The sequence below is a fragment of the Solenopsis invicta genome, chromosome 8 (assembly GCF_016802725.1).
Source record: "Solenopsis invicta isolate M01_SB chromosome 8, UNIL_Sinv_3.0, whole genome shotgun sequence".
Taxonomy (NCBI): domain Eukaryota; kingdom Metazoa; phylum Arthropoda; class Insecta; order Hymenoptera; family Formicidae; genus Solenopsis; species Solenopsis invicta.
Genome location: NC_052671.1, coordinates 17,939,677 through 18,083,855, shown reverse-complemented (window position 1 = coordinate 18,083,855; position 144,179 = coordinate 17,939,677). Strand labels below are relative to the sequence as shown.

Sequence of the window (144,179 nt, the reverse complement as noted above, 5' to 3'; positions counted from 1 at the left end):
GAACTAGGGAACTTACCGCTTTGAGAACATAGAGGAGATGAAAAGAGACAAAAAAATCTTATACCACTTTGCAATTTTCGCAATAGTTAACGAGTTACAAGTTAATAAAAATAGCAAATTTAGTTCCGCTCGCCATTAAATCCAAGCGCGCGAAGAGTTGTTGTTTTCTAACAGCGATGGCTGCGCAAGAACGGCGCGTAACGCTGGTTTCCCTTTCTGAGTGAATATCCTAAGTCATTCTTATCAAAATGAAATTTTTCAACAGCATAGAAAAACTTATTTGCGCATATGTAGGCGCGCAATATTATTTAATGTTAAATAATATTCTAAATAATATACTACAATATAAAATTATTTTAATTAAGATTATGTTAAATGGTATTTTCGAAATATTAATGTAAATATATACTTTTTTAAAATTAAATTTACGTATAAAACAGAGCACGTTAAACTTTATACCACACAAAAAATGAGTTTAAAATTATTATTTATTATTATTATTATTGTATAAAGAAACATTTATTACTTTAAATCTCAAAACTATAAGAATATTTTTATAATATTACATGAATATTAAAGTAACACGTCAAGAATATATAAATGAACATGTAACATTAACAGAATATTTTTGTGATACTAAAAAGTATTAAATAATATTTGTGGAATATTTATAGTAATATTATTTTAATTTTTAATAATATTTATGTAATATTCTAGAAATAATAATTCTATGAACGCTCGTTTTTCTGCAACGCAAAATGTAAAGAAAATAACAGCCAAATTTAGAAGCAAATTAATTGATCTTATAATTTACACAAATATTAATTGATAAAATAGTGTTGTATTATCCTCGGAACACAGTTACAATGTACAAAGACATTTCTGACAATACTATTATATCAGTTCTTTCCAACATTATATTAATTACTTTAAAATGCCTAGAAGATCAGTTACCATTTCTATTGAAATTTATTGGTTTTACTTTTTAACGTATTATCTTGACTTAACGGAATTCTCGCCTCCGATCGACGAATGATGTTACGGGAAATTTTTATCGCATTCACAACTTCTGAAGACCCGGGATAAATATAAGTGTTATCATATGTGTTCTAGCACGCATGATGTACGCAGCTCAAAATTGTTATTCAATTGCGGGTTGAAATAATTTCTGCAATGCCAGAATATTTGTAAATTATATAAAACTGACGAAGACTTGTATAATCGAAACGTTTGTGTAATATTTCGCAGAAGAATAAATTCTTAACGCTTATGTAATTTATAAGATTAATTAATTTGCTTCTAAATTTGGCTGTTATTTTCTAAATGAACATGTAACATTAACGGGAAGGTTCCGATAGCGCACAGTACTATTGCACACAAGCCACTCACAACCACTCATAGCGCTTGAACAGAAGAATATCACTAGGCACCAGCCGCTGTGATTGGCTGTGTGCAATAGTACTATGCGCTATCGAAACCTTCCCATAAATGTTTCTTTATACAATAATAATAATAATAATAAATGGTACATTTAAACTTATTTTTTTTGTGTGGTACGAAATTTTACGTGTTCTGTTTTGTAAGTAAATTTAATTTTAAGAAACTACATATTTACATTAATATTTCAAAATTTATTCACTATTTAAAATAATCTTAATTTAAATAATTTTACATTGTAGTATATTAATTAGAATATTATTTAACATTAAATAATATTGCGCGCCTACATATACGCAAAAAAGTTTTTCTATGCTGTTAAAAAATTTCATTTTGATAAGAATAACAGAGGATATTCACGACTCAGAACGAGAAACCAGCATTACGCGGCGTTCTTGCGCAGCCATCGTTATTAAAAAACAACAATTTTCCGCGCGCTTGGCAACCACAATAGCGCGGTTAGATTTGACGGCGGGCAGGACTAAATCCGCTATTTTTATTAACTTATAACTTGTTAACTATTGCGAAAATCGCAAAGTAGTATAAGACTTTTTTGTCTCTTTTCATCTCTTCTATGTTCTCAAAGTGGTAAGTTCTAGTTCGCGAACACCCTGTATATACAAAGTCATATATAGGATGTTTATTAATGATTGTCTTCACGTTTTACTATTGGCATTTTAACTTTTGTCTAATATGGCCGCCTCAAAAAGCTTATTTCACGCTTGTGTTCACACTACACTCTCATATTTGAGTGTATAGTGTAAACATAGACGTGGAAAAACCTTATTGAGACGGCCATATTGAACAAGAGTTAAAAACCCAATAGGAGTACGCATTTGTTATTTCTAATATAATAAGTTAGAAATACATATCCGTCGGTAGGGAGGGTTCCGATAGCGCACATCCCGATAGCCCACCAACCAATCATCTTGACTTATCTAACCCAACCTACGGAAAATCTCTAGGCATCTGCCATTGTGAGTGGTTTGTATGCTATCGGAACCCGCCGCCGTCGGTAAATTATGCTCCTATGGTAAAAAGTAGGTACAACCATTAATGAACACGCTGTGTGCGTGCGTGCGTGCGTGCGTGCGTGCGTGCGTGCGTACACACACCCACACACATATGTGTATGTATGTATGTATATATACACATACATACATATGAAACACAAAAAATGATACGACTATAATTTTAGAAGATGCTTGATTTAAAATGTTCATGACGTGCTTAATATACGGGCATGCCATAATGCACAATTTTTATTTTTGTTTTTCATTTTTGTTTGTTACTTATTCATTTTAAATTTGTGATATATGTCACATCACAATTTTATATCGCACACGATATTATGAAATAATCTTACACAATGGATATTTGTGCTTTAACGAAATATCTATATGTACATTTTTCATGATTTTATACACTTAATTAAATTAATTAAAATGATCTCTCACGTAGACGTTAATATAAATCTAGAGTTTATTTTATAAGATATTTTTAATAGAATATATAACATATGGATATAGCATATAATATTGTATAAAGCATTGATTTTAACTAATTTTTATATATCTGTCATTATTTGTTAAAATGATGTGTTCAGTTTTATAATATGTGATAAGAATTTTGGAACAACCATCAAAAGACGGTCTGTAAGTCTGAATTCAATGCTGTTGTGGATTAATCACATGTATAATAGCTTCATCTTTTTAAAACATTTAAAATTATGCTTGTGTTATTGATTCGTACATTAATTTATGTAAATGTTTTGGAATGTAAGATAAATAAACATTTAAAAATATAACTTGCGATTTTTTTCCATGTCCACCAAAGTATTTATTAAGAAAATATTCCCGCTCTTAATACTATTTTTGTACTCATTTTTAAGAATTTTTTTGTAAAGAAAGATAAACTTGAAATTTAATACATTTTGTTTTTGATATTTGAATGTTCTTTTTACAAATCTTTTAACCATTAGAAAAGATATTTTTAGCAATTACTTGCAAATTTTTATAAGCGTATGAAAAAAATATTGTTTCACTGTTGCTATGATTTAAGAATGTTCGAAAACAAAATAATTAAAAAATCTATATATTTCGCCCGAAGTATAACGGAGTTAAAAGATCGATTTTTGTAAAAAGGAAAATTTTGAAAAAAATTAAATTTTTCTGTTTTTTTGAGACTTATAAAAAAAATAGAAAAGTAATATAAATGATTTGAGTTGAGAACGAAAACAGAAAATGTGAATATCTTTTAAAAATTTTAACTCAAATTAAAACTATAGATGAATTAATGTGATAATTTTTTGAAAAATTTTTCCAAAAAAATGCCATTAAAATTTTAAACAATTTGTAATTATTTAGTTTAGCGGCCTCATCACAGATTTTGATGACTTTAGACTCAGGGTGATTTTACATGGAGTGCGGAAACGCGGAAATAACTAGATTCCGTGTTTCCGCGATTCCGACGTTTCTTTCCGCGTGTTTGGGTGGTAAAGGGGAATCACATTTCACAGTGTGTGCACATGTAAAATCAAATAATTTGAGTTTCTAATGGACGGCTCTGTAAAAATAATTTAAATAATTGTTAATAGAAGGGGAGGACTCGACAATGATCTCGCCTATTTTAATAAAATTTTATGGGTGTGTAGTATTCGAAAGGGTTCCGATAGCGCACATCCCGATAGCCCACCAACCAATCATCTTGACTTATCTAACTCAATCTACGGAAAATCTCTAGGCATCTGCCATTGTGAGTGGTTTGTGTACTATCGAGATCCGCCGGTAGTATTCACTTACACCTTTATTGTAGTAAAGCTGTTTGTTGCAAAACTTAGGCATTCTCGAGAAAATGATGATTAAACATTTCCAGCATTTATAAGTATCGTTACAGAAGAACGATTCTCAAGTAAGAGGTTTGACGTAGGACATTAGAACGTCGACTGGTACGCTTGAGATCCCAGGTTCAATCCGCGAATGCGATTTTTTTTAATCTTATATTTTTTAATTGTTATGTCATTTTTAAATTATTTCTAATTATTTAATATAAAATGTTATTTTTTAAAAATGAAGGAATTTACAAATGCTTTTTTATTAATTAAATTAAAATTTTTTATGACACAAAAAATATGTAACACAAGAATAAAAGACCTAAAAAATAAAAACAAAAATATATTTATAATAAAAATTTATAATGACTGTTTTACAATTTTAAGCAAGGAGTTTCGTAACATAAGGCCTAGACAAAAAAAAGCAATAACAAAACCGTTTTACTCGGAGATCTTTGTAGGTATAACGATTTATAGAAACATTTATTTTGACGTTCTTAAAACAGTCATTATAAATTTTTATTGCAAATAAATTTTTTGTGTTTATGAAAAATTTTATTTTAATTAATAGTAAAAAAGCATTTTTAAATTTTTAAAAGTTTATAAATAATATTTTATATTACATAATTAAAAACGATTTAAAAATTATATATAATAATTAAAAGATATATAAGATAAAAAAAATCACATCCGCGGGGATCGAACCTGGAATCCCAAGCATACACCCAGCGTGTTTAATTTTGTCTATGGGGAAATTTTTCAAACTAAACAGTCGCTATTTTTCTACATACTTGCAGTTCATGATTAATGTAACGACTAGAGCTTATTGGTCGTTACGTTAATAATGAACTGTAAGTATGTAGAAAAATAGCGACTTCTCAGTTTGGAAAATTTCCCCACGGACAGAATCAGGGTGATTTTACATGAAGCGCGGAAGACAAAAATAACTAGACTTACTAAGATTTCCGCATTTCCGCGCGTTCTGTTCCGTCTGTTTTGGATGCCTTGTATTACATGAAGCATATTTCGAGCGGAAAAGCGGAACGGAGAATTATAAATTATTAATTTTTAACGGTGTTAATTAATTTAAATGATTGTATTCAATAAATAAGCTGAAAAGGTAAGTATATTATTAAAAATTGTAATAAATTAAGTGAATATTATTTTAAGAAACGAATACAAATGTCTAGTTTTCACCATTCCGTTCCGCTTTTCCGCGCAAATCGTGCTCCATGTAATACAAGGAGGAAAAATTCGCGGAACGAACACTAAAATCCGTTGTCAATGCGGCTCCAACAGCTGTAGTATTTTATCCGGAGCCGATTGAAGAAGAAAGTATATTTCTACATACTCCAATTATTTTAATGTTTTAATAGTGTATATAATATGATCCAAACATCATGTTGATGATTATCATGTGTATCTCATGCAAACAAGGGATAAACCGATAATTAAGATATGCAGAGATAATTAAGAAAAAAGTTATTCCAATGTTTTATTTATACTTGCGTTACAAAAAATTGCAAAAAACCAGAAAAAACCGTAGTATATGGCCTATTTTTACTGAGAGAAGAAGACTTCTGCAAGGTGATAGCGACAATTTACTTGTGGAAATACGATTGAAACCGCAGTAGCCACATTTCATTGCCTGTGAACAAAAATACAATTATTTTATTAATTCAGACATTGGCCTAGTTTACACCGAGCACTTGAAACGCGTACTAACTCGTAACTTTCTATTAAATTATCGTACTTTCGACGATGCGTGCATACATGATACATATATTTAATTATCTCGATTTATATTATACCAGCTTAGTATACTATTCTTTAAATTTATTGCCGAAATTAAGATAATTTAATAGAAAATTACTGGTTAGTTCGTGTATTAAGTACTCGATGTAAACTAGGCCATAGAGTACCAATCGTTAATGGATATAATTTTAAACATTTATGCTGTTTAATTTTATTATAATATTTATTATGTTTACTAAAGATGATCAACTTGGAGGTCGAAACGTATGTCAAATGTATAATTGAACTTTGTTTATGTAAATTAACGTGTATTTGTATAATTAATATCAGCATTTTTTTTACAAAAATTTACGTATTTAATCTGTATACAAAATCTAAGATTTTAGTTTAGATTTTACGTGTTAATTATATCTAGGTTGAAAGAAGTGAGAAATTACAAAGATTTTTCTATCAAAATAATAGCACTATTATGTTTATTGAGTATTAATAATTATTTAAATTATACTTACAGGACCGTCCATTACAAACTCAAATTATTTTACACGTACACATTGGCACACACCAGTGTGATTCCGTTGGATTCCGCTTTTCCGCTCAAACACGCGGAAAGAAACGATGGAAGGCAGAAACACGGAATCTAGTTATTTCCGCGCTTTATGTAAAATCACCCTCAAAGGCCGGTATTTATAGTCGATTCTTATATCAAGAGCGTCTTAAGTAACGTCTTAAGATGCTAATACCGGCGGGTTCCGATAGCGCACATTTCGATAGCACACAAACCACTCACAATGGCAGATGCCTAGAGATTTTTCGTAGGTTGGGTTAGATAAGTCAAGATGATTGGTTGGTGGGCTATCGGGATGTGCGCTATCGGCACCCTCCGTGGGGGTGCGCACGATTGGACACCACCACTCACAGCGGCCGATGCCTAGAGTTGGTTTGGTTAGATAAGTCAAGATGATTGGTTGGTGTCCAATCGTGCTGTGTCCAAAAGAGTGTCACCCCCCTCCGTGCTAATACGGCTCTTTGATTGGTTGATAGCATCTTAAGGTGATAACTAAGGCTGTGTTCCGTTTTTACTGGCAGTACTGAAAATTTATAGTTCACGTCACATATACTATACATTTTCAGTACTGGCAGTTAATATCGGAACACAGCCTAAGATGATCTTAAATATAAGAATCGACTATGGCCGGTATTCATAGTCGATTCTTATTTCAAGATTGTCTTAAGTAACGTCTTAAGATGCTAATACGCCTCTCTGATTGGTTAATGACATCTTAAGATGATACTTAAGATGATCTTAAATATAAGAATCGACTATAAATACCGGCCTATGAATACCGGCCAAAGTCCTTGGGTGTACACCCACGGAATTTGATTTCGTCCATGGGGAAATTTTCTAAACTGAGAAATCATCACTTTTTACATACTCGCAGTAAATGATTAAAGTAACAATTAGAGCCACGAACTTAGAAATAGAGGGACGGAGCATAAAACCCTACTTTAGACAAGAGAGGGTGTTCTCTCAGCATGCAGGGGGAACCGTTCTCCGCCATCTTAGTTTCAAAAAACTTATACATAGATATGTGTCAGTGACATCCTGTTTGCGTTGTGTTAGTGTGACAGCTATAAAGTTAGGTTAGATACTCCAACCCATTCGTCTTAGGCTGATGGCAGAAAGAGAGATGTAAGTGCTTATGTCTAACGATAGTCTGATAATATTTAGTTATAACCCATTAAAATAATATTTTAATATTACTCATCTTGTTTGTTCGCGCATTTAATAAATGAAACATTCAACATAACACATCTTACATCCTTACGGCTTTTCTCTGCCTTACCCAACGTCACGTTACGTCACGTCACTTCTCTTACGTCTCGTTCTCTGCCATCAGCCTTATTCACGGACTTAAGGGCCTCGCACATGAAATGCATAACAGAGCATAAACATAGCATAAGGCCTCTGGACCAATGAGAATCTTACGTAAATCAATATGGCGACTTTATGCTAGATACTCATTGCTCTATCGGTCTTATGTTGTGCTCATGTTATGTTATGCATTTCATGTGCGAGGTCCTTTAGGAATAAAGGGACGGTGCATAACCTACAGAGTGAGGCACGTTCGCGGCGGATGGGGGGCCCCATATTGGTTTCAAAGATCGCACACATTAAAACATGTACACCCAAGGACTTTGATTTTGTCCATGGGGAAATTTTCCAAACTAAGAAGTCGCTATCTTCCTACATACTTACAGTTCATGATTAACGTAACAAGCAATAAGCTCTAATCGTTTCATGAATCATGAACTGCAAATATGTAGAAAGTGATGACCTCTTAGTTTGGAAAATTTCCCCATGGACAGAATCAAAGTCCTTGGGTGTACACCCAGCGACTTTGAATCTGTCCATGGGGAAATTTTCTAAACTGAGAAGTCGCTATCTTTCTACATACTTACAGTTCATGATTAACGTAACGACCAACAAGCTCTAGGCTGTGTTCCGTTTTTACTGGCAGTGCAGTAAATGTGACGTCATGACAGTACACTGTCACAACTGTTCCAATATTACTGCATTACTGCCAGCACTGCTATAGCATCGTATTTCGGAACAGCATAGTAGCCATATTGCACTGTAGCTACCTCACCTTGGAAGCTGCAGTAGTCACAGTGGCAATATGGCTACCATTCATGACGTCATTGATGTTACTAGATGCTGTCGCAGTGCGCTGCGTACCAATAACGGAACGGATTTTTGACCACTGCCAGTACTGGCAGTTATATCGGAACACAGCCCTAGTCGTTTCATTAACCATGAACTGCGAGTATGTAGAAAGTGGTGACTTCTCAGTTTGAAAAATTTCCCCATGGACAGAATCAAAGTCCTTGGGTGTACACCCATGGAATTTGATTCTGTTCATGGGGAAATTTTCCAAACTAAGGCTGGAGTCCCATGGATGCGGAACGTGCGCAATGCGGAATTGGCGGAACGTTCATGATTGGTCCTACAAATATTCGATCAAGAACGTTTCGCTGAATTGTATTTTCCTATGTCCCATGGAGCGGAATTCGCAGATATGTATTTGTCACCTGCCAATCGCAATATTTTCCCCATAGATCTTTCCATTGTATCTATCAAAATCAGTGTATATTATTGGCTCGCGCAGATTACGCTTCCACATTTTCTGGATTCGAACTTCTGCAGATCGGAATCACATATACATGTACACCCAAGGACTTTGATTCTGTCCATGGGGAAATTTTCCAAACTAAGAAGTCGCTATCTTTCTACATATTTACAGTTTATGATTAACGTAACGACCAATAAGCTTTAGTTGTTTTATTAATCATGAATAGTAATTAAATAGTAATTAAAATAGTAATTAAAATAGTAATTAAAATATGTAAATAACAAATTACCATGCATTTCAATGGCATTCCTCTGTATGTTCTGTTAAGAAAATTAATAAAACTAATACATCTGATAAAAATTTATCTACAAATAAACATTTTTCCAATACCAATACTCCAAAATATTAAATAACAAAAAATTTTTTAACGAAAAAACTAATAAAAACGAATAAGTTGAAATATTTTTTTTTAAACTTTTCTTTCAGAAAAATCAAAATAAAAATTTTTAACAATAATTTAAGTAGAATTTTGTATAAATGACAATACACATAGCATATTCAGTAATTAATTAGGATTAGGATAAGAATAAGATGTTGAGAAGCTGAAGTTATGATCAAGTTATTTATAATTCATTAAGATTTATAGAATACATAGTACTTATATATTTGTAATATACAATAAAGTATATATCAATGCAAGTGTAATAAAATTATTTCCTTACGAATCTGCATTATGAATTTTCCACAAGCATTTTTAAATTAAATTTGAATTTTTCTCTAATAAATTAGATTTATTGTCTATATTCAGCCGTCTCACCACCACTCTAGCACCCTCTGTAATGTCCTGAATAAACTTCAACATCTGTATATGTACTTTGCCATTTTTAACATCAGGATTGTTTAAAGATTTTTGTTTCTGTCTGAGACATTTCTGTCGAATGGCATTGTCCTTGTTATGTACATGCAGCAAGTCATAATAAAATTCCTCCGTAATATCCTGCAATTTTCTTGGTGAACCATGCTTCAACGATGGACTTCTTCGTAAAGTACGTTGCGTCTTGGTTGTTCTTAAATTTTTCGAACGTGTATTTCTATTCGCCTGTGAAACATTTTTTTCGATCGTTACACACGATTTTTCATTATTATTTTCTATTTTTTCAGAATTAATTGCAAATTCAATAGATAACGAATTATCCATTATATTGGAATTTATAGATTTGTCTTCTAATAAGTCATCCGCTTTGGAAACTGTGTACTCCGTTAACACCGAAGATTGCATCTTTTGTTCATTCTGTTCCAGTGTTTCACTGCTAGTTGGTGAAGAGAACCTGCGTCCTCTGTATGTATGTTGTAGAACTTTCTGCAAAGCTGGCGGCATTTGTTCAATGGTAATGGCCTTGTTTGAAATTATTCTCGGTACATTTGCCTCCTGTTGAGATAATTTAATCAAATTAGATTCCTCAGAATTTACAAAAATTGTATCCGTACATATTTTACTTAAATTTAATGAAGAATATGGTAGTTGAGATTTAAGATGTTCTTTCGCTGATTTATCACATTTACCTATCTCTTCATTATTTTTATTAATCATCAATAAATTTGTATTTTGCAATCCTACATTAAGTTTATTAAATGATGAAATCTCAGGAACAATATCCTCTTCTCGTTTTTCCATTTCAATGTTACTTTTACATTTTTTGTCTTGCTCATTTTGCCATTCCATTAAGTTCTTAGCTTTTTCAATCGAAATTTCGCTTGTTGAGCAACCATCATTATTCTCAATGTTAGGAGAAACACATTGACGCTGCCATTGTGACTGGTACAGAGTCGAATGGTTTATCGCATTACGTCTATCATAATTAAAAACACCTGATTTATCCATTTCCGCATCTACATAATTAATATTTACATCATGTACAATATCTCTAGAAAAACCAAACGATGGTAGATTTGCACCATTACCGACCGCATGACTATTTTTATGCTGTTCATTTTTATTACGTGGCGAGTCGATCATAGTTACTAAATTCTCCAGCCTCAACAAACTTGAATTTAATAGACACTTTTCTCCAGCTTTCGTCTCGACCTTCTCAGAATTTTCCAAGACTTCGTCCATTTCCAATTTGGTTTTTTGTTCAATGACGGCTATGCTATCTTGATCCTGTCGTATAGTGAACATCAGGCCTTCCATTACTAAATCGGTAATATTGGAGGAACGCAAAACCTTTTCAGGTATAATTTTCCTATCAGAATCTTTACTTTTCTGTTTACGAGTTTTACTCGACTTACCATGTGTATTATTTTCGAATTGTTTGTCGTCAACATTTATTAGAGTTCCAGTACGTTCTCTATCATTTTCTTCTAAGTTCATCGTTTCATTATAGCGGTCTTTTTGTTTCGTGTATATAAACTTGCTATTTCTTTCAGTCATTTTTGAAATACAATCTTTATCTTTACTTACATTTTTTATTTCAGTCTGCAAATTCTTTTGCTTTGATTGATCAATAATTAAGTTGGTTTTTGTATTCTTCGTCTCTTCTTCATTTAAATATTGATGTACATTGCTGGAATCTACAATACTTTCATCGGTCGTCTCTTTATTATTTAAATTATCTTTATTATTAATAATACAAGTATCATCTTTCTCTATTGACTTTTCATCAAAATTGAATTTTTCTATTAATAGCCATTCACCTGTGTTATCTTTTACTACTCTTGGAAAAGATTTTAGCGATAAAGATTTTTGTATTACTACAAATTTTGTTTCTTCCTTTTTTATTTCACCCGCCTCTTTAATTTCATCTGTCGTATTTGCCCTCAAAGATTGTTCTTGCATGCAATCAATAGAATGTTGTTCTACATTATTTTCACATCTTTCGGTATTGCAGCTTATAGACTTAATTTCTTGTAAATTATTATGAAATTCTGTATTATGGTTTCGATTATCAGCAAAATGCATTTCAGCTCTGGTTGTGGCAATTCTTTGATCCGGATTTTCTCGGAAGACTGTAGAGTCTTCTGTGCTACCATCTTGAAAATTAGAATTGATTGTTGGTTCCAATGTTTTACTTAACACATTTTCGATGGCATTATATTTTGAAATTTGATCTATTTTTTTAGTCTGACATTTCGCATCGTTTCTCAGAGACACTTTATCAGTAGTAGATATCGTCGTATTAATAATTTTCTCCTCGGCATCCAAAGAAACATTCAAATCTTTAAATGTAGCACCTGCATCAGCTTCTTTAACAATTGGGTATTTTAAATCAAATAACGAGCATTCTGATGAAGGGAACGTTCTTACAGTTAACACAAATGCGTGTGAAAATGCCGCAGCATTAGTTCGCTGCTGGAATTTCATTATTGCGAACATTTTGTCTTGTCGAGTCCAAGATGTACAGTCTGTATTTTTTAATTGTCAGAGTGAAGGAATTAATGCATTTAAAAGTTTGACTTATCAAGAAAAGAATATTATAGGATGTTTACACAAATTTTGTAAAAGAATTCCTGAAAATTCTCAGAAAATTCCCGGAATTTTTATTTAAAATTCCAGATAAAATTATAAAATTTTTTAATGCAACTTTCAAATAAACTTGTTTTATTATACGAGATCTTTTAATGTTTCTTTAATCATATAATCACAAAGAAAAGTCCCTTGTAAGTTTTGATTATTAAATTTGAAACAATATTAAGACTCCTGAGTAGTCGTCGCGGTCATATTTACATCGTGGCGACATAAGCGAGAAATCACACATAAATGTTTCTTGCGTACAATTTGTAAGTAAAGAAAATTTTAATAAAACAACATAAGATCGCTTTAAAGAACTTATAAAAATAGACCTCAACTCTTCTTTTCCCGCCTACCAGTCAATAAATAGCTATAAAAGCACGTAAAGTAACGCCTCTTTATTCAGGCAGAAAAACACGGACAACTGTTGTCAAAAATATCCTTTTACCTATAAAATTTAAAAATAATTTTAATTGCAACCCATTTTTACGAATTTAATAAATACGAGACAAGTCATATTTTACAATGAAGAACATAATAACAAAATTACATGCAAAACAAAATTTCATTGTCAACACGTCACTTTTCACGTCTATTAGTTTTAATTTTTTCCGTGATATTACGACACCCCTGTCAACGCGGAGTTTTTAGGTAACTCAGGAGCCTTAAAAACAAATAATATGAAATAAATGACGATATAGGATATCCGAGATCAGTCGTATACCCCATTTAAAAACAAAGTGGTTGTTTTGAAAAATGTTTCAGACAATAGTTGTTCAGAATAAAGAAAAGAATATTATAGAATGTTTATTAAAATTTTGTAAAAAAATTCCCGGACTTCACTAGAATTTTATTTAAAATTCTAGATAAAATTCTAGAATTTTTTAATGAACTTTTAAATAAATTGTTTTATTATAAAAGATTTTTAATGTTTCTTTAATCATATAATCACAAAAAAAAGGTCCAGTGAAACTTCAAAAGAGTTTTTACATTGAGAACCTTATTTTTTATTGGATATTTTTTGTAGCATTTAATATCAAGACATTTTCGAAATACTTACACACCGTTTTTAGGATACGTTCCACTTAATGCTCGTAATGCTTCTGGAATCATTTCATCTTTGTTATTTATCAATTATATAACAAGGGCAAAATGACGTTCGCAAATATTGCGATTGTTAAGTAGAACACACCTTTAGTTGAGATCTTCCAAAGATATAAAACTTCAAAATTTAATATAAACAATATCCTAATATGTTCGAAAAGTGCATCAACACATTTAAATAACCAAAATGATTATATCGATCAAAAGTGGATGACTCAATGATTGGATTGGCTAAGATGCCTGCACTGAATGGAGATCCATGTTCAAGTCCTGGCAGAAGTAATATTTTTCGCAACCAATTCTTTACAGTTTTCGGGCTAAAAAGAGGACGATCGTAGAAACGCTTATAAAAATCAAAATTATTAAATTGATTAGCAATTTAATTTGTGACGTTACTTTTCTAATTCTACTTAACAATTGCGTTTAAAGTCGGGCAAACAAACGGTTTAAAGAAACTTGTAAATGCATATAAATTCCTAGAAAATTATTATTGAGCACTAAGATCCGCTCTCGACCGATATAGCTATTCTTGTTATTTAAATGTGTTCAAAATTTAAATATCACTGATATTAGTATTACTCAAAATATATCACGTAAATGTTGCTCGCTTGGATTTACATCTTTTTCATGTTAGATGTGTAAATTTGACACAAAAGAGATGTAAATCTGACCAGACAACCTCGATGCGGTACATTTTGGGTAATGATAACACCGACGGTACTTAAATTTTGAAGTCTCATAACTCCGAAAGATTTCAACTAAAAAAAGTAACCAATATTTCGAAAACGTCTTGATGTCAACTACAAAAATGTGCAATAAAAACATAAAAGTTTCCATTTAAAAAATTAAAGTCAATCTTAACCTTTATACTTGATCTCAAATATCTGAAACATTTTTCAAAATAACCACTTTCCTCGTTTTTAAATGAGGTATACGGTTAGTCTTAAACACTCTCTACAATTATTTATCTATAACACACGGATCCAGTTCACCAGAAGTACAGAATCCGAAAGGTAAACATTAAACACAATGCCAACGATGTATGACGTTTTTTTTAAAAAAACTCGCAAAAACGTACGTGAATATTATATTTAAGCGATTATCAACATTTTGCATTATCAAGGAAAAATGATCAAAGAAACAATTTTCAAAAAGAAGAATAGATTTACATTTAAAATTCCCAAAATTTTTAAGTATTAATAAAATCTTATAAAACATGATTTTTAAGGGTAAAAGAGAAATTCACTAAAAATTACAGATTTTCCCGTTTTTCCTAGTAATAAACATCCTGTTATTAATAAAAATAGTAAGAAAGAAAGGATACTGTAAGTAACAAGAAGATGCTGTGTGCCAAATTGTTGACCTTGTGTTGGATGACATTTTATAATTCTTCTAATAATTTTTAACAATTCTCGGCCGTACGAAAATTGCACAGTATTCCTGAAAATACACGTAAATGAAATTTTTGAAGATTAATAATAAGACAATAATGCCTTACCTTACTGGCCGATGATATTTAAAAATAAATTTGTATATATTCTTTTTGTGACACAACCAATAAGAACCAGGAATAGTTAACAAAGATTCTTTCTCTTGGTCGAACCAATCAAGCTGGCTAGGCGAACGTACATGTATTCCAGGCATTTCCTTTCGGGTAATAGATCTTGAAACAGTGGAACTAATCTTCTCGAATCCTGTCTGCCGATCGATTCTTTCACAATAAACGTGAGATAGTAAAGTACTCTTTGCTAGAATAAATTGTTTAGAGATTTAATTTTATTTGATTTCTGCTATAATACACATGTGCAGGATTGGGTAAGTTAATTTTTTTTAATTATATAAGAAATAATCGACCACTTTAATATCACAAATTTTACTTGAATTTTGAATATGTATAATATATCTCTCCCACTAATTCACGGTAACAGAAATCAATCCAAAGTGCAATAATTTACGAAATGTCATCGTTTAAAATTTCTGCATTTGTAAGTCCAAAATGCACGTATATAGTAGTCATTATAGTCGAGTGAGTTAGAATGCTAGATTACTTTGAGTCTCTTCAAATCTTACAATTTTCTTTGTTTTTCATAGTTCTTTCTGAAATAAATCATTGTGAGTGAACGTTTTAGGACCAAACAATATATTTTTAAGTCTTGTGCATTACAAAATTATATTAAAATTACATCATCTTAAGTTATATTAATTGCTGCAGTTGTTTTGTTCGTTGTTAAAATTTTTACATATATTTGAATAATTAAAAAAACTTTTAAAGCAAAGATTCTTTTACATTAATTTAACACACCAGTTTTTAAGTCAATGATTCGATATCTTTGGTATCAGTCAAAAGTGATCAATAAGATAAATATTTTTAAATGTTAATAAAATGTTGCTTCTTTTAAAAATCTTAAAGAAATCGTGTTTTTATAAAGATGTTGAGTTTATTAAATGCAATTGGTATGCAATTCGTGATTTGTTGTAAATATTTTTAATAACTATTATCCAATTTATATATACATGTTTTGACAATGGACAAAATACCGAGAGTAGTTAACATATAACTGCTTAAAGATTAATTTTATAACACACAAATGAAAGACTTTAATTTATTTGTCTATTGAATAGCAAATCAATATTTCTTTCCTACAATCACAGCATAATTTAAAAAAACAGGAATAATTTCAATAATTATATAAAAATATGGTCTGGCCAAATACATTTACCAATAATTAACTTAATTACTTATTTTAGAAAAAAAACTACAAAAAAACAGAAAATAGTAAATTCAAATTGTTCTAGAATGTTTAGCGTTCTAATCGCGTTTTCCGCGCCTTTCTTACAATCAGTCACATAGATTACTTGCTTATGAATGCAATAACGAATAATATAGGGTAAACATTTATTCTTAATTTTTAATAATTTTTAACTTTACTTATAAGGAGAACCCGCCAGCAGTGCATCACCAATTTTAATAAAATTTTATGAGTGTATAATATTCACTCACACATTTACTACAAAAGTTGTAAGTTGCGAAAATTAGACATTCTCGAGAAAATAATGATTAAATATTTCAGGCACCTATAATACCGTTACAACTTTTAGCTTTTTTATAAGATCTAGACAAAAAAAAACAATAATAAAAACCATTTTACTCGGAGACCGTTGTATGTATGACAATTTTCCTAATACCAGATGCTATGCCACTGACTGGACAATCATTCTTCTGTTACAATGCTATAGGTAAAGAAAATGTTTAATCGGCATTTTCTCAAGAATGCCTCACTTTCGCAACTTACGGATTTACTGTAGTAAATGTGTAAGTGAATAATACATACCTATAAAATTTTATTAAAATCGGTGATGCACTGTTGGTGGGTTTTCCTTGTTAGTTAATTTTTAATGATTTAATTTTGAACAAATTATGTTTGAAAATAATACATAAACTTTATTTTATTAACTTTTTTCCTAAGTTAAAAATTTATCTGTGTAAAAAAAATACATTCTCACATAAAAAACAATATTTCTATGTTACCTCAAATAAACATAATTTACAAATAAAATATTAAACTTGTTAGATGATCTATATTATAATTTTGAGTAAGTAGTTTTCAGTTTAACCTTAAAAATTTGCAAATTTTTAATTTAATATGAATAAGTTTAAAATTTTAAAATTAACTTTTAATTTAACTTAATTTAATCTTAATGTAACGCTTTTAGATAATTATTTTTTTTATTTATATAAACTTTTAATGTAAACAATTAATTTCATAAGTCACTAATCTTAATTCAATTTAGAGTTAAAAATATACCTATATTAATTTATCCAACCCTGCAAATATAAATATATGTATAAGCTTACTCCTTTTATGACTTCATTAATGAATATATCTTCCACTATATTCCATGGCAAGAATTCTGTTGATGTAAAAATGCCAAATCCTCTTTTATTCTCAATATGTACACCTATTGATTCTACAACCAGCAATGTATCTGTAAAATAACATATGTATGTATTTGCAAATACAATTCATCTTTTTTATAATATAATTTGTCATTTTTATAAAATGAGTTCTATGATAAACAAAGTTGTTAATTAAAAAAAAAAAAATAGAATCAAGGAAAAACAAAAAGTTTTCTGCATTTCTTTTTTTTTCCAGAATAAAAGATGTGTGTGTGTGTGTGTGTGTGTGTGTGTGTACATGCATACATATCACAGTGGACTTTATGACAAACACAAAAAATCAATTTAGATCTTTTTTATCATTTCTTAGATCAATATGATTACAGTTATCAAGTCATCATGATATTTGCTTGATATAAAAGCTCTGCAGTCTGAACTGTAGAAAAAATGGAAAAATCAGATTTTTTCCATTTTTCAAAAAAAAAAAGTAGAAAAAAATGACTGATAAATAGGCACTAGTATTCTTAATTTTTCAGAAAAATAAAATTAAGGTGAAAAAAGCTTTTATCTATTTTTTTTAATAAAATGTGATAAATGAAAAAACTATGAAAGAAATTTTAAAACTATTGATGTAAAAAATGATAAAAGTCGCATCTTAAAAAATACTTTCGTAAAAATATAGTAAGAAGCTGAAATCATTATTTCCTAAACTTTTTGAGAATTTTTCTGGGTTAAAAATACCAGCCAGAAACTTTGTTTTTCTTCCAAGCTTGAAACTTACCTTGTTTAATAGATGAGACTAGTGATTTACACTGCAATATCAAAATACATGCTGATGCGATGAGAGAAACTAAAGCTCCTGATACAATCCATATAAAGAAAGTTGCACAGACCAATGTTAAGCACAAATTGATATTGAAATGCTTCTCGCTTCGCAATGAAAAGTTTATGATGTTGGCGTTTGACAGATTCGAGCTTGTTCTTTCTTCCAGTGTTAATTGTGTTCCATTGGCATTTCTGAAGGGTACTTCAGTAATGAACGCTTGTATTAGAAAATTCGACGACATCAATGATGATTCTGTATACAAACACTTTGGTGAATATTAATTGCTAATTTGTTGTATTTTAGTCACTTCTTAAAACATATTTGAGTAATTCAATATACTTACAACTTATTATTTCGATTATGTACTGTGTTTCTTCTAGTGGTTATTGGCATCCGTTCCCATTGCAACACCAGAAACGATACCGCGTACTAAGTGTTTAAATGACAGTATTTATAATGTCGAATTCGCATTCTTACGTAAAGTATAAAAACTTCGATTAGAGAAAAAAGAAAGAAGAGAAAAATAATAGTAATTGAACAAACACAGACGTAATTCTCAATCAACCTTACTCTAGAGCACTCCAGGGCTTCCAATCTCCCGTGTATTTCGATGAAGCCAGCGTTAGTGGCGTCCTCGTTGTACCACCTCAAGTAAAATGGAACTACTTGCTACTAAGCAATATCTGTCGGTAATATTTAGGTATCTGTCGGTAATAGTTAATATTAATAATAATTAGGGAAAAAAGAAAACATTACGAAGAAAATACTGGTAAAAATAAAATTGTCATATTTTATTTTGCATAAATGTAAATACAATATGTGTTATGTATATTTACTTAATCATACATTATAGATTAAACATATCGAAATATAAATAAAGCGATAAATTCAATTAACAATGAAATAAATTAGCAATAAATCAATAAACAATACGCAATAAATCAATTTACAATACAACTTGAACAAGAATTCTAATCGCAGCTAGATCTTTGTGCTTGTTTTATTTGTGTGATTTTATACATTTTCCTGAAATTCAATAAACTGTTCGCCGAATTGTTTTTTAGTCATAACAGAGCCTTACATTGAACCCTGGCTGAGGTGATATTTTTTGCAATAAATTCTTTGCAGTTTTTTTTAGGGGAGGGGAAGAGTTAATATTAATTTCAATTTTAATGATATTAGTAAAATCTTGTTCAATGTAGGGCTGTATTATGACTGAAAAATCAATTCGGCACACAGTTTATTGAATTTGAAGAAAGTATAAAATCACACAAATAATACAAGCACAAAGATCTAGCTGCGATCACAGAAAGCATTCTACTTTTACATATATGTAACATACATAATATGTCTGCTTATCGCAAACTAGGATAAATGAAAAAGATTGTATGAAAAAGGCACTGTTTTAAAAAAAAGGATTTTAACAAAATCGATTCAATTGTATGCGTAAGAAAAAAGTAGTTAATTTATTAATATTGCAGTAATCCTAGTTTATGCGATAAACACATATGTATTTTACATACATACATACATATATATATATATATATATATATATATATATATATATATATATATGCGTAAATTGAAATAGATAGTTTAAGTAGTTTCTAAAAAATAATATCAGCTAATTTAAAAAAGAGGTTTACGAAATGTAAAAACTAATAATCTTAATTTAACAATACAAAAATTTGTTGGTATTTAGTGAATATGTACAAGTAGATGTATAAGAGTGTAGAAAAATAAACAGCAGCAATTACCGCCAGTACATCCTTAATCGCATATCCGGTTGCTTGGAATCAGGGCGTTGTATTCCCACTCTGAGATTATGAGGAAAATCAAGTGAAGGATGACAATAATTTTCGTGATGTTTTCTCCCGAAATATTGTAAAATTTTATGTCTATTATAAATGCTATTGTTTCTTCTTGATGCTACTGTTTCTTAATGATGCTAGCTCCTTTTCTAATGGTATTAAACATTCTTGCAACTCATTCTGTTGTCCAATCTGTGAATGATACAATTACTTGAATTTAATGAAAGTTTAATAATTAATTTAGTAAATAATTAACATAATAAAATAAAAATTTAGTAATTGAAGTTATTTATTTCAATATTGTATAAACATGTTTATATAATTGAAAATGTACAAATATAACTTACAACGTAATCCAATTGCTGCTACTCGATTTTCACTCTTTCAATTTCTTGATTCAGCATTAGTATTTTCTCCCCATTTGTTATCAACTGTTATCAACCATTTGTCCCAAGCATCAACTTGTGTCGCTTGATTTACAAGTACTTTATCTTGCTTTTTCAACTCCAAGGTCCATTTATTAATACATTCTTCAAGCTGACAGAAATTAATAGCCTCTGATTGAATACCAGTCGCGGAATTAACGCTGCAATAAAAAATTTTTTTAGTTATTGGTTTGGTTGTTTTCTTTGAGATTATTTTAGGTTATATAATAAAATTCACTTACCTTATCAATAGGTTGTACGGGTAGGCCTCTAAACTACTTCTTTCTCTTCTTTCCGGACAAAATCTGAACACTGTTGAACACTGCTGAACACTGCTGAATACTTTTGAAATATATTGAAATATAGATCCGCGCACGTTCTGCGTTGCACATGTAACGAAAACAAAGTGAACGAAATATTCCGGAATGTTCTGGAAACGATGAACCAGTATGTACCATGCGAGATTTATCAACCATTTTACCGACAAATATTGCTTAATAGTTCCATTTGGCCTAGGGTGGTACAGCGAGGACGCCACAAACGCTGTCTACAAAATTTACATAAGAGATTAGAGTCCTATATAAAGAGAGAAGCGACATTGATGTCCGAAGCTCTGATTGGTAATCTGATTGATACTTGATTGGCTAAGCGAGCAGCCATATTGTGAACACAGTTGTTGCAGAATGATACGAATAGTGTTTGATGACGTTAGAGCGGTCCCAAAATGGCGGTGGAGGACTCAATTGGATACTAATGCCCGTTTCCTCCAATGTGGTTCAACTCAGAGTTCATGTGAACTTCGTTCAATTTTGAACGCAGTTTAATCTTCGGTCAACTCGTTTTGCTTTCCTTCAATTTTACCTTTATTCCGATCAACTGAACGTACACCCAAAGACTTTTATAGCGTTTTTCATTGGGAAATCTAGTGCGCACTGAGTGTGCACTCACCGCTGGCAATTGGACGTTTCGGTTCGCACGATGACGGTGCCAACGGAAACGCCCAATTACCTTCAGCAAGTGCACATTCAGTGCGCACTAGTTTTCCCAATGAAAAACGCTATTAGCGTTTTCGATTGGGATGCACTGGCTGCACTCAGTGTCAGACGCGTGTTCGATTGGCAGTGCCAATGCGCACTTGGCTAGTGTCACGTGTTCGTTTGAACGCACGACACTCGCATAATGCGCACTCAGTGCGCACTAAGTGGCACGAGATATTTTGACCGTGCCAGTTCAGTGCACTGGATGCATGCAAGCATCAGTGCATTATTGTAATAGCGTTTTTCATTGGGAAATCTAGTGCGCACTGAGTGTGCACTTACCGCTGGCAATTGGACGTTTCGGTTCGCGCGATGACGGTGCCAACGGAAACGCCCAATTACCTACAGCAAGTGCACATTCAGTGCGCACTAGTTTTCCCAATGAAAAACGCTATAAGCAATAACGTACAAAGTTTCAAATTTGAAAAAATGAGCAATCCGGATTTGGATCTTTTTAATATTTTGGAGACATTTTTGGAATCTTCTTCTAGTTCAAGCAAAAAAGAAAAAATAATTGCAATCTTCCAAACTAGAAGAATGATCCCAAAAACTGTAAATTATGTAGCATGTGTGAAAAAAATGGATAATGATACCGTAAGTGTTATATCTTTTATACAAGTACATCGATTTTATACCTTTTTTAAAATTTAATTAATTACTTGATGTAATATAATAACATTTTTTTAATGATTATATACTATTTAATTACATATAGTAAAAATCATTACTTAATGAGCACGAGATTACTTTTTCGAGGTTACTTTTTTTTTGCGTGATCTATTATAATTAACTCAAGTGACACTTGCACTGAAAATTTGGGCGTGTTCTTTTCCATTTGCACTATTCAGTGCAACTCATGGAACTTGTCCAGTGTTGGCGTGAACTGAGTGCGCACTGGTGCGCACTAATTTTTTCCCAATCGAAAACACTATTTGATTCTGTCCATGGGGAAATTTTCTAAACTGAGAACTAGAGTCCTATATAAAGAGAGAAGCGACATCGAACCCCCACCACAACCTTAGTATCCAATTGAGTTCTCCACCGCTATTTTGGGACCGCTCTAATGTCATCAAACACTATTCGTATTATTCTGCAAACAGCTGTGGTCACAATATGGCTGCTTGCTTAGCCAATCAAATATCAATCAGATTACCAATCAGAGCTTTGGACATCAATGTCGCTTCTTTCTTTATATAGGATTCTACTGAGAAGTCACCACTTTCTACATACCCGCAGTTTATGATTAATGTAACGACTAGGTTTTATTGGTCGTTACGTTAATCATAAACTGTAAGTATGTAGAAAGACAGCGACTTCTCAGTTTGAAAAATTTTCCCATGGACAGAATCAAATTCCATGGGTGTACAGTGCGTTGCATTGATGCCTGGGGTACCGATTTTAAGGACCACGTTTCTTTCTTAGTTATTTTTACTTTCATGACCAAATGCTGCTGTCAACGATCACCGCAACATTCAGTCATGAACATAAAAATAATCAAGAAAGAAACGTGGTCCTTAAAATCGGTACCCCAGGCATCAATGCAACGCACTGTACATACACTTAAAATAAAATAGATAGATGTTTAAAAGTTAGCGAAAGCAAGAAGGTTCCAGTGCAGTCTAGTGCAGGAATAGAAAACAAGCCTATAACATAAGCACAACATAAGAACGATAGACCAATGAAAATTTATGTAAATCAATATGGCAACTGCTGGATGCTCATTGGCCCATCAGACTTACGTTGCGCTTATGTTACGTTATGCATTTCATGTGCGAGGCCCCTATAGCCTTTGGCCTTAACCACTGCATAAACGAATGTTTCCCCCCTGACTCCAACCTCCTATCACGATTTGTTCTCTATCTTCCACCATCTTTCTTTGGTTAGATCTCTGTACCGAAAGTGACGCAGAAATTGCAAGCATGGCTGAAGTGAGTTTAAAAAATTTATAATATTAAATCCAAGAAATTCTCACACATCCATAATGCAAAGCGTAATTGCACAAACCATACATTTTATTCGGTTTTTAAAGTATATTGTTAGAAAATATTGATGTATCACATACACGATTGTCATCTAAAATTATCCTTTTTTTATTTTTTTGCAGGCAGATGAAACCCAGAAGAAGAAGAGGACCTTCAGGAAGTTTACCTTCCGGGGGGTCGATCTTGATCAACTACTGGATATGCCAAAGTAATATTAATTTTCTGAGCATAACCTATATAACAATTACTTAACCTTACAAAGGGATTTTATCAGCAAGAGATACATTCTGTCTTTGTCTCTCACTGATTATTAAACAAACACAGAATGACTCCAATGGCTGCTTTTCTTTTAGAAGATACAAATTGACACAAGTTGACACATTCTAACAGTCTCAGACTCTTCTCCTGGGTAGAGTCAAAAAGTATCAATTGAGTTTGTAAATGGAAAGTGAAGTGTGTCGCTTTATGTTAAAAGTGTCTATTGTTACTGCGTTCGGCAATACAAATCTGAGGCGTCGGAGTGCTCTTTTACCTCGCAAATCGTTCGGCATTGCCTATAATGCCGAACGATTTGCGAGGTAAAAGAGCACACCGACGCTTCAGATTTGTATTGCCAAACGCAGTATGTGTTCTCTAGGAAAGCAGCTTTCATCAATTTGTCTCTTGCTGGAAAGCTCCTAAAATAGCTAAACACCAATTGATGAACAAATAAGAAATTGAACCAATCATTGAAGATAAAAATAACTAGGTTTAATACATTTTGAAATAAGAATTATTTTAATCAAATTTATATGAAAATAGGATCTAAAAATGTTAATTTATTCTGAAATATTATTTTAATATTTTTTAAAAATAGTGTTAGTTTACTGACGATTGTTTACTGATACAGTGTACATACTAGTTTTGTTATCTAACTTTTAGACTTTTTCTAATCAATTTGAAGTGGAACAAAATTTATTTAATTTTAGATAAATTATTTTAAAGATATATAAATTCTTTATTTATTTGAAATAGAATATTTGAATATGGGTATAAGAAAAAAAGAAATATATCAACAATTTTTCCAGTGAGCAGCTGATGGATTTGATGCATGCAAGAGCACGTAGGCGCTTTTCTCATGGCTTGAAAAGGAAATCTATGGCTCTCGTCAAGAAGCTACGCAAGGCTAAAAAAGAGACACCACCCAATGAAAAACCTGAGATTGTCAAGACTCATTTACGCAACATGATCATTGTGCCAGAAATGGTTGGTTCAATTGTTGGTGTATACAATGGCAAAACTTTTAATCAAGTTGAGATCAAACCAGAAATGATTGGCCATTATCTTGGAGAATTCTCTGTTACATACAAACCTGTTAAACATGGTAGACCTGGTATTGGTGCTACCCACTCTTCAAGATTTATTCCACTCAAATAAAATGTTTTTGTCTATCTTTTGTCAATAAATTATCAAAAATGTCACGAATAAATTAATTTCCTTGTTTTTTATAAACATTTATATAAAATAAGTATAACATTTTGGCAAATCTTACAATTTAAAAAATATATAAAAGAATATGATAGAAACTTCAAGATTTATAAACAAATGTAGAGTAAATATTAATATCATGAATGAGTATACACATATATAAGAATTATACATAAGGAATCTTTTCATTAAAATATTTTGTAGACATTTTTATATCACTTTATTTGTGTATCTATTTGCTATATAATTTGTGCTCAAAGATTTTTATTGAAAAGGATTTATTAAATATTTTGCAAAAACCAATAGATAACACATAGAAGAATTCAACGTTTTACATGCCAAAGTATAAGAAATGTGCTGTTCAAATATGTTTATCCGTCATTATTATTACTTTGTTTCATAGTGAAGTAGGCACTTTGAAGTTCTCGAAGATTGTTCTCTAATGTTGCAACTTCGTCGTATTTACAATCGGTGCGCGCTTGCTTGATATATGCGCGAAGATTACTCATTTGTTCGATTATCGGATCCATTGAGGAAGACATGATGGGTGTAGTATAAGATGGACCCCAGCCTTGAGATTGAGTTACCATTGCTTGTGCCTAAAAATTTTAATATTAATTGACTGATGAAAATGTTAAACGTAAGCAAAAACATGCTAATTTTGATCAAAGCAAATCTCGGTGTTTAATTTTTCATGAATTATATAATTCCTAGCTCATGTAAACTGTGTGCTGATTATTTGTCGATTTTAAAACTCAAATTGTAATATGTAAAATCATTGATTAAATTAACAAACGATTTAATAATACTGATGTTAATATTGATTAATGAGCATTTTAGGAAGAGAATATTATAAATCATTGATTACAAAAAAATATCACCTTAGCTAGGATTTAAATCTAGATACCCCCATATTCCGTGGTACTATAGACTTACTGATTTGACCATTAAAGCCATTGAAGGTATGTGGTGATACATTTTTATATCAGTGATTGTTGTAAATCGTCTCCAATAAACATTGATTATTGAAAAACATCTTTTAATGATATGTAAACAAATAATATGATAATTGAATATTGGATAATTTATTAATTGTTGGATAATAATTATTAAATTGCTTATTAATTTAATCTATGATACTATAATATTCGTATTGATAATACGCACAATTATAACAAGATCCAAGATTTAGATTATACAAATTTAATTTCTTTTTTATAAAGAAAAAGATATCTTTTAAAGATGGGATTGCATTTAAAAAAATACTTGTATTGATTATATTTATTGTTGAACATCAATTAATTTATTTGTAACTAAGATATCAAAAATTTTGTTAATGTATGATCATGGTTAATATAATCAATTAAAACAATGTAATTGTGAAATGATTTTGTATAATTAATCGCTTAAGTTTTCGCTTAACTAATCAATTAAAAATTATGTTAAGTATAATCATTGAACATAAATACAATACAAGTATAATCATGAACTCTGGCAAAAGGTCTTAAAACATCATTGAAAAAAATCGTTAATCACTAATTTTTAATCATATACTTTTTACAAACTATTGCGAATTTAAGCAATATTTGTCACATCAAACAGATATTCAAATCAATATTAATCAATTTACATTAATCAATGCTATTCTGCTACTCACAATACTAAAGTCAGTAACTAAAACTAAAACAAAATAATAATTAAGTTTTAAAGCAATCTTGTTATTCTGTTTTATCTAAATTCTCTTATTTACAAATGCCACAGCTGAAACTTTGACATGTTATTTCTCGCTTTATTCCGTTATGTTATGAATAGCGCCGCGCGAAGAGTTAAGGTGCAAACCCATGCAGCGAAATAGCGTAACGCGGAACGAGAGCGGAACCAATCACGAGCGTTCCGCAGTTTTCGGGACTATTTCAGAGTTATAAGACAATTTAATTAATAAAAAGATTTTACTTATTTATTATAATCAAGAATTACATTTTTACTCGTAATTAATTGAGCAAATTTTGCTCAACACTGAATTATATTGTGTGAAAAAAGCTAAGAAGGTAAAAAAAAGAATAGATAGAATATTAAATTTATTATGATTTTGATATTAAATGTGTGATTAGAATTTGGAATTCGTGTCCTTAATTACTTGCCTGTTTATCAATATATTACCTGATTGATTTTCAAAGAAGAACTGCTATCCAAATTCCACGTGTCTTTCTTGCGTGGTTCTTTTGGTTTCTCTCGTTCTTCCTCCAATTGCCGCTCGTACGCTATTCGTGCTTCTATTCTTTTCTGCCGTTCTTCCTGTAAAGCTACATATTCCTCTGCCGAGGGCAAGGGTTGCAGAGTTAGTAACTCTTCTTTTAAAAAAATCATTGCTGATGTTCTAACCATCTGATATAGCCTTAACTCTGGTCCGAATGCTTCCTGCATCGAATTGTCTGTGTTTTTCTTCACACCAAGAACTAGAATTTTTTTACTGGTCGCATCTATGTTTTCTCCCAACTTTGCTAATCTGATTCGTAAAGATTGCGCATCTTCTAAACCATATGTAGTCTCGCCTTCTCTACAATATAGTTTTATTAGCACTTTAATATAATTTTTTTCATACTGGTTTTCAGAGTATTCAAAGGTTAATACTTTTATTATTATTATTATTATTATAAAGTCATAATAATTTATAAAAATAATTTAATTAAAAATTGTATGAACAAAAACTAATTCAGTTAAAAATTACATTAAGATGAAATTAAGGTGTTACAATCAGAAGCATCAAAAATAGCCCTACATTCATGCATTTTTGTCTGAATGTATTAGAGGTAACAAAGCAGAGTACCAATGTTTCGTACCAATGTCTTATATAAAATTTTGTGAATAAAACGTAATTTTTTAAATTAAAAATATTGAAAAATAAAGGAAATATCACTGGCATTAAACATGTAGCTATTATAACTGTATGCTTGATGCTAATATCTTAGCTGCTATAGCGGTATGTAGCATCTATGCGGTTTATTTGAAATAAAAATGCATACAATTCTTAAAATTTATAGATAATTCTAATCTTTGTTGTAGCCGATTTTTAAAATATAGTGTTAATTATCACTTAAAAATCGATCGGATTTTTTGTAGCTGTAAAAAGAAATTGAGATTTAAAAAAAATCTCTATGGTATAAGCTGCGTTTTGAAATTCACTGTTAGTATTGAAAATCTATATTACACATGAGCTATAGGTTTTTCAATACTGGCAGTGTATATCAAAATGCAGCTAAAGACTGTATTTTTATGCTGAATGAGTAGAAAAAAACTCGAGTCCGAACCGTCTACTCGTTTTCGAGATATTATTGGATACCAATGAGAAACACTTTTGATAGAAGAAAAACGCCTTTAAAGTCAAGTAGTGCTCGCCCGGCATCCATAATACTCATCTTTTTAAAACGCTATAACTTTTTTTTATTTTTGCACATTGCAAAATTGCAACTTCAGGAAAATGGTCTTAAGATATCATACAAGAAAATGTAAAAATCAATTTTTTTGACCCACCTAGGTGTATGTAACGCCTTAAACTAAAAATTAATTTTGGAAAACATTCATTTTTAATTACTATATTAGAATATCATACTGTTTTTAAAGTTACATTACCTTAAATAACAAAACAATTATAATATGGAACATCAAATAAATTTAATATTTTATTTATAAATTAAGTTTATGTGAAATAACAAAAAAATAATTGTTTTCATGTGGAAATTTTTTTTTATATAGGTAAATTTATAACTTAAGAAAAAAGTTAAAGTTTGTGTGTTTTAAAAATAACTACTTAAAATTTAAAATTAACTTACTTGAAATTAATTAAGTTCAAAATTATTAACTTTTTAACTTTACTAATTTTAACTGCGATTAGTACTACTCAACCCTGCTAGTTTTATAATTGATAAGTTATAAGTAAGGTTAGATTAACATTATCTTTAATATAAAAAAATTTACGTACTTCAACGATTCCCACATTTTGTTATACATTTCTAAATGCTGCGATGCTTCACTCATGTACTCCCTCATCTTCTCATAGAACTCACAAACAATCGGTTTATCGAATTGCTTCGCTTTTTGTATTTCTCTCGCATCGAGTAGGTTTATGCAGTGAGTACAAATTCGAAAATGTTGTTCGCTACTAGCCGAATCATTGACCAACGATAGAATACTGTTCAAACTGCCGTTGGAAGGTGATCGCGCTAATTTTGAAAAGCCCGTACGTGTTACTCTCTCAGAAAACAGTCGTTCTGACGTAGGAGATGCAGCAGAATCATCTTGTATCGATACGGGACTAGTCATTTTTCCTGTAAAAATCCTATTTAAGATTTTCCAATCATCTAGAGAAAGAAATAGCTTTATCTTATCTTTGTCTAGATTATTATGCATATTTTCTTTATCTTTATCTTAGATAAAAGAAATATTATTTTTCGTATGATTTAAGATAATGCGAATAATAACGAAAATAAAGTTATCTTTAGCTTCAGCCTCCAAGTTATTATTTAGCGTAATAAATTTTTTCAAGAGTTGCGTTCTGAAATTTATTACTGAAAATTCATTCAGTACTGAAAATCTATAGATACATAATGTAAACTATTTTTAGTATTGGCATTACTAAAATATATATTAGAATGCAGTTCAGATCAACAGTAGTGCAATATAAAAATTGTCCCAAAACTATAAATTTGAAAATTTACAAAAAATTTTGTCAATCATTATATAATGTGAATTATATTTATAAATTTTTTCTATTTTTAACTTTGATTTTTATTTGCATATTGATTTTAATTCAACAAGGAATATTTTTTGTTAGATTAAATTATTTGAAAAACTTTTGTTTTTAAAAAATAAAAATATAAACATATTTCATGTCGTAAGTTGTTTTGCTAATAACGATATTATTTGAAAATTATCTGGATAAAACTATATATTTATCTTTTATCTAGATAATTTAATATTAAATCATCTTTATCTTGTCTAAGATATATATAATTATTTACATGTAATTTATTTTATTTAGTTTTATTTAGTTTTTATTTAGTTAAATTTTAAATTATCTAGGCGCAACACTGTACGTATGTTATACATACGTGCATTATTCAGCGACAAAAATACTGTACAATTATGGCACATAACTGCCCCACATAATCTACAGTGATGTTTTCGTCTTGCCAAATGAAAACTCTTAGCGCAATTGGGACACAATTTCACATCTTTTTCATCAATCCATGGTACAATAGTGCGTTCATGAGCTGTAAAAATTTTCATTTACATTACACATTAATTGTATATAAAATTCAATGATATATATATATATATATATATGTTTGTGTTAGGTATGTCTGTGTGTGGAAAGAGAGAGGGGGAAGGAGGGGAGGGAGAGAGCATCCATTTGGACACAGTACAATTAGACACAGCCAATCACAGTGGGTGGTGCCTAGTAATTTTCTTCTGTTCAAGCGTTGTGAGTGGTTTGTGTCCAAATGGATGCTTCCCGATATATACTAACAATTAGTAATATTAAAAATTAAAAAACAATGGCTGGTACTTATAGTTCGATTCTTATTACTTAAAACTGTCTTAAGTACTATTGTAAACTAATCACAGAACTGTATTAGTATCTTAAAATGGTTTTGAAATAAGAATAAATTAAAAATACTAGCCAATAAATATAATTTCCATCATTTCTGATAAAATTTTCAATTTATAAATTATTGTTTACATAAATGACACATTACTCAGTTTACATAGTTTATATAATATACACATAATGTAAATTAGTTATGTTATGACCTAGTAGCAATTTTCTGCAAGACTGCTGTAAATCTTGCAGCAGATTCTTGAAAGATTCTGCCAACAGGACGTTATAATCTGCTTCCTCATTCTGTTCAATTCTTCTGAAAGATTTTGCAGTCAAATTTTTGCAAGAAATTTGTATACATATCTGCTGCAAGATTTGTAAAATTCTTTCACCAGAATATTAGTATAATCTTAAAATGGATTAAAAAAAGATTAAATTTGAATTAAACATTTAATTTATGTACAAGATTAAATAACAATACAAATTGTTATTTACATGTAAAAATATAAAATTTTATGTGGAACAGCGTTCCACACAAACATCATGTTTGAAAAGAATGAGAGCGAGTATTTGTCTCCAGGTCATAACAAGCAGCTTCTATATAATGGCTCACTGAAGTATAAACTGGACAGTCGGTCGCGGCGGCGCTTAGATATAACGCCTGTGGCCGCACTCGACTCACGAGATCTTCCGCGGCGTAACCGCCTAGTGGTGGCACGAGCACTCACTTATTAAATCCATTTCATTCCGAAATTGTTATAAACTTTGCAGCAAATCTTTCTGCCACTGATTAAGCTGAATCTGTACAATATCTGCGCGTCACTTCCGTTGTAAGAAACTTGCAGAAATCTGCAAATCATATTTGTGCAATATCTGCACAAGTTCTGCGCGCCATTTCTGTTGTAAAAAATTTACAGAAATCTGCTGATCATATTTGAACAAGATCTGTAAAATATCTGCACGCTACTTCTGTTGAAAAAGTCTTATGTCACTCTACTAAAGAACTTTGCTAGACTGTTTACAGACTGCAGTTGCGGGAAGAATCTGTTTCAAGATAGCTCAATATTTGTATCAAGTTTCTGCAAACAATTCGTACACAAGTATAGTGCACAAATATTGAAGCAGTCTGCTAGCAATCTGCCAGCATGGCTGTATTGGGAATAATCTTCTGCACATCTGATTCAATTCTACTGCAATTAACTGCACGCAGATTCTATCCTGCAGAAAATGCTACTAGGGTGCGTAAATGTTCAATTCTATTTTATATACTTCCTTACCTTTTCTATCGACAGGATCTGATGGTAAGTTATTTAATAATTTATCTAATCTTATAAGTAGTTTATTCGTTTCATATGCATAACGCTCTAAGCGAGCGTTTCTTATATCCTTAAAATACTTTGTATGAGATGTAATTGCACCTAGAACAGAATTTCTAAAAATTATGACATCTCAATAAAATTCAATTATGTATTTTGCTGTTATATGCATGTTACATCTATGTCCATAATTACATGTAACTTCTAAATATTGATTTTAGGAAACTGAAAAGCTAAATTGGATTGAAAAACGCAATATCAAAAGGACCAATCAGAGTCGGTGTGCAATTTAAGGAGCGCAAAACAAAATTAAACAAACATTCTTCCATTAGAAGTTTATTCTTCAAATGCATTGTATACAAACATTTCAAGCATCTTTTTTCTGACGCTCGAGAATCTTCGTATAATAAACATTACATTCTGTGATAATTTAAGCTATCGGAACACTTTAATTTTAATATTATTTTTTCTTGATGTACTCGCTGCATTCTTGGTTTTATAAGTTGAACACTACGGATCTGGCAAGCAAATAGTAACTCAATCCCTTATTTGAACTAGGGATGCCCTATGCAACAAAACTGTAACGCTGAGAATAACTCCAAAAAAAGTCAAAACGTTCATATACGATACACTTGAATAGATTTCTAATAGAAGAATGTTTTTTTTTAATTTTACGTACCTTAAACCACACTGACTCTTAGCTCTTTTAATATTGCGTTTTTTTAATTTTTAGAGTCTTCATTAATTTTATATTAAATTTGATTATTTAAGAACTTCAATAAGAAAAATATCTCTTATCAGAAAATAGTTTTGGCTGTTATTATCGCGATACCTATTTCTTGTGGTCCCCAATTAATTTCAGGACTCCGCCTCTTGTCCTGTGGTATTGCACTTGGAAATGTTTCCGATATATCATCTTGTTTCAATATCTTTTTCTTGGCCTTGCCAAACAAATCTATAACAAAAAAAATCAACAATCTTCAACTTTCGTTCTGTACACATTTTACGCAAATAAAACTGCATGTATAGCTAGGATAATGTATTAGGTTTTTTCTACTTGACAAATAAATTGAATCGGTTATTTGAGAAATAACGTAAGTAAAAAATCTCACTTTTGGAGAATTAAAAAAACTGTTTCTATAATTGCAATACAAAAAATAAAAATATGTAAAAAATGCCTTATTATCTCATACATTAAATGAGTGGAATAGATTACTCTTTCAAAACTTATTTCTAAAAAGAAAAATAATTCTAAAAATTTTTATTTTTGTTTATAAATGAAATGCGTTTTTTTTATGTCAATATAAAACAGGGTATTTTTAAATTAAAAAATTCTGTAAATGTAACACTAGACTCTTCTAAAGATATAAAGTTATAAAATAATAGTTTGTATCCTATTTAACTTCATTGTTAAAAAATACATAATTCATAAGAACAATCTCGTAATATTGAATTCCAATATGTTAAAGTAATTTATTATCAATTATATTTTTACAAAATAGCATATAAGGAAAACAATCATTAACTCTCTGATTTTATGCAAATTTTATAAATATAGTTTCTGAGAAAGAAGAGTTTAAAAATTAAAACATAAATAAAGTAACGCGTCCGTTCCTTATTAGTTATCTCCAAGTAATTTAAGATGTGATGTCCTATCATAATTGTCTTTAAGTAATTTAAGTCTTTAAGGCTCCTGAGTACTCGCCGCGGCCATATTGAAGTCGCGACGTCAGAAGCGAGAAATTGCTTGAAATGACACGTAATTTTGTCCGACATGCCATTTGTAAATAAAGCTAATTTGGATAAAACAGACTAAGCAGATGACTTTAAAACACTTCTAAATATCGGTCACGACTATCCTTTTTTCGCCTAGCAGTCAGTAAATAGTCGTAAAAAGCACGTAAAGTGACGTCTATTCAGACAGAAAAACACACGGATAGCTATTGAAAGGAGTAAAAAATGTACTTTTATGTATAAAATTCAAAGAAACTTTACTCGCGGTCCATTTTTACAAATTTGGTAAATACGAGACAAGTCATATTTTCACAATGAAACACATAATATCAAAATGACATGCACGATAACATTTCATCGTCAATCTGTTACGTTTCACGTGTATTAGTTCTAATTTTGTCCGCGACGAAATGTCGCTATCGTCAACGCGGAGTTCTCGGCTGAGAAGTCAGGCCTTAAGTAATTTGTAACATCCTATCATAATTATCTAAGATATAATTTTTGGAACTTATAGGTATGTTTTTCTTAATTTGTTAATCTCGTTTCTAATTTATTATCTATTTACATTTTATAATTTTTGATTGGTTTATTATTCGTTTAGTTTCAATTTGTTTTAATTTATTTAATCCATATTTATTTTTACATATTATTTATAAAAGATTTATTTATTGAACTTATCTATTCAACTTGCTCGGTTGTCCAATTTGTAATGTTGCAGTTTGAGCTGATCCATTTATCGATGTTATGAAACCTGTGTCTACACGTCCCATGAGACCGACATTCAAGTGTAATCGCTAAGTGACTCTCTTTGATGAATATGTAGGCGAATATCATAATAATTTTTTGGTAAACTCTATAAGAGTGGTTATTGCGATGTGTAAAGATTACGATAAGATGTACATTATATTTGTTTGTTGTTACAGATTCTAAGATCTGATATATACACTGATGAAGACTCGTAATTAAAAGTCGAAACGTTTGCAAATTTATTTATGTTTATGGTTCTGGTTTCTTACGTATAACACCCAGCGCGGCTCTTAAGCTCGTTATTTTTATCAATTTTGAATAGTAATGTTTAACTTGTTAATAAAGTTACTGAAGGAACTGGTATATTTATTTTCCCTGATTCTGAATTCCTTAATATCTTAACTTCGATAAAAAATTGACTTGTGTTGTTTTTCAATTAAATTGATTATTTGAAACAACATAAATGAAAAAAATCTCACTTTTAAAAAATTGCAACCGCAGTACTAAATATAATTAAAAGTATTGTTTTTGTACACATACATATTTTATTTGCATAATATTCTTGTGTTTCTTTCTTATTTAAAATAAAAATATGAAGCCCATATCTTAATAACATTCAACTTTCTTTTGAAAAACTTAAAATAATCTTTACCTAATTAAAAAAAAAAAAAAAAAATTAAAGCATTATAGCTAATGCTATTTGCCATAATGCTTTAACGTATTACATTTATAGAAAATATATATAATACTATTTGCCATAATGCTTTAACATATTACAATTATAGAATATATATATAATTGTATCAGTGTTTGCACTAATATTATCACAAGGTCTATCCAATTAGAACAAGTCAATAGCATCAAAAGGACAAAAATAAATTGATGATTAAAAACAGAATTTTAATAATCATTTTTAAACTATTTTGTGACATCAGCTTGAATAAATTTTCAAATTTGACAGATCTTAAAAACATTTCTGTTGCAACATTTTATATCATAAGATTTTAGAAACATTTCTGTTATAACATTTCTTATAACATTTTGCAGAATCCTTTCAGAAGTGTAGCTATGAAAGGTTGAAACCTTTCTGAACTTTCCATAACAATTGGTGTTGTTAATTAAGGGATTTCTTAAATGACCGATTCTATTGTAAAACCATCATGTACGCATATATAAACACACGCACGCACGCACGCACGCATACATACATACATACATACATACATACATACATACATACATACATACATACATACATACATACATACATACATACATACATACATCATACATACATATACATATCATATATACATATATATATATATATATATATATATATATATATATACCTTTCAACGATCTCAAAATCTCTGGATCATCATTGTGAACCTCCTCGAAGTGCTTCGTTAAGTGACTGGGTGCTTTAAAATCGGTTATGCATATGGGACATATAAATCCCTCTAGCACTACATCGTTGCCCGCCATCGCGAAACCGAAATACTTTTACGATTTGCGATTTATAATCTCTCTCGATCACGTTCACCACATTTGTGCTAACATAAGCATCTCTTTCCAGCGTTGCGGATTAAAACGCGTCTTGTGAGCGGCCATATTAAGCGTGACAGCTGATAGAAATGTCAAATTTATTTGTGGTTTGTGGGATGTTGTCAACCACAGAACATATACAAAGAGAAATGTCAATTCTGTCTTGAAAAAAAGGGAAACAGGCGACTGCAGGCGACTGCCACGATCCTAGTAGGGTGGCATGTGTACTACATACTGAATTGTTCTCATGTGGTAACTTACAAGTATTATATGAGCACACGGTAGCGCTACCGTAGTCCCACTGCGTACCAAATACGGTGTACTGGTAATGTACGCTTACGGTACGCACGTACGTGGTAGCTACAGTACCGATACACAAGGTACGACGTACGTTCACCGTACCGGTATTGTGGAAGTATTTTGCTATCTGGGTAATAATGACTGTGACACCGACGAGAGACTGTTAAAGACCGCTAACCTTACCTACGGGAGTTTGTGTGACTGTTAAATTTTTAACAATAAACTGACAATACAGTACTAATTTTATAATTTATTGTTATCTTGAAGTTTCATAGATATGCTTATGTATTTGTAACCCAAAAATTCTTGATTTTTATTAAAAATTGCAATTTTGATGTTAACATCCAAGTTTGATTATCGACAGAGATAATAACTGATCAAAAAGAATTACAATTTTAAAGCAATATACAATGATATTATTAAATATAAGTATGCATATTTGCTTATGAAGTATTTGTATAATAAAAAAATCAAGATTTTAATAACGTATTACTCAAATATTTGTATTAATAATTATATAGTCGATAACGTCATTGCTCTTCAATTACCGCCGGGCCCCTGGGGCCCCAGTAACGGCCTCGAAAGTTTACCCAGGGTCTTTAATAGTTTTTCATCGGTGACTGTGATCAATCGCAACGTGGTCTAACGGGACACTCCCGTACAAATGAGCAGCAAATTATGTGACAGATAAAATCTTGGACTATATAAATATGGACTGCTAGTACCCCCCCACTTTCCTATGTTTTGTGTAAGGAAGATCTGCAACACTTCCATCTCCTAAGTGGCAGAAATGTGAAACAAAAAAGCGAGACAGCAATTGTAGAAGATCAGAAAAGAAAGAGACGGAATACAATATATCGCTTTGAATTTATACGTTCACTCCAAAATATGCGATTATATTTTTGTAAAATAAGAATTAATTTTACTAAATTAAAAGGAAATAAATATAAAATATACACATTTTATTATTAAAGATATATTTTAAAAAATTATATAATTAATATATATATATAATAATAAAATATATAAAGCAAAAAATGGAAAGTAATTAAAAATAAAAACAAATAAGTGATGTCATATAAATAAAAAGAAGCCTTATTAGAGAACCGTCATTTTCGGGTAATAAAGTGTACAGTATAAATTATTGCCCGCTGAAAATAACAGTTTTAATTAAATTACGTCTTATGAAGTCTTTGTGTTCATTCAACGTAATTATTTTACTTTCATAAGCTAATTTAACGTTCAAATAATACGTAATAATTAATTTTATTATTACATATTTATGATTCTCTAATATTTCTAGATCTTTAATATGTGTGTCAAAGTTAATAAATAATGTATCTAATTTTAGATTTCTTAATGTTTCTTGAATCATTGTAAGAATTATATTTCTCATTTTTAATTTATTTTCTAATTTAAAAAAATGAAAAAAGTTTAGGTTACAATGCAACTAATAACTTACCCAAAAAAATGGTACAGGAATGTGTTTCTCCTTTACGCTTTTATATTTGGTTAATTTACAACCATTTATAAAATAATATACTACCATTGTATTATATCACTCAATCGCACAAATTTATTACTGTCGCGTATAAAAGCCACACACTACACCATGGCCGGTATTCATAGTCGATTCTTATATTTAAGATCATCTTAAGCATCACCTTAAGATGCCATCAATCAGAGAGCCGTATTAGCATCTTAAGACGTTGTTTAAGACAATCTTGAAATAAGACTCAACTATGGCCGGTATTCATAGTCGATTCTTATTTCAAGATCGTCTTAAGTAACGTCTTAAGATGCTAATACAGCTCTCTGATTGGTTGATGGCATCTTAAGGTAATACTTAAGATGATCTTAAATATAAGAATCGACTATGAATACCGGCCTATGAATAGCGGCCTATATGTTATTTTATATTTGAAATCGTCGCTTAGGAGATGATGGCGCTGTAGATGTTTCTTACAGCCTACGGCCGGTATTCATAGTCGATTCTTATTTCAAGATCGTCTTAAATAACGTCTTAAGATGCTAATACGGCTCTCTGATTGGTTGATGGCATCTTAAGATGATACTTAAGATGATCTTAAATATAAGAATCGACTATGAATACCGGCGATAAAAGTGCGATTTCACGTAGATATAGGCTGCGGTCCGATTCACGCTCACAGTGCTCACTGTCCTCACAATGCTCATGATCGGTCCGATTCGTTAGCATGCTTAAGGCACGCTGACAACAATAAATGTTTCGGACCACTTGTAAACGCTACTCATAGGACATAACCTAAGTAGGATACCTAGTCTAAATAAAGCTAAAATTATTTTATTTTTTAAAACACTAATAAAGTTTTATAATAAATAGAATTTTAAAAAGTACATTTAATAATTTTCAAAAAATAAGATTATATAGTTATCTAGACAGTATACAATATTTATTTTAAATATTTATGAATATTTATTAAAATATTTTATAAATATTTTCGTGCTCTCAGATGGAACAAATCATAAATATAATAAATGTTTATATTTTGTTTGTCTGTCTATATTTTAATATTTTATATAATATTTACTGTTAATAAAAAATAAGTATGGAAATATTTTTTTTACTTATCATAAATATTGTATAAAATATTAAAATATAAATTAAATATTTTATACAATATTTATTATAATATTTATAATAAATATTTATGATCTGTTGAATGTAAGATCATAAAAATATTTATCAAATATTTTGACAATTATTTTTATAATATTCACATAATTATTATAAATATTTTATAACTATTGTGTGCTGTGCAATCAACGGTTGCAAAAATATTTTCCGCTATCGAAAAAACACGCCTAAACACATTGACGGTCCCAACAGATTCTACACGCCTAGTCAAAGTGTAAACTTTAAACATATTTCCCGCACAAATGATGCAAACGCTCATGCCGACCCACTTTCGAAGAAAGGTCACCGTGAGCGCGCGACGTCACAAATTCATTACGTCACTTCGCTTACAGAAAACGCTCAGGAAGTGAATCGGACCAACCGGGAGTGCGCTGATAGCGCTGTGAGCGTGAATCGGACCGCAGCCATAATATCCAGATATTTACCCCTACTCTACCGAAATTATGGAGATTTATGGGAAATTATGGGAAATTTTGGTAGAGAAGGGGGGTGTTTACAATAATTAATCGGATCTCGGATTGGATTGAACAATGGTACTCAACGTAAGTATAGAAAATTTCCCTAGGCTAATCGGATTGACGATCTCTGTCTCAAATGTGATCCGATTGATGACGAAAGCGTGGAGACGCAGAAGCATGCTTGAAAAGTAAGTCTCTTTATTTTTTTAAATAATCACACAAAAAATCAAAGATAAAGTTAAAAAGAATGATTTGAATTTAGATTTATTGTAATATTTTTTGTCTAAACACTAAATTTCGTTTAAATTTCTATTTGTAAAAATTAATTAATCTATCCTAAAGTTTGTGGTTATATCGGAAACAAATCAAAATTAATAAAACAATTATTAATTGTTAGGTACAAATTAAAGCATATAATATTTTAAGCACATCATATAGAATTCCTGTTTATTATAAACTTAGTAAAAATAACTTTGAAATTATTCAACTACATTACACATTAATCAATATTAATTTATATGTTAAAAATCAATAATGTCTCTGAAAATGTTCTTTTTATTCTTTTCCAGATTGTAGATAAACTTCAACTCCAAGAATAAATAAAAATTACTGGAAAATGTATTTACATAAAAAGGACATTATTGAACAACATCAATTTGTGCGGGGTGCGCACGATTGGACACCGCACGATTGGACACCACCACTCACAGCGGCCGATGCCTAGAGTTTTTCCGTTGGTTTGGTTAGATAAGTCAAGATGATTGGTTGGTGTCCAATCGTGCTGTGTCCAAAAGAGTGTCACCCAATTTGTGCTAACTTAAAATTTGTAAAATCTGCTATTTTTTGTTAGTTGTTCATTAGAGAGTAATAATATAAGAACATAATATATACATAAATAAAATTTGAATAATTGTATGCATACATGACTTTTATTGTAAAATGTACATACTTTTCATCTATAGCAAAAAAAAAATTTTTTTATGATAAAATCACACAAACAATACAAATACAAAGATCTAGCTACAACCGTTGAAGGCAAAGATTATGTTAAAATTTACATAAAATTTTTATTTTTGTTATGAATGACTGATATGTTTTGGTTACAATAAAAGTCATATACAATTATTTGAATTTTATTTGTGTATAATCCGTTTTTATATTATTACTTTCTAATAAACAGCTAACAAAGAAAAGCAGATTTTACAAATTTTAAGTTAGCATAAATTGATATTGTTCAATAATGCCCTCTTCATATAAATCCATTTTCCAGTAATTTTTATTTATTCATGGAATTGAAGTTTATTTAGAATCTGCAAAAGAATAAAAAGAACATTTTCAGAAACATTATTGATTTTTAACATATAAATTAATATTGATTAATGTGTAGTTGAATTAATATTGATTAATGTAGTTGAATGATTTCAAAGTTATTTGTACTAAGTTTACCCTTACAAAAAAGACGCAGGGACTAGAAATTGTAATCTCTGTGATTATTGTAATATTTTCCTGTGATCCATTCGTAATACGAAAAAACCACACAAGTTTATTGTAATATTAACACGTTATTGTAATATTTGTGTGTGGTTATTGTAGTATTTTTCTGTAGTCATTGTAATATAAGATTACAATTTCCAGTCCGTGCGTAAAGACGTTTCGTAAGAGTAAACAGGAATTCCATATAATATGCTTGAAATATTATATGATACGCTTTAATTTATATCTAACAATTAATAATTGTTTAATTAATTTTGATTCGTTTCCGATATAACCACAAACTTAAGAATAGATTAATTAATTTTTATGAACAGAAATTTAAACAAAATCCGGTGTTTAGACAAAAAATATTGCAATAAATCTAAATTTAAATCATTCCTTTTAACTTTAGCTTGTATCTTTCGTGTTATTATTTAAAAAAATAAAGAGATTTACTTTTCAAGCGTGCTTCTGTGTCTCCACGCTTTCGTCATCAATCGGATTACATTTGAGACAGCGATTGTCAATCCGATTAGTCTAGGGAAGTTTTCTATACTTAGGTTGAGTACCATTGTTCAATTCAATCCGAGATCTGATCAGTTATCGTAAACACCCCATAATAAGCACAGTAAAAGTAAGGCATTAAAGAAAGTATTGACTGTCGATTCCATAAACGTCGGCGATATTTATTTTGTTGTCGCAATTTTTCAATAATTAAAAATAATGCAATAGCAATTTTACGACAATGTACACCCAAGGACTTTGATTCTGTCCATGGGGAAATTTTTCAAACTGAAAAGTCGCTATCTTTCTACATACTTACAGTTCATGATTAACGTAACAACCAATAAGCTTTAGTCGTTTCATTAATCATGAACTGCGAGTATGTAGAAAGTGGTGACTTCTCAATTTGGAAAATTTCCCCATGGACAGAATCAAAGTCTTTGGGTGTACAACTGTTGCAATAATTTCATCCATCTCATCTATCTCATCCATATTTAAGCGTGCCGCTTCTATGACACAAATTTCAGTTGCTCAGCCCGTACGAAAATTCACACCGTGTGAAGCCGCGGCCAGTAGCACTTCAGTACCATTGTCCCATGGTGGAAGTAATAAGGTGTGCTCGTATTGCGGACACATTTTCGTCTGTTCTGCGCATCGTGACAAAAATCGTCTATTTTGAACTCATACAAACAGATTCTTGTGTCGGTGTGTTTCCGTGAGTTAGTACACAGTCAAAAGTGCAAAACATGGCGGACTTCTGTCACGTTCTGTGATTGGATATTGCAAGAAACGTGCGCATAAGCACATCTTATTACTTCCACCATGCCATTGCCCGTACGGTAGCAAGTAAGAAAATCCAGTTAGAAATCCAGTAAGAAAAAACGTATCGTCTGCGGCAGGCTTAAGTTAGGCTGTGTTCCGTTTTTACTGGCAGTGCAGTAAATGTGACGTCATGACAGTACACCCAGCGACTTTGAATATGTCCATGGGGAAATTTTCTAAACTGAGAAGTCACTATCTTTCTATATACTTACAGTTCATGATTAACGTAACGACCAATAACCTCTAGTAGTTTCATTAATCATGAACTGCAAGTATGTAGAAAGTGCTGACTTCTCAGTTTGGAAAATTTCCCCATGGACAGAATCAAAGTCCTTGGGTGTACACCCAAACTGAGAAGTCAGCACTTTCTACATACTTGCAGTTTATGATTAATGAAACTACTACAGGTTATTGGTCGTTACGTTAATCATGAACTGTAAGTATATAAAAAGATAGTGACTTCTCAGTTTAGAAAATTTCCCCATGGACATATTCAAAGTCGCTGGGTGTACTGTCATGACGTCACATTTACTGCACTGCCAGTAAAAACGGAACACAGCCTAACTTAAGCCTGCCGCAGACGATACGTTTTTTCTTACTGGATTTCTAACTGGATTTTCTTACTTGCTACCGTACGGGCAATGGCATGGTGGAAGTAATAAGGTGTGCTTATGCGCACGTTTCTTGCAATATCCAATCACAGAACGTGACAGAAGTCCGCCATGTTTTGCACTTTTGACTGTGTACTAACTCACGGAAACACACCGACACAAGAATCTGTTTGTATGAGTTCAAAATAGACGATTTTTGTCACGATGTGCAGAACAGACGAAAATGTGTCCGCAATACAAGCACACCTTATTATTTCCACCATGGGACAATGGTACTGGCAGTGCTACTGGCCGTGGCTTCACACGGTGTGAGTTTTCGTACGGGCTGAGCAACTGAAATTTGTTTCATAGAAGCGGCACGCTTAAATATGGATGAGATAGATGAGATGGATGAAATTATTGCAACAGTTGTACACTGTCGTAAAATTGCTATTGCATTATTTTTAATTATTGAAAAATTGCGACAACGAAATAAATATCGCCGACGTTTATGGAGTCGACAGTCAATACATTCTTTAATGCCTTACTTTTACTGTGCTTATTATGGTAATTTGATGTGTTTATCGCATATAAACATGGTTCCTATTAGTAGGCCTCTATTAAACATAAAATACTTTTTTTGGACTATTTTAAAGTCTTTTCATTTTTGCACGACGTCATGTTTGCGAAGTGAATTCACGTTTGAACTTTGACAACACTTCGACAGTATAACATGAGGCTTGTTTTCTGTTCCTGCACTAGACTGTACTGGAACGTTCCTTCTTGCTTTCGCTAACTTTGAAACATCTATCTATTTCATTTTAAGTGTACACTTATTTAGAGAGTTCAGGAACAGAAAACAAACGGCTGGTATAACCCAGTATAACCTATACAGACTGCGTCCTGATTGGCTTTCACAATAAACCAGTACAGAATCACGTAAGAAAAATAGGACATGATCTATTACGAAAATCCAGTACATACGCGAGCCAATAGCGTAGCCCGTAAGCTACCCATTTTCAGTACGGGAGCACGTAAGACTGCCAGTATAGGAGCACGTAAGCAATCCCGTAAGAAAAAACGTATCGTCTGCGGCAGGCTTTAATCGCTGATTAGTCTATCGAAATTGACCAATCGCATTTGTCGTTTTTACTTAACGACAAATACGATTGTTCAATTCCGATAGACTAATCAGCGATTAAGTTAATCGGCGTTGGTGCAAGTGGCCCTTATACCGTTTGTTTCTGTTCCTGAACTCTCTAAATAAGTGTACACTTAAAATGAAATAGATAGATGTTTCAAAGTTAGCGAAAGCAAGAAGGAACGTTCCAGTGCACTCTAGCAGAGTTGCCGCTGATGCGCCGATTTGCAGCACACCGCTGCCAGAAAGAACAGCACTCGCTAGCACTTTCTCCCCACTTATCGGCCTGCGTCGAGCAGCCGAGGCACCGAGTGGGGACTCCTTCTGTCTCTTTCTCTCTCTCGAGCGGTCTCTCTCCTTCTCGACCTAGCATGAGCCAAAAGCTGTGCCTGTAATACGAGAGAAAGAGAACGTTCGAGTCAGAAGAGGATAGGTCGAGAAGAAGAGAGACCGCTCGAGAGAGAAAAAGACAGAAGAAGTTCCCACTCGGCGCCTCGGCTGCTCGACGCAGGCCGATAAGTGGGGAGAAAGTGCCAACGGGTGCTAGCGAGTGCTGTTCTTTCTGGCAGCGGTGTGCTGCAAATCGGCGCATCAGCGGCAACTCTGCACTCTAGTGCAGGAATAGAAAACAAGCCTATAGTTAAAGTATACGACGCATTGTAGAACCGGCCTTAACCATGGGGTTCTCGCCAAATGCTCCTTCCTGATTGTAGAACCGGCCTTAAATGTTCGAAATTTGACAGCGGGAAAAGTGTCGGTACTTGCTTGCTTGAGGCAATGTGCAAGAATCAACAATTTTCCGAAATAAGTATTACGCATTATAATTTAATATACAATGGATAATAATAGTACGAATTTTCACAATATCGTGGATAATATCGTAAGTATTAAACATTTGTATTGAGTATTAAACTTAAGCGATTTGATTATGCTACGTACTTCGAAATATGAGGTTAGGTTAATGTAGGTTATGCAGGATACATTAGATCATTTCTACTGCGTATGAATAAACACTTCTTTTTACATTTTTTGTAAATATTTTCTGATGTGTATTATTATCAAAGACGTATGGATGTATGAATTGCGAAAATTCGTTAAACGAGGTGCCATCCATGCCGGTCTTTTCAAAACTTGATCAGAAAGTTTTTTTTTGATCATAATAGATTGATGATCATGATTATTTTTTATAAATTATTGTTTTTTGTAGTTAGATGTTGTATTTTCAAAATATGTGATATTTTTTGTATATTCCTCTTTTTTTCAGTGTCCAATTATACACTCGTAGAAGGGATAAAATGGTTTGGGAGAAAAAATTGATTTTTAAAATCTTTATTACATTGTATAGGAAAGTAAAGATTGCGAATTATAGATTAGAATTTAACTAATGGAAATGAAATGAATTGAAGTTAAAATTATGTAATTGATTAAATTATATTCCTCAGTTCACAATCTTGAATGTGTTGTCTAATGTTTGCGTAGGCTTGTTTTCTATTCCTGCACTAGACTGCAATGGAATGTTCCTTCTTGCTTTCACTAAATTTCAAATATATATCTTTTATTTTAAGTGCACACTAATTCAGGGAGTTCAGGAACAGAAAACAAACGGCTTTATGCTTTGTATGTACTGAAAAATAGCAATTACATGAATATGGCTGCATGTCCTTTTACTTTTATATTTAAAATATTTAAAAATATTTTCCTTATATTAAAAACAGTTGTACATGCAACAGTTATTTCTCAATGAAATTATACATATTACTTTAGAAAATAATTAATTTGTGTATATTGGTACAATTTTCAGATTTTATTTATTTTTTGAAAAATACATTGCTTGGGTTGAATTGGATATTATCAAAATTTTGTGATATTAATTTTTAAAGAAGAATTAAAATTGTTATCACTTGGTTTTTATTTATTAAAAAAAAAGATTTTTACTCAGGTGCAACAACAGCAATTACATGATTTTGCTGTCATTTTTCTTGTATATTTCACTTTAAGTTTATATGAAATGCAGTAGGGGCCGTCTATATATTACGTAAGCATAAATGGGGGAGGGGGGGGGGTCAGGCAAATTCTGACAAATACTGCCATGGGGAGAGAGGGGGTCATACACATTCTTACGTAAGATTTTTTATGTCTGTCCCCGGCGTGTATCTCCGGATGTTGAAGATGAGAAGGCGTCTCGAGGTGCCTCTTTCTCGCATTGGGGTGTGAAGATACAGAGTGGATGGAAGAAACAGAAGTAGAGGCAGATAATAACAGCGACTCGCACTTTATTAATCAGGAGGATATTGTGATAAATAATATGAGTAATTGGTTGAGAGGACTATTTGAAAATGACGATTGAGTGTTGATAATTACAATTAAGTGAAATAAAAGATTTTATTAATTTTGCCGATAACATATTGTATTCTTATAATTCTCACAATATTTTAGGGGTATGTATTTTGCACACTGATACTATATTCTCTCTACTCTCAGTTATTTAAAGAATCATATAGATGCGTTGAAAACAAAAAAAATACGCCAAAATGAATTGTTATTAATAATATCAGCAAATTAGATATTTTCAGAATTTACATTAGGAGCATATAGGAAAATCTTACGTAATTTTTTTTGGGGGGGGGGTCTTAGAAAATCTGACATTTGCTTACATTGGGGAGGGGGGGACTCAAAAATGGCTAAAAATTTGCTTACGTAATATATGGACGGCCCCATAGTATTTAAAAATATTTGTACATTGTGAGACTTTAATGGATTTTCTTCTGGATTATTTTTGCAATATTTCTCAATTATTTATGAGACATGATTTAACCAAGAATTGATTTTCAGGAACATGATCAGGTAAAAAAATCAATGATATTACTAAAACAAAAAATGTGTAAGACAGAGTAAGTATTTCTTCAAGTACTCTTCTTCTGAGTTTTTTTTAGTAGATTGAAGGATTTTTTATAAAAACCAAACAAGTCCAAAAAATTAAATTTTTATTTTATATTTTTAATTTAATATTTAATCTTTAATCTTTAATTTAATATTTAATCTTAAGTATACACATTTATTTTTTGTGTACATACATGCTATACAGCACAGGAGTTTGCAGCAACATTGCATATTGCAGCACTATATGTAAAAATATTACAGTTTTTTTTGTTATATTCAACAATCTTATAGTAATGTTTCAAAAATATTGTGGAAAATAATGTCTTGTACAGTGCAGTGCATTAATTTGCGTGACACCTTATTTAATCATTATTTTTTGGAGAATGCTTAATATCTGCCACTTATAGTTTCAATATAGTAAAGATTTGGGTGAATACTACACACCTGTAAAACTTTATTAAAATCAATGATCAGAAGTTTGTGGGTTCCCCTTGTTAGAGTTAATATTTTCTGAAAAAAATTCTATCTGCATACAAATCATTTATTATGTAAATATGACATTTTTTTCTTTGGATACATAAGAACAAAGTTGTGATTAATATTTTGTGAATCCATTTAAAAGAAGAAAAAAAATATATGGATTTATTTGATTGGCAGGAGTTTAACGCTTAAAGAAAATTTGAAGGATTCACGAGATTTAACAATTCAAAAGGGCTAATGCGAGTTAAACGCTGTTGTTAGTGCGTATAAAAAATTGTAAATTACTGAGGATGACCCAAACTCAAGTCAAAACGTTCAAAAGTTTTTAAATGGGAGATTAATAAACATGAATCTTTTATACGCACTAAGAACAGTGTTTGATTTGCATCAGCCCTTTCTCTTGAATTAATTTAACATTTATTACCGATTTATGTTTCCTTTTTTCTGTTTAATTCTTGCTGGAACAAAATTATGATGTGACATTACTAATGAAGAATAATTTGGCACCATAATCCAAATTTTAAAAAAGGGACTTGTTTTATTTTTGTAGAAAACGTTTCAGATAATATAAGTATATTCTATGAACATTCCATACGTATGAAAAATATTAGAATATTTTATTATTTATTAAATTAAAAATATTAAAAAAATATATTATTATTTATTAAAACATATTAAAGAATATTTATGGAATATTCCAAAATTAAATTAGTTTTATAATCTATGACATTTTTTCTCTGGATACATAAGAACAAAGTTGTGATTAATATTTTGTGAATCCATTTAAAAGAAAAAAAAAAAATATATATGGATTTATAATCTAGATATTTATACAAATATAAATGTTAACAGAAAAAAATGAAAGCATCAAAATATATTTTATCATAACAAGAAGACAAGCTTGTTTATACCAAATAAACAAAACAAAAGTAAGCTAAAATACACAGCAATATCATGTCATTAACGAATCTTAATGTTTATTGTTGATGACAAATAAATAATAAGAGTAACTATTTAATCATGAGACATGTTTCGACTTGTTTTGATCCTTTTCAATCGCTACATACAAAATAAATAATATAACTAAGTCATAAAAAATTTTAGACTTTTATTACTGTCATTAAAATACGTTTAAAACACACAAATTTAAACTCGCATATTGCATAATATTAAAGTAATGTTAAAATAAAAATACACTGTCCAATATAATTACACAAAAACGGAGACGGTAGGAATATCCAGACCATCTTCTATTAAATTGACTCAATCGTTATAATTAAGGCTGTATTTCGCGCAATAATGCAGTCTCAAGAATACATTGACACAATACCCCAATCAAATACAGTATTTCAGTTTGCCATAAACCGCTCATCGATCATGCCACGATATTTCATAAATCAATTTGGTGTTAGTTTATCCAATCAGTACAATAGAAAATTGTTTTTTAAAAATTTATACATATGTTGTGTATATATTAAGGTGGTCTAAAAAAACCGACTATTTTTTTTCTTCATGTGCTTCACCGAAAATCGAAAATATATGTTGCAAAAGTAACCCTCCATTTTTTACAGATTTTTAAAAAGTTTTAAAGTCGTTGTAGTTGTTTAAACACGAAAATTGACGTAACATGCTATTTTTATTTTTTTAAATCATATTGAGGCATATCCTGTTGAGTTGATCATTGAGATATTGTTGACAGGAATCAAATATATAAGCTTGAATTTTTGTAGCCAAAAATACTGACAGTAAGTCATTTATTTAATTCTTCAAAACTCGAATTTTTACGAGAATGGACATTTAAAGGCTTAAAAAATCTAGTTTGATTAATTGAAAATCGTTAGTAATATCGGTTTTCTTGTTCAATGAAGAATATATTATGATTTACAGAAACTTTAACATTTATTGATAGATAGCGTTGCAGTCATAAAATGCTTAAAAATGCGATTTTTTCAAAACCTGGTTTTTATACCAACAGATTTAAACCTTAAACACATAAGTGGGTCTGAGAGACTCCATAGAGAAGTTTTGAACGTTTGCTGTGTGGAAACGTAATGAGATAGGAGGTTCGGACTAGGACGTAAAAAAAGTTTGAAATCTCTTTCGATTGATATGGTTATCAACTTTTTTGGTCAACTAGAATTCGAACGGCACGGCAGCAAAGTTTTATTAGGGTCAATACGACCTATATAGTGTGTGAATGAAACTTTTTTGTGAGTAATCTTATGTCAAAAATTGGACAAATCACGTTCAAATAGGTCCGTTTGTGTATGTTATTCTAAGACAGGATTTTTGTGTAGGGTTCGAAATATATTATGAAACACATCAATTTTTAAATTTAGACACACACCTTGAGTTTATGAAAAATACCTCACATTTACTTTGTTATGTAAGTATATTTTTTTAATAGAAATGGTAGTGACATAATTTTTTTTGAAAATATGACTCTTTAGCTTTAAAACGTCTTATTGTAAAGTTTTTCAAAGTTTTTTGTTGCAAAGATATGGTTTAAAAAAAAAAGTGGATTTTTAGACATCCAAAAATACCTCATATTCTTTTTGTTATATAATTCTACTTTTTAAAAAGAATGACAATACCTTTATTTTTTTTTTTTTTTTGAAAGTATGACTCTTTAGCTTTAAAATACCGTATTTGAAAGTCCTTAAAAGTTTTTTATTGCAGAGATATGATTTTTTAAAGGAGAAGTGGATTTTTGAACAATTTCTAATTTTTGCTTAATGGTTTTTCTTTTATAATAAGTCATTATTTTAATAATAAGTCATTTTTTGGTAATATTGATTATGCAGTCACATTTCTGAGATTTCTGAACATTCATATGAAAAAAAGATTGTTGAAATATGTTGATTAAAACTAAAGTTATAACTTCTCAAAGTTGAAAAAGTCTCCCAGACCCGAAAATGTGTTTACGTATTTTACGGGATTGGTGTGTTTAAGGATTAATTTTTGTCACAATTTCATGTTAAAGAAAAATATTATATAAAATATATTTTTATAAAAAATTATTTTTATAAAAAATTATTTTTATAAAAGTTTTTATAAAAAATATTTTTATAAAAATTTTTAAATTTTTAAAATGACAAGCGCTAGAGTCGATAACTGTAGTCAACATTGTATTGAATAATTGATGATTTGAAATAATATAATTTTGCCAAAGCATTGTCAGTAGCGTTATTCAAAATAGAATGTGGTTATATAGCCTATTCGGAAATTTGATATTTACTGAAATTTTGCGTTGTTTTATCATTGATATCTTAATAACGAGTTAGTAAATCGATACAAACTTTTTTTTAGAGATATTGCTTAATATTTTATTTACTCACAAAGTTTTAGAATATTGGCAATGTTGCCTCTTCATAATTTTGATGATATAAGATGGAAATGTACACAAATGCTACACCATAAGAATACATGCAAAATTCAAAGTTGAATAACTTGTGAATCAGTTAGAGGATCGATTTCAAATTTTAAACATGTGTTCAGATAATAAATAGAAACTATTTATAAAATTTTCAAGGCATTGTCAATGTTAGACGTTACTGCTAGTACATCCTTAATAAATTCAATTAATTTATTTAAAATTCTATAACCAATTATATATTGTTTTTTAATAATGATTTTACCATTTCCATACAACGAAAGTTATCATTTTTTTTGTGTAAGGAATGATTATTATCTTTCTTTTTATTTTATTTATTATTACAAATTCTGACTCTGTATCATTGTTCAGTTTGATTCTGATAAGATTTTTTAAATCTTTTTTTCATGTTATCAAAAATTAAATCTAAAGGATAACCATTTTTTAATAATACTTCCACAATAAACTCTATATTTTTTTATGAAAAGTCAGGTGGACTAAAAGAATCGCCCTATCCATATGCCATAGATCATACCAATGTTATGGTATAGTGGGTGATTTGACAAATAAGATAAATATCTTCCTGAAAAAGTTTCTTTATGAAATCAATCAATAATAATGTTATCTTCTGAAACCTATCAAGGATACATATAAGAAACTAATACGGTGGTTTTTCTCTTTTATCGTAAATTATAGTCTATTATATATACTGTTACATTTTTTTAATGTAACTTCTAGAAGGCAAATTATTTTATCACTTTTAAAAGGCAAATTAATAACTTATTAAAGTTATTGATTTGCCTTCTAGAAGTGATAAAATAATGTCAACTAATTGATAATATAATTGTAAATCAAAATCCAAACTATTTATGGTTTCATTTTCTAAATTTTGCATCACTACGTCGGCTAATATATTCGATTTGTGTATTTTATTTTAATCGTAGTAATGGAACTCTAAAATTTTTTCTGATTATTAGTTATATTATTTATTTTGTATATGGGGCTTTTGAAAAGGACCAAGTGAGATCAATCGATCCAAAACATGTCAAATATTTAACCCTTAAACACACCGATTCCGTAAAATACGTAAATACATTTTCGGGTCTGGAAGACTTTTTCAACTTTGAGAAGTTATAACTTGAGTTTTAATCAACATTTTTCAACAATCTTTTTTTTTATATGAATGTTCAAATGTTCAGCATCTCAGAAATGTGACTGCATAATCGATATTGGCAAAAAATGACTTATTAATAAGTTATAAAAGAAAAACCATTAAGCAAAAATTAGAAATTGTTCAAAAATCCAATTTTCTTTTAAAAAATCATATTTCTGCAATAAAAAACTTTTAAGGACTTTCAAATATGGCATTTTAAAGCTAAAGAGTCATACTTTCAAAAAAAGTTATGGTATTGTCATTCCTTTTAAAAAGTAGAATTATATAATAAGGAGAATATGAGGTATTTTTGGGTGTCTAAAAATCCACTTTAAAAAAAAATTATATCTCTGCAACAAAAAACTTTTAAAGACTTTACAATACGGCGTTTTAAAGCTAAAGAGTCATACTTCCAAAAAAATTATGTTACTGTTATTTCTATTAAAAAATATACTTACGTAACAAAGCAAATATGAAGTATTTTTTATAAACTCAAGGTGTCTAAAATTGAAAATTGATGTGTTTCATAATATATTTCGGACCCTATGCGAAAATCCTCTCTTTTACGACATTATAGTATTTTAACTTTAGACAGAGTAACGTACGCGAACGGACCTGTTTGAACGTGTTTTATCCATTAAATAAATTTTCTACGCTCGTATTGTATACATATTAAATAGATTTAAGGCCAATAAACGAGCAATAACGGTTGTCGTATATAAAATATTTATTCAACGTACCATTGATTTCATAACAGAATAAATATTTTATGTACGACAACCGTTATTGCTCGTTTATTGGCCTTAAATCTATTTAATGTGTTTTATCCAGTTTTTTTACATAAGATTACTCACAAAAAAGTTTTATTCACACTATATGGGTCGCATTGACCCTAACAAAACTTTACTGCCGTGCCGTTCGAATTCTAGTTGACCAAAAAAGTTGATCAACCATATCAATCGAAAGAGGAGACTTCAAATTTTTTTACGTCTTGGTCTAAACCTCCTATCTTCCGTCTTCACATAGCAAGCGGTTGAAACTTTATATGGGGTCTCTCAGACCCACTTATGTGTTTAAGGGTTAAATATTTGCTATTATTATTTATTTATCATCAGCAATAAACATTAAAATTAAATGTTGGTACAATATTGCTCGTTATTTTGATCTAACAATTATATATTTTTAATGTTGATTTTAACATCTTCTGGTTCAGGCTCAGATTAGAATTTATTCTTAATAAACAATACATATATTTTAGAAATATATATATATATATATATATATATATATATATATATATATGTATGTATGTATGTATATACAATAGATCATTTTTTGAGAATATTCTTGTAAAAAAGTTAATTTTATTTTATACATAGAATACCTGTGTTATTTGGATTATATACTTTTGATACAATATGTTAGCAATATTGCGAAAAGATTTAATAAAATATTTATCTATTTCAGCAATTTAATTAAGAAGTATTGTGAAAACATAAAAGAAATTAATCATTTAAAATATGATTTGGATGTTGCAAAGAAAGAAACTAAACATAATATATCCAATTATACGTCTGCCATGGATAAAATAAGAGAATTAGAACTTGTAAGTAATATTTTGTCCTAGATTAATTTATTACTATACTTTTAAGTTATTTATAAAATAACGATAGATTCTTTTTGTAAATTTAAAAGAATTTTAATTTTTTAAACTGATATTTAGAAACATGTAAAATTGTACATAGCATTACTACATAAGTGTTCATTTATGGTATTTAACAGTATGTTAATTATTGAAAAGAATTGAAAAATTTGAAATTTTTAGAGAATCTATTTTATCTTTAAAAGTCATGAATTTTCATGGATGCTTAGGAATTTTGTTGGTATTCAGGAAATTTTTTTGAAAAACTTTACTTTTGAATTGAAATTCTCTCTTCCTTTTTTAAATAAAATTGTTTCATCATTTTATTTCTTGGTAATGTAAATTTTATTAGCAGACATACACATTTATGTATATTCCTTTGTGATTCACAAGTTTTTATAAAAAAGTTATTGACACTATTATTGTTGAGCGTATGAGGTTCTTACATTTCAAATTAATATTTAAAACTCAAGTGTCTTTTCTTTATAATTATATAATTAAGGAATATGAAAAGATATAATGAAGTAAATATATTTTAAAGAGTTATATTAAAAAATTAAAAAGAAATGAAAGATTAAAATTTAAAAAATGCTCTAATCTTATTGGAATATTCAATAAATAAAGGTTCCGGAAAATTCGAGAATTCTTAGGAATTTTTTTACAAAATTTGAGTAATCGCCTAAATCATTATAAATGTTTACCTTTACTAAGAATTCGGGTGCCAAAATAGTCATTTTAATGCAAAATCATATTGAACACTAGTGTCAAATATAAAAAAAAAGAAAAAAATAGATTTGCAGGTTTTATTGAATATATTTCATCAGGTAAAATCGCAGGTTACATAATAACTTATTAAGAGATAGCACTTGCAAAACTGTTTTAAGATATACATAGATAACGTATCTTTTTATGTACGAATAAGCGAATGATTATTAGCTTGAAGGGTTATTCGTTTCCATTGTTTTGTATATTAACTGATATATTTTAATTTTATCTGGAAAAACAATTATATTTTGTATCGATACATGTTGGCAAGTGCAAGTTTTAATGTGATACAAAATTTATAGTACACAGATGTATATCTCTTCAAATAATTGTGGTTGCGATATGATACTATAGTAGAGATTGAAAATGTACATTTAAAAAAATTATATTTGCGAATAATTATACAAATTTATCGTATTTTATTAATTGAATAATTTTGTATGATGATTTTATTAATTATACATCTGCGTTTGTTTGCTCATATCGGTTACACATATTGATCTGAATACTCTTGATTACATTTTTCCACAAGCGAGTTGTTCCTTATTGTAATTATTGCGATGCGTATTTTATATATGTATTAAGAATAATACTTCAAAAATTTCAGAAGAATGTAAATGATAAAAAAAATAACGAAAGATTAGTAAACAAAATAAGTGAATATGAGATAACTATAGATGCAAATGAAAAAACTTTTCAACAATTAAATTGCAAAATAAAAGTCTTGGAAGATGAACATGCTGCCAAACTTATGGAATATAATCTACAAAAGTCATCTTTCGAAGGTAATCAATTAAATGTTTTTTTTCGTACATTTCTTATGTATTATTTAAGGATATATATAAACTCTGTAAAATAAAATAAAATTAGAAATATATTAATATTTATATTTTAAATAAACTATATGTATACATATAAGAGTTGTGAATAACATTATATTTTTATTTAATAACATTATTAGTTTTCATTTTTTTTTATTTTTTTAAATTTGGCTGTGAGATATGACATTATTAAAGATTGAAAATGTTCATTAAAAAATTGTGTGTGTGTGTGTGTGTGTGTGTGTGTGTGTGTGTGTGTGTGTGTGCGTGCGTGCGTGCGCGCGCGCGCGCGCGCGCGTGTGTATATAATACACATTTTTATAGTTTATTTGAAAGTACTTTAATTCTAAATATACAAAGTAAAGATTTATTGCGATTCTGAAATTATTCTATAAATAAATATTATTTATTTATAGAACAATTAATCTCTGCAGCGGAACTTCATATAAATTATTTTGAATGTTTAAAGTACTTATGTAAAAAAATTCAGATTTTTGTCATTATTTTTTTATAATATTTTAATTAGAGCACATTTTTACTTTTGATTGAAATAATTTTTAATTTAGTTAGAAAATTGCTGCTAATTTCATTATTTCCAAATTTTATTTTTATTATTTTCAATTTTATAATATAGAACAATCTGTAATTTTTTAATAATTTTTTTTATTTTGTAAATGTGTGTGATACATCCTTAATAGATACAGAAGATTAAATTTGTTTATTTAAAAAAATGTGAGATTTACTTTTTTTTTACAGATAAAATTAAAGATTTGGAAAGTGAATTAAAAAAGCTAAAATCAGTATCCAAAAAAAGAGAAAAAACGAAAATTTCTGCAGATTTTGATACTACTAAAACAAATATAGGTGAGTATGTAACTAAATATTTTTTTATATGCTTTTTATTATGTGCTCTTACGGTGTAACTTAACATTTATAGGTACGAAATCAAGTTCAGATATTGGTATTAATGTATCATTGTGTGATAATCAACCGAGTACGAAATGCGAAGTACAAGATAAAAATATTATGACTGACGAATTTTATAACATGAAAGATGATCCACATCCATTGTTTTGTGCAAAATGTGAAACTCATTTGTCCCCAGATGAAACTCCTGAGGAAATATACAAAACCATGACTGCATATCCAAAATTAATTGAGAACTTGTCTTCTTCTCCACCGAAAAAAATTTATTCACCGCCACGTTTATTATCCAGTAAGTAGCAATGATTTTAATGTATTATGATATGTTAGTTGTAAGCAATTTCTAAAAACAATCATGATTGTGGAAACGTTACTTTAAAAGTAATACTTACCATTACTTATGTAAAAAGTAGCATTAGCATTACTTATTAAATTAAAAAAGTAACGTATTACGTTTACTTAGAAAGTTATTTATTATTTTTTCGTTACATTTTTATAATGCTAAAGTAAGGTATTTGATTTTAAAGTTATATCATTTAATAATTACTATTCATAAAATTATAATTATATTAAAACGTTTAACTTCAAACTATATGTATAAGAAGCTTTTCTTTACATTAAATTTAATGCGTCAAATTTTTTATAGTAATATCTATCTTTTAATATACTTTATACAATTTAGATTGCAATTAATAAATGTGCAAATTTTATATTGACAATTTTTATTAAATATTTAGAAATGTAAATGTCGTTATTAATAATGTATTGTAATATTTACTTTCAGTTTTTTGAAAAACTAATTCAGGTTATATATTATATATACTAGACTTTCTAGACTAGGTAGTATTGACAATAATGGCAATGACTACCGAAATGCATTTTGAAATATAAAGTATAAAATATTTTTCTATATTTAAAGTATAAAATATAAAAATAAATAAAATTTATAATTGCATTTATATATCGCATAGTTATTGATTTGGCACCGATTATTGTTTTTGAACACACTGAAAAAATGGACAAGTTTAGTGAATAGACAAAAAATGAGAAACTAACAATAAAAGCAACTAAATTCGTTACGGTTACCGTAATAATATAATGATTCATTATTATTATTATAGATAGAAAAAAGTAACGATGATAACATAAATAATACGTTGCTTCTTAAAGCATAGATATTAATTCTTAAAAGCATAGATATTGACAGTATTTGCCAAAAGTTTCAAAACGTGATTTTCTCCCATTTCACAAAAAATCAAGTATTTTTAGACAATTTTTAAGAAGTTTTAAAGAATTTTTATAGAATTGAAAGAGGGGTTAATGAAAGTCAAGACGCTGATGTTGGTGCGTATATTTCTGAGTTTCAAAATGAATTCAAGGACGTTTCGACCCTGTTTCGGGTCATCTTCAGCAAAGAAAGTCGAAATCAAACAGCCTCCACTTCATGGCGTGGTCCTAATTCTTAACGAGTCACAATCGGGTGGTCATCCGAGTGAAATTGAAATTCTGAAGGGTGACCAACCTGCTGAGTAGTATTGCCTTGACTGTGACACAGGCGAAATGTATGTGTCTTTACGTTGTTACATGATTGTCAATTCACCTACTTTTAATGTTAATTTTGTATTTATTCACGTTTTTGTGCGGTTGGTCACCCTTTAGAATTTCAATTTTATTCGGATGACCACTCGATTGTGACTCGTTAAGCACTAGGACCACGCCATGTGAAGTGGAGGCTGTTCGATTTTGACTTTCTTTGCTGAAGATGACCCGAAACAGGGTCGAAACGTCCTTGAATTCATTTTGAATAAACTCAGAAATATATGCATCAACATCAGCGTCTTGACTATCATTAGCCCTTCTTTTAATTCTATTGATTTTTGAGAGTCCTTCCATTTTTTGAAGAATTTTTATGTTAATCCTTAAACACATAAGTGGGTCTGAGAGACTCCGTACAAAGTTTCGAACGCTTGCTGTGTGAAGACGGAATGAGATAGGAGATTTGGACCAAGAATAAAAAATGTTTGAATTATAAAATTACAATTTCCTCTTTCGATTGATATGGTTGATCAACTTTTTTGGTCAACTAGAATTTGAACGGCACGGCAGCAAAGTTTTGTTAGGGTCAATGCGACTCATATAGTGTGTGAATGAAACTTTTTTGTGAGTAATCTTATGTACAAAAAACTGGATAAAACACGTTCAAACAGATCCGTTTGCATATCTTACTCTATCTAAAGTTAAAATACTATAGTGCCGTGAAAGAGAGGATTTTTGCGTAGAGTTTGAAATATATTATGAAACACTTTAATGTTCAATTTTAGACATTTTGAGTTTATGAAAAATACTTCATATTTGTCTTGTTATGTAGGTATATTTTTTAACAGAAATGGCAGTGGCATAATTTTTTTTTGAAAGTATGACTTTAGTTTTAAAACGCCGTATTGTAAAGTCTTTAAAAGTTTTTTGCTGCAATGATATGATTAAAAAAAAAGTGGATTTTTAGACACCCAAAAATACCTCGATTCTCCTTGTTATATAATTATACTTTTTTAAAAGAATGACAATAGCATAATTTTTTTTTTTGAAAGTATGACTCTTTAGCTTTAAAATACCGTATTTGAAAGTCCTTAAAAGTTTTTTATTGCGGAGATATGATTTTTTAAAGGAAAAGTGGATTTTTGAACAATTTCTAATTTTAATGGTTTTTCTTTTATAACTTAACAATAAGTCATTTTTCTGCAATATTGATTATGCAGAATCTCACATTTCTGAGATTCTAAACTGTCATGTGAAAAAAAAGATTGTTGAAAAATGTTGATTAGAACAAAAGTTATAACTTCTCAAAGTTGGAAAAGTCTCCCAGACCCAAAAATGTGTTTACGTATTTTACGGGATCGGTGTGTTTAAGGGTTAAATCCTGTCCAATAGTGTTTTATAAAATTACAATGCTTCAAAGTAAAACAAAAATATTAAAAGATATATCAATTTTTGATTTTATATAATTTAGGAACAAAATGTCATAGAAATAAAGTTTAAATGTAGAAGCTCCATCTTTCAACTGTATATTAAAAAATTTGTCTACGATTTTTTTTCACCAAAAAATTAAAATTTTCATGAAATGCGAGTAAATTGCAAGCGTTTCCAAACTTACCATGCAGTGTGTATATACATTTTTTTAAATGTTATATAATCTTGATTGTATTACGTACATATAAATATTATATTACGTATATTGCATTTTTTTACATTTTTTAAATCTTTAGGTGCATTTTCAGATCCCACGAATAAAAATGAAGGCGCTCTTTCTAGAATATCATTTATGTCACATCGTCCATATAGCCCATATAATGATTTAACGATTGGCAATTCTAAATCAGGACGATCATCCGCGATGACACAAATCAGCGAAAATGTTGAATTTAGAAATGTACATACGCCGATTGTCAATCAATCCAGTTCGATTCTTCCAACGTTTACCTTGTCTCAAAATAGGAATCGTGCAAGGGAGGATTTATACTCTGACGATTTAATAGCTAAGCATTCTTTGTCTATTAAAGAATTGGAAAGGAAAATTCGGTCATTAAAGAGTAAAGTAAAAAAGTTAGGAAAACTGAAGGAAAAAGTAGATATCAGTTCTTGTCGTTGCAGTTGTAAGAACGACATTTCGCTAAATTCGAATCTGATTTCTATAATTTGTAAATCTGTGGCAGAATATTACAGTGAGAAAAGAGAAATATGTTCTACACATGAGCAAAATATTGATTCGGAAAAATGTACTTGTTGCGCAAAAAAAACTAAGCTAGAAAGGAGACAACACTCGATATGTGCACGTGAAAATACATTTTCGCAGAAAATTGAAAATATTGAAAGGTATCAAGAACGAGATATATTTTGTAATAAAACCGAGACAACGACTGATACTTTACAATCTACATCTGAGGATATATTGCCCGTGCATGAGAATAATACATTTTTGAATATGAATACATCCAATATGTCTCTCAATGACATTGATGAATCTGACAAAAGAGAGTTTTATGAAGAACAAACTGTTCTTCATGAGAAAAATACTTTGCATTCAGCGGAATTAGCATGTGCCGAAGATAATTTAACAATGTCACGTTGCGCTGACAAAGTATACGCAAGTGAAGATCATCTTTTAAACAAAGATAATCTAGAGGTTCTTAGTATAGATAACCAGTTAGAAATTGCTTGTGCTGATGACAAAATTGTTGATATTAATGCAGAAGAACGTAAAATAAAGAGGAAAGGTCAAAATGTGCATAAAGGTAAAATTGGTGAACGTTTATTAAAGAATATTCGGAACTTGAAGAGAAAGTCGCAAGTAATTCCGCGTATAAATAAACACGAAAATGTTGAATCATCTTTAGAACATATCTCTGAATGTAGTGAATTACCGAAAAAATTGCGAATTGAAAATGAAGAAGAGACTGACGATAAGCTAGAAAATGTTAGAAATTTAAAGAGAAATTTAAATTTACAAGAAAAATCTATGAATAAACAAGAAGACGACAAATTATGCTCAAACCAGTACGAACCAGCGAAAAAATTACGAATTGCACATACCCCAAAAATAGTTTCTCAATCGAGCATTAATGAAAATGATTCTACACACTGCGTGATAAGAAATATGGCTACTCTATTAGTAACTCGACAAAAAGATAATGGAAGTTTGATAAAACGACACATAGATACACGTCGAAAAGATAATTTGTTAATTGAAAACAAGAAGAGTGGTATAAATAACAAATGTGATGAGAAGAATGTTGTCGATTCTATCGAAACAAATAGTACTGACGGAAAGTTTATAAACGAAAAAGATTTGACTAGTGCCAAAGATTGTCTTCGAAATAATGATACTTTACCTGTTACCAACATTGAACAGGTTTTTAAAATTGAGGTATGTGATGACGTCTCGGTTGAAGATAGAAGCAATACAGTTTCAGTAAACGGAGTAAAAGGAGAGACATCAAACAACGAAGCGAATATGATACAGGATAATATTGCAAATGATACTGCGCACAATACAGAACTTGAAGAATCAATTCCATTGGAAACTAGTACTCAATCGGAGTTGAGTATTCTCTGTAAGAATTCAAAATATGACAAGTTTACCGAAGCATTGGAAACTGAAACCGGAAAAGAGACAACGCCGATCATTGAATTAGAACATGCTTATGCGTTATTTGGAAATAAGAGTTCTAACGATCACAAGACATCAAAGGATGTGATTTTGAGTGATGAATCGTCGGTGTTGCATGGTCGATCAAAGACTATTAAGGTTCGAACTAAAAACGCACGCGTAAGTCAACAGGATAAAGAAACGGAATTTATGAATATTTCTTATGATGAGGAATCTCAGGCGCCAATGTCACGATTAATTAAATTTATTAACAAGAATCGTGTCAAAAATTCCAAGTTGCCAATTAAAAAATTAGAATACATTCGTAAAATAACAGGTATGTAACAAACATATAACTTGAAGAGATGGTAGTTTTTAAAATATTAGAAAAAAGCACTTTTGTAAATAACAATACATTTAAAATTACGTGTACCAACTTTATAACAAAAATATTTATTGATTTTTGAAACAGAATGTAGTATAAATTTGTAATGAAAAAGTACATGAAGTGGTGCATTATAATACCTCTAATTTACTAAGATAAAAGTATTAAATATACAGCCTATGTTTAGCAACAGAGGTGGGAAAAAGTTTAAGAAGCGATTCCAGATGAGATAAAATAAAATCAAGTATAACAAAATTTTGATTGAGATTATTTTTTAATTATTGTTTTTTAATTATAGTTAATGTGTAAACATTCATGTACTTTAGGCACTTATTACGTGAATATTTAAATATTCAGAATTACAAGATCAAGAATAATAAAATTTTGTTAAAAGTCTTGTTTTTGAATTTTAATATTCTAAATATTCATGTTTAGATACTTTTAACGTTAATATTTTTAAATGTATATAATTAAAATACGAAGCTTTTATTGCAATTTTGTTATTCAATTTGTCTTATTTTATTATTTAGAATTGCTCCTTAAGGGAATAATTTTGTTTTTGATATTTATTTTTGTATTTATTTTGAGAAAACTTTTTTTGAGGAAATTAAACGTTATAAATTTGAAATTTAATACATTTATTCTTTAATATTTGAATGTTCTTTTTATCAATTATTTTAAACATTAAAAAAGATATTTTTAACAATTATTTGCAAATCTGTGTGGATGTATAAAAAAAATATGGTCTTATTATTGTGTCCATGATTTATGACTTATTTAAGATACAGAAATTATCAGAAATAAAAAAATTTTTAATAATTTTTAATCTATATAAATATAATTTTTGTCCGAACTATAACGGAACATTAATTAAAAACATTAATTTTGTAAAAATTTGCAATTTTGAAAAAAAATTCAATTTTTTCATTTTTTTCCCAAGATTTTTTTACCAGAAAAATTGAAAAGTTAAAATTTTTATTTGGTTGTAGTTCAGATGAAAGAGTTGAATATTTTCTGAAAATTTTGGATTAGTCGAATTAAAATTAGAAGAACTACTTATTATGACAACAATTTTGAAAAATATTATTTTGAAAAAAAAAACGGTTAAAATATTACAGTTTGTACATTAATAAATACTTTTGCAAGTTTCTTATTTGTTTTCTTTTTTAAGATTTAAATTATTAAGAAATACCTAAAACATAATAATTTTTTGGAATCTAAAAGCGAGAATGTCCTATTAAATTTTCTTTCACTTGTTACTGGACTTCTTGTATAAGGCATTGCTATAAAGATACTCAAGAATTGAGTATCTTTATAGCAATGCTTTATACAAGAGGTCCAGTTTGGTTGTTTGAATCTTTATTTCAGAAGAAAAATCAAATTTGTAAATATTTTATGAGAAAGTTAGTATTTTTGATGTAAACTCTGATGAAATACATTTTAGAAAAATATAAAAGTTTAAATTGATTCTTTTTTTAATGAATTCTGAATTTATTTAATGCGTATTTGAACCTTAAAAGAGTTAATCTGATAGTAATTCTAAATATTTTTTGTTTGGCTTTATTTGAAACAACGTAGATTTACTTATGTTTATATTTATATATTATAGATCTATATTTCATATTTATTTAATAGATTTTTGATACATTTAAATAATTGATAAATACATAAAATTTTATAGTAAGAAATCATATATATTTTAAAGAAGTTTAAAATAAAAATGCTTAGTTTTAATTGATTTTTCTTAAAATATATTGTCTCTTTAAATACAAAACAAGGTTGCTAATATAATTGTGTATATCACATATATTTTAGATGACTTTGTAAAGAAGCAATTACACAGACTTATCAACAATACCTGGGAAAATTCTATACACGAAGATATACTAGAAAAATTAGGAAGTACTTGCGGACCTCGTGTTATAGCCAAGTTAGTATGATATTTCATAATTTAAATCTAAATATAGAAATGTCAATTTTATATCTATTTTAAATAATTATCTTGCAAAGGATATAGCCGGATTTATATATGAAATTTACCTCCAAAATAGACTTATACGCCAATCTTTAGTCCCCTTTAAAAGAACAATTTGCACTAACAAGGAGAGGCCAATGCATCACTGATTTTAATAAAATTTTATGGGTGTATAGTTTTCACTCATACATTTACTAAAGTAAAATTTGCGAAAATGAGGCATTCTCGAGAAAATGATTAAATATTTCCAGCACTTATAGTACCGTTATAGAAGAACGATTGTCGAATCAGCAACGTAGCGTCCGGCGTTAGGAAAATCGTTCCTTACAACGGTCTCCGAGTAAAACGGTTTTGTTTCTTTTGTAGTCCTTATAAAAAAGCTAAAAGCTGTAATCGTATTATAGTAAAGGTTTGAGTGAATACTACATACCCATAAAATTTTATTAATCTTTAAACACACTAGGGAGCCAGAGAGACCTATGAAGTTTTAAACGCTTGCTGTGTGAAGACGGAATGAGATAGGAAGTTTGGACCAGGGGGTAAAAAAAAAGAGAATTCTGAAAGAATTTTATAAAATTTTGTACAACATTAAATATCCAAATGAAGTATTATGTACATACAGGGGATGGATAAAATGTGAACATCTAGGACATTATTTTTTTTAAATTAAATATACTATTTGTCTTTAAGATAGTTTTATCGCGCAGGTCTCAGCCAAAAGTTAGTTTCTTTATATATGTAATAATTTAACAAAAACAAGCATAATTAACACTAAACAATTTTATTGCAGAGTGTCTTTATATAATTTATTATCGTAAAAAAGTGAAAAAAACATTCTAAGTATATCGAAAATATGAGATAAAAAAAAACGTTTACGTTGCTTGTAGTGTGCGAACGTGTGCGTCTAACGATAACGTCACATTGCTATCGAGTTGACAATAACCTTGGCAGATTGTGAATATTATATAAATATTACATTTATGAACTTTTCAGAGAATATTTTGAAAAAGATTAATAAATGTCGGAAATAAACGAACAAGATCGATATCCTAATGGAACATTTGGAAAGCAAAAAGTGTTAAAAGATGTATAGAAGCATTCGCAACTCGCCCTTCATACATCTCGTACTGAAAATTCCAATCCAAGATAAATCTAAAGCTTTATAATTAATATTTGCTTTGTTACTTCGTGTTTTCTATGTTTCAGATGATTTAGATTATATTTATTTATAGTCTTCTAATTTTTATGCAAGTTTGTAAATACCGTTTTTGCACTATAATTGAAAACAAACTGTTTCTACATGCCTCTTTCAATCCCAAAGAATAATTTTTTGTCTCAATCCGTTTGTTTTCTGTTTCTGAACTCCCTGAATTAGTGTGCGTTTAAAATGAAATAGATATATATTTGATAGTTAGCGAAAGCAAGAAGGAACATTCCAGTGCAGTTTAGTGCAGGAGTAGAAAACAAGCCTAATAATATGAAGTTTAAAGCCGGTATTCATAGTCGATTTTAATTTCAAGACTATCTTAAAGGGGGCACCTCATGTAAAATCGATTTTTTTCACGTTTTCTGTTTTTTGCTAAAATGGTTAGGAAATTATCTCACAAATATAAGAAAAACATTAGAAAGTTATAAGAGACTTCCTTTTGTGTTATTTCAAAGAAAAGTGAGTCGGCCTCGGCAGCCGGAACGCGTAGGTATACAACTTTAAACTTTTTTGTCTCAAAACGCTAAATTTTGCGCACCGGGACATGTAACTAAAAAATTATTTAACCGATCATCTTCAAATTTTACATGCTTATTTTTCAACTATCTGCTCCCAACATATATCTACCCAATCATTAATATTTTGCTTTAAACAATAATTATTAACAATTGTTTAATGTGGTTTGTTTTGTTTATATTGCCGTTTTTGCAATTTTATGAATTTTATTAATATGTAGGTATATGTTGTGCGTTTTTACATAAACTAACGAAATTTTCTTGAAATTTCTGTTTCACATTAATTTAGTGACCTTGGCATGTCCCGGTGTAAATTCAAGGAGCCAATTTCAAGCAGTTGCTGTGCCACCATTTTGAAAATTTTCAACATCAAACAAATTTTTTTAAGGCTCCTGACTCATCAGCTGAGAACTCCGCGTTGACGGTAGCAACATTCCGTCGCGGACAAAATTAGAACTAATAGACGTGAAACGTGACAGATTGACGATGAGATGTTGTCGTGCATGTCATTTTGTTATTATGTGTTTCATTGTGAAAATATGACTTGTCTCGTATTTACCCAATTCGTAAAAATGGACCGCAAGTAAAGTTTCTTTGAATTTTATATAAAAGTATATTTTTTACTCCTTTCAATAGCTATCCGTGTTTTTCTGTCTGAATAGGCGTCACTTTTTACGACTATTTACTGATTGCTAGGCGAAAAAAGGATAGTCGTGACCGATATTTAGAAGCGTTTTAAAGCTATCTGATTAGTCTGTTTTATCCAAATTGGCTTTATTTAGAAATGGCACGTCGGGCAAAATTACATGACCGTGTGTTTTTCTGTTTCAATAGCTTCACTTTACATGCTTTTTATAACTGTTTATTGATTATTAGGTGGAAAAAAGATAGTCGTGACTGATATTTAGAAGTGTTTTAAAGCCATCTGCTTAGTCTGTTTTATTCAAATTGGCTTTATTTACAAATGGCACATCGGACAAAATTACGTGTCATTTCACGCAATTTCTCGCTTTTGACATCACGGCTTCAATATGACTGTGGCGAGTACTCAGGAGCCTTAATTAGTTTAAATAGTGAATATTATCGTATACTTTATCTACATTTAATAAATTTTGCCATTTAAAAAAAAATCGAGAAAAAACGGCTGTTTACACGAGGTGCCCCCCTTAAGTAATGTCTTAAGATACTAATACAGCTTTCTGATTGGTTGAAATTATCTTAAGATGATACTTAAGACAGTCTTAACTAAAAGAATTGACTATGAATACCGACCTAAAATCAAGTCATAAGATGTTTCTAAAATGTCTAAAAGATGTCTTTAAGACTATATTTTGAAAATGTGTCTTAAAGACATCTTTTACATGACTTAAAGACATCTTATGACCTGATTTTAAACTTTGTGTTGTTTGGGTATTACTTGGGTTAGTACTTTTAATATACATAGGAAATGTATATTAAAAGTACTAACTTAAAAGGCAATTATCTTTTGAACATGCCTGGTTACCCACCTAAAAATTATACGTATGTATACAGAATATCATTATATTTTTAAATAGTAAAAATTCCAAACAAATTTTAAGAAGTAGTAGAGAGATACTTTGACCGTTGCTGTATCAATACAAATTGAACAAGAATGCCTTCTACGGTCGCAGCTAGGTCTTCGTGCTTGTATTGTTTGTGTGATTCTGTATACCTTCCTCAAATTCAATAAACTGTGTGCCGAATTAATTTTTAGTCATAACACGGTTCTAAATTGAACAAGATTAAGTAATATCATGTATTATTAAATATTAACCCTTTTCTCCTCTGAAAAAACTGTAAAGAAATTTTAAGAAATTTTGCGATAAAACTACCTTAATACAAATTTTATCCTTGTTTGGAATAAGATATAATGTTTGAATATCATTATTAATGGATTATTGTACATATATATAACAATTGCTACTTTTTCAGCAGAACATTTTTCATATATTTATATAAGTGATGTTGGAAGAAGAAATTTACTTCTCACATTTTGTTTTTCGAAAATTGTCTTATTTTTCAAAGCTTCAACATTTTTCCAGGCCAATATAACTGCGTAACTTAAATATTATTGTGAGTAGTTTTGAAGGATTGAGTGAAAAATAGATTTTCTCCAATATCTCTAAACAAAAAAAATGTGAAAAGAAATGGAATAGCATTGTGCTATTTAAGTATTATATGTCTTTGTTCCAAACAAGAATAAAATTTTTATTAAAGACAAATAACTAGCTAACTTCTTATTAATAAAATAAGTTTATTTTTCAGATTTATGTTCATATTATTTTGTATATTTCTTATAGTAGTAACAAAATTAAAAGGTTATAGGGGAGACCGGGGCTATTTGTTAGACCTTTTTTTCTTTTGTGTCTCCCGAGTTTTATATTAAAAAAAAAAAAAGAATAAAAAAAAAAAGAAACATGGGACGATTTGAAAGGTTGAATCTTCTCCTTCACAATGCCGGTATAGATAGAACATGGAAGTGTACTTGCTTTGAAGTACATATAAAAATGTCGACCAATGCCAAAAATTACGAATAGTTTCAAGCCCGGGGTAATTCGTAACTCCGTAGTAACTCCGGGAATATCCCGAAATTTGTGTTTCAAGTTGAAAGACTGTAAAAAAGCTGTTGTTAAGACTTTCTTTTATTTAAAAAAGGATGTAGGTATACAAAAAACAAATGCAAACATACACGTTTGCATGCTTTTTATGCCATCGGTGTGACAGATTTCCTAACCTCACAAGTGTCAATCTTTAACGCTTTATAACTTTTTACCTGCTTTAAGAGCGTCGATTTTACATTCATATGTTCTATGCACTGAAATACACAATATTATCAAGTTTGAACTAAATCAATAAGGACCTTTCCTCAATGTTTACCTCTGCGCAGATGTTCGTAATACAGCCAAAGGGTTAGGGGTACCCAACTTAGGTTAGGCGCTATAATCAGTATTAACGAATTGCTCCGGTGCTCGATATTACGAATAGCCCCAACATCAACTGTGCGCATTATTGCTTATGATCGACAAAAATAGACATCACACAGCAAAAAGTAAACACGAAATGTTTCAAATACATTCAACTGGACACGATACATTCAAAGTTTTCAAAAAAACCTTATTATCTTATTTAAATTTCGAAGAAATGCTGACTATCAGAAATTACTCCGACTGTCGCAAAACACATTGTTCACTACTACTACATTAATATGACGCTGTTACCAACAAAACTTTGTTAGCAACATCGTTACATTAGGACGTGTTTATAGTGTTTAAAGTAAATTTTTAATCTGTACCCATAAAAAGATATTTCCAATTATCGAATTACCCCGTCTAACGATTTGCTCCGGTCTCCACTATGTTAAATGAATGAAAAAAGAAGGAAATAACATTTCTTTTGCGTCCATTTTAGATGTATACTGGAGTTTTTAATGGAAGAAGTCAATCATAGTGATGATCTAGATAAATCATTTACTCCTCCAGCACCACCGATGACGACATTTGAGCAGAAAATTGTAACGTTATTAATCGATCTAGAAGTGTTGAAACCAATGGTGATTTATTTTGTGTTAGCCGCCATTGAATATCATCTGTTTAGACTTAATAGTGACGTACAGGTTTGTGTTTTATTTGTTTTATAGAACATAATAAGTTAAATCAGATAAAATAAAGAAATGCCAACAATGATCATAACGGTTTTTAGTAGGATTGGTGATTTACTTCGAAGATTTCGAATTTCGAAACTTTAAAGATTTGAAATTTTGGTATTAAAATCTTTGAAGTTTTGAAGCTTCGAATCTTCGAACTTTCGATACTTTGATATTTTAAACTTCGAAACTTTGAAGAATCAAAATTGTACAATTATTGATATAATAGTAACAGTAAATTTAATAACAATAGTAAAAATAGTGATAGGTACACATTTATAAAATTACATGACAATCTGAAATAAAATATTTTAATGTTGTAATTATGTAATTAAATTAAAAAATATGTACTTTTGATCGTTTTTATTGATTTTATTATTTGATTCTATCTGCATTTTTCGTTCTCAAGATTGTTTTATACTGAAAAAGCTTTAGTAATGTTAAAACATTTATATTAATTTTTTACATTTTTATTTGTTACAGAATAAATTTATTTACTTTCTTATTTCTTAATCTTCATAATTCATTAAGGCTGATGGTTAGTTCAGCAAGATTAACAAAAAAATAGCAATTAGAAATCTGTGCATAAAGAAAACAGTTTTGATGTCAGAAACTCATTATATAAATCAATTTTGCAACAAATTGTTATAAACAAATTATTTTTCATAGATAAAGAATAGTATTTAAGCAAAATAGCATTATACTTTGTTCAAAATTACTGTACTTTGCATTTTTCATTCATTTCTAGAATATTTAAATGTGGCAATGGCTTACATGATCCTTTGTAATTTTTTGATCCGATATGATTTCTGACTTCTTAGAAATTATAGCCTTTTATAAATGTTGTATTTCTTATGTTCATTTTTATGTTAATATTTATCATTTTTTATAATATTGTCATATTATGTTATTCATGATTTATTTCACATTTTAATCACTTTTATTGATTTTAATCGTTTTCATCGATTCTGTCTCAATTTCCGGTTTTTAACATTATTGTTTCATGTTAAAAAAGGTTCATAATTAGTAATGTTGAAGTGTTTATGTAAAATTACTATTTTTTTTATACATTTGAGAATAAATGTATTTTTGCTTTCTTAATCTTCTTAATTGCATTGTTTTGTTGAGCATTATTTTTTTTAATTTACATGTATCATTTACATGAGTCTAATTATTAATAAGTAATAGTTCATATTATAATTCTTTCAAATTTTGTAAATATTTTCATACATTTTGAGCATATACATTTACTTTCAATGTTTGTAGCATTTTCTGAATAAATTCATCATTTTCACGAACATATTTTTAGAAGCTTCAAAGTTCTAAGATTGAAGTTAGGACTAAAAATTTGAACAATCGATCTATTTCGAATCTTCGAAGTAAGTCAAAAGTAAAAACTTTAATACGTATATTGTTTAAATTTTTAGTCGATTATTTTAGGTAATAAAATAAACAAATTAATTAATGCTTTCAAGTTACAATTAATCTTAATATTTCCATATACGTAGGCCGAGGTTGACTCGTTCACACGGATATACGTCGTCCTGTCGCGTATTCAAAAGGATAGAGAAAGAGTACGCATGATGTGCTGCAATGCTCTTTATTGTATGGGATTAAAATCAATACGCGTTTTGTATACAATATTAACGTCCTGGACGGAAGTTCTTCCAAATGCCGAGGAAACTAATAAAGGTATCGTATACGCTATAATGCAAGTAAAACTGTTTTGTCAATGAAAACAGTAATAAATTCTGACTCGTCACTGAGACAGTGACAGTGCTGGAGAAAATTGAAATAGATTCAATAAAAATATTTTCCTATAGAATACATTCATAAAAAAATACTAATTGAATATACATATTATTTATAAATACTATTTGAAATAAATTCTATGTAGTACATATAAAAAAAAGGAAATAATATTTAACATTTACTTGAAATAAGATATTTACTTTATATTTTGATATGTCTTGGGCAAATCTCTATTTTCTATTATTTATTTACAATTTTCGATTTCTTAAAAATACAAAATAAAAAATATGATTAAGATAAAAACAGTAGGAGAAAGTGAGCTAAATCGGACCGTGTTCCAAATAGGACTTTTTTAATTTAAATGAATACGGTTAAGTAGATTTGCGTGTCATTTATAATGTAAAGTCCCTTATAAAACATGGAACATATGACAGCAGTTTGATAATTCTGTCATAACATTCATAAATAAGACGCGAATATGTATTTTCAGCGATTGTGCGAAATTAAAAAAAATAAATAAAATCTTTATAAATCATTATTTAAAAGATACTAAAATTTTGAAAGGCAGTTGATTTAAGATAATCAAAGAGTGCAGAATTTTTTAAATATCTATAAATATTTAAATTATTGTAAAATTTTTCCAACGTTCGAAAGGATTTGTGTCTAAATTGGAACTTTTTACATCGAAATTGCATCCTGATCGTAGTGCTGATGATTGGCCGACCAAATCTGGTCCTAGAAATGTTTAATTAGTAAAATATCATTAGACTCGGAATAATTGAATTTTATTGATTTTAACTCTAATTATATAAACTTTCACTAATTATGTTTTCCAAATAAAATTTTTATTTTGATTGTCATATTGCACGTTTTTACTCAATACTAAAAGAATAGATTAAAATCTTTTAAAATTCTATCTAAAAGTCGATAAAAATGGGAATGCTCGATTTGAACCAGGGGTGATTCGATTTTGACCAATAGTTCTAAATCGGATTGTAAAAAGTGTTTTTGCATTTTCCATTATAGTTCAACATAACTAAGAGATAATGATTTCAAGTAAAAATGAAAGGAATTAAATTATCCTTTTAACGGTACCTTCGGTTTTACGATTGGACTATTTGCGCCTTCTTAAGAGTAAAAACTCCAAATAGGTCCAATTTATCCCACTCTCACCTCTATATTTCATAGATATACTACTTGTTTTATTAAGATAAGATGTTTATTACCTGGAAAATCTGAAATTTTTAGGGAATTTCTTTTTTTATCATTAAAAATCATTTTTATGAGTATTATTGATATTCAGAGAAATTTTTAGAATTTTACTTTTAAATTTAAATTTTATTTTTTTGACAAGATTGTATCTTTGATTTGATTTGATTTTTTTTCATAATGTCACAAAATGTCGATAATTGATAAGTAGTAAAAACGATTTATCTACGTACAATCAGATACCTGATCTTGATGATCTTGATGATCTTGTATAAGTTTTTTATAAAAATAAATATAAAATCAAGTTTTTATAAATACGATCAGTGATGATAGAGGAAAATACATTATTTCAAATTATTGTTGTGTGTGTTTAATCACTTTTATATTCTGTATTTCCAGTGAGCTAATGTTTTGAGATCGTTATGTGCAATTTAGTTCATATTATTTACTTTTAGTATTTTTTCAAAATTCAATATTTAAAACTTTAGTGACTTGTTTTTGTGATTGTATGATTAATGAATATTAAGATATAATAAAATAAAAACATTTCAAAGTTATATTAATAAATTCTCATTAATCATTAAAAGATCCAATAAGAGCGAGAATAAATAAGATGTCAATAAAATTCTATAATTAGACATTTACATAAATGAAAAACGTTGGACGTTTCGGGCTAACTTGCCCCTTATCAACATAAAATTATTTACATAATTAAAACGTTCGCGGTGCGAATGGGAACGCAATAGTTGGAACGTTGATGTGATGTCATCCGTATAATGTCATCTCTAATAGTTGGATGAAAACGAGAGCTTCGCAAAGACGGTTACATGTATCGTTATCCTAATCAACATGGATTTAGTTTAAAAAAATAAAAAATAAAAAAAAACGCGATCCGGTCAGAGAAGAAAAAGTAAGAACTTACATGAGATATGCGTGTATATAATAAGATATCTTATCCATGGTCGACATCACATCAACGTTCCAACTATTGCGTTCCCATTCGCACCGCGAACGTTTTAATTATGTAAATAATTTTATGTTGATAAGGGGCAAGTTAGCCCGAAACGTCCAAGCGTTTTTCATTTATGTAAATGTCTAATTATAGAATTTTATTGATATCTTATTTATTCTCGCTCTTATTGGACCTTTTAATGATTAATGATTGTTTTTACACAAAAGAGCACGAACTAATTTATGAAATTAAAAAATTCTCTTATCTTGAAATTTTGAATAAAATTCTTAGAAATTCTGAGAAATTTATTTACAAAACAATTAACTAGTTTTGGACTCTCGAAATTTAAATACAATTAATGATTGGAAAATAGGCTAATGAGAGTCAGCGTGGGTCAAAGAGCGCAATCACAAGTATCAATATTGAATCATTTATTCAATTTAAAATTACAAAACGAACGTTTCGAGTCATCTTTAGCGCAACAAAAAAATAATAAAGGCAATAGAAATAGAATCAGTCGAAAACAGGAAGTATTCAAGTCATCAATGGTTTGACAAATCCATGGTGGCATCTTTAATCGTGATAGTGTCGCAAGAGATGACACTTAACTGAATAACTGTTGTATAAATTTTGAATATTGAAAAATTATTTTAATTGAGACTATATTTTCTCGTCGCCGTGTCGCAAGAAATGACACTTCACTATACAGGGTGATTCAGAATAACCCGTTGTCCTTCAAGGGACGTATTCCTGGTCGAATTCTAAGATGATTTTTCCTTTGGCAAAAATTTGGTAGACGCTTAGATTTTGAAATATAAGCCGATTAAGTTAGCGTATCACGGGTCGAATACAGATATTACGCAGGGGCGGCGCACTCAACGTTACGCGCGGGTGTATTGTGAGGCGCCTGCGTTCAGCTGATAGCGAACAATAGCACTTTTCTTCAATAGCACTGCTTCTAAAAACTCGAGATGTAAATACTTTTGTAGATTTCTTGTAATTCTTCATTTGATTCTCCGACTGTACAAAGAACTTTCTGGCACTTCTCTTATCAAAATCATTAAAATCAAGACAAAAAATAATTACATTTTTAAATTAAAACTAGCATTGTGATGTGAAAGAGAGAGAGAGAGGGGGGGGGGCTCTTATGTGTTGTATCAGCTAAGGGCAGCAGGCGTCTCACGACATACCCGCACGTAACGGCGAGTGCGCTGTCCCTGCGTACCATCTGTATTCGACCGGTGATACGCTAACTTAATCGGCTTATATTTTAAAATATAAGCATCTGCCAAATTTTTGCCAAAGGAAAAATCCTCTTAGAATTTGACTAGGTATACGTTCCTTGAAGGACAACGGGTTATTCTATAATTGTCAAATCATTATTTTAGATGTTGAAAAATTATTTTAGTTGTGACTGTATGTATTCATGAATCCCCCATTTGGGCTGATGATGATGACTAATGAAGCTTTAGATAAGTTTCGTCCGTAGAAATTAATTTCTCTTGACGAAGTAAGCACTCAAACGTTACTTGTTTCACACCAACACGTGCTCACTGTTTCAAGTCCGAATGCGTACTAACTTTCCGGAACATCACATCTTACCACAGATATCTATCTAACAACTAGATCGCTACCTTCGGCTGAATAGCTGTGTCCGGCAGGATATCCGGATTCGGCCATCTTACCCAACAAGAAAATGGCGCCTACGCGTAGATTAGGTTAGTGCGTATGTGTTTGACAGGTTTGACAACTAAACCGGTTAACCGCTGAGCACCGTTGAGCATATTAATTGCGATTATCGAGTGTGTTTTTTCGATATCGTGCCATAATGACAAGCAAGAGCGGCATTGGAGTGGCCATTTTGTTGTAGGTAACATGGCTGAAACCGGATATCCTTCCTGCCTCAATACTGTCATATGCTAATGCCACAGGTTAGCGATCTAGTTTAGTATAGATATCTGTGCATCTTACCTGAATATTACGCAGAAGGTCAAGCGGTTGAGAATAAACAACGGCAAATTCAAATGCATACCAAAAATATATAGAATAAATTGACGGTGAGTCGAATATTACAAAAAAAGTTAGTTGACCTTGTATCACTTTGACGGATTAAATCGATTATAATTTGCTCAATAACGAGAGATACTCATGATGCAAACATTCGCTGTCCGTTTGTAAATTGAGACTTTTATCTTGTAACTGAATATGTAGCATTTCGGAAATCAACCGCCTGTCCAAGTAGCGCTCATTATCTAAGATTTTGATGTTCACCCAATCAAATTCATGATTACAAGTAAGTCTGTATTTTGTAATGACAGAGTGATTGTTAGTGTTCCAATTAATATGGTTGCAATGCTCATTAATTCTTGTTTTCAATTTCCTGCTGGTTTGGCCCACATATGACGCCTCGCAGTCTTTACATGTAATTTTATACACGACGTTTTTTTTTTTAAATTAATTGAGAGGACATCTTTCTGTACTTTGATAACCTTGCTCAATTTATTGAGACTAAAAAATGCCAATTTTACATTTAAATAATTTGTAATAATCTTAAATTTATCTGAAATTGTAGGAATATATGGCAACAAAAACCACCGCGTTCTTTCACCTGCGTTAATGCCGATATCATTGACTGTCTGTCTTAGTGTACTTTTATGAACAAGGGATTTTAGGCAGCTATTGTCTCGAAAATAAATTCAGCAGGGTAGTCATTAATTAACAAGGTTTTTACAATAAGCTCAATGTTCTTTTGATGAAATTTGGTGTCAGATAATAAAAATGCTCTGTTCGCATGACAGTCCTTTTTTTGTGATAAAGGGTAAGCCGAAAGAAGATTTAAGGGAGGAATTCGGTTTTTTTAGTCAAAAACATAGTAAAATTTAGGAATTTGTTTTTCAGAAACTAGCTATTTAATTAATTTGAAATTTGCACCACGTTTTTATCTATTTTTTAAGAACATAGTTTTTTTTTGTTAATTTTTAATCATAAATAGAGAAATTATACATGAATGCCACACTGCGTAAAGTTCTTCATCTACTGATGTGCACGATATTGATCTTCCAGATAATCTGAAATAGAAAAACAAAACGGCGTTTTATTTTATACAAAAGCAGTTTTAGTTTGATGAATCAGAATAAAAAAAAAATTATTGTAGACGTTATTACTTTTCAAATCAAAACTATAGTTTTTACTATCAAAATTCGTCCATTTTTATTATGTAAAAAAAAGTATGTAAACCTATCAATATTTTGGTTCATCAAATGATAAAGTAATGTTTACTGAACATTCAGGCCAAATTTGAAGTTAATCGGTTTAGTGTTTACAAAGATATCATGCACACCGTCCGCAAAAATGCTGTTTCGAGAAAACAGCGTTTAAAGTTTTAAGTTAGTTTATCAAGTACTTATATGATTTTCTGTTACTCAGCTATTCCAGGGCATTGTAGTAGTCCTTTCTCTTTTTCGTAGTATTGGTTTTCAGCCATTTGTTTGCGTCTACGTTTTGTCCGAGCTTCTTTTGTAGCTTCGAGGTTTCATCGCGCTGATCTTTCAAGCCGGTATTAATCCCGCTCTTCGGAATATATTTTGACTTTTTCTCCTGTAACTCTTCTTATCATTGTCATAGTTTTAAGTACAGCATAAAACTTTCATTAAAAATTCCGGTTGCTAAATAAGCTGCGATTATTTTTGATTAACAATGAAGGTGTTTAATCGCGAATCGCAGGTAGTGTAAAAACTCTCGTTATTTGAGTTTTACCACCCGAACATCTTTCTAACAATTCTTTTGATGCTAAATCTTCGAAAATTGGCTTTATGGCTTGCTGAATATCTTTATGTAGTAGTGGTTCACGATCGAATTTATCAAGACCTGCGCTTGAGTCTATTAAGACTGACTTATAACTCCGGAAGTTTCACGAATTTTGAAATGAAATTTTCTGGAGATATTCTTGAGATGTTAAACTAAAATAGTCTATAAGAAAAAAATTGATTTTTTTTAACTCAAAAAATCGAATTTTTCCCTTAAGTATCAGTTTGAATACGTAGACTTGTGAAACCAATTAAACATCAATTTATTGTTGTTTTTAACCCTTTGCACTCGAGGTCTTTTTTGCTCGGGCGAATCAGCAACTTGAGACGATTTCGGCTATATTAGGAAAGCATTTTATAGGTACTTTAAAATCATTTTATATTCAGACAAACGTCATACAAATAATAAAATTTCATCAGTTTATTTATTTTTACATTGAATACAACAAAATCTGCAAAATATTATACTCTGTAATTAGTTTTCTAGCTGGGCGTCGCAGCGGTCCCGCTCGAGTGTAAAGAGTTAATGATAGTGATGTCCAAAAAATCTATCACCCTCCCCCCTCCAACGTAAACTGCATTCTTGGGTGGAACGAGTTAAATGTCGTTAATGTGAGGTCAATTAACTTATTTGGAACTGTCATAACTATATCTAAGTCTTGCATGGCGAGGTCAGCGATTATAGGTGAAAGTGGAGAATCTATGGGGGTGCCAAATTTTTGTTTGTTGAATCTGTTATCAATGAGCTGAAACACATAATAACAAAATGACATGCACGACAATATCTCATCGTCAATCTGTCACGTTTCACGTGTATTAGTTCTAATTTTGTCCGCGACGGAATGTCGCTACCATCAACGCGGAGTTCTTGACTGAGGAGACAGGAGTCTTAAAATTAATAGATATTAAAAATGTTCAAAAAAATTAAAGGATCTTTCTCAGTAAATCTTTGGCCATTTTTAAACTATTTACTTGCAAGGAAAGTCATGAAAGTGTCCGCCTCAGATTTAAACGAATTTTTAATATGTTGTAATACAGATAAAAATAAGGGACACGTATTTTTTTATACGTACTCCTTTGCACTTTTAGGGGGTGAAACACCCCTTTGAAGAAAATCGGTTTTTTTTTTCGAAGCGTATATCGTCGAAACTATAAGAGATAGATTCAAAATTTTTATTTTTTTTTATAAGCGAAATAAAGCTTATTTTATTACGAATTCAACGGTATATGATAAAGTTACGATATGATATTTCTATTTTCCAAAAATAATTAAAAACCTCTCTATATGTGTACTATGGAAGTGTACTTTTCTTCGATTTTGACGAGCGTTTAATACGTTGTAGTACAGATTAAAATAAGAAACACGTATTTTTTTTATATGTGCCCTAATGCACTTTTAGGGAGTGAAAATATGCTTTATTTTGCTTATAGAAAGAAATAAAAATTTTGAAAAAAATAGGTGATGGGAGAAAGTATTAAAAAAATTTGTTTAATTTTTTATTACTGTTATAAAGTACTCTTCGAACCATTTAACTTTCAATTAGAACATTTTTCTTTATCTCTTATAGTTTCGACGATACACGCTTCGAAAGAAAAAAATCAATTTTCTTCAAAATGGTGTTTTACTCTTAAAAGTGCATTAGGGCACGTATAAAAAAATACGTGTCCCTTATTTTTATCTGTACAACATATTAAAGGCACGTCGAAATCGGAGGGAGTCACTTTCGTAGCGCGCAGACGGGTGCGCGTACCATGCGTATAGACAGGTTTTTAATTATTTTTCGAAAATGGGAATATCGTATTGTATCGTATCGTAATATAATTTTATCATATACCGTTGAGTTCGTAATAAAATAAGCTTTATTTTGCTTATAAAGAAAAATAAAAATTTTGAAAAAAATAGGTAAGTGGTGGGGAAAAGTATGAAAAAAAATTAAAAAAAATTTTTGTTATAAAGTACTCTTCAAGCTATTCAACTGTTATTTAAAACTTATTTTATGTGTACTACACAAAATACTTACTTTAAATAATACTTTTTATAGATACATCCTTTAAATAAATATTTCTATTATTACTTTCTATACTTCAACTATTTTCCCCGATTATGTACTGTGATGCACGATTTTAGCTTTAATCATTGAAATCATTGTGTGCATAATCCTATCATTTATGAAATTTATTTTTGTAAATAAAGATTGTAATGTTTGCAGGAATATTACCAAAATGCATATCGTTCCTTATCAGTTCACAAATAATTAGTAATTCTTCCGAGAGTAAAAGGTCATTATTTCAGAAACTATATACATTAAAATCTTTGCTAAGAAGATATTATAACTACACTTTTACTCAGGAAACAATTGATATTCTTAATGAAGTTATGACTGCTCTTAAAGGTAAGCATATTTTTCGCATTACATTTTTTACCAATTATTTTAATTAATTGCAAATTGTATTTTGTTTAGCTGAACGGACCGATGGCTTGGATACAGCCATTATACTCCTTGCGAAGAGGGAAGGATCGTCTTGGACATATAAAAATATTATTCAATCTGCTTTATTGCCAATGATCCTTAAAAATGAGCATCCCTGTACATATAGTGCATTTGCCTTACTCGGTACACTTACTTTCTTTTGTTTATTGTGCTATATTTTTGATTAAACATTAATATGTATCTCATTGATATTTTATGTATTTACAGGAAGGCTTCTGCGCGCATTTCCGTCACAAGATGAAGACAATACTGTGCAAGAGATCGGTGAACAGCTCCGTGACCTCATGCAGTCTGGTGAAGGTACATTTATTTTATATGACAAACAACTTTGTATTATGCAACAGAGCACATGTGTGTATGCGTGTGTGCGTGCGTGCGTGTGTAATACAAAGAATTTTTATTTAAAATTATTCTTAAAATTATAGTAATTGTGGGACAATATAAACATCGAAGAATTTAATTATAATTTATTAAATTATAGTAAATTTATAGTAAATTTTATAATAATTATAACTATATATTTTTACTAAGAAAATTTATATTTTTAGAATTATATTGTAAAATTTAATTAATTAAATTAAACTCAAATTATAATAAATTAATAAAAAAAATTATATAAATAATTTTTATATTATATAAAAATTGTAATATTATAAATTAATAATAAAATTATAATAGATTAAAATTTATAATTTTGGTGAAATTTAACTCTTATGGCTCTGGCAGACCAGCGCGATTTGCGACACGCGACGCGCGATTATCCAATAGGCGTACGTCTTTTCAAAAAGTTGTAAACGCTTATTGGATAATCGCGCGTCGCGTGTCGCAAATCGCGCTGGTCTGCCAGAGCCATTATACTTTTACTAAACAAATAATTCGAAAATGTCACAACGAGTAATAGTGCGAAGAAGGCAATGCTTAATTCAAACAATAATTATATTTTAAACTAATTATATTTTATAAATTTAGTGAAAGTCTTATAATTCTATTATATTTTAAATAATAAGTTAAATTTGGACTGATGAAAATGTTAAATACAGGATTAGCAGGCTTATCTCAATCAACGATTCTTAATGCTGAATAATAATTTTAGATTTTACAGTCTCTAGTTTATTTTAATTGTGCGCCGCATGTCGAATTAGTAGGGAGAGGAGAAATTTTTGTAAATGCTTTTGAAACATTTACGTTACGTATTTAGACTACTAGTATTCATGACTGTGTTTCAAGTTCAACGAATATGCGGCGCGGTTAGAATAAGCTAGAGATAGTAAAAATTAAAAATTATTATTTAGCACTAAAAATTGCTATAACTAACATAGGCTTGCTAACTTTATGTTTGAATTATATTTTAATTTTATTTGAAATGAAAAAATTAAATCACGATGCATGTTTCAACATCATTTTGTTTTCTTCGTAGGTAAAAAAATTAAAAGATATAACATTTCAATTATAAAAACATGCATGATTTGGTAGATCAGTTGACAAAAGTGACAAAAAGCAAAGTTGAATTTTTTTAAAGAATATGTTATTTTGTTAATAATTGCATCGCAGATGTATGCACATATTGGTCAACATAACAGATCTTTTCAATAAAGGTAACTAACATAGCCAAATTATGAACATGAAACCAAGTCAAGTCTTCTCGGACTAAGATTTAATCTAACAATAAGTCAAAAATTCAAGTGGTTTGTTGAAGGCTATGATCAATTTAACACTACAAATGCTTCGAAGTGTTTGATTGACCAATTGAAAAAAGAATTTTACGAATTGACTAATTAAAGAATGCTTCAAAGCGTTCGTAGCGTCAAGTGGACCGTAGCCTAAATGGTTCATATGTTGTACCAAGAACACTATGGTTGCAGTCCATTTGATGCTACAAATGCTTCGAAGCATTTATAGCGTCAAGTAGACCGTAGTCTATACATATTGAGTGATACGACTATTTGTTGTCGCTAACAGTGATATACTCAACTTTTATTAAAATTATAAAATAAAATTTTACTGAAATTATAATAAGTCTTCATTGTTCATATTGTTCCAATACTATAATTTGAAGAATAAATTTCTAAAAGAAAATTTTTCTTGTATACATATATATTTTGATTTATTTTTAAACAGGTTCACATGATCAACAAGAAGGCGTAGTGTCTGCATTGCTCAGTCTCTCTAGACATAAATTTCATATCGCATTATCCATAATGACGTGGATGCCGAGTAAATCTTTAAGACCAGTTGTTGACATGCAGTTACAGGCATTTATAGAAGGACGTAAATCAACGTTTTGGAAGAATTATTTAAAGAAAAGTGGTTTTAAACCAAAGTAAAATGTGAGACGCCAATTAAATTGAATTAGAAAAATATTTGTATCTTTTAATTAATGTGTAATCTGCTGGCAGTTTACAGCTTAGATCTAATTAAGCAGAATTACAATGAGAAATAAGGCATTGATTACAAATATGACGCGTAAGCCTTCATTTGCACACATCTTTCGGATCTTGATGTAGTACACAAGTGCGAATTCGCACCGCATAACTTTTACAGTTCATAATAATACTTACAATAAAACTAATTTTGTCTTTTTAATTTGAAAAAAAAGAGTAAGGAATGACTTTGCTTCAGTATAGTGTCGAACATTATTATGTTAGTTCAAAAGCCATTAAATTGAAAACTGTTGAAAAAACAGCAGATGTAAAAAAAATGCTGATGCGAATTCGTTTCTATGTGTAAACCATGGGGGATTAGAAAAAGCATTGTGGTGGTATGAATGTTGTAATCAAAAGTGCATAATGGGAGACCGCCTATAACGCGTTTTTTATCATAAATAGTTGATATATACTGAGCATTCTTAATCCTTGCAATGCTCATGTAATCATTTCATCCTTGTTGTTTGCTAAATATTAAACAAGGATGAATAAGCTTGCGAGTGTTAAGTGAATGCGCCGCCTACTCTATAGCATTTTATTTTGGTTGCCTACCACCTACTAGTATAACACTTAGATATTGTTTCCATGGCTGATGGTGGCGAATTTTATTCGGTGTAATGTATTTCATGTATTTCCGTGGTTTTGGTGTAGTGCAAATTTTATGTACGAAGTGTGATATCGTTGCACCGTCTCGATGGGGTGGTATAGAGCGTGTTGTAACCATGCAGTGCAGTACAGCATTTACATGCAATTGATGCAGTGCAAGCAAGTTATATCAAGCACGCATTCAATACCAAAAGAAAACGCTACTCGTATCTAGTATCCATCTTGATCCAATAATAATTAAATTTGAAATCTTTACATAATTCAAAATATATTTTTTAATATTTATGATTCTCTATAAGAAAATTATTACGATGCAATAATCGCTGAAATTCGATAATCTCCTTCAGTTTATTTCTAGTAGCAGCCATCTTGGACGCTTATTGGAATTTATACTCCCACTGCAATGCTCTCTTCAGTCCTCTATGGTGCAAACGAAAAGTTAATGCTTAAAAATTTCAGATACAATTCAAACATGTATTACTTTTGTAATTACAGATTCCATGTTGAGTTCTACGTTACATTTGTCGCTCACAACGCTTGCAGTATTTGTCCTTGTTTGAACAATAAATTTTATTTAAAGAATAAGGATGAAATAATATTTATAAGCTAAAAAGTATATAACGGGTGTAATTTTGCAATTTACAGTAATTTGTTGCATTAATACAATGTTAATATTTAATTTCTTTATAGAGATTTCTCTATTTAATATTATATTAATTCACATATTGTATTTTTTTTTAAATGTGGATTACTTTTTTTTTAAATGCACACTGTATAATTCTACATTTTGTTGAAGAGTCGTTTTTTAGTTTTAGTATCTATGTGAGAATTACAATTTATTTTATTAAAATGTTTCCTTTGTTTGAAACAAGTGATTTCTTTTGTAAAATATATAAATATTATAAAATTGTTACGTCTTTTATATCACTTATTACTTTTCATGAAACTCCTCTATTAAACTAGTTCCCCACCCTTATTTTTAGTTACCTTCTTCTTCCACCTATGGGTTCGTGGAACGTCCTTTGACACGTTATATTTCTGAATAGAAAGCATATTTTTTAGCTCATATTTATGAAATCGATATCTTGGAATATCTGATAAAGACGATATCTGAATAAAAAATATTTTATTCTCAAGTAATTACAATTAAAAAAAAATGTGTTGCAAAAATTCGCAAAAAATGAGGTTTTTGAAGTTTTTTTTTTCAATTTCAATCTTAGTCTTCAAATTATATTATAAAAAGTTATAGCAGTGTAAAAGAATTACATAGGGCATGTTGTACCCATGTGTGGAGAGCTAGGGTTAAAAGTCCCAAAAGTAATTATTGTATATTTTTCAATTCTTGTATGAAAATCGGAAAGACTCAAAAGTAACATGTTTAAAATGCCAAATAATAGATAATTTAAATAAAAATGTCATCGAAATTTTTTTATATTAAATAATAATTTAAACAGATCATGAATTAAAATATAATTAGAATTGATCCGTCGTGGCAAAGAATTTATAAATAATTATTTTGTAGATTCCGGTCTCTTCTATTTGATTTTATATAAAAATTTAATAAGTTTTATATTCCTTAAATGCAACGTAGCTCTCCAACGAAAAGTAAAATGAGCTATTTGAATGATGAACATTTATAACATTCCAATTTCTAGAGCAACACATAAAATTGAAGTTTAGTCCTATAACAGCATTGTGGAACAAACAAGCATTGACATTAAATCGTTTCAATGAATATTATTTCTTTGTAAATGATTATCTGAATATATCACAAAAATAATAATCTTTGATGGAAAAATTTTAATAAAATTTCATTAATTTTATGTCTTTTGGAACACTTTGATGATTTTATCAAAAATTTATTATAATTAACAAAATATCAATTTATTATTATAAAACATCTGATTTTTAGTTGTAATTTCAATAAAAATTCTTTGCAATTTAAATAAAAATTTCTTCATTAAATAATATTATTAATTTGTCATTGAAATTTCATCAAAATTTTATTAAAAATTTTCCACCACAAAGATCGCTGAATATGTGTGCATAGGTATTAAAGTAACACTAGTTTATATATATATTATTATATATATATATATATATATATATATATATAAATAATATTTATTATTTTGAATTAGACAAGGTGTTTCTTATAGATTTTTTTATGCTAAAAATGATTCCGCAAGCCAATTTTCACCAGCAACAGTTAAGTTCCTGAAATAATTGAAATTTAATATGTAAAACATGACTTTTTGCAATATTTGAAATTTTTTTTGTAAAAAAAGGTCAACGTTATTTTGAAATTCTGATTAGAATTCATGAATGTATTGTTCATCTCCTATAAAATATATTTTTTTAAATTTTGGTACCTTAATTTTTAGCCATGATATGAAGGATTTAAGTATAGAATTTTGCTGTATAAAAATAGCATATATTTCGTGGTAAAGAATTATAAATAACAGACTATTTTGCAGATTCCAATTTTATGATGGAGTTATATATACTTACAATATTTGTAGTTTAGGATTACTGATATACATACATAATGTAATTTATAAAGATAGATTATACTATGTGTACATACAGGGTGATTATTAATGAATGTCCCCACTTTTTACCATAGAAGCACGCATTTGTATAAATTTCTAATATAATATGTAATGTTAGTAATACGTATCCGTTGCTAAATCGTGCACATGGTAAAAAGTGGAGACATTCATTAATAATCACCCTGTATAAGGTATCTCAATTTAATTGCCCACTTCCAATTTTTCGAAACAAATGCATTCACGAAAAAAATGTTTCGGACTAAAGTTGTATGATCTAGAGGAGAAATAAAAAGGAAATAATAAAATCATTTTCTGTCTATTGGCACTCGATGACTGAGTCGCTGATAGTGCGTATAACGTTACTTCAGAAGTAGTTCCCAACTTAATCTTTCATAACATGGTCAAAAAAATAAGATGTGGAAGTAATGAAAATTGCATTTTATAGGGAATGCTATTGCATTTTATGGGACAACACATTCAAATCAGACCCAGCAAACTGTAAGTTATATGTAATGCAAATGTTAATTGTAATTTATTAACACACTCGTTATACAATATTGTTGAGTGGGAAATTACAAGTAACATTTGCATTATATGTAATTTGGCGTTTGCTAGGAAATTTCCAAATAATGTTAATCTTTTCTATTAAAAAATTTTCAAATATCGCATTTTTTACACATTAAATCTCAATTATCATGGCACAGAGAGTTGTGCGTTTGTTTTTCGTGTCGAAGATTCGTATTCAAATCCCATTAATCAGAATGCTACAGTTCTGATCTGATTTTGTTAGATCGCTACTTCTCGGAAAGCAAAAGTAAACTACCGAGAGTATCTCTTGCTACAAGGACCCTTTAAATTAGGCTGTTCGGAACTGGCGTTTAAAGTGTAGATCCCGTATATTCATGTTATTTATAACAAAGTTTACATCATAGAAATACACTGAGATCATCATGCTCTGATAAGAAGAGTCAAGGATTGGGTAGGAAGAGAGGGAGGGGAGGGGGAAAGAGAAACCTTAATTATTTTGGGAACCTGACGTGCTGGTAAAATTTCGTTTTTAGCACTTAAAAATCTGTAACACCTTATCTGATTTAAAATAATTTTTGGCTGCAAACTTATATAGTGTAATTAATAAAAATATAAGATGTAATGAATGATGAAATACGTCAAACATCGAAATTTACGCTGTATAAAAATTTCCAAACAAGATTTTATAGTTTTTATTATAATATAATAATGATGATAAAGTAATTATAGTAGCAATAATAATAATAATAATAATAATAATAATATATAATATAATAATACAATAATAATAGATAATATTTAACATATTGTAAGTTTCCATTCACAGAGCACGCTAAGTTAGTACATATACAAGGTCTCTTTACAAAAATAATAACAATGTTTCAATGTAACATTGCCGATTGGTAATATCTCTTTCTTTTTAAGTTTGTAAAAAAATGCTGTTTAGTAACTTTCAGATCAATTCTTTTGCCGTTTTCTCTCTTAAATAATTAATTTTCCCAATTAATCGATGTCTTTGGTATATTAACTTGGACAGCATATTATGGAGGTTTGATACGTCGCAAAGAGGGTAAAAAAAAAAAATAAAACTAACATTGCAATATATTATTATCTTATTAATATTTAAGAACAAATTAAAATGTAGATATAAATCATAAAATATATGTAAATTATGTGTGTGTATATACATATATGCATATGTATATGTATATACACACACGCACACACATGCATTCACACATGATAAAATAAAGATCGTTAAAATTCAGGGGTATTTTTGATTTTATTGTTAGTGATATTTATTTTTTTTATTAGTATTTGTGATTTATATTATAAATGTATATATATATATATATATAATCATATATATATATATATATATATATATATATATATATAATCATATAAATACTAATAAAAATAAAGAAAAAATATCACTAACAATAAAATTAAGAATATCCTTGAATTCTAACATAATCTTTATTTTACACAATTGTTTTAAACTTTGTTTTTTGCAACCAGGCAATATTTGATATATTCTTAATTTTGTTGTTAGTGATATATTTATTTTGTTAATATTTATAATATGATTAATATTTTACATAATTTACATGTAGTTTATGATTCATATATGTATGTTAATTTGTTTAAATATCAAATATAAATTTCTTAGTGATATATTGCAATATTACTTTTAATCATTAGTTTTTTCCCTCTGTGCATTTTAGGAGAGGAGAATAGATACTTGCTATTTCTATCGTCATAAAATGTTCATAAGACCGCGAGGCATTGCACGCAAAAGATTGTCATCTCTAAAAGTCAGCCACCAGAAGACGCGAAATAAAGATCAGAATATATCTTTCCTTTTGGGAAATCGTAAATTTTGAATAAAATTCTAAAAATGACATCATTTAAGAGTAAGGAATTAATGGCTGTAATCATTGACGATAATGAATACTATTGCTTTGACATTAGCTAATTATAATTAATAGATATTAATCAATGTAACAAGCAATATTACACATTACTATTGCAATATTAAAAATTATAATTTCTATTTCGGAAAATATATTGATTATACTTTATTCTGATTCTTAACGATTTTGCCTGTGCGTTAAAATCCTCAACTGTGAAATCTATGAAAATCAGTGACAAGTAAAATTTGGAACGATAGAAAAAAATTTATCATACACAGAAAAAAATTTAGTATTAAATCAACAATTATTAGGTGTGGTTAAGTTGATACTACAAATGCTTTGAAGCATTTTTTGGGTAATCAGTTTGTAAATTTTGTATTCTGATTGGTTAATCAACTGTTTAGAAACATTTGTAGGTTTAATTGACCTACAAATTTCATATAAATCTCATATAAGCAAAAATATAAAATCTTTGAAGAGTTTTTCGATAATGTTAAACAGACGTAATTTGTTTATATAAAGAAATTTTGCGCAGTTTCAAGAAAAATATTTCTTTATTCAATAATTTTCATAAGATAGAAAAAATATATATCGGATAAGAATAACATCTTAAAGTCAAGAATTAGAATTTTTAAAATATTGTTATTACCAAAACATTCATATTGTATTCTTTAGATAACTTTTACAAATATTAAAATAAAAATATAAAATTGTATTTTCTTGAACGTTTAAGATCTTCACAGTCTTTAAAGATTTTATATTTTTGTTTATATATAAGACAATGATTTGTTGATTTCATAACTTTTATCTGTGTACGTTATTTTGCGATATATTACAGTCGCACTTGAATCTATTCTGAATTCTCATCTAGAAATGTTGAAATTCTAATAATATTAGTAATTTTGAGTGACAAAGTAATATTGATCGGCAAATGTTCTTCGTTCGGCTAGAAGAAATCGCAGTGACACAGTTTAATAGCATTATTCCATACGTCTAAAATGATAATTAATATATTTAAATAATGCTACTTATATCTCTTCTATATCATGAGATATTGTTCACGATGCAAAGAAAACGGCATTTTGTATCATGTTTTTTTTTGGATGACATTTTGGTGTCGTTATTTTATATTTGTGTAATCATCGTGTGGAATATAATATCGCTATCTGTGATAAAAATGTCATCATTGGTCAATATTAATTGGTTATCTTTTCAAACCTGGTTATCAGTAATGCTTTTGTTGATCATCTCTAACGACAATTTACAAAATACAAATCGTAATAAGGCTCGTTTGACGGCCCGGCTGAATTCTGCCGAGTCAGGAAAAAGCGTTAAATTAGTGGAAATATTAGTTTAACCATCAGGTGACATGAACGAGAAAGAGATTTCGAACTCATCGCTATCTCCACGCACATGATACATTACATAATTTTTAACAGAAAGCCTATTTCAAATAAGTCACATCTGCTAGAAATATATCGAATAATTTTACACTGATTATTTTTTTATATAAGTTTTTTTTTAAATGAAACGTTTAGACTGTAACTTTTAATGAAATGTCTATTTCAAAGATTTGTTAACTATATAACTTAAATGTAGTAAGGAATTATTGCATGCGAATACATATGTAAGATTTCCAGTACAAATATTTTTTGTAGAAATTACATTATTGAAATCTTTAACCAAGATTGTCAGAAATACTACATTTATTATACGCAATAAAATGTCTTTAATGTAATCTCTTCTTAAAAGAAATTCAAAATTATTTTCGAACACAATAACATTAATTTTCCAAATTCCAAATAAATACAAACTATGTATATATGTATTTACATATATACGCATATACATACGCACACACAGTCTTACCTAAAAATATTAGACATTTATATACTTTTTTATTTATTTAGAATTCTTTTACTTATAATATTTAATATTGGATAATTATCGTTTGTTTCAAGAACCTTTTAAATTTTTGTATAGTAACTAATAGGAAATAATACATGTAAAAAAATTCTAGATAAATAAAAATATGTACATACATACTATGATATGTATGTACATGTATACACACACGTCCGCACACACACAAATAAAAATAGGTGTCTAGTATTTTTAGCTAAGGCTGTATACATTATTATAATATTATAATTATTAAAAAATATATATGTATATTGGAGTGATTAATATTATCGTATTCGATTTGGAAACAGAAAAAATTATATATTATGTGCAAAATAGGTCAATTGGCAATTTTACTATTTAGTTATATACATATATGCATATACAGAAGTACCAGTTCCAAGATATTAACGTATTACAGCAAAAATTTTAGTGATACATTTTTTTATAAACGTATAAAATTAGAAGTAAACGCTATTTTTCTTTTCTTTCGTGTCATCTGATGGTTCTTGCTTTAAATACTCGCATTTTGGATTTGGATGTGACATAATAGTACACACAATCAGACATTCTCAGCACTCTCGTTTCGATACCGTGTATTTCATACATTCCTGTTCACACAAACAAATTCTTATTAAATAGTTTTATTGAAATAATAATTTCTAATAGTGTAAACAAATGGTCATAATTACATTAGTTAATAATAATACTAATAATAATAATAACGTATACGCATCATTATTATTATTATATAGTATATATATAATATTTATATATATATGTATATAGTAATAATAAATTAGGAACCACGTACAATATGAAATATGAGAATTAAATTAGAATACATTCTGTTAATGTGTGTGAGGACTATTTATAAATAATAAAAATACCATTTGTATTCGCTTTTATAAATGTTTAGGCCACGCTTCTTTCGTTTTCTTACTTTAAGCTTTTTCTTTCTTTTTCTTTAGCTCTACTTTTTTTCATAATAAGCAGAAATCTTGAGTAGTTTGAATAGAGAAACCAGTTTGTAGTCATGTTATTACTAAATGTGTCTCAAAGCGACGAGCGACGGGTGAGTGATTAATATGAAAAAGGTGAAACAAAAGTATTTGGAAGCTTTCCTTTTCTTTTACTCGAAAGTATCTACAAATGTACAAATTACTATTGAATCGTCGTTCAATGTACTTTCAGTACTTTTTCTGTCATCTCTTTAGGTATGTTCTTTCAACGAATTATATAATTATAAAAATATGCATTTTGGTTTTTTTTGAAGCGCAGTGCATCATGGTACGATGAGGTATCAGGCTGATGGAACGTAGTAGTACAGCGTAATACGATGTGGCGCGACGAAAACGTTGTTTTTTTAAATAATTAACATACTTTACGATCCGGGACTTTTTTAATCTAAAATAATTTACTATTTACAAGAAGCTGAGACAAAATGACAAGGAGGCTCAGCTTCCGAGAGACATCTCCAAATATACATATCAATTCCATTCTATTGCATTGTTAACATAACACATTTTTTAATGCTACATAAATTATGAACCAGCAATCAGAAAAATGGAAAGGTTTTAAATGTAGAAAAATCAGACATGAAAAAAATTATAAATTTTTTTGTTATAATTGTGTATGTGATCGGAGACCGAGCCTTTCTTCTTAAATAAATAAATAAGTAACGAAACAAGAGAGAACGATGCATGATCGATTTAATATTAGCAATATAGCAGTTTCCTTGATTTTACCGAACTATTTAACAATGTCGACTGTTACTCCTTTATTTTACGTATGAGACCAATGAGAAATGATAATCTGAATTAATATATGAAATGACATACGCGTGTATCATTCAATATTCATTTCATTGTTTCGAATCAAAATATACAGGACAAAAAAATTCTAGAAATTCTTTGAATTTCATATTCGATTTTTTCTCATGTAAATAGATGAAGCAAATTTAATCGCAGTTTTTCCATTATGAAATCAGCAAATTATGATCTGCGCTTACAAAATCGTCGAATTTATTGCTCTACTATATTTGCTGCTCTATTTTGTGATAATAGTTAATAGCGCTTTTGGAATTCCGCTTTTTTTTTAAATTTTTTATTTTTACCGCTTGTGGTTACAGATGTGGAAACAAAAATTGATTCACTATAAGTACGTCATTTTTTTTGTGTGCCTAAGATTTGATAAACGATATTTCGCGTTACAGGGGCAAACGTCTTGAGAAAATATTTGTCAATATATAACAGTACAACGCCGGATGGCGATCTGACGTCAATAGAATCTTTCTAACCGATTAGCAATAAATAGTATTTCTCTATTTTTAGCGGCAAAATGTACTTCATATGTGCTTAGGGAACTATTGCTTTCTGGTAAGACGTCGGATTTAACCTAGATTTAAATCTTAGATACTTCTACGTAAGACACATATGTTCATTAACCCTTTGATACTAATGGTACGATCGATCGCGTTCGTGAACGTTCTTTGGAAGAGCCTAAGTAAAAGTACGATGCAACAACTTATTAGATCCAATCGCGATGTACTAGACTTCTGCGATGAGAGAATGTGAGACATCATAGAACGTATTTGTGTTTATCACCGTATATGTCCAGAGATATATCGAGATAACGATTATGTAATTTTTCTCTAGGTTGACAATCTAAAATGTGAAAATTTTTACCATACGAGATTAATGGAGAAAATTTTCACTTTTCACATTTTTGCAACAAAGAAAATTACTTGATCGCTACCCTGATTAGTCTTTCGCGAATAACGAACGAAGTTAGAGATCGAGCATGAGTAGCGTTACGTACCAAGGATCAAAGGTTTTACCTTGTCTACTATCAGCGCTTTACAGCTATTGATTTTATTTTGCAAGAGAATATTTCGTCACTAGCGTGTATTAGCGTCCTGCGCTCGTAACACGGTTAGCAATTTGACGACGCTCATCGCGAATTTCAATGAGAAGTAGACAGGCGATTTTATTCTCTCTTTTTTTCCTATTTTTGATCCTTCTTGATCAGGTGTACCACACAACTATTTGCTTTCTTACAAACGATAGTAGAAAGGCACTACTTTTGCAACTGACACGTGTATTACTTTTCTTTCTTGTTCGTTGTTAGTGAGTGATGACATTAAGACGCGATACTATACAAACGTTTACGTAAAAACGACACTCAGGTCGCGAGCCTATTGCTTTCATAGAAGAATCTACGGAAATGTTTCGGCTCACGTCACATTATTCGTGAGAAATCTTTTAAAACTGTTGGACAAAAGATTTATTCTTCGCGTTCATCGAGATGTTCATTAGAAGGAATACACGATAATCGACGAGCGTCAAACGTCTCTTCGATCAAAACGGAGGTTACGAGAGTGCGACAGTACGGGAATGTCTCGACATAATATAATAATCGAAGAGAACCGACATCGTCGTGTCGGTACATGTCATCAGCTCAGAAATCGTTTTCACATACTTGATTTGTGTTCTTAGCACCGCGTTAGGATGGTTCATCACTCGCTGAATCAAATAATTGGAATATTCCTCAACAAGTTCGCTAATAAAGGCTACTAAAGGCCGCTGCTGTCTCGAGATATTCCAAACTACCTTTAACTAATCGGGTAGTTTGTTCGATGATCTTTCATATGTCTCGAATGTCGCCGATAACAAATCGTCGCGGTAAAACGTTGTATGTAGACGATGCGTCATGCAGTTCGCTATTGGCTCGAGTGCTTGTTCTCACTGATGGACGCCATTCTCATCGACTCCGTTTCTGGATTATTCCAGTTGGGCATTCTTGTCTGCTCTATCGTCGCCTAGGAGGAAATATTTTGGATGATAAGATTGTGATTTGTTGCGAATTATCAGAATTTATATTTTACATTTATTTAGCATCAGAGCTATTCTGTAACAGCGTAAACGTAGTAGACGTAAGTGGTTGTAAGACACAGTTGTATGTCCATTTCTGCCAATGCAAATAAGCTTAAATCTCGGTTTAATTTTCTTTTTATTTTTTTCTAATTTTAAGAACGCGAAAAATCGAGATTAAAATTAATTTACGTTAATGAAAACGGAAGCATAACTGCACTTTATAATATTTTACAACCAAGATTAACGTTATTAGAGAATGATTTTTAAAAATGTATCATATCCATTTTAAAAATAATGAAAAAATTAAATTGTTCCATATTACATTTAAAAGTAATACAAAAAATTAAACTATTACCTGAATAAAAAATTATTTTAATAAAAAAACGGAAATGTGCTCTAATAGAAATGTAATTGAGAAATAATGACAAAATGTTAATATCTTGCCACGTGAGCTTAAGTTTCATCTTACCGAGCTGTTAGAATTCTTGGCCATGAAGATCATAAGAGAGCGGCTGCGGTTGCTAAACGGCCTCAGCTCCGGATCTCGACCAGGACCATCCACCGTGTCGACGCAATTATTGCTGCAACGAAAAGAAAAAAGCCGAATGTAATATTAGGCTTGAAATCTGTAAAGAATCTGTATCAATAAGATTGGCGAATTTCTTTCGAGAGAAGAGCAACAATTGCAATTGAACCTTCCGCAACGAAAGAAATAACAATAATAGATAATAAGTGATCAATTACCTCGACCGTAATTCCTTTTGTTTTCGCTTACAATGAATATAAGCCGTTAGACAAATGATAACGACGAGGAATACTGCTATTGTGGCACCACCGGCGATGCTGGCTGTCTCCAACATTACTCGTTGCCGTGAGGCTGTTAAGGAAAAATATTTTATTTTTATTTTTAATTTTGTTGAACGATGTATTCAAAAGATAAATAAAATGTGATATTCCAATAATTTTAGAGACGCAATTTAATAATTGTTTTTATAACTATGCTTACTCAACACAAAAGAATACCAAAAAGTTCTAAAAAGTAAAAGTTTTTTTAAGTTACAGTTAAATATATAATAAAAAAATAAAAATTACATTTTCGTATAAAATTAAGGATTTTCAGTTTTTTCACATAAGAACTTGATCAAATTTTGCGAATAACTTTATGGGTTTTTTTCTAAATTTTGTCAAATTTTTTTACCGTTCTCTTGAAATAACTTTTTAAAATAGTACTAAGTGTTATGAAAACAAAAGTTTTGAGTAATTTTATTGCAAACAAAATGTAAGAATATTGAAAAATTATAGGTATTTATAAAAAATTGAAAGAATATTTTGGAATTAAAAAATCAATTTTTACCGCATATCATTTTCCTAAGACTATAAAATGTCCATAAATTTATATAATTCTCTATAAATATGACGTTATACTAGTAAAAATGTTTAAAAAACTAATTTTAACTGATCTTTTGTTTTTAATTCATTGTTCACGCAAAATAATTACATAGTTATTTATTCTGATTTTAAAACAACCACGGACACTAATACTTTCAAAAGTTGTTACGTCGTTAAAATTATAAAAATCGTTTGGAAACAGCAGATTTACTTACGTAAATAGGAACCATCCAAATCTTTAAACTCGCATCTTTGCCCGATATATCCATTGGCGCATCTGCAAAGCAAAATATCACAATTAATTCATGTTATTGAAATATCATGAATGTGTGTTTTAACGGTTTCCTTTCCGTTCGTAATTCGAATAACAGGAAGGCGTAAAGTATGCTCTTCAAGTCAACTGTTTTTACTATCGGTATTAATCAGATATTTATGTAGCTAATTAGTGAATATTTAATTAGATTTTAATTGTAGGCAAAGGAGTTAAAAAAATCATTATACAGAATTTTTTCTTTCTTTTCTAAAAAAATTATTCTGATATTCATGGCAATTATAGGACAACAGTTATAGTTCAAGTTGTAAGACAAGTGGTATTAAGGATGCTTTAGAATTTTTTTTTATTAATATCTACTATACATATTTTGTTTTAAAATAGTAAAATATAAAATACGTACGATTATTTTTCTTAAACTGTATAGTGTAAGTTCAATGACTTTAATAAAATATATCGAACAGTTTATGATTTTTTTATAAGAAAGGGAAGGAGGGAGTGAGCGAAAAGAGAAAGGTAAAGGTAGAGAAAGAGAGTGGTAAAGAGGGAGGGGGGGGGAGAGATTTAAATCTTAAAAATAAAAACAATGTTTTTTGTAGTTTTTTGGTAAATACGGTCTTTTTCATCAAGTTGACCTATTATATCACAATTTTGAGAAATTTAATTAAAATTACAAAAAAAGGATTATTTTGGCATTATTTATTATACTACGATATATGACGTGTTAAAGTTTTATTATTATAATAAAAATTAAGTTATTAAAATTGTCAGCCCTTAAAAAGAGTTTGTTGTGTCGATTATGATTAAAAAAATATTTAATTAATACAGGATTTATATGTTATTGAGGATTCTCTTAAGAATCTACTAAATATTTTTTAAAAATTATATTGTTCAAATTTAAACTTATTTTAAAATAAATGACCGATATTCTTTTATTAAAAAATTATCTTTGAATTGACTTTATAGTTTCAAATTTTTTTACAAAAAATTAAAGTATGCATAAACTTTCTCTTTCTCTGTAAAGCCAATCAAGATATCTTCTTATAAAAAGTTAGTATTTTATTTCAGAATATCCTTAAAGGATTTTCAGATTGTTAAATATTAATCTAGTTTTATAGTTAAAGTGTCATTATTTTCGGGAAAAAGAACAAATAAAAGCAATGTAATTTCTTCATGAATACGTATCGGACGATAATGATTGCGCACAATATTAATCGTTGTATTATTCCCTCCGTTTCTTTCAGAAAAGTAGTAGTGATCGATCATTTTCATGTTTTTCGAAATTTATTTCAAGATTAGTGATTATTTAAGATTATTGACTGACGATCATCATTTTTCTGATATATTTTTTTGTCGCTAGTAACTTGATCGCAATTCACGTGTTATTGTTCGTAAAAAAAAACTTGAGCTAATATTTGTGTAGGTCAATTTTCATGTACAGTCGTGGTCATTAGAGTTGCGACACTTTTTCTTCGATGATTTTTGGAATGTAGACTTGCTTATCGAGCGGCGAACGTAACTGGTTGGATCCACAAGTAAGAACCAATTATGTTCGCCGCTCGATGAGCAAGTCTACATTCCAAAAACCATCGAAGAAAGAGTCGCAACTCTTATGACCACGACTGTACATACAATAGTTTTAATGTGCACTAATGCACACTAATGCATCAACTGAATTTGCTAATAGAGAAAATCATTTATAAGACATCTTGTAGTCAAGATCGTCTTAAGTTTGGTCATGGATGGTTTTAAGATTTCATCTAGCCAATGAAGTACGGCATCTCGACTCGAGATCTTAAGACGATCTTGAATACAAGATCTATTATAAATGATTTTTTCTATTAGCGAATTCGATTGGACGCACTAATGCGCATTAAAATCGTCGTACATTAATCGATGTAAGAATATGTATCTAATATAAATATGTAAACAGATTAAATTGTGAAATCTTCAATCGCTATTTTATTATGCTATTTGGTAAAATATATATATATATTTTTTTTTATTATTCAAGGTACTTATTATGTAAGTATAAAGTTTATTTAAAGTGTAAATATTAAACACATTTCCAAATTTTATTTACTTTTCAGGGACCATATGTCAAAAGCGATATGTCAAAAGTGCTCGATAATAATTTCCTAGGGGAATTTATATGCATTTACAATATTTAATTTTCTTCTTTTCAACTTTAAGCACGACTTGCCTATACAGATTATAATTATAAAAACAGACTTAATAAAATTATAACATTTTAATATTAAAAAAAATATTTATTTATATAATTTTATACTAAAAAAATTAAAAAAATAAAAACTAAATGTTTAGTTGTCATGTTCAGTTTTTTTGTGTTAAAAGTAAATTCTAATATTTTGGAATTTTCCAAAAAATTCTAAATTTTTCAAAAATAAATATTTATTGAAATAATGAATACGGCATTACCGGTCAAAAGTAGTTCTTAATAAATTTTTTTTCTAGATGAATTTTATAAACATTTACAAGATTTCACCAAACAGGATTAACGCAAAAAATTATTCGTAATAATTTCTTTACAGCTTTTTGGGATTAGAAGGAATAGTAGAGATGCGTACGAGCATCAAATAAATAATTAAATCGATTAGCAATTTAATTTCGTGATATAACGGATTCTTCTTTGAAACTGTGTTTTAAGTCCGGCACAAAATTGTGGCGCGCACACTCAAAAAAATATTTGCTGATGTAGAGTTAAATTTCTTGCTGATTTTTGTATCTGCTAACAGGAATTTATCACTTAACATTTATAGTAGTAACATTTAATAATAATTTCTAGAAAATATAGGTCTCATTGCCAATTATATAGTCAAATTTTACAATAAGTATGATTGGCTTTAACATGAGTAGATGTTACAGACAAATTTTCTATTTAAATTTCACAAACAATTCAGATATAAATTCTGTCTCTGTTATTTAGATTGGTTAAGTACCACAAATGCAATATCAAAATATTTGCTAACAATTTATCTACCTTAATTAATTTTTTGCAGCCAAAAAATTGTGGCTGTACTTGCAAGACCATTTTTTGAGTGCAGTTTGGGGGAATCTTGTAAATGCTTATAAAATTCACTGAGAAAAAAAATTATTGAGCACTAAGAACTGCTTTCGATCGGTAATGCCGTATTCATTATTTCAATTTGTTATTGCAATTCCCGATCATATTAGAATTATTTGTATTAATATATTTGTTGTTATTCAATAAGAAATATTATTTTCTGGAAACTTGGAACTCTTAATTAATTGATTATAAATTTTTTTGCAAAGTAAAAAAAACTTTAAAATCTGCTATCATCAAATCCTAAAAAATCATATATATATAAAAAAAGCAAACACTATTAAAAATTTAAAAATGGTGTTGAGAGTATCAGCGTAGTACCGCGCAGTTTATTACAAAAATAATGTACTTAAACTACGGAAATGTATGCAGAATATAGGCTACATCGAATATAGTTACTATTGTTGACATTTGATGAAAATTGTAATTTATTCTTTGATTTTCGATCATTTGAACAATATAAGTAAAAAATCTTACTTTGAATTGAAGAAAAAAAAATTAAATTTTTATAACTACAGTGTTAAAAATAATTAAAAACATGTTTCAAATGACTTATTTTATACATTAAGTAAATAAAATGTATCATTTTTAATACTTATTTTAAAAAAAACTAATTTTGAATATTTTTACTTATGTTCTTTAGAAATAAAATGTACATCTTTGTACATATAAAATGGGGTTTCTTAATTAGGAAATTCTATAATATAATATAATAATATTTTGTCAGAAAGAGAATTTAAAATTTAAAATAAAATTCCAAAAAAATTTTCTCAAATTTCAATAAAATTTTACGAAAATCCATGATTTTCTAAGACAAAAAAGAAATTTTCTGAAAACAGGTTTTTTTCTATTTTTTTCTCAGTAGCATATATTCCAGTAATTATCCTGTGAATATCCCAATTTTTAACAAAAATTAATTTATGTTGCTTGTCAAGTGACTGATTTGATTATTTAGTATCGCGCAGGAGTTTTTATAATTAACAATAAGTATCGTCCTTGTATGTCCAAATAATTGCCATATCACAGACTTTTTTGTTGCTAGACTGCATTTGATAAAATCTGCTACACGGCACTTAAAAATTCACGGGGAAATGTGACTGTTACATTCAAGTCGGATGCGGCAGGCGCAAGATGAGAGACGATTCGAACAGCAAATCGCGGTCGACAAAGCAAACACCGTGGGAAATGGTAAGGTTGAGTGAGCACGATGTGCTCCGCACTCTTCGACGCTCTTCCGATGTTAATCCGATTACTCGACAGACCTTTTTTTCCTCTTGCAATATTTAAATTCAATACTCTGCTCAATGTTTCTAGCGTTAATCTTGCGAATCATCATCGAATCACTATCGGATGATAGTTATCGTAAAAAAAAGGAGAAAAAACGTCGGTGGAGTTGATAGAGTCGGAAAAGCGATGGTAATGTTCGGAGAGGAATGTTAACCGAACACGAATCGACAGGAATCCGTAGGTTTAGCGTACGTGCCGAGGTCGCACAGTCACAGATTAACGGCTGAACAACGCGAGTTCGTCTCTCCCCCGGTGGCTCTTTCGCCTAGAATCGTCACGATTGTTCGTGGCCGCGTCTCGCACAGTGAGGCGCCCGGGTGGAGACCGGTGCCACAATATACTCGTCCCTTACGCGTGCTCGCATAAATGTTCGGGGCATTTTCAAAGACATTCCGAGTGTCGTGCCATAGTCCGCGGAAATTTCTGCCGCCAAAAGTCCGCGGATGGAATTTTCATGGGAATTTATTTGTCGCCAGTCGACGGTTATACTGGCGCGCCGCATAGCTTCAAGAGGGATGAAGTCGTATACTTACAGACAGTTGTACAGAAGGGAGTCGACAATTTTCACGGTGAAACACGTGGCGCCGTTCAAACAATACCACTCTGCGTAATCCGGTGGACACGTGTACATGTGGAATGTAATATTCGGCCGATCCGTTGGCGTTGGCGGCCTCGGTTTTGGCGTTGAACGCGACGAGCAAGCGTCTGTAAATAAAAAAAACATGTAACAACTACTAGACTTTTTACATTTACAATGCGCCGCGACATATCCAGAGTTATTAGCGAAATAGGAAAAACCTGACTTTTTCCAAGTTTTCAAGTAATTTTTTTGGAAAAATTCTTTAACTAAAGTTAAAAAGGGCTATTAACCTACTTAAAATAAAAACAAAGACAAAATATTAAAATTTGTTATTAGTTACATTTTTTAAAACATATAGAATATAACATAAATTAAACTTATCATATTTTTAAATATTTCATATAATTAATTTTTTTATAATTATGCTGTGAGTGATTTGTGAAATATCGTTAACATATATAAAACTATATTTTGACTTTGCAAAAGTCAAGATATAGTTCCCTTTTTTAACTATGCTTGTTAATGGTTTTCTGCAACTTGTTCACTGCAAAATTTAAAAATCATAAATAATATTTGTTTCTTTAAATAATTTTAAAAATTACATTTAATAATTAAAAAAATATAAAATTTTTAAATTTAGAAAAGGTTTACAATAATTTAATTTTATCTTAGATTAAGAAATTTTTTGATTTTTAAACTTTTCGGTTTTCTCTGACCATTTTTTATTTCTTGATTTTTCTTTGATTTTCCGGTTTTTTTTACCACTAATAACCTAGTATTGCTTTATTTTTCGCACACGACCAATAAATGTTTTATCAGAGATTTAAAATGTAATTTTAAGGTTGCATCACTCGTACTCGTACAAAGTAAATTGAAATTTGTAATGTGTTAACATTTATACTTTAAATAAAATGTATATGTATAAAAGTAATATAAATAACATTATATACTTTAATAACATTTTTACTTACTTTATTTAATATTAAAAATGAAATCATTTAAAAACACAATGATAAAAATCTTCTTCTTTTGTATAAGTAATTTAAGTGTTCAAAGTGACTTATGCAATGTTTCATTGCAATTTTGAACTTACAAGAAAACATTCTTAAGTATAAATTTCTGATTTTAATGAAACTTTGTATACATATAGGTTACATAAATAAATGTATTTAAAAAATATTAGTTGCTGCCTAAAAACGGTGTTAAGGAGTAAAAACGCCTCTCTTGGGAAAAGTCTTTCTGCTTTTTTTATTATACTCAAAAACTATTCAAGATATCAAATAAATGTTTTATACAAGTTTTACTATAAAATTATCTCTATTCATTCCCGTCAGTTTTTCAAAGTAACATTTTTTTAAAACTGTTGCCACGAGAATTCGTCTAGTTGTTAATTTATTCACTAAAAATTTTTAGAAAATATTCATTTTCTCTTTCGTTCATCCTACAATAAAAATTCTAATAAAAATTGTACTTTTTAATATTTCTGTTAAAAAAGTCTCGGAAAAAAAATTATTTTTTTTTCAAAACTGCCATTTTTGTAAAAATTATTTTTTCAAGTTGTAAGTCAGACGAGAACTATATTTATATAGATTAAATATATTTTTGATAATTTATGCATTTAAAATTTTGACAACAGTGAGATAATATTAGAAAAACCTTTTCTAAAAATTGTACTTTTTAATATTTCTGTTAAAAAAGTCTCGGAAAAAAAATTATTTTTTTTTCAAAACTGCCATTTTTGTAAAAATTATTTTTTCAAGTTGTAAGTCAGACGAGAACTATATTTATATAGATTAAATATATTTTTGATAATTTATGCATTTAAAATTTTGACAACAGTGAGATAATATTAGAAAAACCTTTTCTAATGTTTAAAAAAATTAGTAAAAATATTCAAATATCAAAAATGTACCAAGTTTCAAGTTTATAACTTAAAAAAGAGAGAGAGTATAAAACTGGTATTGAAAGTGAGAATATCTCAAGTTTGTGCTAATTGAAAATGTTATTTCATTTAATATAGATATATGAAGTTACTTTTTTCTATTATTACTATTATAGAAAAAATTTTATTTCACGTTGCATATAAACAATTAGTTGTATTAGAGATAAGTAATAATTAATGATCGTATGACTCCTTAATTAACGAAGTAACAGAGGGAGGGATAGAAGCAGAGAGAACGAGTGAATAACCGGATAAATTACTAAGGAGCTTCAAGGATTTTGTCAGTTTTTCTAGGTTCGTTGATCACAATAGATGGGGCTGCTTCTTCTTCACTTCTTCTATTCACACCCTCGCTTTTTTCATATATCTACGCATACGACAGTGATGACCACCCCAGCGAAAAGACGACGTGAGGCGAGAGACAAGGTGAGGCAAGAGGTGAGGTGAAACGAGAGGTGAGGTGAAACGAGAGGTGAAGTGAGGTGAAGTGAGGCGAGGCGAGGCGAGGCGAGGCGAAGTAAGGCGAGGTGAGGTGAGGTGAGGTGAGGTGAGGTGAGGTGAGGTGAGGTGAGGTGAGGTGAGGTGAGGTGAGGTGAGGTGAGGTGAAACGAGAGGTGAAGTGACGAGGCGAGAGGCGAGGCGAGGCGAGGCGAGGCGAGGCGAGGCGAGGTAAGGTAAGGTAAGGTAAGGTAAGGGTAAGGTAAGGTAAGGTAAGGTAAGGTAAGGCGAGGCGAGGCGAGGCAAGATGAGGTGAAGCGGGATGAGGTCTGATGAGGTGAGGCAAAACGGGGGAGAACGGAGGGGGATGAGAGAGTGCGTGCATCTCGCAGGCGCGAGACTGTACACAAAGCTGCATAGTACAGCTAAGGCGGCAATGGTTGCATCTGTCCCGCGCGTGGCTGCTGTCCGTCACCTGTTGTAATTTTACAATCTGCCGTTTCCACACCCCGACAACGCTTCACGCTCCATACGCTCCAGTTTATCGAACAGGCGCGGCATTTTATCTTTTCCTTGCGAGAAACCCGCGTGCGTCTTCCCCCCGCCCTCTCTCTCTCTCTCTCTCATCATTCATTTGATTTTGCTCATAGTAAATATTTCATAGATAAAAATCATGTGTGAGTTTTATGATTAAAAATGTCTCATTTGCATCATTTCATTATACTTCATTATCATCTTCTTTAATATATATTTGGAAAAGATATTAAAAAAGGCGTTACAGAAAAAGCAGAAATAAAAATAAATGGAATATTAATCAATAATATCAGATACGCAAACGATACATTAATTCTAATGGAATCTACAAGAATTGGTAAATAAGGTGGCTAAATGCAACAAAGAATATAAACTAATAATGAATGTTAAGAAAATTAAATATATGTAAATTTCCAAGAGAAATCAAGAGAGGGAAAATCTTATAGTCAATAGTAACGAGATGCAACAAGTAGAAAAGTACACATATCTTGATACGATAATCAATTCCACCAAAGATCATTCAAACAAAGATGAAGGATAGAAAAAGCGAGAATAAACTTCATAAAAAATAAAGAAGGTATTTTTATTAACAGAGACCTAAATTTAAATTTGAGAAGCCGTTTTGTGAGATGTTGCATTTTCTCAATCCTATTGCATGGGGCGAAGGCGTGGACATTGAACGCGGTGACTGTAAGGAAGCTTGAAGCGCTGGAGATGTGGATCTGTCGGAGAATGCTAAAGTTATCAAGATAACAAACGTTGAAGTGTTGAGAAAAAATGGAAGGAGCTTATAACCATTGTCAAATGTAAGAAATTGCAATATCAGAAACATTAACAAGAAGAGTGAGATATTCCGTGCTACGATTGATTATGCAAGGGAAAATTTAGGAAAGCAGAAGTATAGGAAGAATATCATGGTTGCATAACTTGAGGGAATGATTTGGATGTACTTCGAGGGAATTCTTTAGAAGAGCAGCATCCAAAATAAAAATAGCCACGTTGATTGCCAACCTCCGACGCGGAGAAAGCATCTGAAGAAGAAGAGGAGGAGGAGGAGGATACCTTATTACATCATTGTTATACGGTTAGCGCTTCAGATTTGTCGGTTGTAACAATCGCTTCGTCTTCACAGTATCGAGAGATAAAGACGTAAGGTGCAGATGTGTGCGGGGAAGATAAGCGTGTTTGACAGGCATACGCTAAAGTTGAAGCGCCTTTGTAATTGCAGCGCGACGGCGCGAGAGGCGTGAGAGAAACAGGGAAACGGATAACGATACTCCACGTCGATTATCTCGACGGTTTTACGTCGGGACCAGGTGCAACGTGACGCGCGAGTACTATTACATTACACACATTTGCTCGTATCGTCTGGCATAAGTCGCGCATAAAATGAGCGCTTTGTCACGAGGGCGAAGGCACTTCGCTCGACACGGAAATATTCTGTACGGCAGCACTTTTGTCCGCCTTGTTCGTAAGAAAAATGGAAGAAAAAAGGGGGGGAGAGAGAGAGAGAGAGAAGCGACAGATTGTAAGATTGTGGCTCAACAAGCGTAACAAGTGGCGAAGAACGCAACACGGGCGACTGATTCACCGTGTAATGCAAAACGATAATTTATCCTCTTTAAGTACATGCTATTTCCAATGGGCGTTTCTCTTTCTTCTTCTGTTCACTATTACCGATAAATACGACCGCCAAATTGTAACGTGGTTTATAAATGCAAATATTGGGTTGAAAGAAAAGTTCGTAGAGCGGTACATATATGGTTGAATAAATCTATGTATGAATATCTAAAACAAATTTTTTTGAATTCAACTTCATTTCACTTAAAAAATACTACAAACTTTTGTTTCAATACACTATAAGAAATATAAACATAGTTTAAGGTTATGTTGTAAAAGTTTGTTCTTCTAATTGTATTGCGTCTACCTAGTGTTCTTAAGCCGGAGGGGTGGGTTATGCACTTAGCGAACAAATAGCAAACGCGTTCGTTATTCTTATTCAGCAGATATGTATCCTAAAGAATATATAGACAGAACGTTCGATTTGTGTTTGATTTGATTCCCTCATGAGGTGATACATTAAAGAAAATTCGTGCACGATATGGACGCTCATACATGTGTTTGTTGTTGTTCGTTTGTCAAGTATGTATCCAGCTTTACAATTAGCCTGACAAAATTCTCGAAAATTTTAGAAAAAAAGTTTTTCCGATTGTTCTCATTGTATTTTTCCGGATTTTTTAAAAATAAGATCATTTATTTTTATTGTCCTCTACATCAATGAGAAACTTTAAAATTTATTTCACATTTAAGAACTAATAAGTAATACATCAATAAAATTCATTATTATAACAGTCATTTTTCATATTTTTCAGAAAAAATAAAAAACGGATTTTCCTTTCAATTTTATTTTTCTGGAAAACTAAAAAACACTAGATTTCGCGGTTATTTTTCGGTAAAACAGGAAAAAATCTATTTTTTTCTTCGATTTCATTTCTCAAAAAAATTAAAAACTTGTTTATATACTGAAAAAAGTGTTTTGCTATTTGTGACTATAATTACATAATAAAATAGTTAGGATCTCCATTTTTATAGTTGTTATTGCTATAATGTTAGTAACAATAACATTATGTTTATAGTTCTATCAGTAATAAAAAAAATTTTACTATATTTTATGATAATTTCAAATATTAATACAGTAAAATATCAAAATGGTAAAAATAAAATAGACATTTCTATGTAATAAGTGCAATCAAATTATAATGAATAGAACTATTTTTTTAAATTCGCTTATTATTTACATAGTAATAGTAACTAAAAATTATAATTTGCATGGTTGAAGCAACTATAAATATATATAGTTGACAACGAAAATGACTATAAATTTTAATTAAATTATGATAATTGCAACTAGTTTTTTTTTCTCTTTATATATATATATATATATATATATATATATATGTATGTAAGTATGTATATACACATACGTGCTGAATATACAAGTCGAGTGCAATACCAACCTGCTATACCGAAGAGAGTGTAAGAAAGAAGTAATATAGTCGTGAGGTAAGGCGGAATTTTGCATCCTCTCGCCATGGCAGTGACGACAGAGGGGTTGGCGACGGCGGTAGTCGCGATAGGCGAGGTTCGCGCGAGAGGATGGACGGTCGTCGTTTCAGTTCGATGAACTTGGACTTCGGCGTCAATGTCGCTGCTTCCGCGAGACCGCCGATCATAGAACCGATGAAGGCGAGGATGGAGACGTTCGAGGCACATCTTATCGTTCTCCTCCTCTTTGTCGTCGTCGTCGTCGTTCTCATCGTTTTCGTCTCTTTCATCATCGCCGCTATCGTTGCCATTGCCGTCGCTGCCCCAGTCATCGATGTCCCTTCGATGGTGGTACCGTTGACGTGACGACGAGTGACGAGGACTATGATAACGGAGACGGCAGAGGTAAGGCGGCGAATGATAGTGGTGACCGGTGATGCCGCCATCGTCACCGAGAACTTCGCTCCTCGTCACCGACGAGCTAATCTCTTCGATTGATATCCCGTCCGCCTCCTCGTGGCATCCTCTATCGTTGACCTCTTCTTTTTGCGTTTCCTCAGCAGCGCGGGCGACACCACCTGGGCCCGAACTCCGGCGCACGTGCCGCCGCTTCCCTGAAACCAGATACCCGTCCGGCCGTTTATAATGTGTTTTATCTCGGGTGAAGACTTCGGGATCTAGCGAGTCCTACCATTGCAGGCCCCACCGGGCCCACCAGGCCGATGACAGGCAGGATGGAGCGGCTGTTAGGCCGTGGTAGGATTCAACATAGAATGCGTTCTTTTCAATTTGATCGCTTACTATCGTTTTTATACCCGTTTTACACAGATTTTTTTAAAAATTATACGCGTAAAAGCAAGCGAGAAAAGAAAAAGAGAGGGAATAGAGTAAGAAAGAAAAAGAAGATTGAATTACATGTTATCATACTTGCAATATATATGCATGCAATAAATGCATACATACATACATACATATATGTATACACAAATATATGTATACACACAAACAAAAAAATTCTTAAATTTTAATAAATATTTATTTGAATAGTACTAACAAAATATTTATTTACGGTATATACATATATACTTTATAAGAAAAAAATGATAGGGTCACTACACCAGTCAATGAACAAATAAGAAATTCACCATATATTTTGTGAATTATAGTACGCACATAAAAGAGAAAAAGATATCCAACCATTGAATACTAAAAACTACTTATTTATTCTTTAAAAATATCATATATTATCTTTAAAAAATAAGAAGGGAATAATAGTTTTGAATTAAAAAGTAAAAAAACGTAAAAAACACCAGTAAATAACCGTCAAGCATCAATTAATGACCGATGCGTACTAGTGAATGACCAATGTACAAATTTTCTTTTCAAAATAAAAGAAATATTTATTTTTAATGAAATAAAAGTACATATTTAATTAATTAAAACTTTTTTTATTTAATATTCCACGTAAAAAATTGCACAAAAAATATTACCAAAGAACAATATTCTTTGGTATTAAACTAAGTTATGTCATTTAACCTTTCTAATAAATCAATTAATTATTTTTAGGAATTAATTTTCGGCACAAAAAATTTTTTAATTTTCAGAAATTAATTGATGAGATAATATGCGCGAGATTACATCGCTAAAAGAATTAATATACTGAATATTGAATTTCAATTAACTTTGCAAAATTGTAGGAATATTTATAAATCTCGACTGGATAAAGTTATAAATGTTAACATTGTTAAAGTAAAGCCTTTTGCTTTTTAATTTTTTATAGAATTTGTTACCTTCTTAGTATTTATTTTTGTTCTTTTTTTTATATTTTCGTTTAATTTTTGTTTTGCCAATCGCTGCTTTTTATTTTCTATTTGCTCTTCTTTTAATTTTTGTTTTATCAATCGCTGCTATTTCTTTTCTTCTTTCTCAACTTCTTGTTGTTCAATAGTTTTCCTTTTTGTAACTTCCATATCTTTCCATTTTTTTGATGTAATAGCAAAAATATTTTCTTGTTTGTTTTGTATCGCTTTTCGTTTTTTTCCTACATTTTTTTGACTAAGAAAATGTAAATTTCTATAGTGCTTCATATTCAATACTTTTTTTCTTTTATAATTAGATTAGAAACTATTTTATTTGTAGTTTCTGTAATATTTATAATCAACATTATACATATATAAAAATCTATGTAAAGAGATTAATGTGAAAGTTATAAACTTTTTATAAAAAATACCTTTCAAAACATCAGAACATGATTGCACAGAATTAGTTTGGCACTTAGCCCCTACGTCAGCAGATAATGTTTTTAAAGATTCAATATTATTAATTTCTGTTACATCAGAGCATGTTTCAGTATCTAAAAAATAGATACAAAAATAAAATGTATAAAAAAATATTTGTTATTTAGATAAAGAATTAATAAAATAATATTAAATTTTACTTGTTTGTACTTCTTCATCAATGCTTAAAATATTGTCGGAAGGATTGAGCACAAGTAAATCATTCTCATTATTATCATTCTCATAATGAAATACATTCATTTCATTTAGATTTAGTTCAACTGTACTGTCTTCATTAAATTCAGACACATAAATTGTTAATACCTCACTTGTATTAATTAAGTTATTTGCAACAGATTGAATCACTGCCACATCTAGAAACATAATTTTTTATAAAAGCATAAAAATAGACTTATACTTATTGCTAACAAAATTGTGAAAATGATTATCAAATACTTGCATTTGTGTTAACATTTGTTTCTGGTAACAACAAAATATGAATTTCATCATTTAAAAGAATAGAATTCTGTTCATTTTCTTTAGCAATTTAAGTTTTATATTTTTTCCATACAGAAAATAAGATTTCTTCCATCGGTGGTTTTTGGTTACATTTATACGCATTTTCAAATGCTTGTACTACTTCAGTAGGTGTATTTCTTTCAAGATCAATTAATACTTTATTTATAGAAATCATATTTGTATCGGTTTCAATGTCTTCAATTTGCTGCAGTTGCTTATGTCGAGTTAACATACATTTGGAATAATCTACTCTATCAGGATTAAAGGGATAAAAACCACATGCTTCAAATGAATTTTTTATCGTTTGAGGCTTTAAAGCACTTAAATAAGCCTTATGAAAAATTGAAGCAAAATTAACTTTAGTGATTAATTTTTTTGAAGTTTGCATATAGTTTTGAACAACTTTCTTCCATTCAATTTTTAAAGGACAAAATACTCCTACATCACATGGTTGCAGGATGTGAGTTGCATTGGGTAACAAACAGAATAATAAAATTTTTTTTTCATTACAAAAATCATGCAACTCTATCCGGTAGAGATTCCATGACATCACGTGAAAATCTTTTATAGGGATATATTATTAAAGGATTAATAGATTCTCCATTAGCAGAAACTGTACATAATACACTCATGCATTGTTTTTCTTGGCCTGATGCTAATATATACCGATTCTTTTCTCCTTTCTTTGCAAGAATTTTACCAAGTTTAGGACATAATAACATTCCTGTTTCATCCATATTAAAAATTCTTGAAGAATTTTCTAAAATATCATATACATCTTCTTCAGTCAAATATTGCCTTAAACAAGTAAATCATTCACGTATGCTTTCTTCTGTAACAGATGCTCTAGCTTTTGATAATACTTCAGTGTTCCTTAAACTAATTTCAGAATGTCTTTTCAAAAATAAATTCATCCATTTTCTACCAGGTCTGTTGTTTACAAATGGATTTTCTCGTTTACTTTTTTCTAAAACGGATTGCACTACATCCTGTACGTCACTTGTATGCATTGGAAATCCTAACTTTGCTTTGTGAATAATCCACGTTTTATCCATTGCGATGATTCGCTTCTTCTTTGGGTAAAGAACAGGCAAAAGCCCCATTTTTCTTTCAATAGGTACTTTATCGTGTAACTTATTGAAAAGAGTACTTTTTGGTATTTTATATAGCTGCGATGCTTTATTTATGCTTATCCCATCAATAGTACACTGTTAATAGCATCTTGCAATGCTTCTTGTGAATAAGTAAATCTACAATATTTTTTCTTTCTATTTTTTGCCTGATTATTCGACATCGTATTCAAGAATCTAAAAAGAAATATAATGACAACAGGAAGTTAACCTCACTATCACTTTGTTTATATTTATAATTAATCTTTCGTTTTAACCGTATATTTAATAGCTTTATAATCATAATAACTAAATTTTTAAAGTATACCAATATATAATAACAATTAAAAAGGTTAAATTTACCTCTATATACGTAAATATACAAAATAACCTTTAATTTGATGACATCTGTTTGGCAGATATCACTTGAATATAACTGATTGTTCACTGGTACAACCGTTTCGCGTTCGGTTTGCTAGTTAATGACTGATATAGCGTTTATTGGTACAAACAAGAAATGCACCAATATTTGACTTACAGAAAATATAAATAAAAACAAATAAAATACAATAATAAGTAGACATAAACAAAATTTTAGTATTATGCGATCCTAAAACAATCGATTTTAAGTTCTTTGATAATAAATATTATATATAAAAATGTTTTCTTGGAGTACGTATATACATTCGACTTTGCTTATAGTAAATTTCTGTTATAGATACATTTTTGAAGTAAGGTATATATTTTCCAGTTTTACTTAATATTATTACATATTTAAATAAAAAATGATGTTTTAATCAAATTTGAATAAAAATTAGATTTAAAAAATATCAATTAATTTATAATTTATTATTCTAAAGTTTTGTTATTTTAATATATTTCTGAAATAGTCATTTATTGATGACTGTTCAGCGACTAGTGCAGTAACCTTACTTAAATAGTGGTTCTTGTACTAAATAAATATATTATATATTTGTATTTAGTAAATATTTTATTAGTACTATTCAAATAAATATTTATTAAAATTTAGTTATTTTTTCTCGGTATATGACGCACGCACGCACGCACGCACGCACGCACGCACACACACACACACACACACACACACACATACATATATATGTAGAATGTCCTGAATTCGCGAATTCAAAACACACTATAAATAAAAGTTCTAAAAAATTAAGTAATAATTTGTAAATTTTTATTTCAATTAGTTTTTGAGAAAAAAGATTAAAAATTACCCAATTACGTTTAAATAATGGCATGCTTGTAAGTCGCACAAGCGGAGTTTAGTGACCTCATGACAAGTAACAATTTAAATGTAATCTCTGGTTGATTAGTTTTAAGTGTCTTAAAACTTACTGCTTGAAATAAAAATCTACTAATAATTATTTTATTTAATTTTTTGAGAATTTTCTTGCTATAATAGTTTAATTCGCAAATTTCGAAACATTTTGTACATAACATGTATGATGCATAAATAATGAACTAATTGACTCGTACGTAAATAGCAACGAATCAATCTTGCATAGCAATCAGCGATACTTTACAATTATATTTAGTAAATAGAATTTGTAGAAAGCATTTTATATAGAACATTACAATAATTATATTTTAATATATTTTTAATACAATAAGAAACAATATTTTTTTATTCATGTTTTTTTATTCACAGTTTGTATCAATTAATATAAGAAAGTATTTTAGTAAACGCTGCAAATTTTCTATTTTTGTGAACAAATTAATTTAGAGAAAAAGAAAATTAGTATTAAAAAAGAAAGTTTTAAATATATTAATACTTAAATATAAATAAAAAAAATCTACAAAAAATGTATATGGAAAAGTAACTATATATATATATATATATATATATATATATATATATAATATAAAATAAATCCAAATAAATTTCATTATTTAAATAAATTCTGTAGCTTTTACAACAATGTGTTAAAAAATTTAATATAATTAATTAGAGATGATTGTTAGTATCAAAATTATTAAATTGATTAGTAATTGAATTTTCGAGATATTACATTTCTGGGTTCTTAAATTAAAAGCTGTTTTAATCAATTATCGTAGCATGATATCGTTGCATTAAAATGTTATATGTATTAATTTTATTACGTTAAAATTATTTTTATTTACAGTTTTAACTTGAAATTGTTTAAAATTCTGACAAAATATATTGTATTTTATGCTCAATTTATATCATTGTCGTTTATAACAAATTATGAAAATTGTTCTTCAATATTTTTTTGTTATTGAATACGTAATCAGAAATCGCGATAAACAACGAATACTTTAAATTTCCAAACATTATTTAGATCAATCAGGACAAACTGATAAATGTCTGTGCTGTTACTTGATCAGAAAAACGGATAAAAATAAAGAGAATATGATAATGGATAACAATTAAGCCTTAAACACATCAATCTTGTAAAATACGTAAACACATTTTCTGATCTGCGAGACTTTTTCAACTTTGAGAAGCTATAATTTTGGTTCAAATCAGTATTTTACAACAAATTTTTTTCTTCAAATAAAAGTTTAGAATCTCAGAAATGTAACTGCACAATCCGCATTGCTGAAAAAATGATTGATTGTGAAGTTATAAAGGAAAAACCATTAAGAAAAAATAAAAAATTTTTCAAAAATCCACTTTTCCTTTAAAAAATTATCATAACAAAAAACTTTTAAAGACTTTAAAATACGGCATATTAAAGCTTAAAAAAAAGGTCATTGTCATTCCTATTAAAAAGTATAATTATGTAACAAAGCGAATAACATATTTTTGATTATCTCAAAATGTCTCTAAAATTGAAAATTAATGTGTTTTATGATACATTTCGGATCTTGCGCAGAAGTTCTCTTTTCCACAGCACTATATAATATTTTTAGACTTTAGACCGAGTATACGTGAGTAACCTACGCAAACGGATCTGTTCGAACGTGTTTTAATTGTTCAATCTTTTTGTATAAGATTACTCAAAAAAATTCACTTATATGTGAATTCGAATGGCACGGCAGCAAAGTTTTGTTGGGGTTTGTGGGACTACCATTGTGTGTATATACAATGGTAGTCCCATAAACCCCAACAAAACTTTGCTTCCGTGTCGTTCAAATTCTAGTTGACCAACAAAGTTAATCAACCATATCAATCGAAAGAGATTTTAAACTTTTTTTACCTCCAGGTCTAAACCTCTTATCTCATTTTGTCTTCACACAGCAAGCGTTCGAAACTTCATAGGGGGTCCCCTGACTCTTTAATGTGTTTAAAGATAAAAATATGTAATTTTTCCTAAAATCACTGCACCAATTAATGAACAATTATTAGTAAATGATAGTTTAAGAAAAATATTACAATAAAATTTTTAAATAATAAATTGCAAAAATTAATTGATAGTTTTTAGACTTAAAGTCTTTTATACAGATTTAATTAAAATATCATTTTTTACTTGCAAGTGTAACTATATTAACAGTAGAAGTAGTAATAAGGTGTGGAATCATATCCCTAATTCTTAGATCTACAAAATTCCTATTTGGCGCTTGTTAGTCAAAACCCGGTGTGTACCAGGTCTTATGTACGAGCCTACTGTTGAGCCTCTTTTTTCTGAAGCTTACTTTTAGATTTGACACAATCCAGTTTTCCAAATCTAATTCAGTCCACGTTTCGCAAATTTCCTTCAACCTAATTCTCTAAATCATAATCAGAGATTCTCTATCTTTAAGGCTTAACTTGAAGTTTCCTGAGGATCTGACGCAACTCTCGGAAAATATACGTAGGGTAACGGTTAGAATTAAATCCGTTGATTATGAGTAGACACACCATTTCCACACGGAATTACATGTCACTCTATTAATAATATAACAAATAGTTGTTTTTATTTATTCATTGATTAATGCAGTGATCTATATAAGTTTAAATTTAGATGTACCGAAATAATATGCAAGATCAAATATTTTTTGCAATATCTTCATAGAAGATATATTAATGAACGAGCGATGGAGTATTGAACAACTTTGATTAGAAGAAATGAGCCTTGAAAATAAATCAGTCTTCAAAAAAGTCATTGGTAACGATGCGTCGTAGACTTTAATGGAATCCGATACACGTCGAACTATGCGAGATATCGCAGAAAAACTAGGCGTGCATTACTCAATCGTTTCCCGTCACCTGCGAGCCATTGAGAAAGTGAAAAAATCAGATAAATGGGTTTCCCGTGACGGAAAGAAATGTAACGTGCCGATTGGAAGTTCTCGATTTTCTCTTCACGTACAAAACAAAAGGAATCCTTTTTTCTTTTTTGCACAGAATTATAATGTGCGATGAAAAATGGACTCGACGACAATCGTCGATTCGTTCAATAGCTTGCTGACGAAGCATACCGAAACGAACTCTTCACCCAAGAAAGATCACGATTGATTGTTCGGTAGTCTGCGGGTGGGCTCGACTCATTTTTTTTTTCTCAAACGGGACATAACCATTAAAACGAAGAAATATTGTACGGAATGTGTCAGCAAATACAATCAACAATATATAGAACAACCTACATTAGTCAAATACGACGTTATACTGCTTCGTGACCACTGAACATTCGACCACATGTCGCAATAACAACAGTCATAATATTGAACCAGTTATAAAACTTCTTCATTTATCATTTCAGTCAAAGGTGTTTTTCTAGAAAATCATCGCTTTTAGAAAGCGTTTAGAGAAGTTCTAGTAAAAATATAAACACATTGCGTTATATCAAAGACAAAAAGCATATTGCATTTATTGCTTGTTTTAGGCAATAAAATTTATTCTAAACAAAGTTACTATAAAGTCTTATTAAAAAATTACACATTAAAGTCATACAATGATCTAATAAAGGAAAAGAGGCTAATGTTTTCATTTTATTGAATAACTTTGTTCATAATTAATATTTTCTATTTTTAACAATTGCATTCGTCAAAGTGCTGTTTGACAGATTCTAGACTCAAAATAATAAAATATTTATTATTTAGGACATGATTTATAAAAATCTAATGCACTGCATAATCGGTGGAAGAAAAAAAATAATTGTAATATGGCTATCCATAAAAATAATTTTTAACAATTAGTTTAGTTTAAAAGAAACACAGTATCTTAATACAAAATTATATATTTTTAAATTTTCCATTGTGTAGAATTTTCCTGATTTAGAAACTTTAGAAATACCATTAAAAATTTCATTAACAATATTATTTTATCTCTGTTTAACATTAAACAACAAATATAAAATGATGCCTCTAATGTTTATAAACACCTCCCTCTAGAATAATAATAGATTTATTGAAGACATTTCAATATAAAAATTTTGCTTAAAAAACATATTAACCAAATTCCATGTTATTGTTTTAACTTTGTATAATTCGAAATATGTACAGCCAATAAAAAATTAAATAAAAAAAAAAAAAACTCGAGTGTACGTATATTCGTGTGATAATACACTCAAGTTTAAGAATAATGAAAAAGTATGTGTAATTAAAGATTAAAAGTGTACCTTGAAAAAGTTTAGAAGTGCTCAAAAGTAAAAACGTCTTATAACAATTGTCAGTTATTATGTACTGGCATATTAGCATTACTAAAAAACGGCGGGCTACTAAATAAATAACTCCATAAGCAATTGTCAGAATACGTCACCTAAGAACGAAGATAATGGGGGGTAGCCGTATTGTCGACAATAGCCATAATACCCTCTTCTCCTCAGTATTTGGAGAAATTCTCTCTGTGTACCAGTAAATATGAGTTAAACTAATTTCAATGCAAATATTCTTCCCAATCAATGCACAAATGTTGACTATTGACTGAACGAATACTGTCAATACAACGTAAAATCGAAAAGTATATGTATAATTTAGAAGACGCTAATATTGGCACAGATCTAAAGCAGCAACCTCTTATTTCTCGGAGATTAAACATTGCACTGTATGTACTAATGCTGATAAAAATAAGATCTGCTTAGATAACAGACACAGGCACAAAATAAAAAGTGTCATGTCCAAAAGACTACACCTATGTATCCCTATGTATTTTGACGCTCTGAAACCGAATATGACTTTAGAATTGCTCCATCAGGTCAGGATTTTTTTTTTATCGGGTTGAATAGTATGTAATTTTAAGAAACGTTTAGCAATTTTTTGAGTGTAAAAAAAATCTTGATCTGATCAATTTTTTTGTGTGTGGCTGTGCGTAGCTGCACACAAAAAAAAGTGTCATGTCTGAGAGATTAAACCTATGTATTCCTATGTATTTTAACGCTCTGAGACTGAATAGGATCTCAGAATTACACCATCAGATCAGGATTTCTTTATCTTCAAAAAATAAAGAAAATTCTTTCAAACTACACTATTTTTGAAGGTAAAAAAAAAAACCTGATTTGATGGAGCAATTTTGAGGTCATATTTGGTTTCAGGGCGTCAAAATACATAGAGATACATACATGTAATCTCTCGGACATGACACATTTTTATTTTGTGTACGTGTAATTAAGAAATAAAAATCTATAATTCATACATCCTTGGCTTCTTTCTATAGAAAATCTGCTAAAAATGAATTTTAGCGGAAATAAAATTCTCATGATTTTCTTTTGCAAACTGCATAGTTTAAACAATAGCAAGTATATATTATTGATAATACTAGATTATTTCACATGTTTGTAGCTTCCTAAAACTGTTTTTGTTATTTTCCTTTTTCATGTTTTTTTTTCGCAGTGCGATTTGAAACATCAAAATCGTCGTAAAACATAAACTGATACACTTCTCCATGAGACTTCTTCATAGACAACTACGAAATCTTTAACTATAATGTTGACAAATGTTTCATGAATTTTTTCACACTATCCTCAATATCTTAAGGTTGAAAAAATAACAACAAATCTATATATAAAACGTACTAATAATGCAAAAAAGGCCTGGTGGAAGTTTAGTCAAATAATTTTATAAACTTTGTTTTTTTAATACATAAAAATATATTTTTATCACTTAATTTATTTTATAGTTAACTCCTTTCCTACGGAACCGTGCATGAATTCTGTTATTTCTGCCTAGGATGCCAGTTTTGGGCTCAATTTCTCAGACGCTCCTTTTGGATTATATTACAAAAACATTATTACAAAATTCGAGATAGTATTATAAAAACCATCTAATAAAAGACACTTTCTAGTTTGTACTTATGTTCGTAAGGTTTTGTTTAAAAAATATTATCCATAAAACAAAGTAGTATGCCAGTACAGATGACTTTTCTCTAAACATGTACACATACTTTCCGTAAAAATAATGTGTGCATATCAGATTTTATATATACACGTATATATTAAACATTAATGGACTTGAAAAACAATTATAGGTATAATGCATATAACGACCTTGTTCCAATAAACACGTACTGATTGACGCGAATACCGTAAGTAAGCAGATCCGATCTGTTTCTTTTATTTGTAAAAAGATTGCAAAAGACAAGTGTGTATATTCTGCCAACGCCGTATTATCCGAGAGTTACAATTAAGTAGAAAGTCAAGTAATCGGATCTAAGTAAGCACGGTCCCGGCGACGCACCTTTTCTCGTAGAATCTTATCGCAAAGCACGTGCTTCCATCGTGATTCATCCAACTTTAATTTACGATGGACGATACGGGCTGCGCAAATAATAGGTATACTGTCGTAGTACCTTTGTCATTAGGGAAAAACTATTGAAATAATTTTCTAAGTGCCACACACGCGACCGCGTTATTCACGACATGCACGAGTGCGAAACCCTACGTCAAGTGTGACGTCAATCGCCGTTCAAATATTCAGCCGCGACTAGTCACCGCATCGGTACTTTTCACGCTCTTCTCAAGGTCCGATACCAGATCGAAAGCGATCAAGAGATGTCCCGACCGCGACGTCAGATACATTATAGATGAATTAATGCGCGAGTGATATCCGGTATGCAGTTGCACGAATACATAATTTACCGCGATATCTCGTTATCTCGGAGCCTTTGCTCCGCGATGCGGAGCAATTTCTCACGAGTCGGGTAAGCGAGTGAAAACGACGCATTTATACATAACATTACGATTTTCTCGCGAAGCGCTATACGCGCTCGCTCGGAGAGGAAATAGACGATAGCGATGAGGAGGAAAAAAAAAAACGAACGGGATAAAGCGCGTTGTCCTAACTAGTAGTGACTTTAAGTACGACCCACGTTCCTTCTAATAATTGGCCATTTCCCTGCTAGCCGTGTCGCCTCTCGAGCTCAAGTTTCTCCTCGTTTCGACCGACTGGTGAAATAATTCTTAGCGCGAATCACGAATCGCCTTGAATTTAGGTTATTTTCTAATTGCATGCTTTTCAGCGTAACGTCCGCTCACGTTTGCAGACTCGCGCGCGCGCTCCAGCTTTGAGCGGTGAACATTATTTTAACAAATAATTTTTATTTATTCGTATTTTCATCTTAACAAACTCGTCTTGCCTCAAACATTTGGAGTTTAAAAAATTAAATTTATTAACCAAGTTTAATAACACAAACAAGGCATTAATCTAAATTATTAAAAATTCTTACGAATTATGGATTCTGCTAATACTAATAATAGAGAGGTGCAAACAAAATTCGTAACAAAATCAGCCGTTTCTTAAAGTTTTTTTTGACTGCTGAATACAAATTTGTTGTCGAAATTGCTCCGTTACGTCACAATTTTGAGTTTGCAATTAAAGTTGCAGAAAAGTTATTTCAAAGTATTTTGTCATATATATATATAAATATTAGAAATGTGACGTGTTGGAGAAGTTCGACTGCAATCAAAATTAAGTAACTTTCAATTCTCAAAAGGAATTATTGGTGTCGGTTATATAGTTATTAAAATATTCATGGTTAAATATACATTACGGAACGCTGTGAATTCGATCATTGACAATTTACCAATTAGCTCTCAATTCAATTCATTTCAACATGATTTAATTTTTATTCATTTTGAATTTGTTAATATTGATATCGGATTCATACTCAGAATCATGAAAGACTTCTATACATAAATTTTTGCAACAACCCAGAGATTTTTCAATTTTAATATTCGTTATGTTGAATTCGCGATTTTGAATTTGTCAATTTTGATATCGGATTTGTATTCAATAACCTAAAAAATCTTTAGTTGTTGAAATAAATGTAATTAAAAGCTAGTTGGTAAAATATCAACAAATTCGCAGTTTTTCGCAATTTACCCCACATTTAAGCATGAATATCTTATTAACCATAGCCGACACCAAAAATTCCCTTTAAAAGTTGAAAGTCCTAATTACACACTTAATTTTGATCAAACTTCTTCTGCACGTCATTTCGTAGTTATAATATGACAAAATACGTAAAAACAGTCGTCCTTTTTGTAACTTTAATTACAAATTTCACAAAATTGTGACGTGATGGAACAATTTGGATAACAAATTCGTATTCAGCAATTAAAAAGTTGTAGGAAACAGCTAGTTTCGGGGTTCAAAAAAGTCATTTTTTTCTTCCACAGTGTAATTGATAACAAGCCTTAAGACTAGATTTAACATGAGCAATTGAGAATCAATGTTAACCATTACAAATTTGAATTCTGTCTCTTGATATACTCGTTTTTCTGCTCTCTTTCTCTCTCCTTTTCAAGCTACCACACTGTTAAATTCGTAAAATGTCATACACTTTCTTTTTAATTTTTATAATTTTTTAAATCATTTTTCTTTTTATTTCAAAAGTTATTTATAAATAATTAATATTTATGTAATTTAAATAAAATAGAAATTTAGCTTTGTGTAATATCTTAACCACTTTAGCATTAAAGCAATTTAATGTAAAAAATGTGTTAAACAACTTGATTTTTTAGTTTATTATTTTACTTATTATTTAGGCGCCTATGCCTAACATAAACGTTGCTTACTTTGAATCCAAGCAATTTAATCATAGAAATGGATTGATTAGATAAGATTGTTTTTCTAATCTTACATGATTCGCGGTTAAAAAATAATAAATTGCCACATTATATTACAATATTTGTAAATGAGATGTTTAAATCAAGGAATTAATTTAAATTAGATTCTTCAACATTTAACATATTTTATTTATGTTGTAATATTGTTCTGCACTACACAGTAAAGTTGTCATATTGAAGATTTCTTGAGAATGGTTGCTCTGCAATATGGCAATCTTGTTATATAGTAGAAAATATTCTCTATTTATAATAAAATTGGTTTAAAACTTTTTGTTGAGTTTTTGACATAATCGAGTGTTAATTTAATATAATGTGATTTCGTTGAATATTTTGCAAATTTATATGCAACATTTCTCAGTATATAAATATAATACAAATTCATGGATAAATAAATAACATAATGTAATATCAAAACATAAATTTTATGATAAATGAATAAAATGTATTGTTTATGAGTCAACATGTTATAAATATTGATTTTACTTTCAAAAAATGCTTTTATAGCTCGTTTCCAGGTGTTTCTAATCGTCTCAAAGTATTTACTATTTTTGGTATTAATTTTGTTACATAATATTTGTATTACTTTTCAACATATTTATTTTGTATTAAATATAAAAATTGGACTGGACTATTCGTGACATGCAAAATATTATATAAAAATACAATAGTTTCCAATTGTGTATGTTTGATTCAAAAAGTGTATAATGTTTCAATTAATATTGTGCATATTATGTATACATGTTAGATTGTGTGTGTGTGTGTGTGTGTGTGTGTGTGTGTGTGTACGTATATACTCCTCTTAATAAATGTCCTTTCTATAATTTAGTTTGCAATGAAAAACAATATATCCAGTTAACATTATTATACAATTCCAGAAAAAATAACACCAAAAAGAAACTAATCATTTTCTGTAGTTTTGTCGACGCTGAAACAAATGCGATTTCGAAATTGTTTCAGCGTGTCACAATTTTGAGAAATTTGCAATTAAAGTTGCACACAAAAAAGGTTATTTTCATGTACTTTGTTATATTATACTACAATATGTGATAAGAAATTCTTTTACAATATTATGTTATTAAGGCTTTTAATCTTCAAAAGAAATTTTTTATGTTAGTTATGATTAATTAATAACCGGCAATGGTTAACCATTTTATTGCGAAAAAGCTGTAAATTAGATCATTGATCGATCTACTAAATAGCTTTCAACTATATTTCATTAAACTTAAGGATTAGGTAGCTGAATATGAATACAATGTCAAAATTTCAAAACAATGTTCAAATTTTTGTAAAAATTTATGTATAGAAATCTTTCATGTTACTGAATATAGATATAATGCTAAAACTAAATTCAAAATAATTGAATTAATATAACCGCACGACAAAAATTAAATTATGTTTAAATCTTGGCAAAAAAATGTAGGAATTTTTCATACATCATTTAACTGTGAATATTTTGTTAACTATAGCCAATACAAAAAATTCTTTTTGAGAACTAAAAGTCATAATAACAAACTTTATTTTTATTTCAAAGCTTCTTCAGTACATCGTAGTGATAATATAACAAAATAGCTCTTTTTAGTAACTTTAATTACAAATTTCTCAATATTGTAATGGAGTAATTTGGAAATCAGGTTTGTACTTAATATCCAAAAAATTATAAAAAAGTGATCGGTCATACTTTCATGTTTGAAAGTCATTTTTTGTTTGTCATCATTCTACATCTATAAGTTTTCAAACATCTTTCTTTTCTTTCAGATCGGCCGCAACTAAATTTATTGCTTTGTATTATAAATGATTTCTTTGTTGTACTATTATGTTGCAATCAATCTATAACTAATTCATTCCATTTCGTTCCACAACAAAATTGAGTTATCTCGCAGTGCCCAAATGTTGATATCTTTGCACTATATTGTTATACGTTTATGTGTATACTTCTTTAATGTATTATTTATCTTCTGTGTCTATTTGTATATATAATATTGATACATTCTATATATGGGACGTTTCACGTCAACCGGATCACGCAGGTGAAATCAGCGCAACAAAAATAAACATTTAAAGTGTCTCAAATTATTCGTATATGCATGTACTTTCGAAAAAGACATGCCTTTTTGAAAAATTCAACATGGCGCCGAGAAACAATAAACATCACATGCAAATTTGCAAACTTTCTTACTTAAACCACTGTTCCATTAGTGACCCCGATTGAAGTAAAACACACACACGTCCCATATATTTACCTCTTTAATATTAATCATTTTCAATATTATTAATTTCTTATGTCTTCTTCTGTATTATTATTTTTTAAGTATTAATGTAATTAATATTAAGATAAGGCACCACACCAGTTATTCAGCCTCACCTATTACATGCTTTGGTATTTCCTATTTGCAGCGTGTTTACATCGTTTCTGTTTAATTATTTTTTTATATCTAATGTTGTAAGCCACTGCATTCAATAAAGCTATTATTATCATCATTTTCAATTTGTCGTCTGATTTTCGAATATAAGATAGTAACCAAAACTATTGAACTATCCGAAAATACAATGTCGCGCTGTGTCGCACCGCATCGTACTTCGGATTATATCGTATATCGGATAGAAATCCTCAAGATCCTTAAAGACATATGTACAAGAAATCTTGGGTGTGCCTAGAGTCACGTGTCTTTTGAAAGCTGCAGCTACCGATAGACGAAGAAAGATGGAAGCGAAAGAGAGAGGGGAAGCGGAAATTTTCCGGATAGAGAAGGGTCCCGAATAGCAGCGAGACCGGTCCGGCACCAGCTGCAACTCGTCCAAACACGGAAATTTATAAGTTCCGAGAGATACGTCGGTGAAGAAACAAGAACGTTCTCCCGTCTACCGTACTTAGCTGGTGGATTCTCGAGTTTTACTTTTGAATAAAACACGGAAACACGAGACTCGAGTCCTGCGATAAAATTTGCGCGCAATGGTGAGGTGTATCGCAGTTTTCAAAATATGAGGTAGAAAATGCTCAAATGCGCAGTCGGTTTCTGCCAGGTGGTTGAAGGATCTATGCCTAACGACACCGATCGACAGAAATCGTCGGATCGGAAGTGATCTGTAATTGCCATTTGGTTTTATTATCGCTTTTCATGCTACGTTAATCCATATCTCGATCGATCATCCACATTCGTCATCTCTCTGATTTCCGTGTGATTTTGACAAATACACTTTTGTGTGGTAAAAATTCCGAAAAAAATCGGGGAGGAAAAAAACACGAAAGGCCGTGCTTTTGTTTTTTCGAAGAATTTTCAACTTTCCGTCACTTTCTATCGTTTCTTCTTGTTCAAAGAGGGACAGTAATCGAGACACGTATCGAGAGGAGCGGAAGGGTCTTGTGTCGATCGATGGTATAGATAAAAAAGCAGCGCGCTCTTGATAATATAATGCTGGACTAGAGTAGGACGTATCTTTTCCACTCGATAGAGCTTGGGGGCCACTCATAGGCGGGGCCATGTGTCTAAAGAAGACGGGATCGCACATGTCCACCTCGTCCACCTCGGGTATTCATGTCGGTATTCATAGCGAGCAGCTGCCGAATGCACTTCAACGCCATTACCTGCTTTTTCGCAACGCTCGCATCGCGAGGCGATTATGTGTCCCGGGCGGCCCTGGCACGCGCCCGCTTCTACCATCCTTTTTACGTGTACACCGCCAGTAATGTCGTTTAGCAATGTGTCGCACGATCAATTAGCTCTCCGCGACATTGTTTACGGTTTTCGACTGAAATTGTAAAATGACTGCGATATGGAACGGTCTAGTGGAATGCGCAATTTATCTTACGAGACGAGTACACAAGTTTTATAGTGTACACTGTAAAATTACATAAATATGTGTGCAAAAATTTATAATGGAACACAATTTATAAAATGGAAATATATAAAATTTTGCATTTTTGTAATACTTTCGCCTCTAATTACCTAAATATATTTTCATATTAGATAGAACATTACAATGTCCAGTTATAGTTTATTTTATAGTTTTTATATTAGTTACACTCAAAAGAAAAAAATGGTTGCAATTATCATAATATATTCAACTATAATTTATAATCAATTTTGGTACCAACTATGTATTTATAGTTTGTTTTAACTGTGCAAAATATAGATTTTACTTATTACTATGCAAATAGTAAACAAATGTTAAAAAAGTAATTGTGATTCACTATAGTTGTGATTTATACATTTACATGAAAATATTTATTTTATTTTTATCATCCATATTTTGATATTTTACTGTATTAATATTTAAAATTATCACAATTTATAATAAAATTTTCATTGGTAAAACTATAAATACAAAATTATCATCACTAACATGATATTAGTAACTATTAAAAAAAAATGTTCCTAATAATTCTTTTATCATGCAATTATGGTCACAAATACCAAACGCTTTTCTCTCAGCGTAAAAACTTTTGCAATATTATATAACATAATGGTAATGTCACACATATTATATGCATTTTTACGTTCGAACATACATATAAATAAATTATCTGTTAATCATTGGCAAATTATTGCATAAATATTTCTATAAATTTAACTTTAATTGTAAATTTACTTTTATAAGTTGTTTATCGTAAAGAAGAATTTTATTTGTAACCTTATTTCCATGTATGTAAAAATATATAAACTTAATAAAATTACTCAGCTGTACTTTAATAAGTAATACTTTTCTGTAGTCATAGTATTCTGTATATATGAAAATGTGATCGTTGGGAAATAAAGATTGGAAAATTCTTTTTCCTTTCGAATATTGGAAAATATCATCAAATGCTCGGAATAATTAGTATAATAATTCAGGAGCGAAAATTTAACCGACTTAAGCGACAGGAGAGTAAATATACGGGGCAACTGTGAAGCTTTACTCTTTAGTTTTACCGCATTACATGTTACGATATCATTTTTCAAGTACGTTTATCGTAATCAAATGACGTGGAGCGACGAAAAAACGGTAACAGACGGCAAGATCGACGAATCGCTGAAAATATACAAGCGATACGTCATTCACATTCGCGCGATTGCGTCAAAGCCGGTTACTGCGCGGTAATTACTTCCGGATTTCACTATATTCTCACGCAAATGTTTCTGCCCGCCGCGTACGGTATTAAATCCGAAAGCTGAAAACATGCCATTCAATAAATCGCAGTTTGCCGCGGATATGGAAGTGGACATTAAGATTTTAAATCTTGATATATGTATGCGCTCATCTTTCTCTCTCCTCGCAATCCTAAACGCAAAGAGAGAAACAGAAAGAAATATAGCGGAAAAGAGGAAAACAAAGATAGAGAAAGCAAGACAAGAGGAAGTAACAAAGGAATCTCTCAAAATTACCGGATGACATTATTTGGCCAATTCGAAATAAATTTGTTTTTAGCAAAAATATCTGAGAAAAAAATGTTTAAATTGGTAACTATAATATAATTGTATGATAAAGTAATTTTGGTTAAGAGCAGTTTTATAGTCATTACTGTTATAATGTTGATAATATTAACATTGTCTTTATTGTAGTTTTATCAATTAACTTTACTACAAATTACAATTTCAAATATTAATACAGTAAAACATCAAGATGATAAAAATGATGAAATAAATATTTTCAAATAGTAAATGCAATCACAACATGATTATAGTAAATGTAATTATTTTTGAAATATTCGTTTACTATTTTCGTCTATGTAATAACTATTAATTATAATTTGTACGGTAAAAATAATTATAGATGTGTATTGATACCAAAAATGACTATGAATTATAGTTAAATTAGTGATTGCAACAATTTTTTTCTTTCAGTATAAGTATCAACAACTTATAACAAGTTACAAGCAAAAAAAGGTATCCAATATATCGCAAATTGAATTTAAAAAATGGAAACTGGTGAAACATTTTGTAGTCAATTTTAAAGTAAAATGCGTGCGTGTATATGTATAACAATTAACTATTCTGCAACAATGTACAAAACCGCTGGAATGTCAAACAGTTTTACCTTGTTCGTATTTGTTCTCTGCAAACTTTTAATTTGATAAGTTATCGATTTATCATCATAAACTCGCAGGAAAGGAAACTGAATAGATGGAATCGATCTTTCAAATCGATTTTTAACGCAACGATATGCGACAAGCGAATTATTTTCGAATGTTACCGCGTCTATCATAAAATTTCTTCGTTTTTTTTCCAGGGATTTTTTTCGTCAATGTAATATATAATATACAAGGCGGATTTGGAGCAGTTGACTTGACTCGCGATGGGCTACGCAAGCTGAGTATCGTTGGCAGCCGGCACATGGTCCGCATCATGCTTTTCGAAGCCGCAGATGGTTCCTCCTGTACGCGATTATGGTTTTTTTTTTGTCGTGCACGCCGTGCCCGTACAGGCGGTAAAACACGTGTACTTCTCGATCATTTTTCCATCACAAAATTGATCGGTTTAACTTAAAATGTCCATGTATGCGACGGCGATCACTCAGTCATTTACGAGCTACAAAATATAATACGACTCACGCCACTTGTTATATCGTTCATAATTCGTAATTGTAACTTGATTTTTTTATCCATGTCACTTTATTTCAAGAAAGTATTTTATCAAAACTGAACATGGAATATTTATATTTATTTTAAATTTTATCAATGTCACTCTCATTTTTATTTTTAATTGATACCTAAATGATAACAATGTTAATATTAGTTTAATCATCATCAATAATAACAGTAATAAAAATATTTATATAGCAATTACATTTCTCATGCATTTTAATATGCTTCAAAATCGATTTATAATAGAGCAGGAGTAAAATTCGACTGATTGAACCATCGGTGACTTCAAAGTCACGCTAATAATAACTTATGACTGGCAAAAAACAGCATTCCTTTCTAGGTATTTCAATGATCACCACAAAGCGGAGGGTAATTGTCTCGGTCGAAAGAAAAGAACCGCAGGAGCCAAAACTGATAAACAGGAGCATTGGATGAGACTTCGGTTGGTCCGGTACAATAACGATAGCCAGCTGTGCTACGGGCGAAAGTTAAGATATTCTGGCACGATGTAGGTAACTTGTTCATGCTTTCCATTTCAGCTATTTTTCACAATACAAACGATGCAAATGACGACGATCGTAGTCTCATAAAACCATCAAATTTCCAATTTCGTGTTGGAATTTCCAATTCCAACACGATTGGTTTTTTTTAAGTTGAAGTGAAAATACCTTTGCAAAAGATAAAAATTTATTTAATTTCAAGAAATAACATGATTAGCTTTTTCAAAAGTAAATAAATAATTTGTTTAATTTAAAGAAATAATTATTTAATTCAAAGAAAGTGCTAACAGAAATATAGGAAATAATTTAGTTATTTTGGTTTAAAAATATATTTCTATTAAAAAAAAGATATGCGCTGAAAATCAAATTATTTCTTTAATTCTAATAAAAAAACAACCAAAAAATTTCTTTAAATTATAGGTTTTTTTTTAACCGTATAGCAACGCATAATTTTCTTGTTTGAATATATTTAAACAAATATTTTTTGTCTTTACTCGAAATCTTTCTCTGGATATTATAAATTATAAACTATACATTAATAATTTTTTTTTATTCACAGTTGCATATCAATTATTTCTTCGAGATATCGTATTTCTTGTATAGTTTAAATTAAATTATTGTTACTACAAATAAATACAAACAAAATATTAAAAATTTTATTACGAAAAATTTAATTTTTAAAAATGAGATAAAGAGACGTCAAATCTTTCAAAATACTCTGATTTCACTGAAAGCAAAGAAAATTTATCTATTTTATTTCAAACTTAATTTTCAACTCACTTTAAACATTTTTAATAAATAATAAAAGAAAATATTTCAACATTATATAGATTTCACATTTTTATATAAATATTCATAAATGTTATAAATTTAATGATCTAAATGTTTTACAATTGTTTAATAATATGAAACAAATTAAATAGAAGATAGGGCAATAGGATCATAGCAAGATCTTGATGCTGAAATAATATTTCATATATTTCAATTCATATGGAACTGCGCACTGTTACTTTTGGTTTTAAAGACAGCTCTAGAAATTAAAACATATTTAACTTAAAAATTAATTTAACAATACCGATGCTAACTTGTATCTCTAAAATATGAATTAGATTTATAGAATGAAAGAAAATACAAAAGTTGTTGAAAGTTATGCTCGGAAGATTTTGGAGGCATATTCTGCTAGGAGATATTACTGCTGTACAATCAGCCTGAAATAATTAGAGGGTAGAAAGATTAAAGAGAGCTTGCTAAAAACTCGAGTCTCTGAATCAAGCGGGAATACAGATAATGTCTTATCTTTCCAAAAGTTTCTCAATTCTCCACAACTTACTTTAGTATTAAACGATTGTCTAGAATTTTTTGTCAACAATTATGTTATTATATTTCTTTTCTTCAAATTTAAGTTAAAAAAAGCTTCAAATTTTTTAATAATATTTAACCTATTTTAAATATTTTTTTGAACGTATTCTAAAATATTCAAATATTTATTAATTTGTAATAAAAATAAACAATGTTATCATAAATAATTATTGTTTAAAGATTATATATTGTACATTTTTTTCTTTAAGTTTTTTTAATTACGGCTTGAGTTCTTTTAATTTGATTTTTTATCTTGATAATTTCTCACAAGTTTCTTCTAACACAATAATTAAATGGTAAATCCACATACATTAAGCATGTTAATAAATTTAATTATTTTTATAGACAAAATATAATTTTTGTTTTAATTATATTTTCTCCTCTTTTTAATCACGCGCAAAAAATGTCAAAATGTATTAAATAAATGTGTAATTTTAAGTTTAAGACTACATATTGAATTTTTGCATACATTAAATCTCATAGTTGGATATTTGTTTACATAATTTCAGTAAAAGTATGTATTTTTCGAAAAATTTTTCTTCCAGAATGTTTAACGTCGTAGAAAATAATCATAAAATAAAAATTTATGTATCTGCTTGCTGAAACTGTAAAATATGAACGTTAAAAGAAATTTTTAGAAATGCTAGTGATTTAAAGTTATTGCTAAATTTTATTAAGTAAATTATGTATTTCTACATAAAAATAAGAAAAAAATATCAATTATTACTAAGAATTGTGTCAAATATCGATTTTCAATCGAAATGGTAAGTGAAAGCCTGAAAAATTTAGGAACGTTTTTAACAGTTGAGTAGAAGACTGTGAGAAATTTGCTTCATGGAGAAAAGAGGATTAAAATATTTTTATTTTTTATTATCTACTTGAAATACAGCCAACAATGAAAGATTGGTATAACGTTCAACAACTTTCTATCATAAAAAATTTTTCTGTTTTAGCAAAATCGTGATACATTTGATTCTGCGACAATACAAAATGTCACAAATTGTTAGCGCAAATTTTTTCTCTGATATTTAACTTGCTTTTGATTCTAAGTTGCATTTATTATGTGTTTACTGTGCATAACAAATAAAAATGTGATCAATGAGTAAGAATTTGGATAGCATGAAATATCGTAAAGCGCTTAGCGGAATTTATGGATAGACCATGAAAGAGAGACACGAGTCGAGCCGACCCGAGCCGAACGGTTGGCCCCTTAAGGAGGGAGTAAAGAGGCAGGCAGGGGGTGGTCTCGTCCTATGCCACGAAACACCTGGCTTTTCTATGTCTGTCCATACTCTCGCCCTCTATCGTCTCGTGCCTCCCGATCTTTGTCATATTATCCCAAACTGCACCGGCACCCTCCTGTGTGCCCATCCGCCTTCCCCATTGGCGTCTTTGCACATCAAGCGGCTCGTTATGTACTGCTGTGAAGCAAATATCTGTATCCGACAGTACTGCTCAATTGATCTGGCTGACGGAAACGGATTAATGAAGTAGTCGAATTGGATCTACATTTTCTCCTCACTGTATTCAAGTACAGTTATGACGTTTTGCGGAAAAAAAGTGTAATATTTCATTCGAGAAATAGAGGCGGAGATGACAGATGAAGAATGATTATAAGAGACAAAAATATCGACTAATTCTAATTAATGTATAATTGATCGATGTATTAGCTTTTTTTACAATTAAATAAATATTTCTAATATTTGTTTAATATTAGAATATATAAAAATAGTATGTACACAGAATTATTTCCTAGGGCTTATCCTTAAAATCATGGTACATACTTAGGCCAATTTTAGTCCTCACAACGGCAAGTAAAAATGATAATCTCGTTTTTGTAGTTTTTGAGTTGAGAATTTAATTTCAAATTTTAAAAAATTTATCGAGAACGTAAAGGAGAAGGCTACTCGCATTATCTCCGTTACTGTAACGGAATTCTAATTCTAATTACACTGAAAGTGTTTAGTAGTCTGCTATTATATAGTGATGCTAACATGACAATACACAATGGCCAAAATTGGTTGTAAGGCATTTTTACTTTCAAATATTTCGAAACTTTTTCAAGGCACATTTAACATTTCATATTTCCTCATTCTTTTTAAACTTGAGCACGTTATCACACGATATACTCAAGTATATTTTTTTTATTATTTAACTGTTTATTCGGCTGTAAACATTTCGAGTTAAATAAAGTTAAATAATAACACAAAATTTTACTTAATGGGCCCTTATTGTCACTTAACAGGCTCCTTTTTCAAAGTTTTCTCATTAGTTATTCGATAGTTATTCAAAGTAGTTATGCGATAAATTGATTGTACTTTAACTGCTAAGCTATAATTTACATTACATGTATTATAGATTTTCAGTATATACTGCAGTATACACAAAAAATTTATAATATACGTACATAAATTTACACATATTCTGAATATATTCTCTTAATTTTCAATAAATACATAACAAAATGTTTTTAAAATTAAAAGTAATTTCTTAAATTTACCGCACTAGAACGTAAAATTAGTACATTTTTTTATTTTCCATTTTCTGTGCAAAAAATGTGAAATTTTCTAATTTTTATCAAGAACTACAGAACTATAAAAAGTGTAACTGGAATTGTTTTTTTTTTAATTTGACATAACAATAATTTAAGAAAAATATTCCTGACTGTTCTAATTTTTTAATTATATCTTATTGCAATCTTATGCAGTGTAAAAAATAAAGTAACATCAAGATGAAGTCTATAATTCCTATTCTCCTTCAGTAAATTAAATTAGAATAATTAGATGGATTTTTATTGTCTTGAGACAAGAATAACACATATAAATGTTAAGTTATATATATTTCTATATTTAAAATTGCTAAGAACAAGTTATTTGTTATTATGACATACAATATGTATACGCCTCATTCCTCACGTTAAAAAAAGATAAACTCTGAACTAGTGCAGTTTGTTCAGCTAAAAAGAATACAGATCTAATGATATCAATATCAGTTTCGAATAATCGGAAATAGGTGGCGCGATGTTCCGTGTCAGAACAATTTTTCGATTGGTGAATACACTGTTACTTGTAGGTTACAGCTTTTACATTGGAAAGGGGCGAGGGGAAGAGGGAAAGAGTAAAGGAGAGATATGCATATAAATGTGTAGGCGCAACTCTAAAGAATAGCCTTTGGACGATGAGAACTTGATGAAATCAAGGTCGGTCACGCGATGTTTCTGAAGGATCGATTTAGCAGTATGCATGTGCATCTTGATCGATTCATTTATCTGATATATTGAGACAAGCTAAAGTTTTAAAAATTAATCCTTACTAATCCTTACATTGACTTTACATTATTATAGTATAAAAAATTAAATATTAAAGAGATATGTTTTTATATATAAAATGAAGTATCTACATTGTTTTTATTGCAATAACTGTTCCAATTAAAGAATAAAATATAAATCTCGATATTTTATATTTAAACGACAAGGCTTAACGGTCATAGCTAGATGCTTAGTGCTTATATTTATTGTGTGATTTTATATACTTTTTCAATTTTGTGAAACTGCGCGCCGAATAACTTTTCGATCGCTTAAAACGCATTTCTGAATTGAACAAGTAATATCATGTTATTAAATTGGACTTCAATTTAATCCTTACAAGCCAACGTAGGGTCACTCGCATTCAAGCAAAATTTCTCGCATTGCGTACGCCGCGCCGGTATAGTATATGTTACACGCGCCTATACCCCGCCTAAAAAGACTTCGTTGGTAGGGAAATACGGCGCCGCAGTAGCGCTTTTTAACTGCTGCTATTTCAATAATTATGTCGGTGTAAAAAATTCACAGTGCATGACTGACCCCAGCTTGGCTGGTAAAGATGTTAAAATTGGAAGTATAATAAATAATTTATTTTTTAAAATATTTTATTTTATCAATATATTTGCACAATATTTGTAGCTTTTAACTTTTTATTAATAAGAGTATTTGATTTTTATGTTATAGAAATTTAGATGTATATATAAATAGATATATATAAATATGTAGTTTTAAAAAATAGGTAAAGATAAAGATATAATTTTTACTTTTTAACACTAAATTTGTATTAAAATTCATTAAACTCATAGAACTGAAGCTACATTTATTGAAAATCTCAGATTATCCGCTAATTTTATAAAAGTAAGCATTCTTCATGTTGCAAAATTAACATTAATATGGATTCCAATGGAACATTGTTTTTATAAAAATATGATCCTGTAGCTTTAATTCCTTTTTTAAATCTCTAAGATGCTTTTTAAGAAAGTTATGATTTTTCCAAAATTATAATACTTTGCATTTATCGTAACTTTGTTCACGTATTTAACCAAAATTATATAATTTTATCAATTATTATTGCCATTTCACTTTCGTATACTATAAGATTGAAACTAAAGTAAAATTACGATTGAAAACCATCTCATTACGGTGTATTCTTTAATAAAAGCGAGTGACACCGTGTTGGCTAGTAAGTAATAATAACTAATGCATTAATAATAAGCATCTAAATGTAACTCTTTTGCCTTTAAAAAATTGTAAAGAATTTGTTGTGAAAAATAACATCTTAGTTAAGGATCGAACCAGGACCTCCCGATTTTCCGAGGTGGATGTCTTTTGAAATATTTTGAACAGATTTTAAAAATTTTGAAAACGTTAAAAAAGCCTTAATAGCTTACAGAAATTAAAAACCATTAAAAAATTTCTTTAATATTGTTCGTTTTTCTTTATACTTTATTATTTTAATCTGTTCACCCACTATTTCGTACATGAACATAGACGACATTTATAATTTCAGAATAAAAAAGTTTAAATGTTTTCTTTAAAATTGTTTATATTCGACCATTTCTAAAAATAGAATTTTCAAACATTCAAGAATTTTATCAAGACTTGAGACTTTCTAATTTCAAATTATATTTGAAAACGTGCGTGCATGGCTATCAGGCTTTCCTCTTGTATAAATTTTTTACTTTTATAGATTTGATCTTTGGCTCAAGAATCGATTCATCCGATTAATCGAAACTGTAAGATCGATCTGAAAAAAAAATCGGATACAAAAGAATCGATTCTTTAAAAGATTGAATCGAGATCGCTCATCTATAGTGTTATATATAAGTAGTGTGATACAAAAATAAATTTGGTCACGTTTATAGCGCATCTATTACCAGTCTAAACTTTATATAAAACAATAATTATTTTTATGAGAAAAAACTTGTAATACTGACTCTATAAATTCTAAAATGTTTTCTTCTCGAGTGCTAATCTTGACTGTCTGAATCAGTTAATGGGAAAATCCTAATTGGATGGGGAAAATCCTAGAATTATTAATAAATCATTGTGTATACATTACGCGATTCTTTTAATATACACCTTATCATATTATTATTATACAATCAATTTGTATCGTACGCATGTGCACATGCATACATATGTGTGTATAAAGCTCTTTTTTTAAATTTAAACTACAGTTGGTTTTATTTGAATATTTAATTTAAATTTGTTAAATAGCAGCACCGCAAACTTTCGATATGTAGTATAATATAAAAACTTTTAATTTTAATTACTTCAAAAATAACAATCCAAGTAAATATATAAAATTACAATTTTAGATCATTCAAGTAACACAAATAAAAAAGAAAACATAAATTAATGATAATGTATAACAATAATACGGATTTTAAGTCCATGTCATAACTTTAAAAATTAGTAAAATCTTAATGAGCAATTAATCTAGTATAATTATTTCGCGAATATTTTTATCGAATTTCAGCAAATTGTTATTTGACAATTACAAACATTATGTAATTCTTTTTTATAATAAAGGATAATTAAAGCTAAATAAACTATCTTACAGCAAATATTTAATTTTTTATTTATTTCTCTAATTTTGAAAGCATATATACTTTTTATAGTAGAGATATAAAAGAAAATATCGCACTTTTCTTTTATCGAAATAAACTCAAAAGTACTATCTTGAGGAAATAAAAGTTTTTAATTTTGTAATAGGTATAACTATGCATACGCGCTTGCGTAATTGTGTATACAAATATTCTAAAATATGTAATACAGCTCGAAAAGAAAAAATTTTACATAAAAAAAGTAAGTTAAAATTATAGTATAAATTTCTTTAAAGAGCAGAAGAGAGAACAAATTTCTTTTCATAAGTTCTCTTCTTAAAAATGAATGAAAATTTACTAAGTACATAAATTTTTTTATTTAATCTACATTGTAATTTATTATCATATCTTTCGTCTTTTTAATGTCAAGTATGATTTAAAAAAGAAATTAAGATATAATTCCTCTCAAACAATATTTTTATTTTAATATCTACTCAGTAAACTTTTAAACCATTTATTTTAAAAACAAAACTTTTTATTAATAAAAATTAAAATATTTTTTTACGTAAACTTCGTCTTTTTTGGATTATAAATTTTGAAACATTCTCTTTCTCTCTTTTTATATCTAGTATTTGACTGCTTGTATATATGCGTGTGTGTAACATGTACAAGCGAGCGAGTATACATAGATGCACACATAGCTGCATATGTGCGTGCTTACATGCATCTCTTTCCTTTCTGAAACCCTTTCGTGCCTGACTAGGAATAATTAGCATCTAATTTACATCTTATCAAAGGTTTTTAAGATTGCCGATTATGAATCTGTAATCAAAATTTCAAAAAGGCAGCTCTAAATTTAATACTGAGATCTACTACTTTTAATTTTAAAATTTTTACTGTAAATTCATCAGAGAGACCTCAAAATTCTGTATATACCAACTTACATGTGAATACAATAAAATTTAGTTAGCATTTGGATTCGCCATATTGAATCCGCTATTTAAAAAAATTAAGTAGCGATATTTTTCGTATATTCCTTACGTTGACTTTTAAAATAAACCCAGAAAGAACTAGCTATCTTATAATTTTTGTGAAAAATGTATGCATTATAATTTTTCATTTTTACCTCATTTTACAAGTATTTGATGAGGTATGCAGATTAAGGGATGAAACAAGCAACAATTGATTTTTTAAATAAACAGTTCTATTTTTCATTTTTAAAATAAACTCATAAAAAGTTACTATTTTTATTTTTGTGGAAGATATGAATTTTGGAAAAACCGGGACATGTATTTCCCACCAGGCACGAAAGGGTTAATACATTTGAAGCCCAAAAAATATATTGTACTCGATATATTTTTTATCATTATCATTTATTATTTAATTCTTGTTATTCTTCGAACATTCACGATGCGGCGCATCGGTTATCATCACAATCTTTTACAATAGAATCGGGCCATTTACATAAAGAAATGCAACGCGCGATCGCCGCGTATCGCGAATATCCAAGAAGTGAAGAAGGCCGAAGAAAAAAAAAAAAAAAGATCGTTAGACGTATGGGAACACTGTCTCGTACCAAGCTACAGTGTCGTCTACGGTCTTGTCTTTTTTATTCTGTCTACTCTCGCTCTGCTCGCTACATACGTTTAACACCGCACGGTGGATCGAAATTTTCGTCTATCGATTTCATCAATGGTTTGAAAGATTGCAATAATGTAATTGTAAAATGTGATAATCCTTTTTTGATGTAATAATCTCTTCGAGAACTATCGTCGACGAGATCAAAAAATGTTGACGTTTAAAAAAAATATATGTAAGTTTTTAAAAAAAGACTTAGAGAAAAATATCGTTCGTTCTCTTGCCGAGAAAAGCGTTTACTCATTTTTAGTTGTTTTTTTCTTCTAAATAACGGTTATCTTGATTAATATATCCATGATTCAATTTTAATTTTTTATCTTCTAAGTAACAATTATATATATCCTTGTAAAGAATGTTCTTATCAAGAACATTCTTTTCTTTACAATAATCTTAAAATTTACTCCAACTCATTTAATTTATTTTAAATTTAATTCATTTAATTAAAATAATATTTGCTTAAAATAAATTTCTATGCACACTTAGATATATTCGAATTAAATATTATTTATTTCCAGGATTGGATAAGTTAATATACTTCTTTAATTAAATTAAGTTAGAGTTAATGGCTTATAAAATTAATTCAATTAAGAGATTATAAGATTATGTTGCGATCATAACAATTTAAGTTGTTAAATAAAAAGTTAATTTTAAGAAACATTATTTATATTAAATTAAAAAGTCATAACTTTTAAAACAATTATAATATAGAAATAAATTTAATAATTTATTTACAAATTAAGTTTACATAACAAAAAAATATTTTTTAAGTAGCAATATATTTTTTCTTATAATTGTTTACTTTTATATAATTTTTCAACTTAGAAAAAGTTAATGAGCCAAAGTTTTAAAAATAATTAGATGTTGAAAATTAAATCGTTTAAAATAACTAAGTTAAAAGTTATTAACTTTTTAATTTTATTATTTAACTTTTTAACTAATTAGCCAATCCAAATAATTCGATTTTTCAATACAATTTTGTAAGATTGTTCGAAAGAATATAAATTCTTTTTTCAGTATACGGTAATGAATTTTTCTAAAATTTGCAATGTTTTAAAGCAATTATCAAGAAAAAAATTTTTGAGACAATCGTTACTTACGAGAGAAAAAAAGTAAATTGAGTACGCGTCTTTTTTTAGCAATAGAATTGACATTTTTCTAAATGTATAAAATCCTTGATAATTATTTTATTACATTTGATTTTTTCAGACAATAAGTGCGTCGCATTACGTTGGAAAGGTTTAAGTGTCTCTTGTAACACTGAAGAGTTGCACATTTGAGAGATAGGGAGTTTCTTCTTAGAATTTAATTTCTCAAAATCATGTGACAACACGAAAAAAATTTTACTATAACCAGTAAAATTTAACGAAACTACTTTATATCGTAAAACAGTTAAATTAAATTAAATGTTACTAAAATTTAACCAAATTTAGTACAAGTTTGGCGAGGTCCACGTTGTCCCACGAATACCACGATTTCGAGGGTAAATTCTACGAGAACTCTTTTTTTCCGTGTAGAGAAAATTATAAGAATTCCATGACAAAAATTCCAGACGCATAAGATGCAGACACCTCCGTTGGGTCGGCGGAAGGTGGAGAGAGAAAGACCGTTCCGTCTGGCCTGAGGGGAAGGGGGCTCTCGAGTGGAAACACAGTTCGCGCAAACTGTCGCGACATGATACTATGCGACTTCGCGCCGCGACTAAATTCACGGTAAGCGCGCGCGCGCGCGCGCACGCACGCGGATGCAGACGTAAGTATTAAAACTCGTGTGACAATCTCGTGTAATCTCGCGCTAACTAACCTGAAAGTCTGTCGATGAGACGCAGCATGCCAGCGGCGAGAGATACGTGGTGGGTCGTCGCCATCGTCGCCGTCGTCGTCGTCGTCGATTCGGCGACCGAAAGTCCATCGGCGATCTGCATTTGTGTCTTTCCAGCGTTTTTCCTCGGGTCCTGCAGTCGCGCGCTATCCTCGCTCCCTTTCCTCGGTCTCCTCTCTTCCCACTCTGTCATGCCGTCCTCGTCCCTCGAGCGCGCACAAGTTAGATGGAAACGGGCGTGCACATCGAAGCGAGATGGAGCGTCCTGATGCCGCAGCAGAGGAATGAGAGAGGTGGGGAGGAACGGGACGTGAGTTCAGCCTAACCTAATCTGTTTGTCTCTCTCTCTCTCTCTCTCTTGCTGCTGCTGTCTCCTTTTCCTTCCGTTCCACCACCTTCTCCGCCTTCTATCCTTTCCTGTAGAGATGCACACGGAAAAATTCACAAGCGATCACTTCAGTCCACGGTGCACGCAGAGCTTTCCATTATTATGAGGGAATTTTTCCTTCGAATCCCCGATTCGTTTCGGCACGTACGGTGGGCCGGTTGTGTCCGTCCGTCCGTCCGCGGAATGTGTGCGCGTGTCGCGCGCGCCGCAGTGAAAACTCCGCTGCCGAAAAGGCAAGAACGGCGGCGGCGGCAGCGACGACGACGACGACCACTACGACGGCAGCGGCGGCGGCGGCGGTCGCGCTCGCGCCACGAAGGCAAGAGCGAGAGGCCAGGCGCGCGCGCCGAGCCTCGCTCGGCTTTGGTCGGATAAAGACGGCGCGAGGCGGACCCGAGAGAGTAGCTAGCGTTCGCTCGCGCGCGTCGAGCGACACGGGGCTTTCTGTCGTTCGTCTGGGCGCTCTTGCTTTACGTACAGCACCAGGTCACCACCTCACTGCGCGTCGTCGACGATGCACGCTGACGATGACAGTACGCGCGCGGCTCGCACGTACCATCGCACGACTCGTATCGCAGGTGCCGTCGCGCGCACGGCGCGACTCCGAGGTGACTGAGCGAGCGAACGGCGAGGAGTGCTTTGACACTGTTACTTCCGAATGGCGCCCGTCTCTCTTTCTCTCCGTCTCGTAATCCTGTTCTTCCTTTCTCCCCTCTCTCTTTCTCTCTTTATCGTTCTCTCGCTTTTCCCGTGTCGCGCCAACACGTACGTGCGGTCAATTCGAATTCACTTGTATTCGTTCGACGACCGTCGCGTTCTTTCTCTCTTTCTCTTTCTTATCTCACGTGTATCGCTCGTAGCAACGAAATATTCCTCCTTCAAGCGCTTCCTACAACAATTCGGGTGGATGCGTGTGTATCTCGTTTAAAGCGCGCGACACGACACATCCGCATCGAGAACGCGAACTCGGCACTCTCCCTTCCCGTCGTTGGCAGCGACGCACTATCGTGGTAAACGAGCACGCTGCTGCAATGTCGTTGTCGTTGTTGTCGTCTCGATCGTGAACTCGGTCGTTGCCGCATCTGTCCCAGGCACGCTCGTTGTTAACGACGTTACCGAATGTGTCATCGTGTGTACCTGCTGCCGCGAGCGAACTCTCACCCTCTCGTGGGCCCCGAATGGACCCTCGTGGATGATAACACGGCAGTCTGACCCACACTGTCAGACGGCAGCCACTACCGACCACGAAAGAACAGCCGAGCGACGACTGTCGAGTGCAGTGTTCGCGATCCAGCGAGCGACGTTGTCGGCTCACTCACGATGATCGCGCGTCTGCGATTGGCCGAGCGATTGTCCATTGACAGTTACTATGCTCTCCAGCTGGAGCACGTGATCTGGCCTTCCGTTCGATCCGTGAGGTGCTCGTGTGATTGGTCATTCTCATAAGCTTTGCCCAGCAACCACAGTCGTATGAAAGGGAAAGAAGGCGGGGGGAGGGGGGGGGTAGGGACAGCGAATGCGCTTCTGCATTAAGGCCCACAGTGTTACGGGATTCCGAAATTTCTGTTCAGTTATATTAACTATTAAATAATGTATCACACACACGCACACACACACACGCACACACACACACACACACACACACACACACATGGTAAATTATTTTGAAATTTTACAACGTCAATCCTGTCGTCCATCCGCAATATTTCTTAAAAACAACTTAACTTTTTTAAATTTAGCGTTTTTGACTGCAATGGGTTTGAACCCAACTCGAAGTGGATTAATGGCATCACATGTTGGAACCGCTCAATTACAATCAAAAGTCAATTGCGAGAGATATTTACATATTTTAAAATAACGAGATATAATTATTTGAAGAAAAATGTAACATAGATACAGATACAGGCTGTGTCAAAATTTATTGCTAGCACTGAATCTATATCATTGTTATCTATATCTATATCACTATATCGATATAGATTCATAATATTTACTTTAAAAATAAATTTAGATATTTTACAGATACACAATACATAATAATATATATATATATATATATATATATATATATATATATATATATAATAACATGAATGTAATATATGTATAAAGAGGAAGGAAGGGGATGGAGAAATATTATTTTGTTTTTTGAAAATAATTCATTAAATATTAACGTAACATAATTCTTATCTATATCTATTTTACTAATTACCCTATAGGTAGAAGTTCATCGAATATATAGATCGAACGCAATTTACAATTTAGCGAAGAGGAAAAAAGGATGTGTTTGTAAGATAGTAGGATTATCATGGAATATATTGACAATTAATATCATAAAAGGTACTTATAATTATAAAAAGACATCACAAATTAATAATTTTTGCAAGTCTTACAGTACTATTAAAAATACCATAAAATAAAGTTTTATAAATATTTTACAAAATATATTTTATTTGAAAATAAGATTATTTTTTTAAAGTAATTTCTCTAACTTAAAAAATAACTTTTTAAACTAATTTCTTTTAAACTAATTTTTAACGCTCTATTAACAGATTTTTATAGTTTTTTTAACTTTGTTGTCTTATGCAGTAAAAAAGCACATCTTGTTTTGTTCCTTAAAATGTCGTATCTTTGACACTTTGCAGTTCGACAAATTTTTTTTCGGACAATTTAAGTAAAGTTTTATAAGCTACAACATTTTGCCTATAAAATGCTTTTTTTAAAATTTTTCTACGATTTTTTTTGACCGAGTTATGCAACTTTGAAGCTAAACCTGCATTTTTTATAAATGATATCTGTACTTCGTGAAAAATCATCGTAGACGAAAAATTAAAAAAGCATTTTAAAGCTCGCAGTTTCAGCTTTAACATGATATCAATGGTTTTCAAAAATTTTTTTAATTTCTCAGTACTATGCCCTAAAAAGAATACACTGTTTTTTCCTTAAAATATTTTTGACAGCCTGCAGCTCAATAAAAAAATTTTTTCTCGACAAATACAATGCAAATATATATATATATATATATAAAGTATGACTTTTTCTCTACAAAATGCTTTTTCTAAAATTTTCTTAGTATTTTTTTGACCGAGTTACAAGACTTCGAAGAAACACATTTTGTACAGTACATTTTTCCGAAAAATGACGTTTACTGCCGACGTTAGCACAATATTAAACACGCACACGCTAACACACACGCGCGCGCGCACGCATACACACACACACACACACACACACACACACACACACACACTATGTGCAAAAATCCGACCAGCAACCTTTACGTGGTGCATATGGTGTAATGCTAATGTCTACGATGATTTTTTACAGAGTACGGATATCATTTGTAAAATGTGCAGGTTTAGCTTCAAAGTTGCATAACTCAGTCAAAAAAAAAAAAAAAAAAAATGATAGAGAAAGTTTAAAAAAAGCATTTTGTAGGCAAAATGTTGTAGTTTATGAAGCTTTACTTGAATTGTTCGAAAAAAATTTATTTGTCAAGCTGCAAAGTGTCAAAGATACGAAATTTTAAGGAACAAAACAAGGTGTGCTTTTTTACTGCATAAGACAAGGAAGTTAAAAGAACTTTAAAAATCTGTTGATAGAGCGTTAAAGTTGAAACTTTAAGTTTCAAAATACTTTTTTTATTTTTTATCTATGCTGATTTTTCGCCATGTTACAGCCATTTAAAAATAACCTAATTTTTGGTGTCTGGAAAGTGTTCCCTATTTTTGTTTTAGTAGTGTATATTTTAAATGTTTTTATTGTACATTTTTTTTTATATATAATCATATATAAAAATTCTTTCTCAAGTTATATATGAGCATATATAATTATATGTAATTGTATATAATTATATATTTATTTATATATAAATATTATTTATATATAATTACATATAAAAAATTTTTTCTCGGTTTAAATATTTTTGTTTTTTTTAACATGGTAACAATTTAAAATGATCATTGGATAACCGGTTCCTTTTTGGCGTTAAAATTTGTCTACTGCTGAAAAGACACTCTACCGAAGAAGAAACTGTTGTACAATGTGAATATTTTAAGAACATTCCCAGCAAACACCACGTTACATGTAACGTAAATGTTAGTTGTAATTTCCCACTCAACAATGTAACTGTTATATAACACACTTGTTATATAACAGTTATATTGTTGAGTGGGAAATTACAACTAACATTTACGTTACATGTAACGTTGTGTTTGGTGGGTTACAATTATGTAAAGACTTAAACTCTTTAGATTAATTATTTTTTTAATAAAATACAGACGAAGAAAAATAGTATAAGTCGATTAGAAGATTAGAAGAAGACTGTTATCTGTTTGGATATTATTTTTAACAATCATTGTTTTTGCTTTTTTATTATAGTACTAAATTATCTTTTACGTATCTAAAACGGTGTTGTAGATAAGATACAAAATAGAACGTAACTAATTATAATTATAATATAAACGAAATTTTAATAAGATCGGGAAATCAACACATCATATGAATAACGGGAATGGCTACATCATTTGAAAGCAGATTTTAATGCTCAATATATTTTTATTAAATAAATTTACATTATTTAAATGATTTTACATACAAATTTTACAAGATTCCTCAAACTGCGTGCCGCATATTAGCTGGCCTTAAAACACAGCTTTTAAGAAAAATCCAGAAATGTAATATCACGAAAATTAAATTACTAATCAACTTAATAATTTTGACGCATCTTTACGCATCTTTACGACTTCCCCTTATCTCGAAAACTAAAGAAATTTATTGCGAAAAATATTACCTTGGCTAAGGTAGTTACAGTTATTGTTATCGAATTAAGAAAGTTAATTATTTACGTAAACAAATAATACACAAAAAGCATTTATATACCCCCACACAACACATGGACGTTCTTCGGATATCCGATTTATGTCTTCAAATCGCTTATTTAAGTCTCCGCACTTCAGACGTCCGCGGGATGTCAGAAAGACGTATTCTGAATATTTAATTATATATAGCTTAGAATACGTTCTTCGAATTTTCCGCGGATGTCTGAAATACGGACACATAAATAGAACATTTGAGGACATAAATCGGATGTCCGAAGGATGTCCACGTGTTGTATAGGTTAGGTTAGTATAGTAACTATATATGGTTATGGTTAGATATCCTATAATATTGTTTAAAGCAGAGCATGTGAATATCATTAATCCACCTCAGGTTGGGTTGAAACTCATTCAAAAATGTTATTTGTTTTCGTCAATAAATACCTAAGAACTTTCTCAAGTAAACAACAAGTCACGATAATGTTAAAATAATATCAAAATAAATCGTAATTAATCGAAAAAAAGTAATTTTTAATAATCATTTTACAGTTTGATGTTGTGAAGATTTTTTATTTTGCCTTGGTTAGCTCTATTGAGACAAAATATGAGTTAAATCAATTGACTATCATGGGGTCAAAGATCAAGGTCAATACAAAGCTTTTTTATTCATAGTTTTTTTGTTACATTACTGACATCAAAAGGAGTTTAAAGCGATAGCACAGACTATGCGTTATGCAAAAGTTTGTATTCCCAGTTTTATTTTTATTATTGTTTTTTGCAAGGTTGCCACATTACTTTCGCGCTATGACCTGGCCATTTGTTGCTGCTATATGCCGCTGTTAGTAGTCTGGAGATCGTATCTTCATATGTAGTAATGGCGGTTGCGCGATTGCATATACTAATTTTCTTTTTTGTCTATACTATTTTTTTCTGTTTTGAGTATGTTTTCTCAAGTATAAGTTAAATGCTTTGCAAATTTTTTGATATCTTCTATGCTATTGTTACTTTTTTTTAAATATAATACATCGAATGATCATAGACCACAATAATGTTCAAACTTTATAATTTTATATCTCTTTCTTGAGAGACTATAAGGAAAGTGGAGCGGATAGTGTTTCCTGCTCTGATTGGTTTCGCCAGTTTTAGGATCATTTTTGCTATTTGTATACGTGTATATCATTCACGTATTTGTGTATGTATCTTTGTCATTTCTTATTTATTCTGAATATTCTGCTATTACCAAAAATTGCTCTAAAAATAGCAGACTCTGTAAATTCCTTCCACTCTTCTTACAGTCGCTCCCTCTATTGAGCGCTATGTTTGTAGGCATCTATTGGTAATGTTGTGTACTGCTATGTGCAAGACGTCTTTTGAATGTTCTTATTGTTGGATGTCTATTGTATAATAAAGATATGAAGTTTCAAAAATATTATTGAAATATCGAAATATCGAGTATGTTAAATATGTAAAATAAACTAATTTAATAGAAGAGAAGAGAATATTATGGCTATGTGGACATTATGACTATCCCAATTATCTTCGTTATTAGTTGACGAATTCTAACATTGTTTTGTAACAATGTTTATGAAATTATTCAATTAGTAGCTCGTCGTCTTTTAGTAGCGTTAATATGCTAATACATAATATTGGTAAAAAATTGTTTATATATAATTATGTATAACCATATATAATTATAAATAAAAAATTTTTTAGTGGATAGCTAACAATTGTTATAAGTT

At 29.9% G+C, this 144,179-nt stretch overlaps 6 protein-coding genes and 1 long non-coding RNA gene across 16 annotated transcripts in view; 4 read left to right on the top strand and 3 right to left on the bottom strand.

The window, feature by feature from the left end:
- The window catches only part of LOC105205039, a 10,208-nt gene extending 6,964 nt beyond the window's left edge, over positions 1-3,244 (top strand). For both annotated transcript variants that reach the window (XM_011174336.3, XM_011174335.3), the window contains exon 3: positions 1-3,244. This exon is cut by the window's left edge. The gene's annotated coding sequence lies outside the window, so the exon portion shown is untranslated.
- A 6,514-nt stretch (positions 3,245-9,758) lies between these two features.
- LOC105207379 lies at positions 9,759-19,273 on the bottom strand. 5 transcript variants are annotated; one of them, XM_039452479.1, is made up of 7 exons: positions 19,060-19,273; positions 18,833-18,918; positions 18,445-18,754; positions 17,622-17,752; positions 15,264-15,513; positions 15,090-15,205; positions 9,759-12,555 (listed from the first exon to the last, which is right to left on the bottom strand). In XM_039452479.1, the coding sequence occupies exons 5-7, from the start codon at positions 15,407-15,409 to the stop codon at positions 9,908-9,910; spliced, it is 2,910 nt and encodes a 969-aa protein (XP_039308413.1). In that variant the 5' UTR covers positions 15,410-15,513; positions 17,622-17,752; positions 18,445-18,754; positions 18,833-18,918; positions 19,060-19,273; the 3' UTR covers positions 9,759-9,907. The 5 variants fall into 5 exon arrangements, with proteins under 5 accessions (XP_039308413.1, XP_011175110.2, XP_039308415.1 ...); XM_011176808.3 differs by having other exon boundaries at positions 18,445-18,741; XM_039452481.1 differs by lacking the exon at positions 18,445-18,754.
- A 4,250-nt stretch (positions 19,274-23,523) lies between these two features.
- LOC105207378 (40S ribosomal protein S15) lies at positions 23,524-25,218 on the top strand. Its single transcript, XM_011176806.3, has 3 exons — positions 23,524-23,692; positions 23,869-23,954; positions 24,814-25,218. Exons 1-3 carry the CDS (start codon positions 23,684-23,686, stop codon positions 25,160-25,162), a joined length of 444 nt encoding a protein of 147 aa, XP_011175108.1. The 5' UTR covers positions 23,524-23,683; the 3' UTR covers positions 25,163-25,218.
- A 196-nt stretch (positions 25,219-25,414) lies between these two features.
- Positions 25,415-36,309, bottom strand: LOC105207383 (rabenosyn-5). Its single transcript, XM_039452515.1, has 7 exons — positions 35,962-36,309; positions 32,961-33,083; positions 32,090-32,230; positions 30,322-30,483; positions 29,193-29,538; positions 27,374-27,770; positions 25,415-25,812 (listed from the first exon to the last, which is right to left on the bottom strand). Exons 1-7 carry the CDS (start codon positions 36,095-36,097, stop codon positions 25,585-25,587), a joined length of 1,533 nt encoding a protein of 510 aa, XP_039308449.1. The 5' UTR covers positions 36,098-36,309; the 3' UTR covers positions 25,415-25,584.
- Positions 34,547-35,055, top strand: LOC120358388. The gene is made up of 2 exons (XR_005575348.1): positions 34,547-34,708; positions 34,786-35,055. It is a non-coding gene; the product is annotated as an uncharacterized LOC120358388 (long non-coding RNA).
- An 8,103-nt stretch (positions 36,310-44,412) lies between the features above and the next one.
- LOC105195886 lies at positions 44,413-83,206 on the top strand. 5 transcript variants are annotated; one of them, XR_005575331.1, is made up of 16 exons: positions 44,413-45,002; positions 46,955-47,013; positions 53,476-53,614; positions 55,023-55,200; positions 55,993-56,100; positions 56,174-56,452; positions 59,424-61,640; positions 63,504-63,618; positions 68,815-69,019; positions 70,558-70,741; positions 78,979-79,161; positions 79,231-79,383; positions 79,468-79,560; positions 81,379-81,587; positions 81,657-81,723; positions 82,785-83,206. XR_005575331.1 is itself a non-coding variant. In XM_039452454.1 (15 exons), exons 1-14 carry the CDS (start codon positions 44,958-44,960, stop codon positions 81,582-81,584), a joined length of 4,164 nt encoding a protein of 1,387 aa, XP_039308388.1. In that variant the 5' UTR covers positions 44,413-44,957; the 3' UTR covers positions 81,585-81,587; positions 82,785-83,206. The 5 variants fall into 5 exon arrangements, 3 of the variants coding, with proteins under 3 accessions (XP_039308388.1, XP_039308389.1, XP_039308387.1); XM_039452454.1 differs by lacking the exon at positions 81,657-81,723; XR_005575330.1 differs by having other exon boundaries at positions 44,414-45,002; positions 81,379-81,723.
- A 5,171-nt stretch (positions 83,207-88,377) lies between these two features.
- On the bottom strand, positions 88,378-138,930 carry LOC105195885. Its single transcript, XM_011161509.3, has 7 exons — positions 137,218-138,930; positions 105,606-106,247; positions 99,628-99,799; positions 94,667-94,728; positions 93,807-93,939; positions 93,532-93,643; positions 88,378-93,007 (listed from the first exon to the last, which is right to left on the bottom strand). Exons 1-7 carry the CDS (start codon positions 137,426-137,428, stop codon positions 92,909-92,911), a joined length of 1,431 nt encoding a protein of 476 aa, XP_011159811.1. The 5' UTR covers positions 137,429-138,930; the 3' UTR covers positions 88,378-92,908.
- Positions 138,931-144,179: the final 5,249 nt, after the last annotated feature.

Coding starts and splice junctions, on each gene's coding strand:
- LOC105207379 (XM_039452479.1), bottom strand. CDS start 15,409: ATGCCTGGAATACATGTACGTTCGCCTAGCCAGCTTGATTGGTTCGAC. Junction 15,206..15,263: donor AAATATCATCGGCCAGTAAG/GTAAGGCATTAT, acceptor GTGTATTTTCAG/GAATACTGTGCAATTTTCGT. Junction 12,556..15,089: donor GCATCTTCTTGTTACTTACA/GTATCCTTTCTT, acceptor TAAAAAATACAG/ACTGTACATCTTGGACTCGA.
- LOC105207378 (XM_011176806.3), top strand. Junction 23,955..24,813: donor CAACTACTGGATATGCCAAA/GTAATATTAATT, acceptor CAATTTTTCCAG/TGAGCAGCTGATGGATTTGA.
- LOC105207383 (XM_039452515.1), bottom strand. CDS start 36,097: ATGGCGGGCAACGATGTAGTGCTAGAGGGATTTATATGTCCCATATGC. Junction 30,484..32,089: donor AGATCCTGTCGATAGAAAAG/GTAAGGAAGTAT, acceptor AAATTTTTACAG/CTCATGAACGCACTATTGTA. Junction 27,771..29,192: donor AAAATGTGGGAATCGTTGAA/GTACGTAAATTT, acceptor ACTATATTGTAG/AGAAGGCGAGACTACATATG.
- LOC105195886 (XM_039452454.1), top strand. CDS start 44,958: ATGGATAATAATAGTACGAATTTTCACAATATCGTGGATAATATC. Junction 56,101..56,173: donor TACTACTAAAACAAATATAG/GTGAGTATGTAA, acceptor TAACATTTATAG/GTACGAAATCAAGTTCAGAT. Junction 70,742..78,978: donor TGCCGAGGAAACTAATAAAG/GTATCGTATACG, acceptor TAATGTTTGCAG/GAATATTACCAAAATGCATA.
- LOC105195885 (XM_011161509.3), bottom strand. CDS start 137,428: ATGACAGAGTGGGAAGAGAGGAGACCGAGGAAAGGGAGCGAGGATAGC. Junction 94,729..99,627: donor TCCCTTCTGTACAACTGTCT/GTAAGTATACGA, acceptor TTTGCTTTGCAG/ATGCGCCAATGGATATATCG. Junction 93,008..93,531: donor CCAAGAATTCTAACAGCTCG/GTAAGATGAAAC, acceptor ATTTCCTCCTAG/GCGACGATAGAGCAGACAAG.